The sequence below is a fragment of the Gracilinanus agilis genome, chromosome 2 (assembly GCF_016433145.1).
Source record: "Gracilinanus agilis isolate LMUSP501 chromosome 2, AgileGrace, whole genome shotgun sequence".
Lineage (NCBI taxonomy): Eukaryota > Metazoa > Chordata > Mammalia > Didelphimorphia > Didelphidae > Gracilinanus > Gracilinanus agilis.
In genome coordinates, this window is record NC_058131.1 from 272039583 (window position 1) to 272183761 (window position 144179).

Sequence of the window (144179 nt, forward strand, 5' to 3'; positions counted from 1 at the left end):
GATAAGCCATTGGAGAAGAGTGAAAAGCAGTAAAGCCAGGAGAAGATGAACTAGAGAGAAGTATTGCTCATGAGAAAAACAGGAAGAAAGGCTGTTCCATAATATCAAATGTTACAGAGAGATCAAGAAAGAGGAATTTTATGGATTTTTTTCAAATGAGTTTCATGCTCTTCCCTTCACCCCCACCCCCAAAAAACCTTGAACATATTATTAAGGAAATAGTTAGTGAACATCTGAACACAGGTCATACAAATCTTGTCCCTAAAGAAGAGATGTAAAACAGTAAATTCCTTTCCTTCTTTGCAGATCAAAGGAAGAGGGGAGGTGTGGAGAAGGATATAGAACATGAACATACTGTCATATTTAATCAACATTTTGGTTAGTTTTTGCTTGGCTGTTTTTTTCCCCCATAAGAAATGATTTGTGAGGTAGCAGAGAAGTGAAGGATATATTCAGAAATAAAAATGTTTAAAAAAAAACAAAACAAAGGGAGATAACCCTGTACAGAGAATATTTATATAAAGTACATCTTTAATCAAATGGTTGTTTTTTAAAATAGAAATGGCTATTCACATAAACAAGTATTCAGTGGTAAATCTGAAAATAATGTAAAAAAGGGCATAAATAAAAACTCTATTTACAAAAAGTCACACTAATCTTTTTAATAAGGCTGATAAAATGATAGATTAGGAACAGAGATACAGTTAGCAAGAGACTTTAATTTAATCAAGTGTTGATAAAATATCTGATTCTATTCTTTTAGAAAAACTAGAAAGAGAGCAAGGTTCAATGGCCAGACTCAAAGAATGATTCCAAGTCATCTGTCCACTGGAATCTCCTGAAGAGCTGTAGGAATCTATAGCCTTTGTGAATGACTTAAATACTCACAAAATCTATAGAAAACACAAAGTTGGGTCAGTTAATACACTGGATGACAGTCAGGATGTAAAATGACTAAGGTTAAAATATCATGCTGAATGTCAAGATGAAAAGTAATGGGGGCAAGTTGAAAAGCCTCATATTTTGGTTTAAAAAAATCTGACTTAAGAACAAGATGGGGAGATTTGATTAGGTAGCAACTTATCTGAGACTTGAGAGTTTCAGTGGAAAGCTTAATGGATTCAATAGTACAAAATGACTGCTCAAAAAAGTGGGGGGGAAGCTTGGGATACATTATACTTGTAGGAAAAAGGAAGTGATAAACCTGCTGAACCCCATCTTTGTCAGAACACAACTGGAAAGTTATGCTACCATGTTTTAGAAAGGGCATTAATAAGGTGAATAATATCTGGAGGAGAGCAACCAGAATGTTGAAGGTCCTTAAGCGCATACCAAAGGAAGATTTGTTGAAAGAACTGGAGATTTTTAACCTAGAGAAGAGAAGATAAGATAGGGAGGGCATAATACCCAAGTCTGTATATTAAAAGACTATCAGGCAAGAATGGGTTTGTTGTGCTGGGTATCAAAGGACTAAAATTACAAATAAGCAAATCTGGATTTCATCTTAGGAAATTTTCTAAGAATTAGGACTATCTAAAAGTGGAATGGACTGCCTGAGAAAGCATCCCTCAATGGAGATCTTCAAGCAGAGGCTAGATTAATCTTTTGTTGAGCTTGCTTTGGTATGGATTCTTTTTTGAATATCAGTTGTACTATTTGTGATTTTGAAATTGAAAATAAACTGCTCTTTTGATTTTTTTTAATCCCTTACTTCTGTCTTAGAATCAACACAAATATTGGTTCAAATGCAGAAGAGTGACAAGTGCTAGGCAACTGGGGTTATATGACTTGCACAGGGTCACACAGCTAGGAAGTGTCAGAGGCCATATTTGAACTCAGGTCCTCCCAACTCCAGGATTAGCATTCTATCCACTAAGTCGCCTTTCTGATTTAAAAAATACAATCAAAACTGAAAGTGACATTAGAAGTCATCTGGTACTTCCTTTTAGAGCTGAAGAAATTGAGGCCCAGAAATACTAAGATGGATGCAAAGTGCTATAATCACTGTCAATAATTGTTACTCGCAAAAATTGTTACTCAGAATTTCTTCTTCCAGTTAATTCATTTTACTTTACAGAAGATGGATTTTAATTGATATCTCTGATTTTCAACTTTCAATCTGATCCTCAATTCTCAATCTGAATGAAACTAGTTATTTGGATAGATAAAAAGAAAGTAACTGAAATATAGTAAATACAAAGGATAATCTCTCTAATTCCAGGCCTCCCCATTCACTTTTGGTCATTTGTATTTTCCTATCAAAGTAGCATCTGATTAGCTATCTAGTTTTCCTGACAAGGCTGGAACCTCATATATTCTTTTAAGTATTAATAATGCTGTAATATACTCAGCTATCAGTCAAGTGAAATATGTCCTTTTACAAGTTGGATATTTTAGCCCTCATCAAAACAGTGGAAAAAGTAGCGATGCTAACATTTTATATATTAAGAGATCACTGAAAAGAACAAATTCTATTTCTTTACCCATCACAAAATACACATTTAAATATGATTAACGTGAATCATGGTTCCAAATCATGTGTAACAACACAGAACTTTTTTCTAAATCAGTATTTTGTAACTTCAATATAAAATTCAAGTGCCTATTATGTGGAAGGTATACTGTAAGTCTCATCTTAAAGGTCCAGGTAATTCAAATCCTAAGAAGTATATAAAACAATCTAAATGTATAAAAAATTTTTAAAGAAAAGTCTGTAAGAAAATTCAGTTTTATATGGAAAAAAACTAAGGGATGTTTCACCCTCAAGTGCATTTCCAATAACTTGATTAATGTACATCATTTTAGGAACACTTTTATTGTTTAAAAGGAGATTTACCTTAAGTGGAATTGTCACTAGCCATGTTATAGATCCCTCTCAAAGTTACCTTGAAGAAAGGCTCCAAAATCTTGAAGTTCACATGAACAATTCCATGGGTTATGACCCAGTTTCATAGATGGGGATCTGAGGCCACTGAAGATATCTCTTTTCAAGACAGAGAGACTGTTCCCAGATAGATCTAAAAATTTCAACTTTGATAAATTCCTTAGACTTTCCATTGCAATCATGTGAATTCTGTTATTTGCCAAATTAAGAATGGTTAGATTGGTAAAACTGGAGAACATATATGGTCCTACCTCCTTGATGCTGTTTACTGATAATGTTAAATTTTTTAAGTGCCCTGGATTAGAAAACCAGGAAGCCAATACAGTTGTCAGATTATTGTGATATAAATTGAGTTTGTTGAGATTTTGAAAAGCAGAAAAGGCTCCAGGTTCAATCCTCATTATCCCGCTCTTGGGTATGGCTAGACTAGTGACAGAGCTGAACTTGGGATTTTTGAACACAGTTGAATTGATCACTGTGTTCTTCTCTATAACCAAAAGAATGGAAGTCACACTTTCTGGAAAATCTGCAAAGCAAAAACAAAGTAATAATACTTAAAAATACTAAAGCATTAATGTGGATTTTCTGGGGTTAAGCGAGTAAATAAGGATTTAAAACCATTCAATCCTTAATGAAAATTTACACGTAAGCATAGTATAAAAAAATGAATTTTTCTATTGAAGGTTCTATAGTGCCTTAGGGATATTCTAAATTGCTCTTAATATTCTTTGAAATGTAAAATCATTGGCAACTAGGCTGCATGTGTGTATGTGGTACATGTGTGAGTATATGTCCCCCATAACATCAAAAAAAAGTTTTGTTTCTATTGGGTGTTGGTTTTAATTTTGGATGGCTTGATGATCTCTGACTTGAAAGTCAAATAGAGGAGAGTAAATCCCAGAAAACTAATGTTTCTAATCTTTCTACCTCCAGTTGACTTAGGTTTTACTATACTTGTAATCAAACTATGAATGATAAAGAAAATAATCTGAGCAAACTCTTCCTTAAAACGTAAACACTGACACCAGAAAAGCACGGCTAGAGACAAAATCACTGTGATACAGTGAGAAAAAAAAAACACTAGCTAGAATTAGAGTACCCAGCTTCAAGTTTTGGTTGTCACAGATTACTGCTCTGGGATTGTAGGGAAATCATTTCACATTCTGGGGTTTCTTTTCTCCTTTTTAAAATGTTCTAGATTCCTTCCAGATGCAACAATGTGTGATTTTATGATTACAATCTTTTAGAAGTGTTTTCTCCCCAAGAGTTAGCTAAACTCTACTGATCTCTATTTCCCAAGGAGAGAATGACAGAAAAAAAAAAAAGAATTTGAGAGTTGAAAGGGACCCCAAAAGCCATCTTAGTCCAACTCATAAAGGACATTATTCCTTGCCATAATATAACTGACAAGTAGCCATTCACCTTTACTCAAAAATCCTCCAAGGAGAGTAAGCCCATTACCTTTAGATATAACTTCACTTTTGGGCTGTCTTAGTTGTTCTATGGTTCCTTTCTGACATCAAACCTAAATGTGCCTCTTTTGCAATTTCTTTCACTAGTGGTTTTCTCCTTTGGATCTAAACAAATTAAGTCTCTCAGACTTCATTACACATAAGAAACTATGGCCACTATATATAATGCTATTTTAAGGCTTTTTATAGGCTAGGAAATTAAGGAGGAGTAGCATTTGGAAAACTTAAAACAATAAATACTAAAATGGATTTTTATGAAGTTAAAGCAAGCAATCACAATTAAATTGGGGGGAAGGAGAGTGGATATTCAAGCTTACCACTAGGAATTGAAGAACAAAAATACTCTGATTCTTGCACACATTCGAACCAAGCAAGCTTCATTAGTCCACCGATTAAGAGAAGTTCATATATTACTAGCAAAATAAACCCCCCCCCAAACAAATACTATAAAAACAAATGACAAATTGATACTTTGATGACAAATTGTTCTTATAAAAAGTCCTTTCAAGATCAATGCCCAGGTCCAATTACAAGATAACTAGTCTAACATGCCACATACTGGTATTTCTAAATAATTATGAACAAAATATTCATTAATTCAGTTTGGAAGCTCTTGAATTGATAGTCTAGTTAAAGATTATTCTATGGTCATCTGGGCAGCATTTTTGTCATTGATGCTTTTCACCTATATCAAAAGCTCTTTCAAATAAAATCCAACAATCAGAACGTTACTCACCCTTCAAGACAGTGTGAATTTGTTTCCCCATTTTAAAAAAGGAAGCAGAGCTTTGGCAACACTGGAAAAATGAAATTTTGTGTGAAAATGTTGCCTATTATGAGAGATGACAACATAAAGGATTATTTCTAGCCAAAGAACAAGTCAGAACCTGTTAAATGGGCTTTTCTCAACCCAGATGCTCTTGTTGTAGTAACGGTGCAGTGGCCTAAAAATGCAGTCAACTGTGTGATAGCTTATCATTTGTATAAACTAATGTGGTTCCCTATTGAAGTATCATAGGGGCAAAGATATTTGGACAGATTGGTCTGTTCAACTTACTAATCAAAACTATATCCAAAACTTTAATTTCTCTCAAAGGAGAGGCTATATATGGTCCTAAAGTAAGAGTTTTTGGTCCAACAGGTTAAAATCACAGAATATTGATCTTAAGATTATGTAGTCCAGCTCCCTCTCCCTACACAGCAAATTTACCCGAGGTCATCTGTCAGCTTAATAATGGCAGAGTCAAGTCTAAAAACATCTATTTCCTTATTCACAATCCAAGGTTCTTTCAATTTTGCCACAGTAAGTTTTTAGTACACTAATCTCCAGCCCTGCGAGGTTCAGTAGAATCCTGGAGTGGAAATCAGAGGATCCAGACTTGAATCCTGATACTGATACTTGATATTTACTATATAACCTTGGTCATTACTTAACCTCTCCAGATCTGTTTCTTCATCTGTAGAATGAAGGGAATGGAGTATATAATCTCTAAAGTTCCTTCCAACTTTATAATGTCACCATTTTCAAAATCTAACCTATGGAATTACTATAAACTTGCAAGTACAATTTGATGTTAAATTTGAATCAGCACACAGACCCCCAAAATAATGTCCTTCTTATGGACATGGGGAGATAAGCAACACAATGAATCTAAGTTCCACTTTAATCATTTTCTTACTCTAAATAAATAATTCATGGGTACACACTTGACAAGTGAAACAGAATTTCAGCCTGTTAATTTGTTACACTCTATGTTCCTGTTAGTCTCTTTTTGATCATACTAACATTTAAAAGACTATAAACTTACTTTAAGAGGGAGTATAGGACAAGCAAATTATCAAATCTGTGATACATCTTTGTCACTGTTTAGTGTCCAACTCTATGTGAGCCCATAGATTTTGACCATGAGGTCTTCTTGGCAAATATACTGGCTGGAGTGGTTTACCATTTCCTTCTCCAGTACATCCCCATTTGACAGATCAGATCTGAGGCAAATAGGGATTAAGTAAATTGCCCAGAGTTACATGGTTGGTAAGCGTCTGATTTTAACTCAAATTTCTTAACTCCAGGCCTTGGTGCTCTATCCACCACACCACCTACCTGCTCCTCTACTTTTCTCCAATCTACCTACCAGACAAAAAGTGCTGATTCTTTTGAGAAATGAAAGTCTCTTATTAAAAATATTCCATATTTACTTGGTCTCAGTAATAGAAAAAAAGTTACTGATAACTTCAAACTATCTGAAAATGAGACAAAGGACAAGTTTGACTTCTATAGCCAACTACTTCCTATTTGCCTTTACTTTCGCCCTTTTGCTGTGTTCCCAAAAGTGGAAGGGGAAATTTGTATATTTGAAATAAATATATCATGGTGATTTAAAAATCCACAGAAGGTTGAATTTAAAAGAAACTTTCTGTTCAAGACAAAATATATTTAGATGTGCAGTACTTATGAGAAATATCCATTCTCATGAACTACAGAACCCATCTTATATTAAACTCTACTCCTTGAATTATAAAATACAAATCATTTAACTCATACTTAGGAATAACTTATAGAAGAGGTAGTTCGTTCCAGAAAGAATGCCTTTACAATGCCCATGCAGTGAAGAAAAAACTATTGTCAAGCAAGACACTATTTGAATTGTAATTGAAAGATATTTCATATTTCTTCATTAATATTATGACAAACTCTAAATTGCAACTGTTCATCCTTTTTCCTCCCTACTAGTACCTGCTAAGGTGACTGAGTCTTGCCAATCCCACCACCAGCACTACCCTTCCCTCCAATTTCCCCAGTCCCATGACACAGGAAGCAGGGGCCTGTTTTCTCCAAATAGCTTCAGGAACTTGCCTTCCACTTTAACACTATCATCCTTATCTTGGTCCCTCAGTACTTCTAACCTACAATAGCATTTTAAGTCATTTCCTTTCAAATCCATTTTATGTAATGTTGCCAAATAACTTGAGGAACGTCTGGATCTGTGTTGGTGAAGATGTGGCACGGGTGTTGGGGCAGCAAGGAGCAGGTTGCCCCATTCCCCCTCTCCATAGTGCCCAAGGACATTTTTTTTTTTTTGCATGCCCCGCCCCTCGGTCCAGCTGCCCAATTCAAGCACTTCTTCCTTCAAATTGGGAGGGGTGGAGAAGGCTCACAGGCAGCTTGAAGTTGCAGTTTGGGCACATGATCTTGAAAATGTTTAGCAATGCTGATCTAGATCATGTGATTCTAATATTCAAAACCCTTCAATGTAATCCCATTGCCTAATAAATTAATTCTAAACTCCTAAACCTAGTATCTAAGCCCCTTACAATCTGTGACCCACCTAATCTCCTATACTTCCTTTAATATACTCTGCTACAGTCAAAGTGGACTTCCTATTTCCCAGTATTGTCCTGTATTTTGTCACATCTATACCTCCAATCATGCACATTAACTATGCCTCAAAAGCCTTTCCAATCATCTGTCTGGTTCAATAAAACTGTTGAAATTCTCATCCTTCAAGGCCTAAGTCACATTATCTAGTGAACACTTAACTTCTCAGAACCAGTTTCTGATGCCAGAAGTTTTCAACTCAAAGCACTTTGTATATTTCACATATTTATATTTGTGTATTAGAGATAAATGTGACTGCATTGTAGACTGAGTTGGAATATGTCTTATCTTCCTTTGTAAGGTTACAACCTTCTTGAGAGAATGTCCAATTTATCTTTGTTTCTCCCTCAGTGTTCACTCAGTGGTTTTTCAGAGTCAAAAAAATGTTTGCTTAATTGTTGAATTTTAAATGAAGAACTTATATCACACAAACATCTACAATAATCTCATAAGGTATCTTATGAAATGTTCAATAAGAATGGATACATTGCCTCCTTTTAAAAGATGACACTACTGATGTTTAATGGGAGAGGTAGAGAAACCACTTTAAGGTCTTCAGTCCTTTTGAAATAGAATGTGCAAAACTAATCTAACAAAAATAAACAAAATGGAAAAGTGAAATTAAATAGCTTTAAAGATGTACATTCCTACTATTTTCCAATAATGCTATTATTTTATTATTTTAAAATTTTGTAAAATCCCAAAGTACAAAATAAACAAATGTAAAGGACATGGGTTTTTTTCAGATTCTAACTAAACTTAAATTCAGTGCTAATTTTTTTAAAAACTTGCCAAATGATGATAGTTTCAAGAAAGAGCCTAACTAAGATTGTTTAGATTGCTTCAATTTGGGCTAGATTTATTTACCCTGAAGCCAAGAAAAATGTTATTAAGAGTGAACTCTCAAAATAGATTAAGTACCTATCAGTGTAATGTCTTTGACACATACAAAAGTACAAATGTGCCATGATAGACTCAAGAAAAGCTAAAAACATTTTAAAATAATTCAACATTTGTGAGGCATTAGCAATTTCACATGATGAACCCACCTAACGTTCATTCATCTTAGGATGACATCACCTTTTCCCTGGATCACAGAATTTTACATTTCTGAGCCAGAAAGACCCCTCACAAAAGAGCTACACAATGCACTGAAGCCACATGATATACCCATGTAGGCAGACATGAGTAAAACCAACCTTAAAAAAATAATTATAATTGGTTTGTCATATTTATTTTGAAAATTATTAGAGGTAAAAAGGTCTGATTACTATATCACAAAATATATACTTGCCATAATCAGGAATATATCACAATTTATAAATACTATATGTGCTACAACAATTTTTGAGAATAGGGCTATTATATCATTTTGTAACCTGAATATCAACTTTATTGCTGCCTATACCACAAGAGATTTAAATCTCACATTTAAAAAATGGAAAATTTATTCTAATTATCTAATAAATTAATATCAAATTTATATATATTAAATATGAACACAGCATGTTAACATTAAATATATGCTGGCTGAAAGCTTTAAAAACTTGAAAATCAGGTTAAGGCCAGATACTATTAGAAGCTAAAAATTGAACTATAAACTATAGAACTAGGCCTGAAGTTCTAAAGGACACCAACAATAAATGCTATATTACAGATATATAGGAGAAAAGGTTAATGAAAAATGTTTTAAAAGAGTAAGACAGAATATCTGCATGCTTTAAAACCTTCAATCTTCATTTATTGAAAATGAATCTATGCTTTCTGATACTATAGGGCAAACTTTTATGTATTTGTCTGATACAAAGATGTCAAGCTGTTATATATTTAGACCATGACTATGCGATAAAAAGGTAAGACATGATCACTGCTCCAAAATGTGATTAGAGAATACAGTACATCTTTAAAGCATGAAGGCTTATGAGTTCTCACCAAAATGAATCTTAACCTTACACATAAATGAAATTAAAATAAAGCAAATTATTTAATCATTTTTATTAATTTCAGTGCTTTTTTAAAATAAATATGATAATATATCAAACATACAGTGAGAAATAAAGCAGAAGAATGAAAAGCATGGTAACAGAAAAATTCACTCATAACTTTAATACTTAGCACTTTAAAAATCATAAAGCCTTTAGTTATTTATTTACAGCACAAGGAACCAGCTATCCCTAAACACAATATATACAACAATGCAACAAACTACAATCTTTTTCTTCAAGGGGCTGAGAAGACTGCAATAAAATCTGCAGTTCTAGTGTTTTATTTTGTACCATATTTTCTCCTTTATACAACTTACCTTTTTTGTCTTTAGGTTTACGTAATAATTACACTTGTGTATTTTAGAGGAGTTTTTTTCCTACTGTTCTATAGTGCCCTCTTCAGTACAAGATAGATATACATATATCCAAGTAACACTTCCAAGTAAACATGTGCAAACCTAACAAATGCCTTCAGGCAATAGTGTCAAATCAAGATGTCATAGCAACCAGTTAATGATTAAATAGGCTTTAACTACAGAGCTCTAGATGTACACTTGAAAATATAGGTGCTGAAAAGGAACTGTAAGTGCATAAAGAAGGAAATCAAAATACAAGTTCACTCCCCAAATGATTTGATCTGCTGGAAAAACACTAAAAGATATTTAGGGTCATAACTAAAGATTTAATATTTCAACATGAAAAGAATCCAAGCCGTTTCATTTATCCAGACTTTTGAAACAACAGCAACTCTGTAATTTAAAATTTTTAAATAAGATGAAACAAAATTACTTTGTCACCCTAAATTAATAGTAAAAAATTGCACATACTCTGTTCAGAGCATGCTGCTCCTTCAGAATAAAGACAGGACAAAGGAAATAGAATTACATGTCATGACAATAAAAACAGTAAAAGGACTTAAGATCTTAAGTGCACCATCTTATATGAGGAACGTGCTCAGAGTGAAAATATTCTATTTTTGCCAAAATATGTCTTTAATAAAGTTAACAAATCATTAGAACACTACCCAAAACTTCATCAATAATAACAGTTTTCATTCATCTTGCCAACTAAGCAAGTACTAGTTTATAGCACCTATAATTTTTTGCGTCCCCATGATTGTATTCCAGATGTAGTCGTCTCTAAATCTACAAATGTTATTTTAGACAGCCTTTGCAATCTTTCAGTGCTTTTTGTTAACTATTGTCAGTAAACTTTTTTTTTCCCTCAGCCGCATAAGTTGGGGATTTTTTTCCCCATAAATCTGAAAACTGGGATTCAATGTTGGCAGTAGATACAATCATATATCATCTAATTCCTCAAAGGAAAAATAAAGTCCCCAAATAAGAATTTTTTCTATACACATTCAGAAACTCATGACCTAAGATCAATTCTCAGGTTCTTCCACTGTAATGTGGAAGAGGGAAAGGCAAGAAAAGCAAATTAAATCATTTCCAATTTGTACCGATAGAGAGCTTCAAGTAAAAGGAAATTCACTGGTTAAAGATCCTGCTACATGCACAGTCCCTCATTTGAAAGCTTCAGTAGTTAGCATTAAATATAACAGTAGATTTGAGTCATTAAAAAACACTGGCATTGTTCCTTCATTATTTTTAACTTGCATTGTGTGTGTGTAAGTGTGTGTGTTTTGAGGGGAAGAAGATTCATTTTATCTAGAAGCCTCTTAAAAAAGTTTTATGGTTTTGCACATTTCGTACCCAAATTGAAGAAAGTGGTAAATATTCTTCTTTCAGCACAATCCCCTCAGATATATGTCCCCCAAACCAATGTCATTTACGAGTCTGAGTCTTCTTTGGCACTGCTGGCCGCTTGGGTTGCCACAAATGGTTATGAATGGTAAGAGCATCCACACTGACAGACATGGTTTTGGCTGGAATCAGGTTAAACTGTTTTCTGTCTGAGCTATATTTATAAAGCTTGTCAATCATTTTCTTAGTGATGCTCTTTGGCCCAGTGCCTGTTAGCTTGTAGATTTCTTCGGTATCAGGATAGTAGCAATAAAGTGCCCTAAATTGGCATCCAGCATCACGAAACAATATAATGTAGTGGTTGGCATCACACTTCTCCAATTCCTAAATTGGAAGTAAACAGCAAAATTAACTATATATAACAAGGTTAACAAATATATAGAGATAAAATAGGTTACATATAAGCAATTAATAATAACTGTTATTTTAAAGTGGCAAATGAACAAGGTTACATAGATACTAAAAATGTATGCTAATTATATGTCAATTCTATTTGAAAAACATGACTATAGCCCCTGGGATTTCAAACATACAACCTATTAGGATTTTATAGTGCCAAGGAATTTACCAGGCTGAAATTTATCAATATCTACTACCTTGAAGAGAAGCACAGAAAGAGAATTCTAGGAATTATGTAGCAATCAGATATCAAATGGGGGGACAGGAAAGGGAAGGAATATCATCTACCATTTACTATGAAACTCTTTAAGTAAACATAGTGCAAAGACAGACCAAGCTTAAATCATTAAGTTAAATGGACTAATCATAGAAGTTAAGTGACCTCTATAGTTTTAACTTTTATCACAGAAAGTTATTAAATGAAGACAAAACGACCTGTCTTTTTGTGGGGAATTTTTGGTTGAAGATAACCAGAAAGTTCTTTAAATAAAGTTAAACTTGTCTGAAAAAAACATGTGCCTACAGTAGCCAAGTATTTGGAAACTTTGAGTATTGAAACGCTAAAATCTGAGATAGCCAACTATATAATTTCCTTTGCTAGTACCTCTTCCCCTTAAGAGAATGATTATCCAAAACTGTACATGATTCTTTCCTGAAGAGATCAATCCATTTTCAAATTGCCTGCAGCCATCAATGGCAATACAATATATTTCCCCAAGCTCAAAACTCATTTTATTGTTTCATCTCTAGTAAGTCCTGATAATCTGTTGTTCTGCATTTTATCAACTTCATTCAATCCTTAATTACTACTACTGTTGTATTATTATTGCAAAAGGCTTTTAATTTGTCTCTTCTTTTTCCCTAATCCATCCTGACAAGAAAAATCTTTTGCCAAAATACAATTTTTCTCATGCTCTTCACCTATTCTGCCATTGTGTGACCCAAGAAATTAATTTAACCACTCTATCTAGATTTTAATTGCCTCATCTGTAAAATGAAGGCTAGAAAATCTCTAAGATCCCTTTCCCCTCTAGTCCTGACTTATTTTGTCATTCAAATCCCTCCGTTATTTATCTCTAGTTTACTGTTTCAATCCAATCTGTCTCATCACTATCCCTTACATATACCAATTTTATTCTTCCCTATATACCTTTGCTTGTTTTCCCTAACTTTCAGCATGTTCCCCTCTCTTATTTATCTAAGTCTTTCAAGTCCCAACTCAAACTGTATCTTACCAGTCACATATGTCCCATACTTATCTCTTCTCAGTGGATACAAGTTATCACTTATCATTTACTATTTTGTGTATGACTGTTTTTTTAATGTATTTAAGTTTTATCTCTTCAACAAGGTTGCAAATAAATTTTATTCAAGGATTCCATCACATAGTTCCCTTGTATCTCCTGAGAGCACTATGAACATAGTAGATATTCAATGAATCCTTTGTTTAGTTCAACTAAATTATAAAAGGAGGTCAATTTGTTAATGGTCTTTATCAAAAAGGTTTGGTATGTATCATGGAATAATGGATAGACTGCTGAACTTGGAGTCAAAAAGATAGGTGTTCAAAAACTGCCACTGACCCTTACTAGCTATGTGATGACTAGCAAGTCACGTTAACTTTGAGTCTTGCAATTATGTGCAAAATAGGAATACTACTACTCATAGTAACTATACCTCAAAGTTGTTGTATGGATCAAGTATAATGTATGGGAAGCACTAAACAAAGCATAAAGTGTGATATAAATATCAGTTAATCTTAGAAATTTGGGATAATTTTCCTTGAAAAAAGATTGGTGATTTCTACTCATCCCCTTACCTATATGAAACTCAGAACTGATACTACTAATACTTGCCTCCAGTATTGAATTCTTGTGTGGTTCATTTACTTTTCCAGCCAGACAGCAATGGGATATAGCATTGTGAATAATTGGCTTATTCGACTTGCTACTAGGCTCCTTGAAGAGCTTGGGACCTAGGATAATATAACAAAACAAAAAATGTACAAAACAAGTACTATAAATAACAACAGAAAAATTTGAAAACTACAGTTCTTAGCATCAAACTATGGGCAGAATTGTGATATTTGTTATTTTGTGCCTTCTGGGACCCCAAGGAAGCAACAAGAAGAGAAGCTAGTACAAATCCTTTTAAAGGACAGTAATTAGTTATAAATACATTTTAAAAAGTAATAGCAAGGGGCAGCTGGGTAGCTCAGTGGAGTGAGAGTCAGGCCTAGAGACAGGAGGTCCTGGGTTCAAATGTGGTCTCAGACACTTCCCAGCTGTGTGACCCTGGGCAAGTCACTTGACCCCCATTGCCCACCCTTACCACTCTTCCACCTAGGAGCCAATACACAGAAGTTAAGGGTTAAAAAATAAATAAAGAGGAATTAGAGAGAAAAAATATTAAAAAAAAAAAAGTAATAGCAGCAGTCAATAATATGCACCCTTCTGTTTACTGATGGTGAAACAAAACAAAACAAAATCGACTCATGGAGGGAAAAATGAGCATGACAGTGATCTAGAAAGAAATTTTTTTGCTACCAGCACATAATTATTTATAATGAGTTACAAAAGAACTTGCAAAAATATTCTGAATTAAGCAGTTAAAAGTCAAGTTCTGAAAATTTTATCTTAAGTTCATTTCTCCCTCCTTTGCATTAAGGAAAGAAGGAAAGAGATGAAAAAGGAATTAAAGAAAGGGTAAAGTTTAGGAATTTTATTTTTAAAACTTTTAGTTAGCTAAAGAGTAACATTACAGTTCTGATGTCACATCATTTTCAATCAATAAGTCTGAAGTGTTAAATATAATTTACCTAAAAATGTCATAAATAAAGGGCAGTTAGGTATCTCAGTGGATAGAGAGCAAGCCTGGAGACAGGAGGGTCTGGGTTCAATTCTCGTCTCAGATACTTCCTGGGTATGTGACCCTGGGCCAAGTCACTTAACCCCCACTGTCTATTCCTTACTGCTCTTCTGTCTTAGACCCAATACATAGCATTGATTCTAGGTCTGAAGGTAAGGAGTTTTTAAAAATGTCAATGATAGTTGGAATTTAAACTTTAGAGGAATTTAGATTTGTCTTATCCTAGAAACATTTTGAACTTATACCTGTATATTCTGCCACAGATGCAATTGAAGATGCTGTAGAAGCATTTTCCCAATCTCTTTCTGTATTTCTGCTAGGATTCCTGCTTAATATTGGCAAAGATTCCATGGATTCCACTCTGGACAACAGGAAGGGAAAAAGAAAAAGGAAAATGATTAATAAAAATGTCACATTCCTTCTAGTATTTGTTACTTGTAAAATCAGTTTATTCATTAAGATATGGAAAAGCTTTGGGATATTATATTTCAGAAAGCAAAGGTGCTAGGACTACAACCAAGAATCACCTATTCAATGAAATTGAGTATGTTCCTTCAGGGAAAGAAATGGACATTTAATGAAATAGGCCTTTCAAGAATTCCTGATGAAAGATAAGGTAAAAAAAAAATTGATGTCCAAATACTAGACACAAATGAGAAGCATAAAAAGGTAAACAGGAAAGCAAAAACTTAAGGGATTCAATAACAATAAACTGTTTATATTCTTATATGGAAAGATTAAATTTGTAACTCTTAAGAACTTTATCACTATTAGGGAGTTGGAAGGAGCACATAAAAATGGGGCACAGGAGCAAATTGAAAATGATAGGATGATATTTTTAAAAAACAGAATTAAGGAGTGAGGAAGAATGCCCTGAGAGAAGAGGTAGAACGGGAAAAATTATAACACATGAGAAGGCACAAAAGTTTTTACACTGGAGGGAAAGATGGAGGTGGACCCATTTGAACCATATTCTCACTGGAATTGGCTCAAAGAGGGAGTAACATCTACACTCAGTTGGATATAGAAATCTATCATATCTAGTAATGATACAGTAGGGAGAGGGGACTTACAAAGGGAATTTAAAGAACAATTAATCCCAATATTTTATAAACTATTAGGGAAGATAGGCAAAAAAAGAGCCCTACCAAATTTCTTTTACAAAACAAATACAGTGATTTTACCTAAACCAGGAAAAGGAAAAATTAAGAAAGAAAACTATAGACCAATTTTTCTAATAAATGATGCAAAAATTTTAAATAAAATACTAGCGAGGAAATTATAGCAAAATATCACAAAATCATACACTATGAGCAGGTGAGATGAGATTTATAATAGGAATGCAGGAATGGTTGAATATTAGGAAATCTATCAGCATAATTGACCATATCAATAATAAAACTAAAAGAAATCACAAGATTATCTCAATAGATACATAAGGGCTTTTGACAAAATATTAACACCCAATCCTATTAAAAACACAAGTGAGTGTAGGCATAAGTGGAGCTTTCTTTAAAAATGAAATTTTATGTATATGTATGTATATATTTTTTTAAAAAATCTCAATCAGCTAGCATTATGTGTAATGGAGATAAACTAAAAATCTTCCCAATAAGATCAGAGGTCGGCCTCAGCCACTTCCCAGCTGTGTGACCCTGGGCAAGTCACTTGACCCCCATTGCCCACCCTTACCAATCTTCCACCTATGAGACAATACACTGAAATACAAGGGTTTAAAAAAAAAAAAAAAAAGATCAGAGGTAAAGCAAGGATGCCCATTATCACCACTATTGTTCAATACTGTACTGGAAATGCTGGCTAGAACAATAAAAGAAAAATAAATTGAAAGAATTAAGAGGAAGGGAGGAAATTAAATTATCACTACTGATGATATGATTGTGTACTTAGAGAATCAACAAAATAATCAACAATTTTAGCAAAGTTGTAGCATATAAAATAAGCCAAAATAAATCATTAGCATTTATATACATATATTACCAGTCCAGAAGCAAGAGATAGAGAAATTCCATTTAAAATAACTGTAGAGGATATAAAATACTAGAGTCTATCTGCCAAGACAAAACAGGAACTACATGAACACAATTACAAAACACTACCAATAATTATTTTATAAAATTAAAAAAACAAAAACAAAAACAGAATTCATATAAAGAATAAAAGGTCAAGAATATCAAGAGAATTAATGAGAAAAAAATGAAGGAAATTGACCAAGCTACACCAGACATCAAACTACATTATAAAGTGGTAATGATCAAAACAACATGGTTAAGAATTAGAGTAGCAAATCAATGGAACAGAAAAGGTAAACTATTGTTTATGTATTCATGCTAATAAATGACCACAGTATGGCAGAAATTAGATGTAGACCAACAATGGACACCATATACCAAGACAGAGTCAAATGGATATATGATTTAGACATAAAGGATAATAACATAAAATAGGGGAAAACAGTAGAGTTTTACCTATCAGATCTATGGATAAGGGAAGAACTTACAACCAATGAGAGAGCATTACAAAATATAAAATAGATAATTTTGATTATATTAAACTAAAAAGGTTTTACACAAATAAAACCAAAACAACCAAGACTAGAAAGGAAACAACAAACTGGGGGAAAAGTGTTACTATAAAGCAATCTTAGACAAAGGTCTCATTTCTCAAATACAAAGAGAACTAAGCCAAATTTATAAGAACAAAGCATTCTCCAAATGATAAATAAAAATATTAAACAGGCAGTTTTTAGATAAAGAAATCAAAGCTATCTAGTCATATGGAAAAATACTGCAAATCACTACTGATTAGCAAAATGCAATTTAAAATAACTCTGAGGTACTACCTCACACCTATCAGATAAGCTAATATGACAGAAAAGGAAAATAATATTAGAGGGGATATGCGAAAATTGTGGCATTAATGGATTTTTTGTGGAATAGATTTAATCACTCTAGAGAGAATTTGAATCTACACTCAAGGCTATAAAACCATGCATACCCTATCCCAAAGAGATTTTTTTTTAACGGGGGTTGGGGGATGGACATAGTTGTACAAAATGTGTATTTATTTATATTTCTGGCAGCTCTTTTTGTAGTGGCAAAGAATTGAAAATTATGGGGATGTCCATCAAATGGGAAATGGCTGAACAAGTTGTGGTATGTGATTGTTTGGAATACTACTGTGTTTTAAGAAAAGTTGTACAGGATGATTTCAGGAAAACCTGGAAAGACTTATATGAACTGACACAAAGTAAAGTAAGCAGAATTGGTACATGGTAAAAAATAACAGCAATATTAGATGATAATCAACTGAGAATGACTTAGCTATTATCAGCAATACAATGAACCAACACAGTTCCAAAAGACTCATGATGGAAAATGCTTTCCAATCCAGAGAAAGAACTGATGGAGTCTGAATGCAGCTCAAAACATACCATTTTCCACTTTATTTTCTTCAAGGTTTTTTAAAAGTGATATTTGTCTTAATCTACATATAACTTATATCAAATAGCTTACAAAATCTAACAGGGGTAGAGGGAAGAGAAATAATTTGGAATTCAAAATGTGAAAAAACAAATGTTAAAAATTGCTTCTACATATAATTAGGGGAAAAAACAAAAGTATTTCTGAAAAAAAATTGAGAAGTTCCTGCTTTTCTGTGGCCAGAAAAAAAAGAGCCAGCTTCATTTTTTTTTTATCAAAAAATATCTTCTTTTAAGTCTCTTTCTTATTTATCATGTTTGAATTGCTAGATTCACAGAGGGTTAGGTAGCACAGTAGATAGAGCACAAGGCCTGGAATCAGAAGGAACTATGTCCAAATATGGCATAAGAAATTTCCTAGCTGTTTGACCCTGAACAAGTCACATAACCCCAAATTGCCTAGCCCTTACCACTCTTCTACCTTGGAACCAATACTTGTATAAAATTCTAAGACAGAAGATGAAGGTTAAAAACAAAAACATATTATTTAAGGACATAACCATAGATTGAATTCCTCCTTACCGTTGGGAAGGAGTACCACCAGAATGAACACTTTCAGGTTCTGTTGTTGCTGCTGATGCCAAAGACAGACTGGAGCCAGACTGGGCACTACTTAAATTATCAGCTGTTTAATTAGGAGGGAAAAAAGAATACAAGTTTTTTTTAAAGCTTTATAAAAATACATCTACAACCCTTAGATGAACTGTAAATCTATAATATATAGCTGTAATTATCTAGACACACCTACCCACAATTATAACTTATACAGCAAAATTTGCTTACGGGTTGAAGAACATTTGGTTCCTGAATCACTGTACGATTCTTCCCGATGAACAGATTTTGGCCGTGGTTTTTTTGGTTTTGATTTTGGTTTACCAAGTCCTTGCTCTTCTAAAATCTGTTGTTGTTTTCTTCTCAAATATTCCTGTTTAATGAGCTCTCGTCGAGCTTTTTCCTCTTCTTTTCGTATCCGGTCTTCTTCAGCTTTTCGCCTAAAGTAAAAAAAGGCATTTTCTAAAATAAAAGTTGCTAGACACTAATAACAGAACCCAAATGAATCTTACCAAGATTCTTCCAGAGTTAATTATATTAAAAGACTCTTAGATGAAATTCACATCTCCTTTAGTCATTTAATCTGGTATCTGGTTAAGTCCATTGTTAGAAAACTTTTTCTTACACTTAATATATTCTTCGAAGTGCAGTTTAAGAAAAAATCAAGCATTTTAAAAGTGCCTACTTTGTGACTTCATAAAAAAACCATTAAAATACAAAACATTTTTCATATAAATAAAGTCATGTCTAAACAACTGGAAGAATATTGACCGGCCAAGCCAATACAATAAAAATAATAGTCCTACCTAAATTAATCTATTTGTTCAGTGCCATATCAGTAAAACTGACCAAAAATTACTTTTTTAGAGGTAGAAAAAATAGTAACAAAATTCAGCTGGAAGAACAAAAGGTCAAGATTGATATCAAGGGAATAAATGAAAAAAAATGTAAAGGAAGATGTTATAGCCATGCAAGATGATAAACTGTATTACAAAGCAGTAGTCTTTTAAATAATCTCATACTGGCTAAGAAACAGAGTTGAAGAGATTAGGTACACAATATGCAGTAATAAATGACCATGGTAATTTAGTATTTGATAAATACAAAGATGTAAGCTTTTGGGACAGGAATTCACTATCACAAAAACTGCTGGGAAAACTGGAAAACAGTATCACAAAAACTGAGGTACAGACATCTCACACTGTATACCAAGATAAGGTCATGGGTACATGATTTAGACATAAAAGGTGATAGCATTAGCAAATTGAGGAGCATGGAATAGTTTATTTGTCAGATCTGTGGATAAGGGAAGAATTTATGACCAAACAAGAGAATAGAGATTATACAATGGTTAATTTTGATCATATCAAAAATTTTAAAGTTTTTATACACACACACACACACACACACACTACAACCAAGATTAGAAGGAAAGCAGAAAGTTGGGAGAGAAATTTTATAGCAAGTACTCTGATAAAGGCTTCATTTCTCAAATACATACAGAACTGAATCAAATTTAGAAGAATACAAGTCATTCCCCAATGTTTAAAGGCTATGAACTGCCAGTTTTTAGAAAAAGAAATCATGACTATCTCTAGTCACATAAAAAAATGCTTCAATCAGTCTTGATTAGCTAAATGAAAATTAAAACATCTCTGAGGTACCACCTCACACGTAGCAGATTGGCTAATATGACAGAAATGGAAAATGTTGGAGGGATTCTGAAAAATAATTTGGAACTATACCCAAAGAGCTTTAAAACTATGTACACGTTTTGATACAGTAACACTACTAATAGGTCTGTATCCAAAAGAGATTTTTTTTTAAAAGGAGAAAAGGACCTATTTATACAAAAAATATTAGTAGCAGCTTTTTTTTGTGGTAGTAAAGAACTGAAAATTGAGGAAATATTTGGGAAATAGCTGAACAAGTTGTATTATATCATTGTAACAGAATACTACTGAGCTTTAAGAAATGTTGAACATGATGATGTCAGAAAAACTTGGAAAGGCTTACATGAACTGATGCTAAGTGAGGTGGCCAGAAACAAGAGAATACTATACACAGTAATAGAAATATTGTGAATGCTCTTGCTATTCTTAGCAATACAATGATCCACACAATCCCAAAGAACTCATGTTAAAAAATATCATTTACCTCCAGAGAATGAACTGATGAAGACTAAATGCATACTGAAACATACTATATTTGCCTTCATTTTTTTTTTTTTTTTTAATTTTAAACCCTTAACTTCTGTGTATTGACTTATAGGTGGAAGACTGGCAAGGATAGACAATGGGGGTCAAGTGACTTGCCCAGGGTCACACAGCTGGGAAGTGTCTGAGGCCGCATTTGAACCTAGGACCTCCTGTCTCTAGGCCTGGCTCTTAATCCACTGAGCTACCCAGCTGCCCCTTCATTTTTTTTGTTTAAGTTCTCTTCCACAAAAATGACTAATATGAAAAAAAATTTTTATATTATTGCACATGAAAAATCTGAATCAGACTGCTTTGCTCCCTCAGGGAAGAGGAAAAGAGAAGGATCTGGCTCAAAATCTTAAAAACCTTATCATTAAAATTGTTCTTACATGTAATTGGGGGAAAATATTAAATAATAAAAATAAAATGTTACAGGTTTTGTTTCTTTCTCTTTCTTTTCATTCTGTCCTCCATAGAGATAAAGAATAAACTGGCCAACAGACTCTTTTTAGCAGCTTCTTTTTCTGACATCAAAGCATCAAAATGACAGAGAAATGGGAACATAAGAGTTTCCCTCTCCCAACACTTCTACAGTACTATAGGAAGAACTTTGCTATTTGTCTTTAGCAACTTTTAATTCAGCTGGTCAGTTCTTTTATTTTATGTTATTTATGACCTACAGAAAAATACTTCACACACATCTATCTTATCACTAATGACCAAAAAAGTAAGTATGCCTCACCGAGCTTCATCTCTTTTCAGTTCAACTTCAGCTTCCAGCTGCTGTTTCCGTACACGAGCTTCTTCAGCTTTGCGCTGCTGTTTTAAAAGGAAAGCAGCTCGTTTCTTGGCTAATTCATCTTCTGCTTTTTGTTCATCCTGCAAGTTGAATTTACCAGAAATAAGACTTAAAAACAAAACATTTAAACAGATAAGAAAAGCATATTTTCAAACTCAGCAGAGAAAAAATAGAAAATGACTTGGATACAGATTTAGAAATATATACTGCTTAACCCAAAAATTCTTTTCATATTCAAAAAGAATAAAACAATATTTGATAGTAGTCATAAAAATGATGACAAAAAAGCTAACTCTTATTCAGTACTTCAAATGATTCATAAATTAGGGAGATTTCAGTGACATGTATTAAGTTTTTATTAAAACTTTGAGATTTAAAATAGATAAATGAAGAAACAGTGACCTATTAACTGTCTCAGAATAATTCAGAGGCCAAAACTGTATTAATAAATGAAACATTACACTAACAATCTATATTTTTAAGTTTCTCTTATACCAAGATCTAAGAATCAAGCTCATATTGCCTCAAACATCTTCAAAACATCGCGTAAAATAGTAGGGAGATTTTACAAATACAGGGAGAAACACGCTCTACTCTCTCCTCAAAGTCTTTCCACTTTTTCACCTTTCAAAAATGTAAATGAAAAGGATGGAGGAGTGTGATTTAAGTATTTTCTAGGTCCACTTACATTCTTCAAATAAAAATTCCCTACCAGTACAGACTGAGGAACAAACAAGAATTGTGGTTAAATGATAAAAGAATTACTTATTATCAACATGTAAATAATGTGCTTACCTTAAAGAAAAAGCCTACACCAGGTTTCTGATCACACTCACTAATTAAATCCAAAGAGCTATCATGGCTTTCCATTTCTCCTTCTTCATCTGGTGCTTTTAGGTCCGAGATGTCTACTTCAATGAGACTACCCTTGCTCCTTAGTGGTTCTTCTACAGGAACATTTTCTTTTCCTGAGACATCTGAAGAATTTAGTCCTGCTTCTTTTACACTATTATTCAAAACTTCTTTGCTCATTTGTTCAGAAATGATATTTGCATCTTTGGAAGCAGACAAAACAAATGTCCTCTGGTTACTCTCATCATGAAGCCTATAACTATCAAAGAAAAACTTTTCTTGAGAGTCATTTCCATGACTTGTGGCACTTTCCAAACATGTTTCTGTGGGTGTTCTTGGATGATTATTTGGAGGAAAAGATCTTAAGTGAGGCACAGTTTCTACACTTGGTGTTGGAGTTTTTATACGGGAAGAACTTTGTTGTTTGTCTTTTGCAACTTTTAGCTCAGATGGTCGTGCTGAACGAGGACTACGACCTTGACCAAGACGAGGGGGTTTACGGTGACTATTCATTCCAGTTGGAGAGAGGGGCTCAACAAAATGAATTGATGGCTTTACCTTCTGATCTTGGGAATTGTTTCTAGTACTTGGTGTTGGTACTGTAGGAGATTTCATAAGAAGTTGTTCTTGCTGTTGAGAAATCTTTAATATAGCTTGCTGAAGTGTACTAATGGTTTCATTTAGTTTTTCAATGGAAACATCACATTCATTTATATCTACAACTTCACCGACGCTATCGTCTAAAAGAGCGGCAGAAAGCATCTTGTTTTTCTCTAATTCATGTATGGCAGCAGTGTCTTTTGTTTTGTGCTGAACAAAAGCCACATTTTCCTGAATCTTTACTTTTGCCATTTCTTGAGAATCACCAAGGAGATCATCTTTATCATCTTCTTTTACAAGAAAATCTTCTGTTTTAGAAATTGCATCATCTAATTCTTCTCCATTGTGCCGAGAATATTCTTTTGAAAAGTGTTCTGGTTTAAGTGGTTGTGGAACAATGTCAGTCTTCCCCTTCTTAACTACATGAAGGAAGGCTGCTTTACCTAACTTGAGTCTCTGCCTTGCAGACAATGCCTCCATTTTCTTCTTTTGTGCCTCTATTGCTCTGCGTTTTTCCTCCAACTGCATATGAAGCTGGACCAGCTCAGAAGCCAAAAGATTAGCATGATCTTTGTTTTGCCTGTTAGGACTCTGCTCTCTCTTTTGTTTCCATGTAGTCAGTGGAGCTGGACAGCTCTCTGATGCATCAGGTGTAGTTTTCTGGGAACTGCTTGTACTAGATTTTGCTTCATAGCTATTAAGTCTCTGAAGTTTTCTTTCTGCAAAACTAGTCATCCTAATACTTCCACTAGCCATAGAGACACTGCTAGCTTGAGAGATGGTACTTAAGCACGGACTTGAACGTCCACTTGCATCATCCTTATCTTCATGCTCCTTCACCTTCATGTCCTCCTGTAGCTTAGCAGATTCTTCTTCACCTACATATTTAGTTATGACTAAAGGAGGGCCCTCTCCAATTAAATCTTGTTCAGCTTCCTCTAGATCTAGGATATCTGAATCAGAGTCTTGCCTAATTATCGTCCATGTTGTTTCTAGGCCATGTGACTCTGTACTTTTTGCACTGCTGTCATTTATTCTACCTTCTGTATCTTCATCAGCCTTGGAAACATGAAGAAAGAAGCCTTCAGTAGATTGTTCCTGAGATAACTGTTCTAAACCACCACTAGCCAATGGCCTACACGTTTCTAATGAAACCTCTGTTGAAAGAAGTCCCAATCCTACTGAATCAGTAGTAGTAGAATCTATAGTTGTAGGAAATTCTGAACTAGAAATTGGAGTAAAAGTCCTATTCATATCATGATCAATGTGATTGCTATTAGCTTTCTTCCGTCCTAATAGCTGATGTCCTTCACTAAGTCTTTTAGGCAAAAAACTCCTTTGTTTCCCTTCTCCACATTCATCTTCTTTATTAATAATCTGTTTTTCTTTAGCTGGTTTAAGTACTGCAGGCATCAGAGGTTCTAAGAAAAAACTATCAGGTTTACTTTCTAGGGATTCCACTTGTCTTTTAGGAGACCGAGAACTTGCCATTAAACTTGAGGCCCTAGAAGATGTACTCTGCAACTCTAAATCAGCACAGCTTGGAATTTCATCTGCCCTAATTATTGCAACAAGTTCTTCATCTTCATCCTCAATATCAACATTATTCAGCAAACTTTTCCCATTAGTCTTAATAGATGTGGCATGAGGTTGATTTTGGGGGGTGAGGTTAACAATATTAGATGCTAAACTATCTTTGCTAATTGATCGAGCCAAGCTAATACTATCACCAGAACCAGGATCCATATCACTACTTGTAGCATGATGCAGAGCAAATGGTGTTGGCTGAGACAGAGGCCTAAAAGAAGAAAGAAGTCAAATTTTAATATGTATTCAGGTGATATAATTTAAAATATCAAATGACTAGAAAATGCTTTAGAACATAAGACATTTTAGGCTTTAAATCCTTCTCACAAGGAAAAGAAGGCTAAAGCTGTAACTCAAGTTAGTATAATTAACATGGGATTTTTAAGCCCTCTGGAAACAGAAACTATGCACATTTTTTGAAAAGTTTATGTAATAAATATTTACCTGGGCCTTTTTTCTGGCCATGCAATTATTGCACCACGTGGCTGTCCATCAACTCGAGTTAACGAATTAGAACGATGTCGCTGATCTAAAATTTGGATAAAGCATACAAAGTTAAAAAACCATTCTACAATCTGAAATATCTACAATGCAATAATCAATTCTCTAGAACAAAATAATATAAAACTCATTAAAGTAAGAAAAATGGTTTTTGTCAACACAGTATGTCTTTCTACATTTTTTTATTTTTAGCATCACAAAAAGAGAAGACACTGAAATTGGGGGTTAAGAACACAGCAATTTATAATGGGTTTCAATATGGCATTAATTTATGATGGCTTTATACTCTCAAACGTTTCAATGCCAAAAGAAGCTAAAAGACTACCTACTCCGACCCCCTTGTCTTAAAGTGAGGAAACCAAGACAAAAAAGTTAACATGTTAACAACAAAAAGGTTAAATAATAGTTTGCCAAAAACCACATAGTAATCAAGCGGGGCAAAAAGATTCCTATCTCTTGACTCCCAATTTTTCCATTATGTCATACTGCCTCCCAACCAACATTTAATTAGTCCTTAAAAATATTCAGGGCAAGAAGTAAAATCCAACACTAAGAGATCCTTTCTTTAGGAAATGACATAAAATATCAATCTTTAAGAAACTGGAATCTTATGAAAACTGCTTATATAGTTCCATGTCAGCTCTTCACGCTTTACATTAAATGTGCTATCCTTATAAAATATGCCAAAGTAATCAACAATATCTATAAAAATCAATAATGATTATAACTTAGTTCTTCATAAAAATATATCAATCAACAATTTAATCACGAGGAAGAACATTAATGTAAAGTTATACATGAGAAGAAAAAGATTATAAACAAAGTTTACCCTGGTTGTCCTCCCCCTGGATGGTTTTCTGTTGTTTCTGTCTCAATGGTAATAAAGGATGAGATGGGCTAAAGGCAGGACTCCCTTTCCCACTAAATGGGAGAAAAAGAGAGGGTAATCACTACTGTGTGCTTTTATTTTCAACTTAAAGAACAGATGAAAAAAAGAAATGATGACAAGAAATATCAATTCCTGTACTTATCGCTAAATGGAACACAGACATGAACAAGGCATGACCCTTATTCTAGAGTGGTCTACAATCTAATACAAGTTAAGCAAAAAATACAAAATAAGCTTAAATAACTCAAACACTTCAAAAGAATTTCAAATAGGATTAGAAGACTGAAACTGTTAAAATAGATGATACTCATTTCAGAAAAGGCTGAAATTTAATGGTGATTATGTATCTTTAAATATGCTCAAAATTTATTATTAAAATACATTTCCTCTACACTACTTCCCAATAAAAATAATACTATTGCCAAATTTAATATATTCATCCTCTTCCCTACAAATATAAAGTTTTTAGAAAACACTACAGGTGGTTTCTATAGGATATCAACTACTAAAACTTAGTTTTCATTTTCAAGTAGCAATTAGAGACATTTTACACATCCAATCTCAACTGTTTTAAGAGAATTCTTTAAATAGAATTGATTAAAATGTAAATTAAACTCAAATGTCCCATTTCCTTTAGAAGCATTTTTTATAATAACCTAAAATTTTAACACTTTTATAATATACAATGTAGTTATATATCTAGGCATATAAAGTATGTTAATTTGTCCCAAATAATTTTTCCACTCTTAAAAACATGAATATAGAAAAATAAGGGAGGCAAGTGTTCCAAGAATCAACTTTTAAATCAAATTGTATTAAAAATGTGAAGTCACTGCCTTAATCCTTCACTTCCTCTCCTGGCCCTCCAAAATCCATCTGTGCTGCATGGATGAGATGGGAGTGCCCTAGTGAAATAGAAAACAACCAGGCCTTGCCATCTCACCTACCACTACCTTAGGTCCTCCATCCTTCACCATTTAGTCTTTTATAGCTTTCAATCAGTCAGCAAGCATTTATGAGATTATTCTATGCCAGGCACTGTGTTAAGGTCAAGACCAAATAGGATGCCCTAAACCACGCCCCCACACTGTTATTTGATTTCATAATATAACTTAAAGGCACCCTCAACCTTGCCATTAACTATGCCATAGACTATTAGGATAGCTATGCCATTTTCATTTATCTTGCAACTAAACCTTAATATATTATGTGCACAAATTACAATGTGAGCTCCTTGAAAACAGTTAAGTTTTTTCCCCCCTATTTATATCCTTAGCATTTAGCAGTGTTGGCACATAGTAAGGGCTTAATAAATATTTTTTATTCATTCAGTCATTAAATGATTTGCTATACTATTAGAGGATCTGAACCACATCAATTTGACACGTTTCTTATAAGTAAAATCAGGAAAAAAAAAGTTGCAACTAATTTCATGGATAGTTCAAAGGTCCTCCTTTAAAAAGTAAGAGTAAGTGGAATTGTTTTCAGCATGAATTCAAAGGGAAATATCATTTATTTAATGAGACAGTGTTCATAAGAAGCATAAGCAAAAAAGATTGTAGATAACTGCAACCTACATAACATATACAATGATGGGCAGTAACTTCAATGTAAATCACAGTGCCAAGTACAAGATGGGGGAAAAATATTTGGAAAATCTGATTCCAAAGTTGTGAAAAAAGTTGAGACAACTAAGAAGCCTAACATATGTATAGCATGAATACACTTTACAAAAAGAAAATGGAAAAATGTAGGATATTGCAAGATTCGGTATTACAAAGAAAAAAAATGAAAGTGACTATTCATAGACTGGAAACCAGCAGTTAACAAAAAGTGGGCTATATCTGCAACTTATTTTCACCAAGGACACTATTAACATATTTAAACTATTTTAGAATCTGTATTTTTTAAAAAGCAAGTTACATTAATTTTTAGTTGAAATGTTTGTTCATAATTGTAAAGACTTCAATAAAAATATATCTTCTCAAATAAAGAAATTAAAGCATTTACTAACAATCATGAGAGATATATAAATCAAATTCATGTGTTAATTGTACAACTTTTATAACATATGACTATAATAAAAGATAGCGTATTTGCTTAAAAAAATAAAAACAAGTTATGAACAGGAAATTGGAAAATGACTGTCAGATCAAGTACACATAAAAGAAATCCCTGCGCGGGTGATAGGTATTCAACAATATTCAAGATTCAATAAGCATTTTTATTTGTAATAAGTAGCTACTATGTGCAAAGCAGTGGAGATAGAAAACAAAAGTGCAACAGTCCCCTACTTTCAAGGAGCTTAGTTATGCAAGTATGTTTCTCAAAGAAGATAATATGGGTTTAAAAAAAAAATCCCATATGGTATCATTATCTTCCCAGCCTCACAAAAAAAAAAGGCTATTGAGAAGAAACCAGCAATTACCACTCCCAAGGGCCACTTTCTCATCAAAAATCTTTTATTTTTAATTTGTCTTCTCTTTCTCACATCACCATAGTATCCCATGTCTCCTTCCCCACACTCCTTTTGTCAAAGAGCCACTGTGATTATTTTAGAGAGGAAAAAACAAAAAAATCAACACAACTGACCAATATAACTTTGAGAAAGCCCAAAAACATGTAAATGTGTAACACCCATGGCCCTCCCCTCTCCACCAAGCTGTATTTTATCAAATTTCTTCATTCAAATCTAGCTTAATTTTTATAATTTTGTTACATTTACTTTTAATTTTTTGGTGTGTAGTTGTTCTTCCTACTTACATTATTATAGTTACTGTGCATGATATTTTCTTGCCTCTGATTACTTTACTCTGCATCAGTTCAGATAGAGCTTTCTATGCTTCTTAGTATTTATTACATACATCATTTCTTAGAGCACAGAAATATTTTAATATTCATTACCACAATTTGTTTAGCCATTCCCCAAACAATGGGGATATTTTTGTGTTTCCACTGCTTAGCTATCACAAAAAGCACTGCTACAAATATTTTGGAGTATATTTTGTACAATACACATTGAAGTATATTTTGGAATCTAAAAAATATTTATGAGAACAATCTACAGAGGTAATCAACAAGATCGCAAAATGACTGTCACTTTCTGCCAGTGTCTTTGACACCTCAACTTCAAAATGAAGAAGTTATGTCCTAAATATAACTATATAAATTAAAGTTGAATTCCAAAAGACAGAACGAATTTTCCCTCCCTCAACACACATACATATCATGAGTTAACTCTGATACCCATTTGCTACACAACTCCAAGTATACATCAAAAGGGACAGAAGCAAACTATTAGGCCCATCACTGAGGATCCTAACATGCTCTGAATTTTCAACTACATTGATATTGCCTGAACAAGAAATAGCAAACATTGATTTTGCTCACTCCCATGAATGGAAGGAGAAATGAAATAAGCTAAAAATGTGCCATAAGCACAATTATAATTACAAGCTAGAGGGGAGCAGCGTTGGGCAAGTCTGATGACGTCCATCAGGGGTCTCTATCCTGAGTGACTTCAGCTATCTTTACATCCTCCAATACAAGGGAAATAAAGAAACCCTACTGTCCATCCTCAAGGATCTATATATCAGTGGAAAGGCAGGGGCAAAAAAAGTAACTTGAAAAAATACATAAAAGCCCTATATACAGCAAATAAAGCAACCAAAAGGATACTAAAACCTTTAGGAAGATTAAGTAAACCTCCAAAATAAACCAAAATACATTAAACAAGTAGTAGAATATAAAGGAAAGTGAACCAATATTGCTTGTTAAAAGATAGAAACTTTATTCACTTCCATTTACTCTTTAACCCAACTATACTAATCTACTTGCTATTTCTTGAACATGGCATTTCATCTTCAACTATATCTTTCATCTTATATGCCTAGAATGATTTCCCTCCTTGCCTCTACTTCCTTGTTTCCATGGTCCAAATTCAAGATTCATCTGAAAACCCACTCTACACAGGAAGGTTATCTTAACATCATTACTGGTTCCTTCTGAGATTATCTTCCATTTACACTACATAAATCTTATATGTAGTTATTTGCTTATTGTTACATATAAACCACTAGAATGTGAGTTCCTTAAGTATAGAGACCAGGTTTCTGCTTTTCTTTGTATCACCACTGCTAGCACAAAGCAAGCCTGACATAAAGGCAGCACTTGATAAAGTTTATTGCCTAACTAAGAGAATTATGTTGACTCTCCAGAGGATCACGAAATAAACAAGAGGCATTTTTAAGTTCTAACTATCTCTATACACCAGCACTGAGGACTCAAAGACAAAAATGAAACAATCCCAGTCCTCAAGGAGCTGACAATAGCAAAAAATTAAAGAATTGTTTAAAAATTTAAAAATAAGTAAAAAATTTAAAAATAAGTAAAATACATTAAAGAGAATCATTTACATACATTTGAAAAGTATCCTTAATGAAAATGAGAGAACACCAGACTTTTATAAAACCATATATTTTTTCCAAAATCCAGAAAGGCTTATATGAACTGATGCAAAGTGAACAGAACCAGGAGAACAGTGTATACAGTAACAGAAATACTATACAATAATCAACTGTGAAGTTAACTAAACCATAATCAGCAAAGCAAGTTTCCAAGATAGTCACATAGGACTTATGATGAAAATGCTATTCACAGTCAAAGAAGGAACTGTAGGAGTCTAAGTGCAGATTAAAGCATGCCATCTTCCACTGAGATTTTATTGTATGAGCGATGTGTCTTTTTTCTATCATTTTCTACCATGAACAATATGGAATATGGAAATATGTATTGTATACAAGCACTTGTATAACCTCTATCTGATTATTTACCATCTCAAGGAGGCAGTTAGGGGCTGGTGTGGAGAAAACCTGAATCCTAAAATGTCACAGAATAATTGTCAAAAATTGTTTCCAAATGTAAATGAAAAGAGAATTTTTAAAAATTTTCTACAACAGATCATATCTTTACAATTATACAACTGTCTAAACAAAACTGAATAAAATGAAAACACCAAGTGAAAATGAGATGAAGAAACTGAACTGAGAAGTTAAGTGATACTCAACTTTGGTTTCTATCAGTTTCTATTAGTTCTCTGCAATGTTAAACTCAAGTAGAAATTTTTTTTCTTTTCTAAGTCAAAAAAAATTTGACTTTTAAAAATCACAAATTAATATTATCTATGTTTTATTGTATTTTATTTATTTTGTTAAATGTTTCCCAATTACATTTTAATTTAGTCTAGATAGCACAAAGAAAAGAATTCATACAGTTTGCAACTTGCATGCAGCAAGTTTGACACTTGTGCTCTATGCTTACAGATGCCTCCAATATTTACCAGACTATATAACCAACCTTGTTTAAAGTGTGGTAGGTGTCAAGAAGCTGACGATAATAAAAAATAATAATGATGATAACTAAACAACAGCTCACAGTAATATAGCACTTTAAGATTTTAAAGGTGTTTTTTTCCCCCCAACAACCTATGTGGTAGGTTTATCAGTTAACAAGCATTTATTAAATGTGACTGAATGCTAAGCACTGAAAGGCAAAAGTAAAAGAAAAATGAAACAGTATCTTCCCATTCAGGAGGTCACAGTTTAACAAGGAAAACAACACGAACACATATAGGTTGTGATGAGTACCACACAGAGTCTTGGATCTAAAAAGGCCCAAATGGCAGTTAAAGATTCAAGGCACAAGGGTAAAGGTCCTGGCATGGTTATAGAATACAGAGAAAGAAATAGGTAACATCAAAACAGGGTACTACTCTTTAGAGATACATAGCCAGCTCAAGTTCCAAACTAGGCAATAAAACCATACCCATTTCACTGATTAACTAGATGTGATAAAGCCTATCCATTATGGGTATTTGGAAAACCACATAATCCAGAAGTGGGCACAGTTCTTTGAATCTGATGGACTCCTTTATCTTATCTGGAATACTACTGCTGATGACATGGACATATCCCCAAGGATAACTGGGGGACTAAAGGAGATATACTAATCACATAGCATTATATCCTTGTTAAGTGTCTGTATAAATCACTGCTTTTACAAACCAGTAAAAGAGATTTTTTTTGTTTGTTTAGTTTTGGGGCCATCTACCATCTACCTTGTTTACTCAATCTCATCAAATCCAAGCCCTTACCACTGGAATTGTGCACAAATATAGCCTGAGCACACAATACAAATACATATCCAAAATAAAATGAATACAAATGATAGGAGTATAGGACATTAGCATTTGGGGTAATTAGCAAAAGTCTTGTGTGAGAGGGCACTTGAACTAAAGCTTTAAAGGAAACAAAGAATTCAAAGAAACAGAAGAATGCATGCTAGGTATGGAGGAGAAAGACATAGAAACAAGAGAAAGACTGTCATATGTCTTCCTTAAAAAGAAAAAGAGGTGAATACTTTATTCAACTTAAAAACATTCTGCACAAGAGAACAAAAAAATGGTAAATAAATACAATGATAAAGAAATTACTTAAATGTAATCGATTCTCTCACATTGGTAAACCATTTTTTTTAATCTATTGACAAGAAATCAAAGTCCATTTAAGGATAGAAAAGATTAAGAGGCAAAAAAATTAAGAGAAACTTAAAAGAATCAAGAGAAACAAAGGTAGAAAAATTGAAATAAGAATATATCCTTTAACTACCCAGAGTATCAAGTGAATCAGTGTTTTTTTTTATGAGAACAAAAGAATGGGACGCCATATGAATGGGAAGAAAGAGGGGAGAAGAAAGAGGGGTGGTACAAAAGAAAACAGACCAAATACCCCATTAACTCAATAACTGAATGATGAACGAATGGCAATTCCTACAGTCTACTGAAAGAGAGAAGGATATATGGTTAGGCAATATTTATTAAGTCCCTACTACGTGCCAGATACTACAAATACAGAAAAGACCATCTCTACTGGGAAAGACAACATACAAGAGGAAGCAGGAAGGAAACAGGATAACTCACGAGTTGGGATATGATGGAATCTAGTCCAAAGGAGTGTGAGGAAATGATGGGATCTATACCAAAAGACTGAAGTCAGATGAGAAATGGAAGAGATGGCTGGTCTAAAAGCCTTCTCTTAAATGGAAGCTTTTTGAGTTCTTTGCTCTGCCCTCCAATTTGAGAGAAGGAAAAGATATTGAGGGCACTGATGAGGTATGAGTGCCAAGACTGATGTTGTTTCTTGATGTGTTCTTGGGCCTATAACAGAATCCAATCCAAAGGTATGTAGCAAGGTGGGAAATGAAGAGATGGCTGACTTAGAGGCCCTCTTTAAAAAGAGAATTTGAGAGGAGCTCCTAGCTCTGCCCTCTAATCAGAGGAGAAAAGGGCATGTGGGAGTACTGGTGAGGTAAATACCAATATGATGATATAAGGAAGCAATAGAGGACAGGAACTGGAGGGGGAAACAGGTAGGGTACTTCACCTAAGAAATGCTACTAAAGAGCATTTCCACATAGAAAGTATGTACTTGACGATTTGTCAGTTTCTATACAAAGATGGAATGCAGAACAGTGATAGAGGTGATGCAGAGGTAGAGAAGAGACAAAGAACTAGGTTTGTCATAGCATTGCCTTACACATGGAGACTGTTCATGGTGAAGGCAAGAGATGAGTCTGGATCTCATAATCTGGGACACAAGGTGACTTCCACCAATACTGTGCTATATTCATCCAACATTATTTCCCTAATGAATTCTTATTTCTAAGAGTAAAGAAAAAACCAATTGTCAAAATTTGTTTATACATGTAATTGAAAAAAATAAAATAAAGTTCAATAAAGGAAAAAATACAGAAAAAAAGAGAGCAAAGTAGAAAAAGAGAATAACAAACAATTATATAAAGGAACAAGGTGAAAAATAGTTCTTCACAAGTTTTGACCCATGAGACACACAGAGTATAAATTAGGAATAAATAAAGGTAAAACCCATGAATCAAAAAACAAAATTCCAAATAAACTGAAATGGAAGAGAAATAATTCTTGGAAAGGGGCGAATTATTAAAACAAGTTGGCAATGGCTAAAAAAATAGAAACAGATTAGGTACACAACACACAGAAGCAAGTGGACATAGTAGCATAGTGTTCAATAAATCCAAAGAAACCTGTTACTGGGGGAAGGACTCACTATCTGACAAAAACTGCTAGGAAAACTGTTAAGTAGTTCAACAAAAAATGAGTATAGACCAACATCTCAAACCAATACTAGAAATTTTTCAAACAGATATAATGATATGCATAAAAGATGACAGACATGTTAAGCAAATCAGAGGAACAAGGGAAAAAATTAATTTTTAGATGTATGGATCTAGAGCAGTGATTCCCAAAGTGGGCGCCACCACCCCCTGGTGGGTGCTGCAGTGATCCAGGGGGCAGTGATGGCTATAGGTGCATTTATCTTTCCTATTAATTGCTATTAAAATTAAAAAAAAATTTTCCAGGGGTCTAAGTAATATTTTTCTGGAAAGGGGGTGGTAGGCCAAAAAAGTTTGGGAACCACTGACCTAGAGGGAAGATTTCATGACTAAAAAGGTGACAGAGGTCACAGAAAATAAAATGAACAATTTTGAATATATAAAATTGAGAAGTTTTTACTCAAAAATCAAATGCAGTTAAATTTAGAAGAGAAATGAGCAACTGGAAAAATCTTGGCAGGTGAGTTTCCCTAATAAAGGTCTCCTATGTGAAATATGTGAGGAACTGATTCAAATATATAAGATGAAAAGTCATTCACCAATAGATAATGGTCATATTATATAAACAAATAGTTTTCAAAGGAAGAAATCCTAGCTATCAATATTCACATGAAAAGATGCTCCAAATAACCAATATGAAAGAAATGTAAAAGCAACTTTGAAGTTTTATCATATATCCTTCAAGAGACTAGCTAATAGCAGAAAATGAAAATGATAATATTTGTGGGACTGTAGGAAAAGGGCATATTAATATAATTGTTGGTAGAGCTGTTTACTGATCTAATCATTCTGAAAAGCAGGTTGAAACTATACCTAAAAATTATTGTACACCTCTACTAGTCCTATATCCCCAAATATCCCCAAATAGTTTTATCTAAAAAGGAGGAAATGGATCCCTACATACAAAATTATTGCTAACAGCTCTTTTGTAGTGAGAAAAAACTGGATACTAAAGAAGTGTCCATCAGTTGGGGAATGGATAATCAAAAGTAATGAACTACTATTGTGCATTAGCACTAGCATTAGCAAAATGATGAAGACAAGAGTTTCAGAGAAATCTGGGAAGATCTGTGTGAACTGGTGCAAACTCAAATGAGCAGAACCAGGAAAGCAATTTATATAATAACGCTATAAGGACAATAACTTGGAAAGACTTTCCTCCAAAAAGTAGTCTCAAACATATGTTAAGATCATATTAGAATTCTTGATAATGAAACCACAAAGACAACTGAGGTTCAACCACCTACTGATTATTAACACCAAGAGAGACACAAAACAGGGAGATGCATATTTACCAGCCCTGTCTTGTGCAGAGCCAAAATGGGCCAGGTTGGGGACAAGGATCCCTACCAAAAGTGAACATGTCTGGTACCTTTTTACAAATAACACTGGACCAATTATATCAAGGCCAGATCTCTGTTAATTTCTCAGTTAGATCTACAACCAATCAATCCAAACATTTCACAGTAGACAATTTATTCAATCCTAAAAATCCACACAGAAAAAACAAATGGATGCAGAATGTTTGTAGTCCAATCAATCAACCAAGTCTTTATTGGCATCTATTAAATGTCAAGCATTGTTCTAAGTGCTGAGGATTCAAAAGTGTAGTGGTGGTGGTAGTAGTAGTAGTAGTAGTACTATCAGTAGTAGTAGTAATAATAATAGCTATTGTTTATATAGGGCTTTCTATACCAAGTATTGTGCTGAGCACTTCATTATTATCTCATTTGATCCTTACAACAACCCTGGGAGGTAGATGCTATTATTATCCCCATTTTGCATATGAGGAAACTGAAACAAGCAAAGATTAAGTGACTTGCCCAAGGTCACAAAACTAATAAGGGTCTGAGGCTGTATTTGTCTCAGGTCCTCTTGACTCCAGGCCCAGCTTCTGTCCACTACAGTACTCACAATTAGTTTACATTCTAGTGTCTAGACCAGTGGTTCCCAAACTTTTTTGGCCTACTGCCCCCTTTCCAGAAAAAATATTACTCAGTGCCCCTGAAAATTATTTTTTTTTATTTTAATAGCAATTAGTAGGAAAGATAAATGCACCTGTGGCCATCACTGCCCCCTGGATCGCTGCAGCACCCACCGGGGGCAGTGGCATCCACTTTGGGAATCACTGGTCTAGACTGACATTCAGCTGGACAGTCCACTAAGTTAATCAATGAAATCAATGCAAATCAGGCACAAATATAATAAATTGGAATCAAATGATTAGGAGAAAAAGACCAAACTAGATTACATTTGGGAAATTACATAATGTCAATAATTCCAAATATCTCCCTGACCCAATTATATTTTTAATATTGATATTCTCATTTGCAAGACTTCCTAGAATAGATTCATAAATATTCAAAAGAATTTCACCTGACCATCCTCACAAGATCAGACCAAAAATATGTATGTCTACTTTCCAGATTATGAAATAACTAGATGGTCAATCTAAAGAGTTTATTTATCAATAAGCAATTATGGGAAAGACAGTCCAAACAGATGAGTTGGACCCAAAATTAAACATGAAGCAAAAAGGAGACTCTGTTTTCAACAAACCACAAAGCTTCTGTAATAATTCTAAACTTTTCCCAGAAACAAAAGCCCATTTGCTATTCTAATGATGCTGCTATATGGATTCAAAACATGGAATATAATCACTAAAGAAATGAGAAATATTGTCATGCAAAGAGCAATGGAGAGGCATATAGTAGGCATGCTGAATGAGAAATGTTGCATGAGAACATGAGTAAAGTCATTAGGAAAAAGAATTATCAAAAATAAATGATGGGGGGCAGCTGGGTAGCTCAGTGGAGTGAGAGTCAGGCCTAGAGACAGGAGGTCCTAGGTTCAAACCCGGCCTCAGCCACTTTCCAGCTATGTGACCCTGGGCAAGTCACTTGACCCCCATTGCCCACCCTTACCAATCTTCCACCTATGGACAATACACGGAAGTACAAGGGCTCAAATAAATAAATAAATAAATAAGTGACTAAATAAATAAATAAATGAATGAATAAATAGATGAATAAATAAATGAATGAATGAATGAATGAATGAATAAGTGAGCAAGTAAATAAATAAATGAATGAATGAATGAATGAATAAATAAATAAATAAATGAATGAATGAATGAATAAATGATGGTCATATGTCAAGATGACAACCTAAGTGTTCCACATTGAGATCCTTATGATACCAAGAAAAAGTGAAGAATTCCAGCATATTTGGTGAACCCCTTTTGTGGTATAATTTTAAAAAGATATGAATAAAAGTCACACAGGATAGTTATATATGAATAACCAACACTGTTGGAGAAAATATCCAAAATGATGAATTCATAAACCCATCCCAAGTATTTGGATATTCTCTTGAGGATGTTATATGGCTACAAATAATGGGACAAAACAACTTCCAAAGAATCAAAACTTTGGGGGGTACCTTGTGAGAAAGGAAGGGAGGGGGGGAGGAAAGAAGGGAAGAAATGAAGGAAGGAAGAAGGGAAGGAAGGAAGGAAAAAGGGAGGAAGGAAGAAATCAACAAGGTAGCCTGGTCATGCAATGAGAGAAAGGGACAACAGATGGCAGCATTAGTATTAGCAATGGTTCTCCTGAAATGTTAAAAAGAACAAGAGAAAAGAATTAGGCAAATTAGGCAGCCTGACTATAGAACATTTGTGGGAGAATATCCAGATAATAGGACATGGATGAGTTGCAATATGCACTCTTGAAGATAACATATCAAAGAAATTCAAATCCCCTGATTCTGAAGTATTTCAATAATCCAAGTCATCTGTGATCTCACTGATAAAGAGTGGCTTCTTTTCAATGACGCAGATCACAACTCATTCATGCCTTCTCATCCTGGACAATTCATGGATGTTCTCCTATAAATCTGCTACAGGAGAGTTTACCTGATATGTTAAAGGATTTCTTCTTGTTCTCTTGATCTTGCATGGTTATCTCTAAGTCTGCATAACCAGCCCATGTGTATTTTTTCCTGGTCATTCATTTCTCTCATGACATCCTATAAGCTACTACTCATGCAGAATTTTTGGTTTGTAATGAATTTCAGCCTATTAATACCCACAATACATCTCTTCATTGACCTTTTGTAAAATGAAGCTTTACTTCTATTTTACAATAGTACTTAAAAACAAGAACTTTTTACCTGTCCTCTACAAGCTATATAACATTTTATATCATTTTAAAACACTTTACCAAGTCAGTACACATCCACTAAAATGTTTTATATAGTCATTTTCTTTTTTTTAAATCTTATCTTTCATCTTAGGATTAATACTAAGTCTTGGTTCCAAGGCAGTATAGTGGTAAGAGCCAGGCAATTAAGGTCAAGTGACTTGCCCAGGGTCACACAGCTAAGAAGTATATGAAGCCTTATTTGAATTCATGACTTCCTGTCTCTAGGCTTGGCTCTCTCTATACTCTGAACCACATACCACATAACTGCCCCCAATCATTTGCTTTTTAGAGAATGATGCATGGAACTTCGAATCTTAGTGATACTTGAACTTTATATACTGTTACGGCCAGTATTACAAAATACTGTCACCTAGACTTAACAAGACTATTTCTCTAATCTTTAAATTATAATATTTTTCCCCTCATATAGGGCAAACACTCAAAAAAAAAATCACTGAAAACAAATCATTATTTCTTCAAACAATTTCAGAAATACCAAGAAAAGAAAAATAAGATGGTGAATTCTGGAGGCAGAAAGACAGACTTACAGATAGTCAGATTCTTCAGGGTGCAGGTAATACCTGTTGCAAGCTTCTGGTGGCAGCTGAACTGGAAGCTGCATATCTGCTTGACCAGAAGTACCTGGACTTGACATGAAACTTCGTTTAGTTGCATTGGAAATAGGAACAGGAGGGCGGCTGCTTTTTTGATGTAAAACTGTTTTAGCTGTAAAAATATTTATTTTACAATAATATTAGAGTATTATAAATTACTAAATATATTAGGAAGAAAATGTTAGAAAATAAAATGCCATGGTCTAAAATGCTTCTGCTCTAAATCCAACTTCTCTTGAAAAATGTCTTTAAAACTCATTACCTGAGTACAACATTTTAGCAACAAATACCTATTGATATAAAAAATTAAAAATTATATGTTCTACAAAAGAATAACAATCCTGAATAAATTAAACTTGGCAAACATACTTCAATCTTGATTTTTAACATCCCACCTATTTTATGGTTAAAATTTCTATAGAACTATATCAAAAGTAGAAAATATGACATGTACTCATAAAACTTTATGACCTCAGGGATCTTCATTCCAAAACTATTTCCCAAAGTTAAAGAATCAAAATTCTATTTGCTTTTTACTGCTAGATATAAAAAATGAATTTGGTCTTATGATGGCCACAATGCTTAAGGAAATGAAGGTTTAGGTAAAAGGTAATTCAAGCCAAACTTCCTTTAAAAAAATGAAATAAGGGAAGGAGAAATAAAGGCAAAGAATGGCCTTGGATGACAACTAGTATTAGAAGTCAGGAGGAAAAATACCAGCAAAGGAGACAAAGAAAAATACTAACAGAAACCAGAACATAGATTATTTTCTGTGGTAGTGGGTACTCAGGAATATCAAATGCTACAGAAAGGTGAAGTCAGGTAAGAAAAAAATCTATTGGATTTAATTTGAAGTCTATTGTAGCTTTGGGAGAACAACAGAATGGGAAGTCAAATAAGTAGATTGATTTTTTTACCTTTTTTTTTTTTTTAAATCCTTACCTTCTGACTTAGAATAAATACTAAGTATTGGTTCCAAGGCAAAAGAATTGTAAGGGCTAGGCAAGTGACTTGCCTAGAGGATCACAGAGCTACAAAATGTCTGAAGCCAAATATAAGACCAAGAACTTCCTGTCTCCAAGCCTGGTTCTCTATCCACTGAGCCACCAAACTGCCCTGGACTGACTTTCCATAGCAAAGTAATTTTTTTTTTTAACCCTTGTACTTCGGTGTATTGTCTCATAGGTGGAAGATTGGTAAGGGTGGGCAATGGGGGTCAAGTGACTTGCCCAGGGTCACACAGCTGGGAAGTGGCCGAGGCCGGGTTTGAACCTAGGACCTCCTGTCTCTAGGCCTGACTCTCACTCCACTGAGCTACCCAGCTGCCCCATGCAAAGTAATTTTTAAAGAAATAACTAGAAGTAAAAATGTTCGCTGTGCAAAAAAAAAAATAAATAAAAATTCAAATCAATTTATTTTATATAAACTAGAAGTCTGTGGGAATAATAAGCCAGACTCATTCTACAATCATTACCATAAAATAAAACTGAAGATTTGGACAATAATGAAAATTAAAATAACCTCAGATGGAATAAGTTCACCAAAAAAAGTAGCATGATTATCAAAAAACCTGCAATGAAAAAGGATAGTAATCTAGACAGGTTTTTCTTACTACTCAGGGAAAAAGTCAATATAGACATATGTTTATCAAAATTTAATCACTTACCATCTTTTACTTCTTGAATATCCCTTGGTTGTACAAAATCTGGCTTTACATTCTCAAACCACCAGAACAATTCCGCAATAAAAACCATAAGGTTTGGCTTAAAGAATAAAATATGGATAAAGTAAGTGACTTGTTTGGAAACCAAGTAATTCCCTAACATAACTGTATTAATTAATAAATATACTTCTGTATTAAATCTTTACCTTTAGCACTAAAGGAGCATACAGCATATCTTCTAAGGTGAGATAAAAGCATTTGTTTAGGTATTCATTTGAGAATTCTCTCAGAAGTTGAATATTATATAAACTGTCAGCTATTGATGTTACTTCCTTCAGACATATATCTGGTGGGTAGAAACAAAATTGAAACTTACTGCAAAGAAAAAGTCCAATATATATCAATTACATGATTTACGCTGATGTGAAAAATACTGAAAGGCAATACTCAAGATTATTAAATTATTAAGAATTTTTACAGTAACAGTAAACCTTTAGTTCCAAGTAAACCCTCCAAACTCTTCTATATTTGTTAGTGATCACTCGTGATAGGAAAAAAGGAACACAAAGAAAACATGATGATTTAGAATGTAAAAGCGAATACTAACAAATATTCGAAATTACTTAGGAGGCTAATGTCTTCAAAATAGAAATTAAAATTTATCTTCCATTGCCCATATGCCATGTAAAATAAGAATCTTATCCTATGAAATTCTGACATACATTTTCAAAAAAAGTGTCCTCGAATCTATTTTTATGCATTTTTTAAATGGAGAAAGTTGATAAAAAAATTCTTAAAAATCTCTCAAATCTACTCAATGATGACTGGGGAATTATTCTTAAATGTAGATAAACATAAGGGAATAATATCTATGAGAATAAAAGTGACAAGGGGATAGTTAAATATATATATATATATATATATATTACATGTTAAGATAAAAATCAGAAATAAGTTTTCTAAATCACATTTGTTTTCCAAGGACACATACTTATTAAAGTAAAAATCACTTTTGTAACAACGTGCACAAATTTTAAGAAAGAAAACATACCAAATCCAAAAGAATCTTGTTTTATATCTGTACTTTATTATCTCATTTTTATTTTAACCACAGAGTTTGTTTTTTATTTAGAATATTTTTCCATGGTTATATGATTCATGATTCCCCTCTTTCTCTTCCCCCAACATAACTCCACTGGGTTATACATCTGACATTGTTCACAACCTATTTCCATGTTATTCATATTTGAAGAAGAGTAATGTTTTAACATTAAAACTCTAATCATATCCCTATTGAACCACATGGCTGATCCTATGTAATTCTTCTGCGTTTCTTTTCCCACAGTTCTTTGTCTGGATGTGAATAAGCTTTCTTTCTCATAAGCTCCTCTGGATTGTCCTGGATCATTGCATTGCTGCTAGTAGAAAAGTCTATTACATTCGATTGTGCCACAATGTACGAGTTTCTCTTGGTCCTGTTTCTTTCACTCTGCATCAATTCCTGGAGGTCTTTCCAGTTCACATGCAATTCCTCCAGTTCATCATTTCCTTCAGCACAATAGTATTCCATCACCATCAGATACCCCAACTTGTTCAGCCATTCCCCAATTGATGGACACCCCTTCGTTTTCCAACTTTTTGCTACCACAAAGAGCATGGCTATAAATATTTTTGTACAGGTCTTTTTCCTTTTTCCTTTTTCCTATCTCTTTGGGGTACAAACCCAGCAGTGGTATGGTTGGATCAAAGGGCAGGCATTCATTTAGAGCCCTTTGCGCATAGTTCCAAATTGCCCTCCAGAATGGCTGGACCAATTCACAACTCCACCAGCAGTGCATTAGTGTCCCAATTTTGCCACATCCCTTCCAACATTTATCACTTTTCTTTGCTGCCATATTGGCCTGTCTGCTAGATGTAAGGTGTTTTAATTTGCATTTCTCTAATCAGGAGGGATTTAGAACACTTTTTCATGTGCTTATTGATAAGTTTTGATTTCATCCTGTGAAAACTGCCTATTCATTTCTCTTGATCATTTGTTGAATGGGGAATGGCTTGATTTTTTGTAAATTTGACTTAGTTCCTTATATAGTTGGGAAATTAAACCTTTGTCAGAGAGTTTTGTTATATTCTCCCAGTTTGTTGTTTTCCTTCTCATTTTGGTTGCACTGGTTTTGTCTGTACAAAAACTTTTTAATTTGATATAATTGAAGTCATTCATTTTACATTTTGTAATGTTCTCTATCTCTTGCTTGGTCTTAAATTCCTTCTTTTCCCACAGATCTGACAGGTATACTATTCTATGTTCACCTAATTTGTTTATGATTTCACTCTTTAAGTCATATACCCATTTTGAATTTATCTTGGTATAGGGCTCATTTTTAACTCTTAAGAAAAACGTAGAGGGGAGGCTAGGTACATAAGAGAGCCAGTCCTAGAAATTGGAGATACTGTGTTCAAATCTGGTCTCAGACATTTCCTAGCTATGTGACCCTAGGCAAGTCACTTAACTCCAATTGCCCAGGCCTTACACTCTTCTGCCTTGAAACTGATACTTAGTATTGATTCTAAGAGAGAAAATTAGAGGTTTTTTTTAAAGTAAATAGTTTAAAAACTGAGTAATATCAAATAGAATAATAATAACAATAATAATAATGACTCATATTTCTCATCTATAAACTGAGAATGATAAAACTGTCTTACCTGTTTCACAAAGTTCTTGCAAGGAAAGAACTCTGTACAATACAAATCACATGTACAAGTGAACTTTTATTATTAGGACTTCAAAGATGAGATTTTTAGATAAGTCATGATTTTGGCTTTTTGGCTTTTCCCAAAATAGAAATAAATACCACTGCTTTAAAAATACGAATAAAAATGTTTAGGAATTATCAGAAACACCAATGTTTCTGTTAGAAATCAAAAGAATTCAGACATCTGAAGGGAGCTTATATACCAGGACCTACAAAAGTCTAATTTCTTTGGGAACACATCTAACTTAACATCTTCTCTTCATCATTTCAGCCAAATCTTTTCAGAAAAACAAGTCTGTTTGTTAGACAAAATACTGATCAAACATATGCCACTCATAACTGAATCTAGATCCACTGCCTCTAATTTGCTTAAGGGAAAAAAATATTCTTTACTTACCATCCAATTTCATTTGTTCTGGGCAATAATAGTGTATCACAGCTAAAAGAGCAGCACCATCACTGCCATCTTTCATTAGATCTTCCAGCAATGGAAAGTAGGGTAACTGTCTATTTGAAAGATGCTCCCGTCGATAGCGAACCTATATTTAAGAAAAGAAAATTTGATTACATATATGAGGATTTTTTCAAAAGTGTATATACAAGTTACAATGTCCTATGCAATTTGGCATAGCAAAACACACAATTTATATTTTCTACGCTGTTTAAAAGTATTATGACAGTATCATCCAAATTCCTCAAAATTTTTTAATGGTAATCAGTTTTTATATTAGAAAATGCTAATAAAATATCAACTATTCTTTGTCTGAATAGCAACAAATAAGAGTATTAATATATAGTTTCAAAAAATTTTTAAGATAATGGAAGATTTTTAAAAATATATATCAATAGCAAGTAATTACAAAGAAGTAACAACAGGCAGTTGAATCTATGGAAGAATACTAAAGGAAGCAATTATTTTTAAGCTTTCATACAATTGCATTAAGAAACTATGGTCAATGACAATCCATCAGCAACCTAAGAAACTGCTTGAGCTCTAAGTAAGAAACTGAATATCATTGTTTATTAGGCGCATCATATAAATAAATTTGTGAAAAAATTGCAACTATGTTTATTTTTTGAATATTAAACTACAAACTAAATACTATTTTACTTAGATTTATCTAGTTTTAAAATGTTATTGCTATTCCCAAAAAATTTTCTTCAACAGTTCAAATTGCAGGCAATCTCAAGGTCCACAATAAAAATCATGAATTCCCAAGAAAAATATAGATAAACCCAAAGCAAGAATGGTTATTACTTGGTAAGAAGTAATAATTTTCACAATTAGCTCTAAATCATAAAAAATATAGAGAGAGCACAAATATTGAGAGAACTGTTTACATTCTAAGGTTTATACATTTTAAAAAACAAATCTGCATTTTGAAACAAATTATAACTTGCTTTTCCTAATCTGAAGCACTCTATAGCATAAGTAATGTGAATCATACTATACCACACAAGCATAATCCATAGGTTCTAGCATGCAGTATGATATATAGCATGCAACAGATCAGGCTTACACAAAGAGATCATGAGACACATACAATGATGATTATCCAAACTCATGCAGGAAATCAAAAAGTTTTATCCTCTAAGGAAGGATAAGATGTGGCTATTAAATAAGCTTGCTGTTCCATTTAGCTGTTTAAGGAATTTAGGTTAAATTAATAAGAATAAAAGTAATGTGTCTTTTTTAAAATCCTGTAGAATTTTTGTAACTTAATGTAAAATTTTGGCACCTGCCAAGTTTTATCAGGAAACTTTCACTTACCATCTATCAATATTTTTTTACCCAATGATATAACAATTTTAACTTTAAAAAAATTTTGAGTTCCAAATTCTCTCCTTCCCCTTTGTCCTCCCCAAACCTTGAGAAGGTAAGCAATTCATCATCAATCAATTTTTAAGAAATACCATACAAGTAACAGTCATAATGATGACTTCTCTAATGAAATGAAATCTTAGGTACAGAATTTCATGTTTTCAATATATATATATTATCGTTATTTGGAATCTTATTACTTTAACACCTACAATTCTATGTGTATTCACTGAAATTATTTATAAGTCAGTCTTTGGCTCTGAGGATTTAAGAAGATAGGAAAATTTAAATGTTCTTAAAGATATTACCCCACAAGTAAAAATATCATTGCTAATGTGAATGACATAAAACATGTAACAGATATATGAGTATTTAATTTCTATTTAGAAAATCCTAAAATAATAATTTAGCACAAACATTAAGGTAAAGCAAGTAGGAAAATCAAGCTGAATGCAGGCAGTCTTCAACTTATAAGATGTTATAAAGTTTGTTTTTAATTCAAATGTTTGGAACACAGGGGGCAACTAATTCCTTTAGCAGAATAAGCCTTCTACTCCTCCAAATTCTCATACTACTTTGTGACTTTTGTGCCACACTACTTTTTATTATAATTGTTTGCATTATAAGATTACCTTCTTAGTAGATTTTAAGGAAAGCTAGCCTTTACCTAAAAATCAAGATGAAAAGGGGGGTGGAAGGAACTGCCTACATATATCTAGCTACTAAGTTAGACAGAATATTCATAACATAGAAATTCTACTCTCACTATAAAATATAGTAGTTAGGAGATAAAAATCAAGAAAAAGAGTGATCTACAAACAATAAATATTCCTCTATCTGACAAAATTCCAGAATCAATATATTATTAAAGAGAAGGTAAGTGAAAAAAGGAAGCATGGATCACAAAGTTTTCAGCTTTATAAATAACAAAGTCAGAGTAACCAAGAAAGGGTTATTAAAAATGATAAATCGGGAAAATCATATACAGGTATAGTTTCCTTAGATTTTAACATCTGACAAAATCATGCTATTCTTGTTGATAAAATGGAAAGATTTCTGAACTAACAATAGTACAATTAAGTGGATCCAGAACCAGATAAATGAACAGATCCAAAAAGCAATAGGCATGAATGCCTTCATCTGAACTCAGAAAGAAGCTTCGGCACTGTGCTATTTTAATTTTCATCAATTAGTTGGATGGAGGCTTGGATGGCATGCTTAGCAAGTATATGTATGACACAAAGCTAATACGCTAGGTGGCATGAGTCAGGATCCAAAAAGATTTCAGCAGGATAGAACATTGGAACAAATTTAATAACACGAAATTAATATCTTATTACTTGGGTTCCAAAAATCAAATTCCCAGGTACGAAGTAGGAGAAGCATGACTAAAGTAGCATTCTGTCTGAAAAAAAGATTCAAGAGTTTTTTGAGAGTTCTAATCGCAATGAGTCAATTGTGACAAAACAGCCCCCTCCCCCAAAAAAAAACAAAACGAATGCAACCTTAGGTTAAGAAAAGCATAGAGTATAAGATGTGTAAGATGGAGTAAATTTGTAATGTTTGACTTCAACAGGCAGAACTAGGAACAATGGGCAGAGGTTTCAGAGAAGCAGATTTAGGCATGACATAAAGAAAAACTTCCTAATAAAGCCATGCCTAAACAGAAAAGAATGTCTCAAGAGGTAGTAAATGGCTTCTCTTCCATCAAAGAATGGCTTCTTATTAAAGAAATAATAAGAGATTTGTTCTAGTATGGACTGACTAAAAGACCTGACATCCCTTACATCTCTTGATATTCTATAGTAAACATCCATCTTTTAAGCCCCACTGTGCTTTAAATATAGTGTGTATTCAATAATTATTTCTTAAATAAATTTTCTTACACAAGTGTCATAAACAATCATTGGGTATTACCAGCATTTTGGCAGAGGGTGAATCTCTGGCTATCACAGTCTTACAAACAAATGATAGTGAAGCTAAAATACAATCTAGGGACATATTAGAAGGATTTCAAAGGTAAAAAAAAATTCTTAATAGTCAACTAACACCAACTACTTTAATATCTTTTAAAAGAATACCATTTTTGTAACTAGACAATCTGATATTTATATCTAGTAAGTAAACTCTACATTGGAAAACAGTATGGAAGATAGAAAAAAAAAGCTGCAAAAATTATAATATGTAGTTTGGTATCTACCTACCTCTCTTCAATTTATAATTTAGGGAAATACTCAAGTACTTTCTAAAAGTATGCATCCCTCAAATTTTAGATTGACTACTTTACTTTTATAAAAATAAATGATCTAAAAATAACTTAAGAAATATAAAACTTGGCATTCTCAAATGAAACATAACTTGTAACTATGATTTTATTCAGTATACATTCACATTACAGAAGCTAAATTTTAATTTAAAGCAGATTATGAACAAGAAAACAAGTTTATTGTGGATTTTTCTTGGTTTTTAATGAAAACAATCATTATATTTAAAAGCCATGGAGATGGTGATTGGTGTAAAAGTAATTCACTTACAGGTACTAATTTCCAATACCATTTGGAAGGAGACTGCTCAGGAAGCAAGGAAAGGAAGGTAGGAAAGGAAAGGAACATCAGCAGATCAAGTAATGATTTTTGAATGCACTTAAGCAAGGCACACTTTGTATATAGTTATTATTAACAAGACAAAATTGTTAAGTTCTTAGTTGAATGACTATTATAAATTGAAAGCAACATCATAAAATTTCACTTTAAAATCTAATAGTTAAAAAAACTTTAAGCCTTAGTGCCCCTTTGCAAATCAAATAATATGATTTATATTTGATGTTTGATAGTAATAAATTTTAAAGGGTTCATACTTAAAAACAAAAGCCAATTCTAGTTGCATCTTTTAAATCTTATTATTTTTGTTTAAATGCATAATGCATTAGATGCATAAACTGAGACCCATTTCCATTTTAAGGACATTACATTCTCTAATAATAAAAATGTAAGAAGTGCATTACAACCAATAGCTTTACACAGATAGGGGAAGGAAAAGGAGAGAACAAAGGGGAGAGTCATGTACAGTATTATCGGTTCTACAGAATTCCCTTACTCTTTGAACCTCCATCCTATGCACCCATGCCAAATTTTTGATACAGAAACATACACACTATAATAAAGAGGGACAAGTCAGAAATGTTCATTTCCTTGTAAGTCATTCTCAGAATTCTTAACTTTCACATCTTCTTTTTTCCCTCTTGCCTTTCATAGCACTCTAAATTATGGTTCTACCTTTCTGACCAAGAGTTATAACCTCAATTCATTTCTCCCACATCCAAAAATATCTGCCAACTTCTGTTGGTTCTCCTTCCAAAATATTTCTCAGCTATGCCCTCCTTTCTATTCCCACTATAATAACCACCCTAGTTGTGGCCTTTCTATCTTCTGACCTAAACTATATATGATAAAGACTATCATAATCATATATCATTCCACTCTCCATCTCTAATTGTCCTCCATACTGTTAAGCTATATACAATCTTTTTAATAATTTCGAATTTGATCGCCCTACTCCTTTGCTCTGAAACTTTTAGTGATGCCCCAGTATGTACTGTCTGAGAGCTAATCTCATCCTAACATTGATTCCTTTCATTTCTGGTTGAAGCAGCTGGTTCAAGTGGCTGATTCAACTAGCTCAGTGGATGGAGCATTGGGCTTCAAATTAGGAGGACCCAAGTTCAAATCCAAGCTCAGACACTTATTAGCTGTGTGACTCTGGGCAAGTCACTTAATCACTTCAGAAAGAAATGGCAAACCACCCTATTATCTTTGCCAAGAAAATTTCATTGACAGTATGGGCCATGAGGTCACAGTCAAATATAACTGAATGACTGAAAAACAAATTTCTGGCTTCAATTTACTTTCCTTGTTTTTTACCACTACTCTTCATTACTCCATGTTCTTGTTAAACTTCTTGGTCTCATATTCCTCTTTCCCATTTCTATGCCTTTGTTCCCATTATCCCCTGTGTGGAATGTAATTCTTCCCTCAATATATTCCTGTCCCTTCTGATCACCCATTCCCATATATCTTGAAATCTCTATTCTCCCATTCCTATTTTAAAGGCCCAATGTCCTTCCATAAGGCTTGCCTGAAATCCACCCACCCAAACCCTACACACATACACACACACTCTAAAAAAGGTATCTGCACCCTCTTAATTTATCATAACCTACTTGACCTCTCCTCTGCACTTACCCATTCTTTATCAGTTACTTGTCTAGGTTTCTCTTTTCCCTAAAAAGTTTTAAGGCACCTTGAAACAGAATTTATAATATATCTACCTTTATACCTCCAGTTTACTACACATAATGAGCACTTAATGATTCTTTATTGAATTTATTTGAATTAAATAATTTCACCAAATGAAACTTAAGGTAGACAAGTAGCTACCATCACAAAGCTGAACGATTTTCCATGTGGGGCTGCACTTAATTGTATTCAACAATGATTCCAAACCAGTTTCCAAAGAAGTAAAATAAAACCTATTATTACCTTTTGATGGGCAGGGCTCTCTAACAACTGCTGTTTTAATTTTACCTCTTTCTCTGTTATCTCCCTCATTTTCAGGTTCACCTAAAGAAAGAAGAAAAATCTAAAACACAAATACCTTCAAATTCTATTACCAATATCTTGTTCACCTATCCAGAGATATCTAGAATTTAATATTTCATTTATTCTTAATAGCTGTTAAACTCTTTTACAAATAGTCATAAATACCATAAAAGTGTGACAATTTGGGGGCAGCTGGGTAGCTCAGTGGATTGAGAGCCAGGCCTAGAGACGGGAGGTCCTAGGTTCAAATCCGGCCTCAGACACTTCCCAGCTGTGTGACCCTGGGCAAGTCACTTGACCCCCATTGCCTACCCTTACCACTCTTCTGCCTTGGAGCCAATACACAGAAGTTAAGGGTTTAAAAAAAATTTTTTTTAAAAAAAAGTGTGACAATTCTCCTTAGAAGTTGAAAAGTAAATTTTTTCTTCTTTAATATAGTGTAACAATTTGTACATATTATACAGCAAGAGGTTAGTTACTACTATTAATTCTAATATACGTGTAGTTACAGGTCAATTAATAAGAAAGATATTCTAGTTCTCTATCCAAATATTTTAAAGAATCATTATTTGTCCTGACTAACAATAGGCCCACAATTGATTCAGGATATTTTAATAAACTAGAGACACTGAAATGGCTTCAAAGTACTGACCTTGTTAATCCAGAAAACCATTGCATCCTCCAGATCATATGGTAGTTCCTTTGAGGCACTGAATGTAGAAAAGCGTTTGACACTGGCAACTACTTTTTCAATGCTGATCATTTCTATGGTGTAGGCCGTCATTAAAGCATCAATCATAGCCATATGTGAACTCTAGGGAATAGATATGTAAAGCTGGTAGTCATAATTTTGTTCAAAACTACAAATCTCTTATTGTGCTCCCAATCTAGTACTTTCTTAAATTCGATAATTGTGACAGAGAATTTAATTTGGCTGTCTCTGCTTTACAAAGCAATCCTATACACTATGCTCATATTTCTTCTATCCCATTTTTATTTGAAATTCTGTCCATAGGCTTATTACAAATAAGCAAAAGGGAGGCACATTCATTTGGGAGATATTGTGTATAGGAAACATGTGACCCTGTTCTTAAATACTTCATGCACAGCTACAAAACACCAGTGACCAAAAGCAATTATTCACAAAGTTTATAGATAAGATAGTCACCATTATAGTCAATGAAAAATAAGGGTTCCTGTGTAACATATATCCAAGTGGAGTCTAGCACTGTCACATAAATCATATGACTGTTTTTGCTGAATACAGAGGAAAAGTAGCATTGGATTAGTATAATCACCTACTTTAGAACAAAAATATTTTAAAAAGACACTCATTTGACAAACTGGTAAACAACAAAGACACAACAAAATTTCTAAGATTTTTGCCTCAAAAATGTTTTTGTGTACCTAAATTAAATTGTAATTAAATTGTAAATCTTGTTGAACTTTTTACACAGCATTCACCAAGATAAAAATGGCTTAAAACAAGTCACTGCCTTTTTTCCATTATGTCAAAATGAATACCCAAACTTTTAAGAAATTTTAAACTTATATAATGTTTACATTACATTTTACTTGAATTTTGGTAGTTGCTGATGAGCTGCTGACTTAACTAAATTACTTTTTATTCACTTAGTCAAAATATGCAGAGGCAGTTGCACAACGCAGGTATGCGATGTAAAAGTCAATCCTGTTTCAAGAGATCAAAATATTAAAGAGAAAAATTCAGTGCATTTCAGTTCAGATCACCATAGCCCAAGGGAATATTATCCCCTAAAGAACACACAATAACCTAAGTTCAAAAAATGTCTTAAATCCTGCTAGTACTCACCATTTTTATAGGAGCACAACTGAGGTCCGATTCAGTCACTGGGGTATCATCACTCTCTATTACATAAATTCCTTTCCGAGACAGGGCCTGAATAACAGATTGGTGGCCCTTTAATGCTGCTACCTGGTCACCTTTCAAAATGAGGCTACAGACCCGACAATATAACTCACTGGAGAGCAAGAGCTTGATAACAGGTGGTTTAATATGTTCCTGTTCATACTGGTCTATGTAAAATGGGTCTTTTAGGTCTTCTGGGATATTATCTGAAACAAACAAAAAAAGAATAAAAGTGACTTAGTGAATTTATAAAATAAGAAAAATCTCATTGATCTGATCATTCAAAACAAATGAGGTAAAGGTATGTATCAGTAGGTGACTAACAGCATAAAATATAATTGATTTTTTTTTTTAACCCTTAACTTCTGTGTATTGGCTCCTAGGTGGAAGAGTGGTAAGGGTGGGCAATGGGGTCAAGTGACTTGCCCAGGATCACACAGCTGGGAAGTGTCTGAGGCCAGCTTTGAACCTAGGACTTCCCGTCTCTAGGCCTGACTCTCAATCCACTGAGCTACCCAGCTGCCCCCCATAACTGAATTTTTAAATGATTTTCATATGTAAAGATTTCATTAAAATATCATATAGACTATTTTAAGAAAAATACCAATGCTAATAAATTTAATGCCAGTTTTCAACAATAAAAATAATATTTCTCTAATTAAACTGTTCAGCATCATTAATTGAAAATACAGAGAAAGGACTAGCAAGATAGTGAAGTAAATGGCTCTTCAGTATAATTTCTCCCACAAAGGTTTCTCTACCCATCCTTACATTTTTCCCTGAATATCTTCCCAAATGGCCAAAACCACCACCACCAATAGAGCTCTCCCACCTTATCTTTGGCCTTGAGCCAGGTTGGCTAATTACTTTTAGGGATGAGATGAGAGACAATTACAATCCTTCTGATAAGAGGGAGAACCATCTATCCTGCTTCTATGCCCTATATTTTCCTATTAACTACGAATGTAATCAAAAGATCTCAGGGCCTTGCAATCTGCCCTATCACTGATATTCTTAAGCCTTTCTATCTGCCCTGTAGCTAAACTTCCTATGATGTGTCATCTCTGTCAATAAGAAAATGGGTCCCTTGTGGACAGGAGCTATATCAATTTTTCTATTTGTTACCTCAACACTTAGCTCATGGCACACATCTTGGCAGGAAGTAAGAGCTTAATAATAATAACAACAACAACAACAATAGTGCCACCTATATAGCAATTAAAATTGTACCAAGACAAAGAGAGCAGTTTGGCTGCAGAGTGGTTAGAGTGGACCTGGAGTCAAGAAGACTCATCTTCCTAAGTTCAAATCTGGCCACTGAAATTTACTAGCTATGTGACCCTAGACAAGTCACTCAACCCTGTTTGCCTCAGTTCCTCATTTGTAAAATGAACCTGGAGAAGGAAATGGCAAACCATTCCAGTAGCTTTGTCAAGAAAATCCCAAATAGGGGTCATAAAGAGTCAAACACAATTGAAACAAATGAACAACAGGAGAATTAAAATTATATCCACTCAATGTAAAGCCTTCTAAAATAAAATAAAGCTGAAGTTCCACTCACTCTACTAATTTCAGCATACCCACAAGTTCTGCACTCAATGGGAACAACCCAAAAGATCTGCATTTTAGGGTGCAGTGACCTCTATTCTTGTCCATTCTTGTTAGCCATCCAGTTTAACATCCCTTAACAATGAAAGAACTCAATTCTAAAAGTCTCTCGGTAAAAAAAGAATAGATATTTTGGATGGAACCCTATAGTACAGAATGAGATGGTGATCAGCAGAACATGTGGCACATATTAAACACTTAATAAATGCTTTATTATTCATCCATCTAAGTGATTACTTCTAAAAAAATCAGAAATAAAGTAAGCATTTGACAAGCAAATACTTCAAAAAAGCCAAACACAAGAAAGATAAGTGAATATAGTTAACAAGAAAAGCCTAAGCAATTAAAATTAATAATCTCTTGCTTTTACTGCAAGATTATTATTTTTAAAAATTTAAGAGGCCAAAGGGAGAACCAAAAAAGCTCCATCTGGGGACAAAAGATTCTAAAGGACTAAAGACTAAAAGGAGAAGGACTTGTGAAGAGGTAGGAGAAGAAAAAGAGGAAAAACTGAATTATTCTTGAGAACTAAAATCCATGTTCCCTCACAAGAAAATGAAATGGAGGTAAAGGGGAGAAGAGGGAGAAGCTCCATCAGGACAAAGCTCAGTAATTCAAAAAACTTTTCAATTTCTCAAAGGCAATCTAGCCCACTTTGCTACTACTCAACTTTGGCTTAACTCATTGTTCATTTGCAATGTTGTAAGAATTAAAATTATGACTGGTGCTTAGAATTTTATAAAGTTTATTAGAATCACTTGCATAGGTAAAAGATCAGAAATAGGTAGAAATATAAGAGATTTTAGCCTAATCTAAATCCCTATGTGGGCTCCCCACAGTCACCTCCTTGCCCAGTCACCCGAGAACAGAGAGTGAACATTTCCTGGATAATCTCTTTTATTCCTTCCTTTTACACCCAGGTTAAATTCAGTCATGTCTAGATCAAGTGTGTAGACCATGCTAGATGACTTAACTAGATGGCATAAGTGACATAGCAGCACAGGGACACAGGCAGGATCTCATGCATGATCCTGGCAGAGGATTCCCTTCACACAATGTCTATCCAAATATATTAAGTAAACTATAAGTCGCCCATACATCCACATATCATAATATATGGGCAATACTCCACAAGCATTCTTCAGCTACTTGGATTTTCTTGAACCAAGTTCTTAAATGATTATGGATGTCCTCAAGTAATTTTGTAATGCTCCTGGGTTTGATACAATCATTACAATGTCTTTCACAAAGAAAGGCATCTGAAGGCTTCTTTTCTGAATTTGACATTTATATCAGATTCTCTTCACAGTGGTCAAAATCTTTGTAGAGAATATATCTATTGTTTTCTGTCTCGCTAATGGCATTAATAATTAAAAAGTTATGTGTGATTATCAAGGTTGTCTCTACTGTCATGTATTTTCAAGGAATCATAATTCTGACACATAAATGGGAGACATCTTGGGGGTTTTTTCAATCTATGAAATAAAGGATTAAATGGAGGAAACAAATCTAATGATTAGGATCTTAAATGTGAATGGATTAAATTCTCCAATAAAAGGAAAGTAAAAGGAATGAGCAAAAAAAAATGTGTTGTTTCCCAGAAACATTTATAAAATAAAAATACAAAATGAAAAGATAAGATACAACAAAATTCACCATGCTTTAGGTAATTCTAAAAAAAAGGAGGAGTTTCAATCATATTTCACACGAGGCAACAATAAAAATTCATACTGTCAGAGATAAATAAGAAAACTAAATATTAAATTTTAAGATACTATAGACCAGTAATGGCAAACCTTCTGGGGGCCCTATGCCATGCCCCACCCACCTATCCCAGACTGCATTAGCCATGCCATGCCCCCAACTGCGTGCAGTGCCCCATCCATGCCTGCATTTAGGGGCAGGGCTGGGGGTAGAACAGAGCTCCATGGGGAGGCTCCAGTGCCCTACACCCTCCCCTTGCATTTGGGGGACAGGACCAGCTGGGCTACCAGCCTGGGGCCAACCACACTCTTTGTCCCTCAGGCCCCACCTCACTGCTCAGCTTACTGCTTTGGGGTGGGAGGGCACTGATCATCCACTTCCAGGTGGGAGACAACTCATGGCTTCAGGGTGGGAGGCTACATAGTTAATTGCTGTATTTTGAGCTGGGCCAAGCTTCCAGCCAGCCAAGCCAGGGGCCTGCATGTGCCCAGAGATGGGTCTCTGTGTGCCATCTTTGGCACGTTTTCCATAGATTCGCCATCACAGCTACAGACAATGAATATTGATATTAAATATATGCATCAAATAATAAACCTCTAAATCCATAAAGGGAATGGTTGTCAAAAAGAAATCTAGAAATTAATATGTAATATATTCAAATGTAGAATATATCATATAGAAATTCATTTTATATAGAAGAAAATTGAGACTCTGGAAGATTACTAATGACTCTCTAATAGGGATTTCTAGCTACTCTATAGTACATGAATAGTTACTAGCTGACACATTCAATAAATAAAATTAAAGCCCCAATCCAAAATTTCCTTTAACTCTGATTTATAGCTACAAATATGAATTTTCCTCACTAAAGAAAAATCTTAAGATATAATGCATTCTTTATTTCCCAGGACTGAATTTTTGCTATACAACTGTAAATGGCATTATTATTTCTATTGTATATTTTGGTGTGTATGGCTTTCACTGAAATAGCATTATGACTCGTGACATTATGTTAAATGAACACATATCTTATTATAAGTGTTATAGCTTTTGGGTTATATCCCAAGGTCACATCATTTTTCTTGACATTTTATGAAGTAAATTACCTTGCAAGACAGGGGGAATATATTTGGAGAAACCCAGAGAATCAACTTTAAAAAGAGTTGAAATAATAACTTTAGCAAAGTTGCAAGATACAAAATAAACCCACGAAAAGTCATCAGTGTTTCTACATATTGCTAACAAAGTCCAGAAACAAGATACAGAAAAGGAAATTCCAATTAAAATAATTTTAGATAATAAAAAAATTCCTGAGAGTCTACTTGCCAAGACACAGGAATTAAACAAACACAAATACAAAACATTTTTCACACAAATAAAGTCAGATCTAAACAATGGGAAAAATGTTAATTGCTCCCAAGTAGGCCAAGCCAACATAATAAAAATGATAAATATGCCAAAATTAATTTACTTATTCAACCTGCCAAAAATTATTTTATAGTACTAAAAAAATTCATTTGGAAGAAAAAATGATCAAGAATATCAAGGAAATGAATGGAAAAAAAAATGTAAAGGAAGGCAGCCTAGCCTTACCAGATCTCAAACTATACTATAAAGCACTAATCATAAACCAATCTAGTATTGGCTAAGAAATAAAATGGTGGGAAATATACAGTTCTAAATTACCAAAGCAATCTAGTGTTTGATAAACCCAAAGATTCTAGCTTTTGGGACAAGAACTAACTATTTGGAAAAAACTGCTGGTCAAAATGGAAAACTAGGTATATCTAACATCTATATATCTAACATCCTATATATCAAGAGAAAATGTGTATATGATTTAGACATAAAGGGTAATACCACAATGAAATTAAGGAAGCGTGGAATAAGTTTGCCTGTCATATTTATGGCTAAGAGAAGAATTTATGACCAAATGATAGAGAACATTATGAAATAAATGTAAAATGAGTAATTTTGATTCTATTCAATTAAAAAGTTTTTGTACAAACAAAACTAAGGCAACCAAAGCTAAAAGGTAAACAACAAACTGGGAAAAAATTTTGCAACAAATCTTTCTGATATAGGTCTCATGTCTCAAATACATAGAGAATAGAATCAAACTTATAATAAATGGTCAAAAGATATGAACAGGCAGTTTTCAGATAAAGAAATAAAAGCTATCTATAATCTATGAAAAAATGTTCTCAATTGCTATTGATTAAAGAAATGCAAATTAAAACAACTCTGAGGTATCACCCTCACACTTATCAGATTGGCTAATATGACAATGAAGGAAAGTGATGAATAGTGGAGGAGATGTGGAAAAATTTTGATACTAATGCATTGTTGATAGAGTTGTGACCTGATGCAACCATTCTATAGGGCAATTTGGAACCATACCCAAAGTAAAACTGCTTACCCTTTGATCCAGTAATATCACCACTAGGTCTATACTCTAGAGATTTTTAAAAGGGGAGATAGGACTTAATTTTACAAAAATATAATTCTTTTTGTGATGGCAAAGAATTAGAAACTGAAGGGATATCCATCAATTGGGGAATGTCTGAACAAATTGTGGTATATGATGGAGATGGAATATTATTGAACTATAAGAAATGATGAGAATAATTTCAGGAAAACCTGGAAACATCTACATGAACTGATGAAAAGTGAAGTAAAACCAGTAGAATATTTTATACAATAATAGCAATACTGTATGATGATCAGTAACTGAAAGATAAAGCTATTCTCAATAATACAATGATCTGAGACAATTCTGAAGGACAAAGAATGCTATCCTATCCATCTCCAGAGAAAGAATTGATGGAGTCTGAATGCAGATCAAAGCATATTATTTTTCATTTTATTTTGTGTATATTAAAAATTGCTATTACATGTAATAGGGAAAATACCCAGATAGGTGGCAACACAAGTAAATTGGTCTCCAAAGTGCTGGAAGTATTTTAAGTTCACCCAGCACCAACAGCCTTCAGAGAGGAAAAATTTTTTCTCTTATTTATCTCCAACAAGTCTAGATTTTAATAGGGCTAAGCAGCAATTCTGACTACCTCTGCTGCCAGTACTTTCATGGGAAAAAAGCAGATGGGAAATTAATGCTGTCAAGCCATTAATAACATTACCTAAAGAGCAAAGTGGTATACAATTTACCATTCAAATATAAAGAACCAAAACAACAGTTCAAGTCCTTTAAAATCATTAATAATGATATACACAGTATTTATGGTTTATAAAAAAATTCTCCTCAAAACAATCATTTTATCATTATCCCCATTTTATAGTAAATTACATTAATGATTGAATACTTTTCCTATCATCATATATACAGTAAGTGTCCAAAGTTATATATATACAAAAATATCCGCTCTTTTTGTGGTGGCAAAGAACTGGAAACTGAGAGAATGCTCATCAGTTGGGGAATGACTAGATGATAACAGTTAATTTTAAGTTTTTGTTCTCTTGGTTCTGCTCACTTCACTTTGACACAGTTCCTGACAGGTTTTTCTGAAAACCCTTCATCATTTATTAGTACTCATTTTGCACTTCTCTTATTAGTGATTTGTGGCATTTTTTAAATGGCCACTGATCATTCACATTTCTTCTTTGGAAGACTGCTAATATTCCATATTTCGTTGTGAGACTTTTAACACATCTACTTGTTGTAAATACTTTTCTTCTAATTGATAGTTATTCTTTTTATTCTAGCATCAGTATACATGATGATTCAACTTGTTAGTGTTCACCCATAAACTTAACATCTGCTGGAAACTTTCTTCAGTTTCTCCCAACAACATAAGAGGAACACTTTGGCTATCTATCTGTCGTCTCTATCCATCATCATAAGACCAAATCATCATCTCTTCCCATCATGATTAGTTGATGACATCTTTAATTCCTAGTCTTCTTTGAAGTTCTTTATAGGTTGTAAATTATGGCCTGCTCACATATCGATCATATACCACTTTATTGCCCTAAGAGTTTTTTAATATCTTTAATTCTTTTGTTGTATACCTCACTACCATAATGTAACACCACAAAAAAATGTTGGTATTAAAAGGGCCTCTACTTTGATGGAAAGTTTGGAATCATTAAAGCAGCTATGTGATTTCTTAAAAGCAATAAAGTCTGTTCTCTTCCTTCTATTCCAATTCTGAGCCCAATCCACTGTAACCTCTGAACTATCAGGCTGAGATTTTTATACTGATAAAAGAGCATAATTTGAGGAGAAACACAGAAAAAAAACAATTGCTTGAACACATGGGCTGATGGGGATATTATTGGGGATGTAGACAATAAGGGATAACTCTAGTCCAACTATCAATAATATGGAATTAGGTCTTGATCAATGATACATGTAAAACTCAGTGGAATTGTGCATCGGCTAAGGAAGGTTATGGGGGTTTTAGGGGAGAGGGAAAAAACATGAAATATGTAACTATGGGAAAATATTCAAAATTAAAATTAAAAAAATTAAAAAGCATAATTTGGATCATTGCAAAACCTTTGCACTTTTATACAAGTAGAATGCTCTATTTTATATTTTTTTTGTAATAACATTAATTCCCTGAAAAGGTTTTAATTTTCTCCTTTACCAGTTATAAAAAGGCACTTTTTTCCATTCTCCTCTGTTTTTGTAGTTTTATCTTTTCTATTTAAATGACATTAATTTGAAACTGATCACATGAAAAATATATTGCTCTAAACCTATTTTCAGCCAAATTACTTTCCAATTTTCTTAGCAATTCTTGCTGAGGAGGAATCTATCTTATAGTGTTTCTGTTCTTGAATTTGTTGAATACATTGTCTTATAGGTCTAGCTTATCTGTTACTTTCTACTGATCCATTTTTTAACCAGACCCAAATAGTTTTATTATTAATACCTTATCATATTTTAAAACTGTTAAGTGTCAGGCCCTTTTAAATTTTTTTTAATATTTTCTCTGGAAATCTTGACCTATTTCTACTAATGAATTTTGTTATTATTTTGGTAGTTTGGTATTGCACTAAATATGTACATCAATTTAGGTTATTACCTTTATTTTGCTGACATTGCCCAATCTTGAGTGTTAACTATCTCTCCCTAGGTTTTTGTTTCTTTCTATAAAGGCTGTATATATTTTCACTTATATAAGTACTCCTTTAAGGGTAAGAATTGTCTTTCTTTTTTATCATAATTATATCTCCAAAGCTTAGCAGTGTTTGGCACTTGGTAAGCACTTACTAAACACTTGTTGAAAGACTTTAACCTGGGACCTCTTATACTTGTCATTCATGTGCAACTTCTAATGCTAAAAAGCCCAGATTAGCCATCATCCAAGGAGCTGGATTCTAGGAGTGCTTTCACCAAACAGATGCATAACCTTAACCAGCTTAGGTGACAGTTTATAAAATAAACATGATGATACCTAAAAATTCAGGAGGTGACAGTTACACTCTCTACTGATGTACATATACAAAACATCAGTGAGTAAAGGGCTGAAAATTCACTCAAATGTTAAATATTAAAGTAAATACTGGGAAGAGGTTAATCCACTCAACTATAACTCCACTCTGACACTGAACTGTCCAGATTGATGAGTTAGTAAAAACTCACCTAATGCACTATTCTATCCAGTTCCAAGGCAATGCTTCACAACTACGATGCCTAGACACCTTGCCCTTAGGCTACTCACTATAATAACTGGAATGAAGGCTCTCAGATTTTGAGGGGTAAAAATCAAGAACCTAGATCAATTTCTCCTACTCGTTTCGAGTCCTTTATTTGGGAGTTTGCCTTTGCAAATGAGTAGCTACGTGGTAATCTAACTTCCAAGCTAGGGATGGGAAAACAAAGTTGGTGCACTCAAATAAAGAAGAGATTTAGTAAAGAATACTTCTTTACAGGCTGTTTTAAGGGGGATACTGCAAGTCTACAATTCTACATCCAGATAATAAATAGGCAGCATTTATATTATAATTATTCAGTCTGTCAAGACTCTCTGTGACCCTACATGAGATTTTCTAAGCAAAGATAAGAGTGGTTTGCTATTTCCTTCTCCAGTTCATTTTACAAATTGGGTTAAGTGACTTGCCCAGAGTTACACAGCTGGTAAGCATCTCAAGCCAGATTTGAACTTAAGAAAATGAATCTTCCTGACTATCCTGGCACTCTATTCACGTGCCACTTTAGTTGTCTGGCTAAAAGATGCTAGTTACTAAAACCCATGCCTCAAACACACAGAGCATATGCTCTACCACTAAGCTACACTTAACAAATATTAACCCCATTATCCTAAAAACCTTATTACCTCCATTTATACAGATGAGGAAATTGAAGCAGAGGTTAAGTGGCTTGCCTAGGGTTATGCAACTAGGGTCTGACACCATATTTGAACTCATGACTCCAAATTCATGACTCCAATCAGATTCAGAGCTCTATCTCCATTGTTTATCTAGCTGCCTTAGTGAAGTGATGCTGGGGCAGTTCTGTTTATCAGAGTGTAGAAACTACAAAGATTTTTCTTTTTTTTTCCTTTTGATACAAAAAGTTTCACGTCAAACTTGTATTAGAAATGTTCCTTAGGATGGTGATCTTTAGGTACCATCAAATACCTCAACTTTCAGATCTGCCTCTTGGGATCTTTGAGAATAGTAACTGTTTGAAGGAGATGAGAGTATAGGCCTGGAATATTTCCCATTTTATTCAAGATTTGCCAAGAAGGGTAATGTGGGAAGGCTTTGTCTATACCAGGTACTATGATCCATTTGAACTCAGATAACTAAATTTACCTTTGAAGTTGTTAGGAAAGAGAGACAAATCTCAGATGATTTGGAGGATGACCACAGTGTGCTAGCCAAATGATATGGGCATATATCTTCCCAGGAATTTGAGGAGTTCTAGGAAAAAGGCTTTAGATAATTTTCTCAAGTAAGAAATAAAATTGCTTTATAGAATTGATTGTGGCTTTCTCTTCTTGGTATTCTAAATATAAATGCTAACTCAGATTCTAGAGGAATGAGCTACATATATACCCCACTTTCTTCCAGCTCCCCCTCCTGTGTTAGAACATAAATTTTCTGAGGGCAAAGACTATGGTTTGCTTATTTGCATTAGTATCCTTAATGCTTAACATAGTGTCTGGCATATAAGTACTTAATAAATGTTTTGTCTATCATATTCATCATTTCATTAACATTCCACAATCAATAAAACTTGAAAATTATGTACTCAAAAATTCTGCCAAAAATATGTTAAGCTCACTGGTCCAACAGTTTTCAGAATTCACACTCTTCCCTTTTTCCAAAAATTAGAGCACTCTCCAAGTCCATGAAATCTCTTACATTCTCTAAATCACAGATGTCAAGGATCAACATTTACAATTTCAATTTTTCATAATTTTATATCTGTTCAGGCCTGGAACAACTAACTGAAAGAAGTCAGATTCAGTCTCTTCACTTATCTTGAGTTTCCATTCCCTATTTCTGTTCTGCTCTCAGTTCAAAGACAATTCTTCTTGGAAGAGACAACAGCAAGTAAGAGTTTAGAAGTTCCATCTTCTTACCATTGTCTGTTTTCACCATCTCACCCCCAAGTAGCAATCATCATCTACACTTGGATTCTTCTCTTGCCTCCAATATAACTTAAAAATTTTTTTGTTCTTGTCCTAAGCATTCATCACCAGACTCAGCTTAATTCTGGGCTATAATTTTACTGATATCATTTTTTACAGGATGGAACTATTCTTTTCTATTTATCTTTAGTTACTTACCCTTACTTTCATCTTCTATGCAAGTCTTTTTAAAATCCATATTTTTATATTCAACATTAATCTCTTTAGGCAGCTTTTCTTTTCCTTCTCTCCTTGGAATAATTTCTGTTGGTGCTATAGTTTATTTCTGAGAGCTTCCTATGAAGAGTCACCTTTCCCTTCAGAATACTAGGCCACTGGATCCTATTTATCCCTTCTTCAAATTCTCTAAATCTATCTCCCAAAATCTAGGATAAACATCAAACAATGTCTAGCTTTCCTCTTTTTACATCTCAAACTATATGACACACTGATCCCAAAGTTTCTGTTTTCTACTTCAAAAACCAATTCCTCCTTTTTTGTTCAGAATCAAGTACAAAATAGCAATTCCTTTTGTTACTGGATGAAACCACAATCATAGCAAGACACAAATGTACCAGTTGCTTTGATTTTGGCAGAGAAAAAGGTGTCAATAGAGATGTCCAAAGGACTGAAGACCGACCCCATCACCAAAATATCATGTGTACATGCCAGCCTTGAGATCTTTTTTCCAAATTCCTCATCTAACAAAACATTTTTTATCCGTGTAGAACATACAACAGTATAACATCTGTTTCTAAGATTGTTGATTTTTACCCAAATGCTCTCTTCCACATTTCACCCTTCAAGATACTAGATTTCCTCAAATCAAGTATATAATCTCACTATATTAATACCCACACTTTTTTATCTACTCTAGTCCTTTTGAATAAGGTATACTCCTCAAGACTCAACTTACAGTCATGAGTACTATCCTAGTAAGTTTCAGGGATACCTATGAAGTTAATTTTGCTCCCTTGCATCAGGATCTCTAATTCACATTTTTTATAACTGATAGTTATGCAATTAGGTTGTATTACTGGCTGTCCTTTTAGACATTATCTCATTTAAACTTCTGGTCTTTTCCTGTTATTTCTCCTCCTTTGCTGTATCTGCTGTACTTTGTGGTACCAAGCTTATCAAATCTACAAAAACAACTCTCTCCTTCCACCTACTTTTAATTTTAAGCCCGATTACCTTTGCAATATTCTAAGAAAATGCTTTTACATACACTTGGTTAGGTACAATTCATTCCTGGCAAAGAAGTTTTCATTCTTATATTTTAAATTCATTTTACAGAAATTCAAACTCCATTCTAAGACAAAAGGTTCAACTCCCAAATCAGCTCTTGAACTCCCATGTTTATCTTTCTCTTTTGTAATCCCTACCTTCAAATTTGATTATAATTTTGGCTGATTTCCTTTTTTCTTTTCTTCCTTTTTTTAATTGATCAAGGCCTATTTACATATTATTAATATTTGCAATAGAGTGACCATTCAAAGTCAACATCCCCAATCATATACCCATCGAACAATGTGATCAAGCAAATGTTTTTCTTCTGTGTTTCTGCTCCTATGGTTCTTTCTCTGGATGTGGATAGTATTCTTTCTTATAAGTCCCTCAGAATTGTTCTGGATCATTGCATTGCTGCTAGTAGAGAAGGCCATTGCATTCAATTGTGTCACAGTATATCAGTCTCTGTGTACAACGTTCTCCTGGTTCTGCTCCTTTGGCTTTGCATCAATTCCTGGAGGTTATTCCAGTTCACATGGAATTCCTCCAGTTCATTATTCCTTTTATCACAATAGTATTCCATCACCAACAGATACCACAATTTGTTCAGACATTCCCTAATTGATGGACACCCCTTCATTTTCTATTTTTTTGTCATCACAAAGAGTACAGCTCTAAATATTTTTGTACAAGTCTTTTTCCTTATTATCTCTCTGGGATACAAATCCAGCAGTGGTATGGCTGATCAAATAGCAGGCATTCTTCCTTTTTTTCAAAGGTATTACGTTTGAGAGTTATATAGATAACTGCTAACACTACTTTCTTATTGGAAGCCTCAATTTCCTCATTTTTATGAAAGCTTGTCCTTATATATGCTATATAAATGAAGGCTTTCTCTTTCAAGTGTATGTTGGGGCCATAGCATCCAGGGAAGCAGATATGGAAGTCTCTGAAGAACACAGTGGCAAAATGAAATGAGATGTGTTCCTATCATTAGATGATTAGATTTTTCTCTTGTATCCTAGGTGTTTCTATGCTTCTGACAAATTAAGCCTAATTTATCACCTTATCCTTTTTCCCCTATCCTGGGCCCCCAGAATGGGAAAGACAGGAAGAATTAAGTTTCTGAAGTACATAGGGCAAGGTTTTCATGAGTACTGACTTTATTTTATTGAAATCTTAGCATATTTTTAAGGTAGTTAAAAATTTAGCTCAGCCAAGAAAGCTGTCAGAAAAAGTAAGAGAAGATGAGAAAATCTCTATCCCTGAAATGTAAAACCTTCTGAAATAGCAAGAGAAAGCTAGATATACAAACGAATCAAATGGATCTAACTGGAAAATGGATCTAACTTGAATAAGCTACCCCACACCATTCTGATTTTTTTTTAAACTCTTACCTTCTGTCTTAGTATCCATTCCAAGATAGAAGAGCAGCAAGGACTAGGCAAATGAGGTTAAGTAACTTGCTCAGAGTCACACACTTAAAAATTTCTGAAGCTAGATTTGAACCCAGGACCTGCTGTCTCTAGACCAGGCTCTCTACCCATTGAGCCACCTAGCTATCCCTTTGTCCAACATTTCAGTAAGGTGGTAGTAAGGGGAAGGCAGGGAGTGAGTGTCATACTTGATCATACTAAAAGGGGACAAGACAGAGAAGCCACCAAGAACTATGATCAGAATGGTCAAAGCACCCATTAGTACAATGGATAGAATGCCAGGCCTGGAGTAGGGAGGACCTGGGTTCAAATCTAGCCTTAGATATTTCCTAGCTATGTAACCCTGGGCAAGATATTTAACCTCAACACCCTAGCTTTACCATTCTTCTGCCTTGGAACTAACACTTAGTAACAATTTCAAGACAGGACATAAGGGTTTAAGAAAGAAAGAAAGAAATGGTGGGCAACTGGGGAAGGAGAGGGAGGAGGGGGAAGCATGCAAATAGCAAATATAGCATACAAGGATTTCATCTATCCTATCCAAATTCCATTATGAAGAGATCAATGGAGTCCCAATAGCCTAGACAGGATTCAGTCAAAAGCACTAAATAGGGAAAGACCCAAAAAGCAAAAGTTACCTCAAACAATGAATAATAATAATAAGAGAGAAAAAGTTGGGCCTGTCCTGAAGTAAATAAAACAGCAGCAAAAGAAAAAAAAAAAAAGGAAAAAATTAGCAGACAAAACCCAGAAAAAGTTCTCAAGACAATGAATAAAATATTGGGCAAAAAAGGAGGGAACCAAAAAACCTCCACTGAAAAATAAACTGATAAGCAAAAAAGACTAAAGAATTGCTAAATAACACTAAAAGCTAGTTCTTTGAAAAGACTAAAGTCATTAAACCAACTCTTCACTAATTTTATGAGAAAGAAGGAAAAATCATTTTTATTATGTAATTTCAGCAAAAAAACTGAGAAGATTAGAGCAACAAGTGGTTAATCATAGCAACTAAGTGAACCATGCTGACTCCATCTTGTGACTCAATTCTGGAGCTAGCTCAATTCCCTTTCTATTCATTTATGAGTTAAGTCCAACTTCTGTCTTTGTGAGATGTTATTCGATTGTGGATATTGAGAGAAAACCTTATTTCACTGTATGAACTGTGTAGTTAGGAAACTAGACCACCTTTCCCTGGCTGCTTAGAGATCCTTAACTAAGAACCTAGGTTATGCAAATCTGAAACTCAGTCAGACACAAAGACTGAAACATGGAGTTTTCTCACAATTAGTACAACTCAAGCAACCCATGTGTCTTATCTGAAAACTGGACCCATATTGATCAATCAGTTATTGTTTCCATTTTCCTTTGATTGTATACAGACACTTCGGAAGAGTAAGACCCCTCTTTTTCTGAATTGAAGGAACTGTACGTGTTTAGTCTCCCCCATCCAACTGTGTTATTAGAAATATTGGGGAGTCTTTGAACTACATTTCCCATGAGACAACTGGCTTCCTGTCATGGCTTCCTGTCATTATGCAATGACACAGACAGAGGCATAAAACTGAAGGGCTGGCATTTCACTTCCTCTTTGTTCTCTATCCACCATGGTGGCAGCAGGCAACAGCGCAGTGTTTAAACTAACTAAACTAGCATGGCACGTGGCTTTATTTTCTTGTGGCTACTAATAAATCTTACAAAAACCATAACAATTTTAAAGTTTATCCTTTTTATAGTCATTTTATTTTTTACATTGATGGCGACCACATGGAAAAAGAACTCTCAATTTTTCAGATAGCCTAAGTAAGATAAATTCTGAAGGGGGCAGTTGGGTAGCTCGGTGGATTGAGAGCCAGGCCTAGAAATGGGAGGTCTTAGGTTCAAATCTGACCTCAAACACTTCCAGCTGTGTGACCTTGGGCAAGTCACTTGACCCCCATTGTCTACCCTTACCACTCTTATACACTGGAACCAACACACAGTATTGATTCCAAGACAGAAGGTAAGGGTTTAAAGAAAAAGATAAATTCTGAAAAGCCAAGTTTCTCCTGCCATGGCTTTTCATCCTTCCCCCGCCCCAAGAACTCTGAGAGAACTCCAAACTCTCTCTGGAGCTGCTGGCCTGCTTCTGCCATTTTTGTTTTTTCTCTTTTTCCCGTTTTCCCTAGCCACCCGGATACTTTCCTTTGAGTAGCTTTTCTGGAAGCTCTTGGCCAAAAGGGAAAAACCACTTCTCTTGCAAAAGTCATGCTGCTGCTGATGCTCCAGCTGCCTATTCCTGCCTGCTGTTCCTGATCCTCATGGCCATCAATGCCAGCCACCCCTACCTGCCCCTCCCTGGGAACAGAGCTCCAGCTGCTGTTGATGTTGCCTATCCCAGACAATGCCTGGAGATCCTAGTCCTTCCTGGAGCTGCTTGGAGCCTATCTCCTGAGGCTGGAAAGTATACCTCCTTTCTTTTTCATTGGAAACAGTCCTTACTAGCCGCTCTGCCTGCCATGGAAGCCCAGGGGTGTTTCCTCTTAGACATTAATAGGCTTTTACCTGAGGAAAGCTTCTACCTCTTAACACACCACTCCCCTCCATGTGGGTTTTCAAGCCTGCCTTTTTTCCAGTCCCTGCCCCAGTTAGGCTTCCATGCTCTGCCTGTGGGGGAGGGAACCGAGATAGCATGTAGACCCTAGCTTTTTACCCCAAAGGGGAAATGGAAAAGGTTACTCTTCCAAACAGGAAATAAAATTGCAAATATGGCCTGTCCTAACTTTTAAAGAGCGGAAATGAATTTTTAAGCCTTTTCAGACTCCATTGTTTTTTGAAAGTCTCTGTATCATATTGTACTTTGCTGATTGTTTTACGATTTAATTTTGTTGTTTTAAGTTCATGTGTTAATCTGATCACTATCTTTCTGTTACACTGAATCATTTTTAAGCTACTGTGTTTTTGGCTATTAGATAAATTCTGTTACATGATTTATTGTACCTCCCCATTGACTGTACTAGAGCAAATATTGTAAAAATGCATTCAACTTAGACAAACCCTTTCACGAGATCCCATATTGCTTTTTATTCTATTCTGACAATTGTACACAACCTTTGGGGAATTTAATGAGTTAAATATCTCAATTGATTTTAAGAAGCCTTTAGAAGCAATTTTAGATACCCAGTATCATTTACCTGCCTCTGAAGGCAGAGTAATTGTAACAAGAAATGAGGGTCCACTGGAAGTTGAAGAGATGTGCAATGGCACTATTTTATTTTATTTCCCCACTTCTGCATTTATAAAAATGTAATGGATGAGAAATCTGAAGTGATTTTCACCATTTATTCCTCTGCTCCACATGAAATGGGTGGGACATTTTGAAAACAGGTCTATAAACTGTTAAAGTCCCATACCGGAGGGAGTGAGATGCCCAAGAGGCTTAATTACCCTGTAATGGGTTATAATGTCATTCAGGAAGAGTGAAGGATTTTCTCTGAAGTATAGTAGCTTCAAAATGATTTTTTTTTTAATATTTGTAACTCTTCAATTTACTCTACTCCACCAAAATTATCTAAATTCTTGGTGATACTTTAGACCCAAAAAGTTTTTTCATCAGCTTCTTGTTTTTTTCTAGGCACTACCACATTTTGGATAATGGCAGTAATAAATTTTGTTAAAGATATCTCAGCCAAGGTTGAATGATTTGCTCTATCTTTTGAATTTGTGACAAGTATACATTTTTTAAATGTCACACAGCAAGTGAATACACACACACACACACACACACACACACACACACACATATATAAAACTCATGTGAATCCTATATAATAATGGGTCTGTTTGCTATTGTCATTAAATGTGTTATTGTAATTTTGGGGAATTTTGGCACTTCTTTGAATGTACATTATCTACCATATTATTGTTTTTTATAAATCTGCTATTTTGTAAAAGCCATTTGCACCTACAGTAGTTCATGGCCAAGTTTTAAAAGAAACTGAATCTCATTTTTTGGGTGAGAAACCTTTCACTGATTGTAAGCTATATATTTTTTTTTATTTTTAAAACATTCTTTTTTTATTATTCTTTTCCCTTGTATGTGGAAATACAGATTTGAGTTTCTTTTTTCTCTCATTTTTGTACTTGAACACATTATCAATATTAATCCTTTTTTATTTAGCAGTAATAAGTTTAATATATATATATATATATATATATTTGCTATAATATTAATGCATACCCCAAAAGCTTTAGACTATGGAAACCTGTCATTTATTGATAAATTATTGTGTCTGATTCCAGGAGAAATTATTGTGTCTGATTCCAGGAGAAGGGAATAAAAGAGCCACTACTATATAGTGCAAAAAAGCACAAGGTCAAGGAGACCAACCAATCCCAATGAGATTGATGGGAATCTGCATAGTGCCTAGGAGCAGAAGGGCAAAAAAGACCAAACCAATCCAATCCAGGTAGGACTGATGAACTTTCTGCGTCAATACTAAGGACTTAAACCTAGTGTTTGGGCTTCAAGATCGCAGCTATTTTGGCATGTTAGAAGCCAGCTTTCCCTGAGCCATATCCTAGTCAAGTACCGAAGGTTGGCTATCATCCTGGCTACCCCTGTCCCCGAGAGTGAAGGCAAATCAGACCAGGGAATGACACTTCCCTTGCACACAAATTCTAGTCCTTTTTTCTCTCTTATAAATATGGAAACTTTCTATAGTCCTGAGGCTACTGAATGGGTAAGTGCACAATTGCTTAAATCATTTCAATTGGGCCTTGATTCAAGGACTTGTTATAAGTTTATTTTTCCTTTACTTACATTTTTGCACATACTTTGACATTTTATATTTCATCCACAAATTATTTTTTGTCTTTTATTTGGATTTTTTGATGTTTTTGGATTTCTTTTGATAATTGACTCTTACACCCCCATACCTCAGCCTACATGTATCCTTAGCTGATCTGGGAGTTTGTCTCTATCCTCTTCAGAGGGGAATGTGTTATAATTCTCCTCAGGGGGGTATGTATGTATTATAATTTATAACGTAAAGTTTAAATTCTTTTGAGAGTAATTTCAGGATAAGAAATTTGCTACCTCCCCAGAATCCAGACAACAAAACTGTTTGGAGAAGGCACCATGAAGATGCCTGAAGAACCCACAATGCATCAAGAAGATCCACAGTGAGCTTTGGGGTGCAGTTGATTGAACTGGGGGAGGGGGGCTAAATGCATTTGTTTTGAATGTACACTCTTATGATGAAAGGGACTGCTCCCTAATTGGCTTTCTGTCAATGTGCCTAGCAATCATTAGATCATTGATTTTGTCCTTTTTTTCTTTTATCCCCAAATTACTGTAATTTAAAAGTTGGTTATGTTTACAAGAGACTTTGAGGAGACCAGTATCCCTTGGTTCTCAGTGGGGAATGTGTTATTGGAAATATTGGGGGTCTTTGAACTACATTTCCCATGAGACTACTGGCTTCCTGTCATTACACAATGACGCAGAGGGATAAAACTAAAGGGTGGGCATTTCACTTCCTCTTTGCTCTCTATCCACCATGGTAGCGGCAGGCAATGGCGCAGTGTTTAAACTGACTAAGATAGCATGGCACATGGCTTTGTTTTCTAGTGGCTACTAATAAATCTTACAAAAACCATAATAATTTAAAGTTATCCTTTTTATATTCATTTTATTTTTTACACAATTCAGAAAAGTCCCTAATCTTTCCTCCTATTAGAAATCACATTCACTAATGTTATATTGTTTTCTTTTAATTAGGTGGTCTTATTTGATTGTTTTTAGTGTATAAAAGTATGTCTCCTCCTGTAATTGGGGTCCAGTCCTAAGCTGAGGAGGTCTGGTCCAAGTTTTCTGGGCAATTGCCATGCACTGCTTAATAATCGATAGGCTCGAAGATCAAAACTTTGCTTCCTCAGTCATTTCATCTTTCACTCCTCACCCATAGTAGAAAGGATATGATCACAACAAAGAAAAAAATCTTTTATTAAATTTTTTTAATTATCAGAATTTACTATACACAAATATGGCAGCAAAACCAAGATTTCAAAATAAATGGAAAAATATTTGTGAAAAAATAAAATAGCCAAATAAGCATAACATGATAAGAATGCTAACAATTCAAATTAAAAAAGAAAAAAGAACTGTAAAGGAACAAGTGAATTTTATTAAATGTTTAGAGAACATCTAAAATCTATACTAAAATTGTTCCCAAAAAACAAGAAAGAAAGCACTCTGCCAAATATCAATTGAAAGTATCTACTAATAAATAGCGATTGAAAAAATTTTTGTTTTTTAATTTATTTTTAAGTATTTTTCTAAGGTTACATTGATTTATGTTCTCTCCCTCTCTTCTTCCTCTCAACACCCCACTTCCTAGAGCTAACAAGCAAATCCACTGGGTTATACATGCATCATCACTCAATACCTAGCTCCATATTATTCGTTTTTGTTATACTGTAGTCTTTTAAAACCAAAACCCCAAATCCTACACCTAAACAAGTGATAAATCTGAAAATTTTTAAAAGATTAAATAAGAGACATCAGCAATGTATCTAAAAAATATTCAATATGATGCTGAATTTACAGCAGGTATACAAGGAATGATGTAACAGGAAAATATAAGAGGAAAATAATTAATGTAAATTTATTAAAAAGAAAAATATCCCAAATAATTATTTTTGATATAAGAAAAAGCCTTTAAAAAGCTATTCAAACTACAATACAGATTTTTTAGATAATAAAAAGTATATATTGATTGAGAGCCAGTCCTAGAGATGGGAGGTCCTAGGTTCAAATCTGGCCTCAGACACTTCCTAGCTGTGTGACCCTGGGCAAGTCACTTAATCCCCATTGCCTATCCTTACCACTCTTCTGCCTTGGAGCCAATACACAGAAGTCAAGGGTTTAAAAAAAGTAAAAAATAAAAAAATAAATTTTTACAGATAAGAAAACTAAAGCATAGGCTGCATAGGGTCACATAATTTTTAAGTGTCTGAAGTTGGATTTGAACTCGGGTCTTCCTGGGACCAGGAGAACAAAGCATACAAGGAAAATACTGCAATACTGTGGGAAAAAAAAACTTAGAATGATAAAAATTTTTGTTCAATACAATGACCAACCACAACTCCAGAGGACCGATAATGAAACACACTATAGCCACTTAACAGAGGGATGATGGCCTCAAGGAGCTGAGAATGAGACATACACTTTTGGATACAGCAGATGTATAGATGTGCTTTGCTCAATTATGATTATCAGTTGCCTCATCTACACCTATACCTCCCCACCCCTTTCCAGCTATCCACAATACTGCAGCCTGACAACCTACATTTCCATCCCCTTTCCATCCCCACCCAACACAAAGCTCTAGTGATAATAACATGCCTGAATTCATTTCCCAATGATTAACATACTCCTCCCATGCTTGTCATATTCTCCCCAGTCTTAGTAAGTCTGAACCCCCAACTGTCACTGTTCACTATCTCCCCATTGCCAGGACTCTTCTTATATCAACTTTAACCCAACACCTCCAACCTCCTACTCCAAAACTATCTATGCCACTCCCCTTCAACTATGCTCTCTGGAACACCTGCTCCAATGGTAACCTCCACACCCTACACCCACCCCCCCAAAAAAATACTTCCTTTCTCAGTCCTTTCATGTTCTTGAGCTCACTGAGTTGTGGCTCCATTCTAATGGCAAAACTACCTGGCCATTCTTTCCAGCCTTGAAAGTTCTTTCACTATCTCCCCTGAATCATTAATCCTAGTAAAGGAGTTGGAATATTTCTTGCTCTCCCCATTGCCACTTCTCCCTCTACCACTAATACTCAGTAACCCCTTTTCTCTTTTGAGGTTCATTCAATCTACGTTTACCACCCAATCAAGATTCTGGTAGTCATTATCTACTGAGCTATAAAATACTCCCTCCTTTAATGATCTCAGGCTCTGGCTCACAATCTCTCTCTCTCTTCTTCCCCAATTCCTGCCCTGTGTACTAAGAGATTTCAACACATATATTGGTTCTCCCTCAAACACCCTAACTTCAAGTAACTCAATTCCCATAACCTACTGTGTGCATCTCCATCCCACCTCAGCTGAACAGAAATAGATGGTCATATCCTTCATTTTGCCATCATTCACAAGTGTTCCACTTCCAAGTTCACAAACTCAGTAATTCCTTTATCTGATAAATTTTTTGTCATTACACATATCCCTCTGCCTTGAAAATTCTAATCCTGTTGTCTTCACCATGAACTCCAAATCTTCCAGTTCTCAGTTCTTTCCCAAACCACATCCCCACTGCATAACTACAATCTCTTACCATCTCCATTTTGCACCTTTGGTAAACCAATTTGATTCTATCCTATCGCCTTCTCTGGAGTACCAAGTCCCTTTATATTATCAAAATCTTGCTTTGGGGCAGCTAGATAGTAAGGAGGAAGGCAAGCCACACCTATAGAGAGGGAGGACCTAGATTCAAATGTAGCCTCAGATACTTCCTATACTTCCTGGGTGACCCTGGGCAAGTTACTTAATCCCAATTGCCTAGTCCTTACCTCTCTTCTACCTTGAAATTGATGCTTAGTATCAATTCTTAGACAGAAGGTAAGAGTTTAAAAAAAATTTTTCCCTGACAAGTTTCAGTCTTGGATTGCTCCTACCACGCATAGTTAGATGGCACAGTAGATGGAAGTGCTAGAATTTGAATCAGGAATCAAGTTCAAATTCAACCTCAGACACTCATTAGATGTTTGACCCCAAAGTCATTTTACATCTATCTGTCTGCATCCGTTTCATATGCAAATTGTGAGAATAATAATAGCACTTAACTCACAAGGTCTGTGAGGATCAAATCAAATATTTGTAAAGTGCTAGCACAGGGCCTAGTATATATAGTAAGTACTTAAAAGATAAATGCTTGTTCCCTCCCCATCCTACCTGGGGTCCATGTGCTACTAAATGCAGTGGAGAAAAATAACCAAAACATGCTAGCTGTGTCCACCAAAAATCTATGTTACATATTCTCAACTGGGTCTTTGTTGCAGTAAGACAAGGCTTTTACACCTTATTAACTGATTTACTTTTCTACTCACCACAGGAACTTTTCAAAACCTTTTTATCCCTTCTCATATCTCCCATGGCTCAGCATAGTACAGCTCTCTCAGCTGAGAACTTTGAAAATTCACTGAAAAGATTCAATAAGAGTTCCCTCTTCTCCCCTGTTCCTCATCTCACAACACTCAGATGCCTTCTGCAACTATCTCTCCCTTTACCCTGCTTCACATGAAGGAGTGGGTCTTTCTTGCTAAGGCAAACCCCTCTTCATATCCATTCCATCCCTAAAAAAACTTATTTCATCCATCCATCCCCGCTAGGTATCTTCTGTCTCCCTCCTCCCTTTTGCAACTAAACTCCTTGAGAAGACCATCTATAATCAGTTGCCTCACTTCTTTTCCTCTTACTCTTTTATTTGAAATCTTTTAAGGCCGACTATTGATGTCATCATTCAACTGAAATTCTTCTCTCTCCAAAATTATCAATCCCAACCTTTTGGTCTCTCTGCAGCCTTTGATATGTCTATCACTTTCTTCTCCTTGATACTCTCTCTTTTTTCTAAATTTTGATACCATTCTCTCCTGGTTCTCCACTTAGCTCTTTGACTACTTTGTCTACCTCCATCATTGGATTTTTATCCAGGTCATGTCTGCTAACTATGGGCATCCCCTTGTAAGAAAATATAAGTAAGGTAATGGGGTCGCCAGGGATATTACAATAAACTAAGTGGTTTGTGGGAACATACTCTAGGATTTTTGAGAGACTGGACCAGGGTGAAGAGACCAGAGTTTACTGGATTTCCACAGGAATGGCAGTTGATCTTAACTGTCACCCAGCTTCCACTAGACCAGAGTATAGTAACAGGCTAACAAGGTAAAAGGGACTTAACAGCTTTAATTATGTTAGACTAAAAGGTGGGAAAGGATTTCTATACTTAAAATCTAAGGGATAAAACCACAGGGCAATGGGAGGACTTATTCTATTCTTATCTAAGTGATCTAAACTAACAGGGCCCAAGGAGCTGTAAATGGAGTCTCTGGGTTTCTGCCTCAAACCTGGAACCTGCCAGGCTTGAGTACAGCTATGGCTTTGTGGCTTTGGGATTCTCAGTGCAATCCACTGATGATCTCTGGATGCCAGGAGTCAAGATGATCTTGTACCAAGTAGAGAGGGTTCTGCTTGAAGCACTGTCCTCCAGTTTTCAAACTTCTTCTCTCTTGGCTCTGTAGATTTGTCCTTTTGCTGGATGACACACCACACAGAACCCCAGGGGAAATCAGGAAGCAGGGTGTCCTTTGCTCTGAGGTCTCCCAGGCTGGCAACAGTTTTGCCCACCACTAATGGAGTCCACACTCAGGGCACAGACAGACTTCCTCCTCCTTCATTCCAACCTGGAATTCCCAGCTCCAGCTCCTTCCAGCTATGTACATCTTAATTCCCAATAACTAGCTAATCTCATCTTACTCATAACACCCTAAAGCTCTGTCTTGGGTCTTTATCTCTTCTCCCACTATCAAATTTTGTTTGTCTTCTTATCAGCTCCCATGGATTCAATTGTTATCTCTATGCTTATGAATCTCAAATCTATTTGTCCATTCCTGACCTCCCATCTCACATATCTATCTACTAGACATCTCAAACTCCACAGATACAAAACTGAACTTGTGATCTTTTCATGCCCCTTTCTCAAGCCCTCAACGGTTCCAAATTTACCTATCACTGCAAATTATACCCTCCCTACCCTACAAGTCACCTAGGTTTGAAACCTACGTGTCATCTTCAGTTACTCACTCTTCATCACCCCTTCTCATAACAAATCAAGTACCAGGTCTTATCTTCACAAGATCTCTTACCATTCTCACCTTTGACCCTGCCACTACTCTGGTACAGGCCTCATACTATCACATACCTATACTCTTCTAACACTCTTTTAGTTGATCTCCCTACCTTAACTTTCTCCCTACTTCAGTCCATCTTCCACTTAGTTGTCGAAAATGGTCACCCTAAAGCAAAGGCCTATGTCACATAAAGTTACACACATTCAATCAACTCTATTAGCTCCCTTCCAGGATCAAATATAGAATTCTCTGGCTTTTAAAGACCTCCATATTCTGACCCCTTCTAACCTTTCCAGTCTTCTTTCACCTTATTCTCCTTCACATATTCTATAATCCAATGGCACTGGCCTCCTTTGCTGTTGTTCCTGACAAAGGACACCTCATCTCTAGACTTTACATCTAGTGGTTGTTCCTCCCTGCCTCGAATTCTCTCTTCAACTCTGCCTCCTTTCTTCTATAGCTTCCTTCAAGCTTTTCCTAATTTCTCTTAGTGCTAGAGTCTTCCAACTATGATTTTTTCCACATTTCATATATGTATAGTAAATAGTTGTATGTATGTTGTCTCCCCATTAGACTATATAGGCTCCATAAGAGTGAGGAATGTTTTCTACCTTTATTTCTATCCTTAGCACATAGCATAACACACAGAGAACTCTTAATAAACCCTTGTTGACCAGACTTGCTTGTTGACTTTGCATTTGGGGAGGGAGAGAGGCAGGAAGTGAGGGAAGGAAGGAAATGAGGGTAGGAAAGAATGAAGGGAGGAAAGGAGGGGTATAGGAAGGAAAACTAAACAACTACCCACTGGTTATAGCACCCCTCAACCTCAAAATCTATTTAAACAGATACCTGCCACTGATACAGGGGCACAATATATATTTTAAACTTAACTCCCAGGGTTAGAGCCTGAGAGTTCTAAGTTTGCTCTCAAAGACTGGGTCCCCTGAAGTCTGGTTATATGGAAGATACACAATGCCTCCATATGGAGACAAGTAATGCCAATTTCAATGAGATGTACTTCCTATAATTCTTCTGCTTTTTTTCCTACAACATGGCTAATGTTTTACATGACTTCATATTTATAATGGGCACCATATTTCTTATCTTCTTAATTGAAGGGGGTCAGAGAATTTAGAACTAAAAATAACTTTTAAAATTGTTACCCAAAAAATTCATTAATAAATACTTCTTTAAAATGTTTTAAAAAGAAGTATAAAATTAGTATTATTACTGATAACAATAGTTTGGCTGTCCATATATTTGTATAATTCCATTTAATACCATCTTCATAATAAAAGTACATGATTGATCTAGTTTTTCCAAACCTATTTTGAACTGGGAATCTATTTTTTGAAATAGAAATTAGAAACAGTATTAATCCAAAATGTCATTACCCAAGTTACATCCTACAGCCTAATCTTTGCATCATTCCATAATTTTACCAAAAGCTTCCTTAAGAGTCCATGCCATTTGACAATATTTTTAGGTTAAATAATATTATAACAAGGCCTACCAATTTTCCTACTAAGACACCTTGAAAAACTTCATGAAGAACCTATCAACTGCCAAATTTCCATACTATAGCAAGTACTACAATAGTAGAACTCTGAAACAGTAGCATAAAAAGTTGCTCATTCTAAACCTCCATTACTATATATACATAATAAAAAGTCAGTTGTTTTCTTAAAAGCCAGGATGTTCCCTATCATTGGGAAAGAAGAAAATATAGTCCAAATAAATTTAAAGTCTAAAATTATAAATTTAATTTTTCAAAACATAATTATTCCAAGCAGTTTAACATTATCAAATATTTACTACATGCCTTTAAGTAATTAAAAATCATTTCAAGCTATTAATTCTAACTATTCTCCTAAAGACTTTGAAAATAGTTTAAAGTAGATTCAAAAATCCTCCTAAAAATTTAAAACTATTAGCTTTATGAAAGGCTTTATAAACATAATTTAGACCAAACTCTTTCAAAACGACCACAAATTTAAAACGTTCTGTTGTATATTTAATACACATACATTATGATTTGGGAGTTTAGTGATCTAGGTTATTCTTTATCGAACTGTCTTCTAATCTCTCTCACAGAATCAGATATCACACTTACTCTCAAGACAACATGGTGCAATGGACAGAATACTAAATTAATTCTCCCTAAAGTATAGTATAGTGATTATTCATTTACCTTAATAGTACTTCTCCATTTTTTTAAGATAATGCATATTAAGTCAAATAAATCTCTACTTAGGACTATTTCAGGCAGCCTAATAAAGGGAAGTAAAAAAATTCAGTGCAGAATATATCATCATCATGCAAAAGAGATAGACTACATCTTCAAGCTAGCTACATATGACTTTTAGCACATTTCTTATTCTATATGGGCCTCAATTAGAATTCATCAATAAAATGAAGGGGCTAAACTGATTATCTCTAAAATCCTTTCCAGTTTGTATGCTATAAATTCCCATAACAGTGTTGTTTTTCACAGTTTCTTCCCTTCCTCTATTTCTAGTCTTATAGAGTCTCTAAAACCAATTTTTCTCACAATAGATTCCACAAAATAAGCAGTTATGAAGTAATGGAGAATAGCAGTCACAGGTAGATTTGGGCTATTTGTAAGATAGGCATTTGTAAATTGGGAACTGCTTGTACTGTTGACTGATCCAGTCTATTTTTCTCTAATCTCTTAATTCAAAGCTAAAAATTCCCAGATGCCACATACCCTAACAGTAGCTTATATTTTTAACATAACTTTTAACCCAAGAAGTAGATTAAGAGCATACTTGCAAAATAATGTTGTTTTTCTAATGCTCAGTCACATTTTAATATGACAACTTTTTTTTAAAAGTCTAAAGAAACAGAAATCAACACTCAGTATAGATAGCAGTTAAGCATCTTCCTGAAGGTATTTTGGTTTTCTCAGCTGTAGTACATGTACTACTCCAGTGCCAATTCCACTTATGGGAGATAGATACAGTGAAGCAAGAGAAAAGGGAAGCAATTTCCTCCCACAATTCTATATATGATTCAGGAAATGCCTCAGCCAGGTAAGCTTCTGCTTCCTTTTTTGTGTCTTTTCAAAGAATCCTTTAAGGACCTTTTATATTGTCAGTGGCTATAATTTGGATCTCAATCTGCAATTGGTAACCAATTAACTAAAGCAATAGATTTCCTTTGTTTATTCCTTTTACTTTTCTTTTCCTAGAAGCTGAATAATCTGTCTGGCTCCCATTCCACAGTAAATTAGCAGTCAAAAGCTATGAATAGATTTTAAAAGAATAATCATAAGTTATAAATGACCATTTGAAAACCTGTCTCAAATCCCTAATTGTAAATGAAATGCAAATGAACATGATTCTGAGGTTTTAACTCATAGCCTGTAAACTAAAATAAGGAAAAAACAACAACATAAAAGTCAATATACTCTTTAGAAGACAAACATAGTGCCAAGATATTGATAGTATTGTGTGTGAACAGGGTCCAACCATTCTGGATGCCAATATGAAACAATGCAAGAAAAGTGACTTAATTATTATATCCTTTGGATACTATTCACTATTGGACATATATTCCAAGAAAAATCAAAAACATTACAGCACTCTTTGCAATTGCAAATAACTACAAAGTGTGTGACCATCAATTGAGTAATAGCTGAAAGAAATACAGTATACCAATTTAGTGGAATACTACAGAGTAAAAGATAATATGAGGAATACAGAGAAACATATGAAGATTTGTATGAACTGATGCAGAAGGAAGCAGAAACAAAAGAATAATTACAATGGCCTTAACAATTACTACAAGGCCCCAAAGAACAAATAATGAAAAATACCTCTTCATGGCACAGAAGTAAGGAAATACTAGCAAAGGACATTACTTACGCTTTCAAATAAGGTCTTTATATCAGATATTATTTCCCTTTTGTTGATATGGGGGAGAGGGAGGGATAAAAAGGAAAATTTAATCTGGAAGGCACAGAAGGTTTTGTTGTTGTTGTTTTTTTTCCCAGAAATAACTGTGATGCAAAAACAAAAGGTTAATCTGGCTTCTAAATTAGAGACCATCTTCTAAATCCCAAGCAAATCTTTAGGAAACTTGTTCCAAGTTAGTTATTTTCCTAACCACAACAAAGAACTTAAATTATCCTCCACAGCTAAACCTCCTAAAATAGTCAATTCTAATTCCTCTGAATTCACTAAACATATTTGCTATTCACATGATCTCCAAAACCCCATGTCCATTAAAACTCCCTTCTGGTTACACTTAACCCTTTCCCTGACTTGAATAGGCTAGGAGCAGTTACTTCAACTCACTAAAACTACTTTGCCCCCAGATCTTCCAAAATGCTATCACCAACTACAAATGGCTCCCCAAGCATCCATCTTCTAAATACCTACTCTAAGTCAACAAAAACTTGCGAGAGGAAGTCAAAGAACTGTCAGAACAGATCATGCAGGGCTTGAAAACAATATCCCCAAAGATTTTAAACTTTTACTACAATATATATAACTTAGAATTACAGAAAGTCAAAGCCCTTAGAGAATCCTTCTTGCTTTATCACAAAATAAATCTATGCCATGGATGGAATTTTCTACATTAAAAATAAGATTTTCTAAAAAGTATTATAAACAAATATCCCTTTTTTTTTTTTTAACCACAAGCAGTTCCCTACCTAGGTCATAATAGTTCCTAGTTCTATTTCAGACCTAGTTCACCAGGCTGAAGATTCTTTCACGTGTTGGTTGGGTTAAATAATTGCTATGGACCCTTCTAACTCACAAATTCCATGAGTCTGTGAAATTCACATCCTCTGAGCTCTAACCCTAATTATGCTATATGACAAACTTTTTATTCATACCTTACTGATCCCCTAACTAACACACTGATCTCTTAGCTTGTGAGTGAAAGTGAGAATGTGATGACAAACTTTTTATTCATACCTTACTGATCCCCTAACTAACACATTGATCTCTTAGCTTGTGAGTGAAAATGAGAATGTGATTGAGTGAGAAAGAATGATAGGGACAAGGAGGGGAAGGAAGGAAAGGGTATCTAACATTAACTTTGGCAGTTTGGTAATGGATGCCTTCTCAAAATATTTTTTGAAATATAAAATAAAACCCATAGGATGACAAAGGAAGTCAATGGTACTGAAGTAAAATTATCAAAGTATTAAGGGAAAAAAAGTGTGATATGGTAATATTTAGAATTCATATAGGACCTACTATGTACCAGATATTGTTAAGCCCTTTACAAATATTATCTTATTTGATCTTCACAATAACCCTGGGAATTAGATGCTAATATCCCCATTTTACAGATGAGTAAACTAAAGCAAAAAAAAGTAACCTGTCCAAAGTCACACAGCTAATGTCTGATGCTCAATTTGAACTTGGTCTTCCTGACTTTGGTTAGCAGAGATACCCTGAAATTCAATATAAGAATTCCTGTCCCAAAGGGTATGGCTTTTGTTTGTTTTCAAATTACCTTAATAGAGATGAAATGCCAATTCAAAGGTTTGTAACCTTGGGCAAATTATTTAACCTTATTAGGTTTCCTCATGTATAAAATGAAAATGGTTTAGATTCAATTCTAAGATCCTATACTAATTTTCACATTTGAAAAATGGGAATTTGGTTATCTATTCAGCTTGATAAGACACACAAAATACAAGGCTATTAAAATGAGTAGTACAAAGAGTTTAAATCAGAAGATGAAAGAAAAGTATTAGAATAAATTGTATTTTAAGTTATCATTTTGCCTCTACCCTATAAATGTCAAAGTTTTCTAATTTAACAGGCTTTAGCACTTCGTAAAGGAACAATTTTCAACATCTCGAATGTTACTCTTAAATATATGCCTATCTCAAAAGTCTTGATGCAGTGCTAAGCTAGTAAAACATAAAGTGCACTAAAGCTTTTGGATCATCCTATTAGGTTCACAGCATAAAGCCAATGTCAAAAAGACTTAAAAGAGACTTAATGAAAGGAAAAAATAGTGACTATATTAGGGCAAAACACAAAAGTTAAAAAGAAAAGGTACAACAAGATCTACTACTCTTAACTATGGCATTAACAGTGAACAAAAACTAAATGAAATGTTTCTGCAAAACCATATGCTAGAGAGGCTAATCCAAGGCATTAGAAATGGCAGAGTTCCATTGTAGTTCTAACTACTTACTATAAATGACATGCACTGGTTAGCAGAATGATACACAGGAATGATGACAACACAAGAGGTTAAAAAAGAGAGCGAAAGAAAGCAAAAGAGACAAAAGCAAAGAACCTAAAATGAGTCTTCCCCTAGAATTTCAACATACTTTCAACTAAACAACAAACAGCTCGAACAATGTTGTTTAATTTCATATTTCTACTGATTAATTTTTTTAACTCAACATATTTAAGTAACCTTTGTTATATTCAAATAAAGCAGTACTGCAAAAGACCTTAAGATTGAGACTGATTTTTGATCTTAATGATCAGAGTAAGACCTTTTGGGGGTGCTAATTCAAGGGTCCAAATCTAAGCAATGCAGAAAATTGTTTTTTTATGTAGAAATTTTAAAAAGCTAGTAAGGACTATTTTCATAGACTACAAAAAACATTTTTTAAAGAAATCTACAAGATCCTATGAAAGACTACCTCTAATCATTCATCCAAACAATTTAACTAAGTTTGCCAACAATATGTAATTTCACATACCAAGATGAGCAGTAAAATATCCAATACATAATACAATTTACACAGGAAACTAAAATACTATGATTTTTAAAATTAGCCTCCCCCTAATTTATAAAACTGTAAAAAAAAAAGTTAAATTTTACAAACTCCCTTTCCCAAATATAAGCATTGTTGAATTTAAGTCTATCTCTGAACAAGCAGGAAACAATGAAAAAACAACATGCATACTCCTAGGAGTAAGGCTACTACCAAATGACATCACTCTAATACTACAAGAAATATGGCAATTCAGTTTAAATCAGAAGATGAAAGAAAAGTATTAGAATAAATTGTATTTTAAGTTATCATTTTGCCTCTACCCTATAAATGTCAAAGATTGTAAGGCAATTCTATCCTCCTTCAAATCTAGCTCCAATTTCTATTTTCCTTCATTCATTCATTCAGCAAATATTTATTAAGTAATTATTACATACCTTCATTTTATAACCATATTGCAAAAGTCTACCTTTTGAGAATTTTTAAATAGATCAGCTTTAAGGATATCTTATTAAATATTAAAAAGGCTAATTTATTGATATCTGATAATGAAAACAAAATTAAAGAAACTAACCCAAGTAATAAAAGAAATGATTGTACATATTATTTATTACTGAAATGCTGATCAGTTCCTATTTTGAGTGTTAAAACTATATGAAAACTAAATTTCAAATTCACTTTGTGGAAGGATTTAGAGAAAAACTAGTGGGAGAGGTTTTTTAAACAAGTAAGTTTGCATGACATCTCCAGAGTTCTTAGGTATTCAAATATATTAGGCCATAAAGATGCATGTGTTAAGGAAACAAACCATTCTTCCCCATCTCTAATCTAATGAGTTGAGTCACTTTCAGTAGCTGTAAAACAAACAGTATTTTAAAACAGTAAATAATAAAGGCAATTTGAAACAAAATAGGACATATATGTATTTAATCCCTACAACTTACAAAACATGTTTGTCCTTATGACTAATAACAACTATAGCTGTTATACAAGATCTCAACTTCAACTGCTGAAATATTGTCACACACAGAATGCCAGTTCATCAAGTTTTCAAAATCAGACTATACTTTTTTTTTTAAAAAGGCAATGCCACACTCAGATTCTTAATATTAAAAAGGGAATACTTTTACTAAAGCAAAAATATTTTCAAAAAAAACTAAAGGGTGAAATTGAGTCATAAAATTCTGTATATATTAAGGGGAGGTCCATTGATTTATCCTTGTTCAGAAATCTTTTTTCAACAAATGAACTTAAACAGTGTTAAGTTTGGGGAAAGGAGTTGGTAAAATTAAACACAGAGAAGGAGTTGGTGACCTATGATTTCATTAGTGTAAGGAAATCCCAGTGTATAAATTTCTTCCATCAGTACAGATCAGTAACTGGATTTTATTTAAGAATAATTTTCTTTGCCAAGTTCTAAGAACATAAAGTCAGTACTGATCTATTAAGCACAGTGGGTTTTAGCAAAATGTACTTAGAATTATAAAAGTGTCTTATTTCCCAAGATAATAAAATTAGTCATTATGAAGAAGTATTTTAGGATATAACCTCTAGTTAGGGAATTATGGGCTTCATTTAAAACAAAAGGCTCTATTTCTAAGTTTTGACACGCCTTAGAAAAGCTGTTTACTTCCCTTTACAGGTTTCTTTAATTAGAAGACTTGTCAATGCTATATAGTTACTAAGTGGTATACATCGCCAAATACTGAATTTTCTCTTCCTCCTGTATTTCAGTAAATAAATTTGTTATTTATCAGCTAAAAGAATATGCAATGGTATTTTTGAAATAATTATTTAATGATTTAGAACCCAGTTTTACATTCTTCAAATTTCAGGACAATAGACTCTGCCAAACTTAAGCATAAAAGACTCACAACTCATCTGTCAAAATCATTATGCAAGCAATAGTTTTAAGATTAACAGGGGTTATAAGGACTCAAATCTGCCAGGTGATTAATTAATCGGCCCTTTATAGGACCACATTTGTTCAAGTAAACAGATTTTGCTGTGTTTCTAAGTACATATAATTCACTGACAAAAGGCTGTCTAGGGAAGATGCTGATAAGAAGTTTCTTCTCCTTCATTGTATTTATTACACATGATGTGAGAAAAGATATTGATGTTGTAGGACATCATATTTCATATTACTTGAAAAGACAAGATGCTGATCAGATACTGTAGCCAAAAAAGAAAGGCAAGGAATTTTTGGAAAATAATCATACCTATTCCATAGGCTTTAGCACAGATCCATTGTAGATTAGCAGCTATTTTCGCCCTGGCTGAATCATAGAGCTCAGAAGGGACAATTTCAACTGCACTGTCTGTCAGGGCCTCCATTTTTCTCCTGGTGCTATCTCCACCAGCAGAAACATCCACATCCACCATCTAAAAACAAAAAGAAATAATTTTAATGAGAGTTGAGAAATCATATTCGGCATCAGGCACTCCCACTCTAAAAAAAAATCTCAGATCTAACGTTCCATTCAAATACACCGGGTATAAATGCCATTAGAGGGTACCTTAGGCCCTGGTAAACCCCTACTTTTTTCCCAAACTGACATTATCTAACGATTTTTTTAATTGAAAATGGTAAAAAGGAATACAAAAATAATATCAAGACTGGGAGGGGGAACCTAAAATAACACAAACCCGGTATTGAATACCAGCATCTTGAAATTCTGCAGTAAAGCCACCTTGCATTCCCTTTGTATCAACCGTGCATTTTTGCAAGGATCATCTCCTTTGTAAAAGGCACAGACACAAGGAAACCTATCATGGATAAAGGTGGGAGGAGGAGCTGTGTGAGAGAGACAAACACACACAAAAAGGGCTCGCGAGTGGCCCTCTACCTGACACTTTTCCATTAATGAACAAACCATTGCCTTCTGCATCCCAAGCAAAAGCACATCTTTTGGGGGGTTGGGGTCCGTACGGCAAGGGCTGGCCCCCTGTGGCTCTGCAGAATCGGGGAGTGGGAAGCTCTAGGGGAGTGATGTACTAGCCTCCGCCCCAACACGATAGGAGAGATGGGGGCGCCCATGGGCGAGGGGCTGCCGGCTCCCTTCAGGCTGTTCGGGCAACCGGGAGCCTCCCCGCCCCTGGCCGCTGCTCTTCACGCCCGCCCCGCCGCCGAGGCCTACCTAGCAACCCGTGCCGCCAGAGCCGAAGCGCCCCGAGGCGGGCGAGGCTGAGGAGAAGACGACGCGGTCTGCTGGGGGCGCTGGAAGAGCCCGGGCCCGGTCAAGAGCTGGGAAGGGCCGGGCCGGGCAGGGCGAGGGCGGGGGCGGGGGTGGGGGGTCTCAGAGGGGCCTTCCCTACCGCAGCCTCCTCACAAACCTTTCACAGCCGCCGCCTTCGCCGCCTTTGCTGCTTCATCCTGTGGCCGCCGCCGAGAGCTGAGGCCAGAGAGAGGCGAACGGAGAATGAACTACCCGATGGGGCCCGGTCGTTTGGGGCAAATGGGAGGACCGGGTGCGGGAGGGCGCGCGCCGAGAGCACGGGGCAGGGAACGCGCGGCCAAGACGCTCGCGCACGCGGCTCGCGAGCGGCCGCTCCGGGCCGCCCCCAACGGTTCCACCGAGAATGGGAAAGCTTTTGGGTAGTTGCGCAGGCGCTGTGGGGATCGCGCAAGGGCTCTCCAACCGTTGTCGTCCTCGCCCTCCTTCCCCCTCCCCTCTTCTTTCTGCAGGTGTCTAAGCGAGCCAAGCTCCTTTAAGAGTCCTTTACCCTTCAGACGGTTTGGCAAAAGAAGTCCCAAAGATTAATGTGACTCAAGGGCAGGGATATAGAAGCTTGTCTTGGAAAATAAATTATTTTGAGCGATGGAGGAGGGCGATGTTTTGCATCTCTTTAAAAGAGCTGGCCACTCTTTTTTCCTTTGTCTTTTAGCAGCCTCCCCCAGAAGTACTCTGCTCTTGACCTAGCCCATCCCGTAGTTTCATAGAATTGGGGGGTGGGGGGGTGGGGAACATAAAAAAAGGTTGGAAAGGACCTCAGTAGCCATCTAGTACAAAATATACATTAAAAATAATAATAATAAAAATAAAAAAAAACATACAATCATCTAGAAGTTGCCTGAAGACCACCAAGGTCTTCAAGGGATATCCCACTATTTCCAGAGGCAGACCGATTCCACTTTTGAATAGCTCAAGTCTTTCCTTCGTCAAGTATCAATTTTCCTCTTTCATATGATCTGAAACTTGGATAGAATTTAGAGACTGTCTAGTCTCTCATTTTACAGATGTGAAAAACTGAGCTACAGAAGGGAAGTCATTTTCCCATTAAAATATTAAGAAAGCTAGGATTCAAACTCGGAATCTTTAACTCCAAATCCAATTGTTTTTCCATTACACTGAAGATTACTCCCTATCCATAGGTCGTAATAGGTCATAATTGTTGTTGTTCAATCACTGACTCTTCCTGTCCCCTTTTGGAATTTTTCTTGGCAAAGATACTGGAGTGGTTTGCCATTTCCTTTTCCAGCTCATTTTACAGGTGAGGAAACTGAGGCAAACAAGGTGAAGTGATTTGCCCAGAGTCACACAGCTCTGAGGCCAGATTTGTACTCAGGAAGACTTCTCTTTTTTGAGTCCAGACCCTGCCCTCTAAACACTGTTACCTAGCCACCATAGGATCATAGATCTAAGGTTGCAAGGGGCCTTTCCTCACATTTAGTCCAATCACATTTCATAAATGAAAGGAGTCTGAGACTGAAGTTAAATTACCTGATCCTTACACATTGGTTAGTCCTTTCATCTAAGATATTAAAATCTCTTCCAATCCTAAAGCAACCCAGCAGAGCCTTGATCTCAATGAAATGTCAGCAACAGTCCCTGCTTAGAAATTATTCACTAAGGGGACAGTTAGGTGGCTGAATGGATTGAGAGCCAGACCTAGAGACAGGAGGTCCTAGGTTCAAATGTGACCTTAGACATTTCCTAGCTGTGTGACCCTGGGCAAGTCACTTAATTCTCATTGCCTAGCCTTTACACAGTATTGATTCCAAGACAGAAGATAAGGGCTTAAAAAAAATTACCAATTAGCCAGTGAACTGTTCCTTGCTCAATGGTTTTTTAAAACCAGTTAAATGTGTATTAATTGCTTCCCATCAAAAAGTGCTATGGTTAATCCTGCAGACCAATGGAAGTTCCCTGACATGGAATTTATAGCATAGGACAGAGGCCATAAGACATATACCATAACCAAAAAAATAACTATAAAGCACTACCTTATAATAGCCTTTTTTATATAAGTTTAGAATGCAATTTCCTCATAAAAAATCCTGAGTTAGTTAACACAGGTGTTATTATTATATAAAGTGCTCACTCTAAAGTCAGGGTATCTTCTGGAAGAATGCCTCATCTTGGGAGTGAGTTCAGTCAGCATTTACTGACCCAAAGCCTGACTAGAAGTCCTTTATGCCACCCCACCCCTCACCAAAGTATATCTACTATTCAGGACACTGAAGGGTGAAGTGATATTAGAAATCCTTTAAATATTTGTTCTGTTTCCTAATACCTTTGGTCCTATCCACCTTAGTCCTACCCATCCACAATCTCAAGCCTCTGTTCTTCAGTTTCATTGTTCCCTCTGGAACATCCAATATATTGCTAATAAATTCTCCCAGGCTCTAGTTCTCTCCCCATCTTAAAGTACTCACAGACACCTTACTCTTGAGAATACACCATAACACTTCCACTCTTCTTTACTACAGGAGCCAGTTTTTTCTTTCTCTCAAACTCACTGAATCAGGAATAGAAGTCTGCCCATTTCTTGATTCCCATTATCATGTTCTAACCCTCTCCCTGCTATAATCATTTTGCAAAATCTCCTTTGAGATTGACTCCATCTACCTATATACCACCCATTTCCATATCTATTGCACTTATTCATAGGTTAGGTTCCCCAGAAAATCCCAGCTTCAAAGTAGTGTGTGGGTCTGCACTCATAAAACTATACCTAAAAAGAACATCCCAATGTGATTACCTTTTAGTCAATAGCCAGGGGTCATAATTACCTTAGTGCACAGTTATTGAAAGTAGCAAAGTAAGAGGATTTATTCAATTACCCAAAAGAGACAGCTAAGTAGCTCAGTGGAGAGAGTGCCTGACCTGAACACAGGAAGACTCATCTTCCTGACTTCAAATCTGACCTCAGATACTAGCTGTGTGATCTTACTTAAGTCACAACCCTTGTCTCAGTTTCCTCATCTACAAAATGAGCAGGAGAAGGTAAGAGCAAACCACTCCAGTATCTCTGACAAAAAAAATGAGGTCATGAAAAGTTGGATGTACAACTGAACAACTATGATATCCCCCCCAAAAAACCTAGGGCACTAAGCCAGTAATTATTTTAAACTCAACATGTCCAAAACTGAATTCCCCAAATACTTCCCCTCTCCAAATGTCCTTATTACTGTTGATAACTCCACCCTCCTAGTCCCTCAGACACAAAACCTAGATGCCATCCTCAGCTCCTCACTCTCTCTCACCCCCAATTGCCAAGGCCTATATATTTCACTTTGGCAACATCTCTTGAATATCCCCCTTTCTCTTCTCTGGCCCTGCCACTACCCTAGTGCAAGCCCTCATTACCTTGCACTTAGACTATTATAATAGTCTGTTGCCTCAAATCTCTTTCCACTCCAATCCATCCTCCATTCAACCACCAAAGTGATTTTCCTAAATCATAGGTCCAATGTATTACTCCTCTTACTCAATAAATTCCATTGGCTCCTCATTGCCTCAGAGATCAAATATGAGATCCTCTGACTTTCAAGGCCCTTGATAACCTAGCCCCCTCCTGCTTTTCCAAGCTTTATATTCTTCAGTCAAGTGACCCTAATCTCCTTAGGGTTCTATGAACAAAACGCTCCATCTTTCTGACCTGGAAATTTCCTCTGCTGACCCCCATACCTGGAATGCTCTCCTTTCTCATCTCTACCTATTGACTGTCCTGGATTCTGTTAATGTCTCAACTAAGCCTTTCCCAGCCTTTCTTAATTGTAGTTCCTTTCCTGTTAATTATTTCCTATTTTTTCTCACATATATCTAGTTTGCATGTGTTTGTTTGTTGTCTCCCCCATTAGATTTTGATTTCCTTGAGGGTAAGGTCTCTTACCTTTTTTTTTTAATCCCTGGAGCTTAGAACGGGACCTGGCATATAGGCACTTAATAAATGTTTATTGACTGATTGACTGATACATTGCCAGGGTGTCTCAGGAAGAACCAGGGCTCCTATCCTAGGACCAATGGGAAGCCTTCCAAATTCCTTTCTCTTCATTAAAAACAATGTGGACAGGTTTATTGGAAGTAGGGAAGCAAAATGTAGATAGGAAGAAATTTAAAATAGATAGAATATTTAAAATTTAGATTTAAGAGAGAGAGAGAGAGAATAGGATTAAGGTTATGTGTAAAGGAGTTGGCCTTATGAGAATGGTAAATTTTTCAACAAAATTGAATCAAAGAGAGAATGAGATAGGCAAAGAAAGGAAAAAGAAGGAGCTCAAAATAAATGGTCTCTATTTTGTCAGTAAAATATGGAGTCAGGATCTCAGTTGAGAGGAAAGAAAGAAGGGATGATGTGGAGCTTGCTACTTTCCAGTTAGATTCATGCCATTCTTCCTCTCCTATAACCGGGCCCCTCTAACTAACACTTTGAGACTTTGATCACTGCTGTATGGGAAGAATTCTCCATCATCTAGCCTGACCCAGACCCAAGATGAAAGGCCATGGATGTGAAAGTCAGGATGGCACAACAAAAATCAACATTTTTTCCCCAGCTCACCTAAAAATGCCTCTCTACAACAACCTAGAAAACATGTCAACCTGAATTATGATAGGGAAGGTCAAAAAGAAATCAGAGTGGGTCGTTTTCCAGCCCAGGGTAGCTCAGGAAGATAGAAAGGACTATGGACCCTGGGTCCATGACTGTCCAATAATGAAACAGTAATAACTCTGGTGCAAATTCTTGCACCCAGGAATAATAATACAGAGCACCAGGGAAAGAAGAACCAAAGAAGAAAGAAATTCTACAGAATCCCTAGATTAAATCTAGGAGTGGAATGGCATCTGATAGTTTTTATCACCTATTACCCAGTTCCAGGTTGGAGAGAAGCATCCCCAACCATACACAGAGGCCTAACTGAGTACTGAACACAAAACAAATTTCAGAAACTTAAATGTGTGGTTCTGAAAATAGGAGAAAAATGGTGATTCAGTTCTAACCTTTAGCCCAGCATATGTATCTACAGGGGAAGAACTAAGGCAAGACCAGAGACTCAGTAGCTCTAAACCTATAGAACTTCCTAGTGAGTCTATCAGTAATTGAGTCCAGCACCAATCTATTGAAATTCAATTATACTCAAGTCAATAGACCCAAAACAGGTTTGGGAATTTGATTCTGAAACTTCCCTCTGATTAAGAGGTCAATAAACAGACTTCTCTCAAGATCATACTATTTCAGAAGCACTGAAAACTTTGAAGGTCCCCCAACCTGAACTGTGAAAACAGCCAAAGCTCAGGTCAGACATTGCAGAAGTGAACAGACAGCAACATTAATATAAAGTCAAAAATCAAGAAATAGGTTAGAATAATGAGCAAAATTTTTTTTAAAACCCAATTATAAAGAGCTACACAAAAGAAAGCAATAACTTGCAAACATCTAAAAGCAAAACCTCAAAGTAAAAAATGAAAATTGGACATAAGTCCAACAATATTTCTCTGGACAGCTAAAGAAAGATTTTTTTAAAAGAGCAGAAATTTAAAATAAAATAAATATAAATTTAAATGTTAAATTTATTTTAAGTTTAAAACATATTAAAATGAAATTTAACATAAATATAGCACAGTAAAATTATAATAAAATAAAATAAAAAGAAGAAATAAAAATGGTAGAGGAAAAATGTCATAATGCCATAAATAGGCTTCCTAAGAGGGAATAAAACTAGGACCATATGGATTTGCAAATGAATTTTACCCAAAAATTAAAGAAAAATTACTATGTAATCTATACAAATTATTTGAGAAAAATAGGCAAAGGATTTGAATAAAACTCCTTCCATGACACAAATATGAGTGTCAAAACAAAAAAATAAAACTACAGATCAATTTCCCTAATGTATATTGATACAAAAATTTCAACTAAAATACTAGCAAAAAGATTACAACAATATATCACAAAGATCATACACTATTACCAGTCTGAATTTACACCAGGAATGCAGAGCTTTATTCAATATTAGGAAAATTAGAAGCATAATTGATCATATCAATAACAAAAATAACCATTATTATATGATTATTTCAATACATGCAGAAAAAACTTTTGAGAGTTTTAGTGTTCCTTCAAATGATAATAGTATCTATCTAAAACCAAGAACAAGCATTATTTCTAATAAAATTAAGCTAGAAGACTTTCCAACAGGATCAGAGGTGAAGCAAATATTTACAATATCATCATTACTATTCAATATTGTACTAGAAATGCTAGCTAAAACAAGACAAGATCAGACCTAACAGAAAATTTGATGTCCAAATACAAAATTCAAAAGAAACATAGAAAGGTAAATAAGAGAAAAACTCAAGGGACTCAATAAGACTGGATTCTGTATATTCCCTCATGGAAAGACAATATTTATAACTCTTAAAATGTTTACATTATCATAGTAGTTAGAAGTATACATAGAGGCAACAAGCTATTTAGGATGATATGCCCAAAAAATAAATCAGCTAAAAAAAAAGGAATCCACCAAGGACACACAGCTAATAAGTTTGTAAGGTCAAATTTTACCCCAGATCTTCCTCATTCCTTCCTCATTCCAAATCTAGCACTCTATCCATTGTTCAACCTAGTTGATCCTAGCTACAAGAAATAATGCAGGAAATGGATTGAGAAATACCTGGGAAGACATGTATGAATTGCTACAAAATGATATCAGCAGAACAAAAACCATCTACACAGCAATAGCAATATTGTAAAGATAATTAACTTTGAAAGACTTAGTAACTTTGTTCAATACAATGACCCACCACAATATAAAAGGATTCATGATGAAACATGCTATCCACCTCCAGATAGGGAACAGATAGACTCAGAGTTCACACTGAAAACTGACTGGTTTGAGAGGTGAAAAAATGGCATGATAAAAAGCTGTGATCTGAAAGAATGTTGGCATTAACCAGGTGTGGGTAATTGCAAAATCAGAATATGACCATCTTTGTATCTATTTCTAGCTAGAGTGGAACAGAGAAGTAGTTATAGTTGAAGAGACTGAGGACTTGAGAGTTTAGAGTACTTCTCAGGACATCGATATGAATTTTAAAGCTCTCTAGTATAAGGACAGGCATTAAAGTGGAGAAGAAAACCAGTGAAAGAAAAGCCAAGGCACCGAATTCCTTGAGAAAGAAGGGAAAGGTCCCAGTGGGGTTGGGGTGGAGTAGGGGGAAAGATAATTAATTCAAGAATCTTAACCAGCAACAATCAGAGAGGTTTCTGAGTCATAGCAAAGAGAGTTTGGAAATGGAAGTCAAGATCAAGAATTCCAACTTCCTCTCCACAACCAATATTATGAGAAAAAGTTCAGTCAGTGATAAAAAGAAAAGCTGTCATCTGGAAGCAGATAGAAAGGAAGAAGAATGAAATATACTTCTGGGAGTTTATGGAATATGAGTTCTAGAATTCCAGTGGAGGAGGTATACAGGAGCATGCTGGTCCCCTTTTCCCATTGGTGGGTACTCCTGGTACATTTGGAGAGGGCTCAGGCCAGCCAACATTTTTTTCCTTCCCAGTTCTTTCAGACTTTTCTGACTTCAACACCAAGCCTTCTGTTTTATGTCTTTAGGCATATATTCAAAAGTCTTTATGTCCTTAGAATATAAATTTTTTTAGAACAACAACTATCTTTCATTTGCAATTAGATTCCTAGCATTTTGCATAGTGCTTAGCACACAGTAAGCACTTAATAAGTACTCCCTACCTTACCTGGAATGGGATTATGGGAGGAGTAGGGGTGAGATGAATGAGAATGATAGAATGAGAAGTGGAGGTGAGAAGGAAGTTGGGAAAGGAATGGATTACTTTTAGGCAACCAGGATTCATCAGCACAGAAATTGGGAAAGGAGTGAGTAAGTTAGTTATTGCAGCTGAATCAAAGCAAGAGAGCATGTGCAGCCTTCCTAGCACTCAGTGAAGGAACACTCTGAGTCATAACTCCATCTTGGGTTAGTCACTGTTCTATCCTTGGGTAGAAATTGGTCAAAGCATATTTATCCTAAAACCATTCTTTATCCTCACTATGACCCTCAGCTCCATCCTACCTCCCTGTTCTCCCAATCACCCCAAATTTGGCCTCACCTTCCTCTCTTTACAGTTTTGACCCTGTAATTTACCAATTCAACCATATACCATCCTTGAATCCCTTGTCCCTTTTCCATACCACCATGAATATCCTACTGATATTTTGAATGCTTAACATCTCTAACATTTTACATTGTGCCTCTGTCACTTCCTCCTCCTCCTGGATAATCTCTCCTTCCTCGGTTTCAATGACAAAACTCTCTTACCTGTTTCACCACTCCCTTTCAGAATCTATTGTTGGATTCTGTCTATTTTTGTTTCTTTATTCTCAGAACTTTGTATATGTTAGTGCTTAATATAAATGTTTATTAAATTGCATTACTAGCCACATTTTTCCAGATGATAAAACCAAGGTGGAGAGAATTAAAGTAACTCATATAAGATCACACTGTAGTAAGTAGCCTGGATTTAACCACATGTCTTCTCACTCTAAATCCAATATTCTTGCATCTAGGATTTACTAAGTGCTTAGTATGTATTCAACTCCATGCTAAATATCATAGGGATATAGAAGAAAAAGATACTCCTTGTTCTCAGAGATCATACAATAATTTCTAAAATGTATACAGTACTTTAAGGTTTTCCTAACAACAATTAATCTATGAGTAAGAAGTGCAAATACTTCAAATTCTCTAGGATGAGAAGGAAAAAAATTTAGGCTCAGAAGAAAAAGTGAAGCTTTAAAGGCTCTCCACCAAAAAGTAGTCTCTCATTCATACATTAAAACCACACAAGATTCATTTAATCAAAAAGCACTTACCATGTGCCAGGCATTGTGCTAAGGCCTAGGGATATAAAGAAAGGAAAAATCAAAGTCCCTGCCTTCAGGTAGATCGTATTCTAAAGAGATAGATGACATGCTAATAACTCTATACATACAAAATATAACAGGGAACTGGCACAGTCACAGAGTACATTAAAGCCTGAGGAGTTTATTCTCTGGAGCATCGTTAAATCATTTAATGGAAATGTCTTGGAGAGATTTTGAGGCATGGATAGAAATTTTGTTTCTGGTCTGCTAAACATATGGTGAATTGTAGCCTCTTCATTTGACTCTATAGCTGCAACTGAAGGATGACTTAAAGGGTCTCTAACCAACCAGAGCTTTGACTATCTGCTTTGGTACTTTTCTTTTGATAAAATTATTCTCATCTATTGATTCCTTCCCTGAGAGCTTCTGGGGTAAGAAAGAGTGAAGTAAAAGGATAGGCCTTGAGCCTTTATCCTCTGAAGCTGTCATGTGACCCAATGAAAATGGACCTTAATCCTTTGGTTTATCCTTTATTCTTTTATTTTAGGTGAAGGAAATCAAACTGAATTAAACCTTCTGAGTTTTCAAAGGTCAGGTGAGCAAGCCTCCAGAAGACTGGGACTCCATGCCAACTTTTATAGACAGTCTAGTATTAATGTTCCAAGGAGAAGGACTTTAAGGACCCAGCTGAGTGGTGAGATTCATCAGGTAGTGATGCCAAATTTGGAAGTGGATTTGGTAGGCCTATGTAGAAACTGTTCTTTCTTTCTTTATTTTTTTAAACCCTTACCTTCTGTCTTGGAATCAATACTGTGTGTTGGTTCCAATGCATAAGAGTGGTAAGGGCTAGGCAATGGGGGTTAAGTGACTTGCCCAGGGTCACACAGCTAGGAAGCATCTGAGGTCAAATTTGAACCCAGGACCTCCTATTTCTAGGCCTGGCTCTCAATCCACTGAACTACCAAGCTGCCCTTCTCCCTGTGCTGAGTGAACCCACTCCTCTCAGAAAAGGAAGTGATATAGGGGAGAATATTACTCCTGAGTTATCAAGGAGAAATGTTTATATTTTTATTCTTGATATATCTCCAAAATAAATATCCTTTTCTAAAAGCTGATTGATGTCACATGGAACTGATATACTAGTCACTATGGGTAGAGTAGTATACAACAGATATGGAAAACCAGATGATGGCATTACCCTAGTAGCTGGCTTGGCCCTAAAAGAGTGATCCCAAAGAGGATAGACTACCTAAGTAATATACAGCATAAATGGGAGGTGATCTTAGAGGAAAAGCATTAGTAGGGAGAAGGGAGAGACTTCAGAATTAGGCTTCCTGCTAAATGTGAGATGTGATCTAAGAAAGGAAGATAGGAAAGCCAAGCATTATAGGTAGGAGAGAGAGCATTTTAGGAATGGGGGGACGGATAATGAAAAGGCACAGCGTAGGAAAATAATATAAGGAATAGCAAGTAGACCAGTGTAGCTGTATCATAAAGTGTGTGAAGAGGAATAAAGTATATGAAGACTAGAATAATAGAAAGGGGTCAGGCTGTGAAGAGCTCTAAGTGTCAAACAGAAGATTTTATATTTGGTCCTGGAGCAATTCGTAGGGAGCTCCTGGAGATTCCTGACTTCTAGGGAGGGGTGACGTGATCATTTCTATCCTTTAGAATAATCACTTCAGCAGCTGAGTGGAAGATGAAGTGGAGTCTGGAGGGAATTGAGGCAGGAAGCCAAAAGCAAAAACTTACTATATTGCAATAGTAAATATAAGCACATAACATAACCACAGAGGTAGTTTTGTTCAACAGCCCTCTTATTAACATTAAATGAGGCAGAAAATAAGGAGACATTTGCTTAACAAAGGTAATGGCCATTGTCATAGATGATGACCTATGTTCAAATGAAAAGGAGATTCTTTATTTGATATCAGCTGGTAAAAGACCTCCAGATATTTCTAATTGTGCACAACAATGTGCTGATTACATCAAGCCCCAGAAAAACAACAACAAAAAAAATATATCTTCCGGACTACGATATACAGATAGATTGCCAGTCTATGAAGTTGGTACATCAGTATATATATCTAAGAATGGAACTACCTCTACATGAACAATAAACAATGAAGTGGGCCCAGAACCGAAAAGGAAGAAAAGAATGGACTGGATTGTATTTGAAAAACTGTGCAGTGCTTTTAATGGCTCTAACACACACACACACACACACACACACACACACACACACACACACACACACACCATCTTTTTAACAGTTTCCCAGAGACACTCATAGGTTTTTCAAATCTTTTTAAAAAAACATATTATCCAAAGAATTAACATTGTGGTACCCAAATGACAATGAATGAATGTATAGTAGGTACAAGTTGGCTGTAGTGTGTTTCCAACAATGATAAGACGTGGTGTAACAGAAAAAGAGCTAGGCTTGTCATAAAATAATAGATGGGCACTCTAAGTGCTATGGGCAGTTAGGTGGCACTGTGAATAGAGTACTGAGGTGGAATAAGGAAGATTCATCTTCCTGAATTCAAAGCCAGTCACTTACTAGCTATATAACACTAGGAAAGTCACTTAACTCTGTTTGCCTCAGTTTCCTCATCTGTAAAATGATCTGGAGAATAAATGGCAAAGCATATATTTGCCTAGAAAACCCCAAATGGAGTCACAGAGTCAGACATGAATGAAATGACCAAACAACAACTAAACACTACACTAGTACCCATCAACTGAAAAAGATCTAAAGTAAAGCCTCCAACATGTATGGAAGAGCAAGGATAGGACTGGATGAGAAGATGTGGACAGATTGTCCTCTGCACTAATGGAAGAGATGTCCACATCTTTAAGATAACAGTACCCCTGAAGTTTACTTTGAAGATCTGTAATTTCATTTCAACAGACACTTCTTTTACCAATGAAGATTATATCTTTATCTATATGTCTCAAAGTCTCTGAGAATTATCTTGGCAATAAAATGCATCTCCCTTCATCTATCTTACAATAAGTCTTTCTAAGGTTAGCTATGCTGGCTCTCAGAAGACAGATGTTTTATCAATTACTCAAAGCCTTTCCAGTTTGACTACCTCCATAGCACTCAATAAGGCATGGGAGTAAAACTTAAAAAAAAAAAAAAAAAAAAAGGAATATTGTCATCCCCATTTTAGAAGGATCCTGAAGATCAAAGAAGTAATGTGACATTCATAGTCACACAGCTACTCAATGGAAGAACCTGCATCGAAAGGGAGGTCATTTTACTCCAAGCCCAAAGCTCTTATCTCTTTCTTATAGTTTCTCATTTGTAGGGAGGGCATTCCATGTAAGTTTGTAACAGAGAAATCAGTAGGAGAGTCTTATTAAAATAGAAAGATCATGAAAGAGAATGTCAGGACTGATCGAAGGGGTGAATAGAAACAAGAACACAGATGGTTAAGGAGCTCTGCACATTATTCTTCAGGCAATGTGGAGTCATTGGAGGTTTTTTAGAGAATCAAGAAAAAGTAATGTCAACTTGAAAAATCAACTTGCTTATGGTGTGTAGGATGGATTCCAAGGGAGGAGATTAGAGGTGTGAAATGGCACAATCATCCAGAAATAGCAATCTGTAGGAAGCAAAGTCCAAGAAACTCATATGAATGAAATCATCTCCAGGGAGCCTTAATTGGAGCTAATAATGAAAATGACTTGAATTTCTTTGGTGCTTCTCCTCAGAGGAGCTTAAAGCCAAAAGAGAGCTGATTCCAAATAATGGAAGCCACAACCAGAACAAATGGCTAACCTAAGAGATTCTGAGTTCCTTGAGGGCAGGGAACGTTCTTTGCCTCTTTTTGTGCCCCTAGAGCTATGCAGAGTGCCTGGCACATAGTAGATCCATAACAAATATTTATTAACTGATTTTTTAAAACTTAGTACTTGAAAATAAATATTTGTCATTCTTTTGAGCTTTGGAAAGGATAAGAAAAATCATTTACCAGTGGAATGGGTTACTATGGGAATTTGAGAATTCTTTCTCTGCTTATTGACCACTCTGGGTTTCGAAGGAGAGGGGAAAAAAAGAAAAGAGGAAGAATTTGAAAGGAAAGAAGGAGAAAAAGTGATTTCTTCTTCATTGAATTTCATAGCACTCTAATCTTACATTTTTCATATTCTCATTTATATTGTGTTTACTTGTATATGCCTGATTTCTCTATTCGATTGTTCATACTTTGAGGGCAAAGACCATTTTTTACATTTGTAGTTCCTCCACTACTTACTATGAATAGTAAGCAGTTGATGAACAGCTTAATGAAGAAAAGAATAAAGTGAAAAAAATTGGGGTGGTGGAAGATAAAAGGGGAAGGAACACACTAGAAGATTTTGTACCTTCTTTGAAATAGGGGAATGCAATCAAAATAGCCACTAGAATAACTGAAATATTGTTTCTTCATCTACCTTTCAGCACTCACTAATTTAAAAAGGTCAGTAGCCTGGATTATAAAATTATAAATTAAACAATAATAAAAGAAAAGCCAATAATTTCAGAGTCTCAGGATCTGGCTATCACTAGCTATTTGTTGTACTTTCATTATGACTAACATGATCCATATAATTCTAATGCTCAAAGCAAGTAATATATTTTCTTTAGTGTATCCAATAGCACTTTATATACTTATGGAACTTAGTCAATAATAATGTTGGCTTTCCTTGTCTTTTCTTTAACCTTTCAAGATGATTTGGGTGAGGAAGAGTACATTTTAGTAATAGCAAAACATGTATCAATGCTCTCAAAAGTGAGATTTTTCAACCTCTTGAAAAAATTGTACTTGCTATGTGAGTTATTCTTTTTAAAGTAACCTATATAGTATACTACAATTATGTTTTTCCATATTAATTGTGACTGTCTGAGTGGTTTTTTTGATATATGAATTCTACATATCCTCTTCAGAACTCTTTTTTAATAAGAGAACATTGATTATAAAAATGGAAAAGAAAAATAAAGCAGAATTCTCAAACAGCAAGACAGGGTGATTACTAGAAACCGGAGGTGAAAGTAGTGATTGTGTTTCCCTAAATCTTTGAAAATTTTTAATTCACACAAAAATGAAAGATTTTGCTTTAAAAAAACTTGTCTGTTTTCTTGCACATGATGAACAGTTTAAGTAAAAATGACAACTTCATATTTTTAGTTCCTATTTCATAAAATGTCAGTTTTGTGCTTTTCTACTTCTTTAAATTGACATGAATTCTCACTTTCTATTACATGAAATATAGTAGTCCTAATTCTCTTGAAAATAATAAAAATTATATCCATTTATTGAAGTAGGATATACAGCTTAATATGCCATGCATACATTACAATCGTGTTTGCATATAATTATATTTCTACTTACTAAACTGCTTAGCTCTACTACAAACAGCCATTCAAACCTGAATGAACTGTCAAGACTTCCAAAGAGATCTACTGGTGATGAAACAGTGAACTTAATTGACTAACACAGTCAAAAAACAAAAACAAAACAATGTAACTCTATTAGAAGGTCATTGTGGAATTTCTTGGCTTTGAGTTCAAAAAGCAAAGGGAGGCAGTGGAAATAGATTTTTCCTGGTCTGCTTACTTGAAGTCAGAATCAGCTCAAATGGTTTTGAATACCTGTAAATGATCCTCCAAATTAGGCTGGATAAATTACACCAAGATATAGACAAATGCACAATCTGTATAAGCACTATGCTCCTCAATATCTCAGCAATACATAAATAGAGCCATATATTAAATGCTTATGGAGTGGTGTTATGGGTCCTGTCAAGGGAAATGTTGCAATGAATTGGTATACCATCACTTCCATGTAGTTCTCCTTGGAGTCCAAACAAGAACAAGAAATATCATATTTTTGAAATCACATTTTGACAAGTTTTTTTAAATCAATAGAATTTATTTCCATGTCTTTCAGCCGCTTCTTCCCCTTCCTACACCCTAGAAAGCATCATTTGGAAAATGTGTGTGTGTGTGTGTGTGTGTGTGTGTGTGTGTGTGTGTGTGTATCTTTCCTTTTTCAATTTTTCAATTCATTCTTTGGAGGTGAACATTCACAAGTTATTCTTCAAATATTAAATCTGTAGCTATACATAATGTTATCTTGGTTCTTTTTGTTTCACTTTACATAATTTCATGTAATTCTTTACAAGGTTTTAAAAAAATTCATCTGCTCATTGTTTCCTATGGCACAGTAGTATTCCTTCACAATCATATACCACAATTTGTTTAGCCATTTCCCATTTGATAGACATCCCCTGGATTTCTAGTTCACTGTTACCACAAAGAGAGCCACTATAAATATTTTGGAACAAATATGGTTTTTTTTTTCCTTTTTCCCTGATCTCCTTGGGGAATAGACCCGGCAATCTTTTTCTGGGTCTAAGGATATGCAAAATGGTTAGGTCAGTTCACAGTTCCACCAACGTTGTATCAGTGTCTCCATTTTTCCACATCCCCTCCAACATTTGTCATTTTATCGTTTAGTCATTTTAGCCAACATGATGAGTATAAGATAATACTTTAGAATGGTTTTGATTTGCATTTCCCTAATCAATAGTGATTTAGAGAAATTTTTCACATATCTATATATGGCTTTAATTCTTTATCTGAAAGCTGTCTCTTCATATCTTTTGCCCATTTATCAATTAATAAACTTACTAAATAAGATTTTTAGGAGTTCGTTTTTCAGACCCTCTCTTGAACATCCCAAGATATCTTTAATTGGTGGTAGCTAGTTAAGAGGTGGTCTATCAACCTATCCACCACTCTCTATCCCTACATTTGGACAGGTCACTTACGCAGGAAAAGTGAAAAAAAAATTCCCCTTCACTTATTATTATTATAATCATAATAATAATAATTATTATTATTAACCAAATTCTGGTAAAAATGAAGACATTCTTTGTAATTTCCAAGGAGAAATAAAATTCAAAAAGCAGAAGACTGGATAGTATCTCTGACCTACATCCCATATACAATAATTCTCCCTAAAATATAGGAACTAATACAGTATATGAAAAATAGATTTTCAGATTATATTTTATCTGAGGCCTTTATCTGAGAGACTGTCTGTGAAAAAATTTTCCAGATTTTCTGCTTTCCTTCTAATCTTAGCTATATTTGTTTTATTTGTACAAAATCTTTTTACTCATAAATTCCTTTCCTATCCATAAATCTAATGGGTATTATGTTCCCTATTCTTTTAATTTGCTTACCTCTCCTTTTATATCTAGATCATGTATCCATTTTGATCTTATCTTAGTGAATGATATAAGATATTGATCAAAACTAGTTTCTGCCAAACTACTTTCCAATTGTCCAAGCAATTTTTACCAATAGTTATTTCTTATCCCAATAGCCTGAATCTATACTTTTGTTAAATATAAGGTTACTATGACCTTTTACTACTGTTTGTTGCATATCTGTTCTATTCCACTAATCTATTTTTCTGTTTCTTAGTACTAGATAGTTTCAAGAATTACTGCTTTTATAATACAATTTAAAATCTGATACTATACTGCTAGACCTCCTTTCTTTATATTTTTTATTAATTCTTTTGCTATTCTTGATCTTTTGTTCTTCCAAATGAATTTTATAATTTTTTCTAGTTCAATAAGATAATTTTTTCATAATTTGATTGGGATGGCATTGAATAAGTAAATTAGTTTAGGTAGGATTGCCATCTTAATTATATTGGCTTTGCCCATTCATGGACAATTAATATTTCTCCTTATTTAGAACTGAATTTATTTATGAAAAAGTGTTTTATAATCACGTTCGTGTAGTTCCTGGGTTTCTTTTGGAAGGTATACTCCCAGATATTTTTTCCTTTCTATGGTTATTTTAAATGGAGTATTTCTTTCTAGCTCTTCTTGAAGGACTGTTAGTAATACACAAAAATGCTTAGCATTTTGTCAAGTTTGAAGCTGTTTGTTGTTTTCATGTATATAAGCAATTCCAATCAATTGAAAAAATGTGGATTACATGTTTCCTTTGGGCAAGTCCCCTATACTAGTCCTAAAAAAAAATTCTTTGCAAACAAATAATGTTTTATAGTAGACTTGCATGCCAATTCCTTAATAACTGTAAGCTCTCTATAAAAGGATTGTCATTCATCTTTTTATATTCTCTAATACCTAGAATACTGACTCATATACAATACAGGTCCTTAATAAATTCTCATTAACTGAAGGAATGAATGAACAAATGAACAAATGATGTATCTAAGTTTATGGTGTTTCTTGTGAAGCTCTTTTATACTCTAGAGATCCTTATCCCAACTCCCATTCAAACTAGAGTTAGGTCCACAGAGAATTGGCTAGGTACCTTTCCTTCTGGCGTATTCTCTCTAATATCAGTCAGTCCTGATTTTCACCCTACAACCCATCACCCACCAATTAATTTTTACAGAAGGATATTTACTGAGAAGATACAGCAAGAAGAGAAATTCAAATTATTTTCCCTCAACAAGGATACATTCACTCCTCTACTACTACCTTATCCCTGAGGACAGTGTATTCAAATTACTATAAAGCATTTGCCCCACCAACTACGCTTCTGAATGAGGGCATAGCTGCGGGCAAGTCACTCTCTCCCTTCTAGCAAAGAACAGGAACTTGGCTGCTTTGGATCCACTGTTCTGCTGGTGAAGCAGGTTGCTCCTCACTGAATTGGGTGCGGTGAAACTCTGACAATGTCTCTTATCACTCCTCAACCCTTTGAAGTCTCATAAAGTCCCATACTAAAAGAAAGAAGACAGGAATGGGCCCCATGCCAGACATAGACATTCCCTAGAGGAATATACTCATCCTTTTCAAGTCGGTTATGGAGTAGAGAGTAACCAAGTCTCCTCCCCACCCAGAAGCCTCAGCAGTTCATCTTCCATATTCAAACATAGCCAGAGGAAAAAAAAAATTCAAGTTGCCTTTGTGGATTTTTTATATAAGTATAGTTCTGACTCAATCTTGCTCAAAAAGTCTTTTCTTACCATACATAAGTAACTCCCCCAGGACTGTACTCTCATAGACCAATCTATTTCCAGTTGATTTATAGCCACCTAGCATATTGATATTAAGAACATGAACTTCTGCAGTAGGCAGCATAATTTCAGGTGAGCCAAAGAACAGTGAAAAAACATATGGTAGATGCAAGTAGGCTGTAGAGAATTATCAATTATGACTTGCAGCATTAAAGACATCTTCAAGGGCATATATGACCAGAAAAGGAGGTGAGCCATCTGGTCATATAGAAAGAATGAGGAATAACAGATGGGCAGTCTAAATATTATACTAATATCTCTGAATGATTGTAAAGATTTAGTGAAAAGTCTCTAAATTGTTGGCTAAAGCATCAATGGAACAGTTACAAAAAGGCATGGAGGAACCATGTTAAAAATGAATATTAATAAATGTTTAAAAAAAAGAAAAAGAAAAAAATGCATGGAGGATGAGGAGGGGTTATGAACTGTATTAGCAGAAGAAATAGCCATACAGATGAAACCATAAATCCATTTTAAACATTTAAATGTGAATGAGCGAGTGAATGGCTACTCAGATAGGCAACAACAGAACAAACCAGGAGCAAGCAATAATCCATATCTTTCAGATCACAATTAAAACTACTTTTCTATTTATATGGTTTTATATTTATAAGTATTCTCTCAACTTTTGCTCACACATAGAGTAGGTCACCAGAAGGTAACTATCATCTGGTTCTCATGTGAGAAGCTATCTTCCTATTGTCCTATACTACTATTACTCAGGAGCCCTTACCAGGATTCTTCACATTAGCAATGAACCAAAAGAATCAGCTCTTATCAAAGGTATTTACTTATTGCGAAATAAAAACAGTAGTAACAGAATACACCCCCTTCCATAAACTTGGGATGAACTCTTCCACAAATACTCCCAGGATCTATGGGAAAGTGAGTTCAAACTTAGAATGCAATAGAAGCATGTAATACACATGTGACAGAGGCAGCTCACAATTTCTGATACTTCAAGTCTAGCAGACTTTATTCTCTAGGGAATCCTCCCATTGCCCTGTATAATTGTAGTGTCTCTGCTAGTTGGTTTGCTCAGTTGAATTCTCAGGATCTAATCCTCTTCTCAACTTGACTCAGTTTCTAGAGGTGTTATTCTTTGAAGTCACTTCTATCCTCTTTGTACCCTATCTCTCTGGAAAGTACATATCCTTAAAGTCAAAGACTACCAGTCTCTGTGCTATTACCACTAAACCCATTGGATATACTTTGCTAACCCCTATTCTATAACACCTCTTTTCTACTTTAAAAGTATGTTGCTTTTTATTCCCTCCTCATCCCCTTACCTGACCCCTTTCTTATCCCCTGGGGATTTCCTCCATAGGAAGCTCCTGGATTGCTGAGTCTCCAGCCTCCAGCTCTCAAATTTGACTACTAGATGGCTAGATGGCTTGATATATACATCCACATACACATTTATGGGCAGTTAGGTGACACAGTGAATAGAGCACTGGGCTTGGAATCAAGACTCATCTTCATGAGGGTAAATCCAGCCTCAGCAATTTGCTTTCTATGTGACCCTGGGCAAGCCACTTGACTTTTTTGACCTTAGTTTCCTCATCTGCAAAATGAGCTGGAGAAGGAAATGGCAAACCACTCCAGTATTTTTGCTAAGAAAACCCCAAATGGGGTCACAGAGAGTCAGACACAACTGAAAAATGACTGAACAACAAATATATATATATATATATATATACATATATATATATATTATTGTGTGCAGATGCATGGGTGAGGATATCCCTGTACCTTTGCAGGGATTCCATGCTTTGCATCTGCACACAACAATATTCATATACATATACACCTACACAAGTATGTATTGTGCATATATGTGTGTGAACATATATATATGCGTATACACACATGACTAATTCTCTCAATGACCAACTATTTCTTGCAGTGTCAGTCGAATTCATCCGACAAAAGCTCATCCTCTCAAGCTGATTAAAAATCTTTACATATTATTGTGAGATTGTAGTAAAAGTTAACACATCCATTTATTCTCCTTCACACTTTGTGATTAAATTCTAGGATTTCTGTGATTATTTCATCCAAGATGATGGAAATCACATTCCTCCTCTTACACCCTTCACAGTTAAACATTTGCTATCTTTAGCAAATCAACCAGAGTGTCATTGGCAAAGTCCATGGGCACAAATTCTGGATAGTTTTCTAGTCACTTAGACTCATGTGTTGTCTTTTCAAGGGCTTTATATGAAAAAAAAATCTCTGAAAACTTCATGAGATACAATTCACAAATAATTCACAAATCCACTTTCTTCTACAAGAATACAGGCCTACCATAACTAGTGAGCCTAGGGTTTACACTCAAAATTATATGATTATACAATTTAACAAATAAACATCTTTTTACAAAATTCCCATAGATTATCAATTTTCTTGGTGCTCACAAAGGCCTTTCCCAAAACAAAGACAATGAAGAAAAGAAAAAGAAAAAAATCACACCTCCTCCCTGAGTGGGAAATTCTGGTCCCCACAGAGTTCCCAGAGCACATGAGACTTTACCTAGGGATCAGGGGCATGCAGTTGATGGGAAGTAATTACCTAACCCTTCAGGTGAAAAACCAAAGCGTTTGTTTTGGTGCTTACCGTAACAACACAGACTCACTAGCGCTAGGAGGTATAGAGTATTTTGGTTCTCCCTCTCCTCCTGAGGGATCCCCAGGTTTAATCCAAGGAGTAAAATTTTCTCTGGGTTCCTGAAACACATAAGGTACCCAAAATTTCTCCAGAGATTCCCCAAAGCAGATAGGATATCTAGCTGATATCCAAACTTAACCCTTACTAGGAAAAATAGGCCACTGTTAACTTAAAAAGGAAAATAAACTCAGAAAGAGTCCCAATGAGGCTAAGACTCCACAAAAAGGTATTAAGCACTTGAGAATTATTACTCAGGATTTCTAAGTCAATAGGAAAACCTTATTCTATGTTCTTGAAACATAAGTATTTCAGACAAGTTCTCTTGACTCATGCCACAATAAGACAAGGAATCTAGGTCTTATTCAAAGTAAAAAAAAAAAAAAAGCAGGAAAAAAAAGAATATGGATGAGCTTCCACAGCATGCTCTTGGTCCATGACAGTGAACCTATGACACACATGCCAAGGATGGCACACAGAGACCTCTCTATGGTCACATGCCACCCATATGAGTTAGTTACTAGAAAAGCAGGACTCTGTGGAGCTGCTTCCTTCCTCCTCTCTACCACACCTCCCAGCCTCTCTGCCCAGCAGCCCAATCAAAGTTCGTACTCCCTCTCCCATTCTCCCTCCCCTCTCTGGGGTAAGGTAGCAAGTCTGGGTAGAGGGGGTGGACACACAGTCTGGGTGGATAGGGCACACAATGGGGAGACAGGGCAAACAGTCTCTAAAGGGTTCTAAAAGCATTATCATCACTGCTTTAGGCAAATTGTTAGGCACCAATATTCTAGGGATACAAAATACTTTTGTTTCATATTAGTTATAGTAAAAAAAATGAGCATTAGTACTTAAACATTCTACCATACGAAAGTTCTCTTGGACTTTCTTATCTTGGAGATACTGGTCCAATTTGTAAAGGAAACGCCAGAAAATTAACTGTCTAACTAGTCCATGTAAAACAAAAGGAAAATAATATTCTCTTTGGAATCCTTACCAGGTTATCCAACATACAGGTACTGGTTTGGGGAAGGGGGATAAGAAAAAGTTCCTATAGAAGGTAGGACTTGAGCTGAGTCTGTAAGTAAGCTTAGTAAGCTCAAAGGTGGACACAAGGAGGGAGAGCATTCCAGACACCCAGGGATAGATGCTTAGAAGAGAGAAATGGAGCACTCTAAGTAAGGAACAGCAGGTGAGTCACTAGAGCATGGAAAGGAATAACTGTTAAAATTCTGAAAAGTTAGGAATGCACCAGGATAGGAGGGGGTTTGATTGCAAACAGACGGCTTTTTATATTTGAATCTGAGGGGAATAGTGAGCTACCAGAGTTTATTGAGTAGGGGAGTGACATAGTCAAACCAATGCTTTAATAAATATCATTTTGGCAGTCAAAAGAAGGATAGTTGGAAATGAGATTTGTGATGAGGTGACAAATTAGAAGGAGCAACTAGGTTGCTCAGTGGTTAGAGTGCCTTGACTGCAACTGGGAAGACCTAGGTTCAAATTTGACCTCAGAAACTGTCTAACTATATGATCCTGGGTAAATCACTTAACCCCAATGCCTAGCCATTACTATTCTTCTGCCTTGGAACTGATACTTAGTATCAATTCTGAGACAGAAGGTAAGGTTTTTTTTTTAAGGATATTGTACTAAACCAGACAAGAGATGATGAGTGCCTTGTTAGGGTGATGGCTACAGGAGTGGAAAAAAGGGGGCATATTTTTTTAAGTTGATTTACATTTTTTAAATTTTTTTATTGATTAAGAAAAATTTTCCATAGTTATATGATTCATATTCTTTCCCTTCCCTCTTCCAAACCTCCTCCCATAGCCAACGAGAAATTCCACTGGGTTTTACATGTGTCATTAATCAAGATTTATTTCCATATTATTGATATTTGCACTAGAGTGATTGCTTAGAGTCTACATCCCCAATCATATCCCCATCGACCCATGTCATCAAGGAGTTATTTTTCTTCTATGTTTCTACTTCCACAGTTCTTTCTCTGGATGTGAATAGCATTCTTTCTCATAAGTAAGAAGGGGGCATATTTAAGAAATGTTGTTACTGGGTTTTTTTTGTGAGTTTTTGTTTTTTAAAAACCTTTACCTTCTTTACCTTAGAATAGATACTAAGTGTCAATCCTAAGGCAGAAGAGCAGTAAAGGCTAGGCAATGGAGGTTAAGTGGTTTGCCCAGGGTAACACAGCCAGGAAATATCTGAGGCTAAATTTGAACCCAGGATCTCCCATCTCCAGGCCTGGTTCTCTATTCATTGAGACTCCTAGAGGTGCCGGTTGCTGTTTTTTAAACAACAACAACAAACTTAAAGAAAAAAATCTCTCTAGTAAATCAATCCTGTAAGAAAACGCATTTATTTTATATTTACTATACATCCAAGCCCTGAATTTGAGAATTAAAAAACATGGCCCTGGCTCAATGTACTCTTAATAAACTATTTTCCTGCCTAACAACTTTGTTATTCATTTAGTTTTTTTTACTTAAAAAATATTTTATTATTCATTTTAAACTTCAAATACGTGAAAGGAATTCAGTCAAATGTCAAACCTTCCAAGTGTTATAAGGAAAAAAATGAACTGAATTTTAACTGACAGTTCAGAAAAGGGTTGTATTGAAAAACTCACATTCCAAGGAAACTATATCTAAACCATTACACAGAATTATGGGGGGGGAGTGGGGGAGTTACCCAAAGAGCCATTGGAAGATGTACACACCCACAGTGATGAATAGTGTTGAAAAACAGGAAACCATCCCCATGAAAGAGCACCAAACTATCACTCCATAAAAACTAACTCTCAAATCAAACATATCATAGTGCTGTAAATGGGGAACAATAATTTGGAGTCATTCATGTAGGTATTGGAAGAGAAATGGCAATACTGTGGTTATTTGTAACTAGAGTAATCTATAAAAGACAAGACAGTCCAGGCTAACATTCTCGCAGCAGAAACAAGTAAAGCAAGTTGAAGGGACACCTCCCAACTTAAATACAGGGTTCGCACCCCTTGTGAAAATTCTGGCTATGTCAGCATTGCTGGGCTATTATGTGGTGCAGAGTGCCTGATACACCTCTTAATCATCCAATCGGGACTTTCACTAAGCACCAAGCTTTGTTTCTTTTAAAGACTCATCGCCCACCTGAGTCAATCCATCACAAGGCATTAGTGTGCAGGGAGCCTTCGTGGTGCAATTCACACCATCCCTGGAAAACAATGACAGCATAGAAAAAAGAGGGAGAGGACCGAGCAAGGTCAGGTGAGCAGGTGGGTGGTTAGGCAAGTCAGCCGAGGTACTGCTGAATGCACTTAGCAATATCTATTGAGAGTGCTGCCAAAATAAGGATATTGGTTTCTTCTGCAGCTGTTTGCTTGATAGAGAATTGCATTAGCATTTACCATGCCTGCCCCATTAGCTTTCAGTCATTTCCTCTGAAACATTGATCCAACTTTTCTATCTTCTTACCCAGCTGAAATCACAAAGTCCTTTCTTGTTCTAAAAAGTTATGATTCTAGCATCAGTCTTCTTATAAATATCACCATCACGTTTCTACAGCTAATATCCAATACACCAAACTGAACGTGGAAATAGACATAAAACGATGTGATGTTAGAAACCGCTTTCGTTTTGTTATTAATGGGGATCGTAAAAGAAAGGATCAAAGATTCACAATCAGATGAATACCTCTGTGACGCTGGACAAGCTGCTTAGCCTAACTAAGCCTCAGTTTCTTCATTTGTTAAATGAAAGGGGTAGACTATAGATGATTACTGATGTCCCTTCCAGCTCTGTGATCTATCATCCTATTAATATGGATCTTGGAATAAAACTGACATAGAGAGAGAGCTATAAATTCCTCAGTAGAACAGATAAGAGAGTCAGATGGAAAGAGAATTCAGCCATACTAACTTGCGAACTCACTTCCAAGCACCCTAAAACACTTCTGTCTTCTACCATTAATCCACTGCCAGACACCTAATAAAATAAGAGAATGATTGGCATCAGGTATGGTGAAAAAGCTGATGCAACAGTATTTTAAAATACAGCCTATCCCCAAAGTTTCCGTGCATTTTTAAGCTATTGAGGTCAATTAATAAACACTTATTAAGGACCTACTGTGTCAGGCACCTTGCTAAGGAAACACAAACAAAAAGACAAAAGGAAGTCCCTTACCTCAAGGAGCTTACAATCTCATGGGGGGTGGGGGAGAACATGCAAACAAAAGCAAGTATCCCTTCAATTCAGCAACTTTCCCCCTTGCAGTGGTTTCAATATATCACAGGTTGGCATAAGAAATAAAGTGGGAATTTTGGAGGAGTTTTGTGGAGGCCCCAGATGACATGCAAAGGCCAGCAGATGACAGAAGAAGTCTCAAGATTCTGAAATGCATAAATATATGTATTGTATTGTATAAAATCAACGTATTTTAACTTTTAATGCCATAAATATACACAATTTCTTTTCATGTAAACACTCCTTAAAAGAAAAAAAAAATTCAGACTTCTTCCCTGGTATGAAAGGAGAGTCAAAACATTTTACATAGATTTTCCAGATTTCCACACCCTTGTCATGTGGAAGGCATACATATGTATACAAAGCAAGTAATATACAGGATAAACATTCAGTCATTTTTCAATCACATCTAACTTTTCATGACCCCATTTGATGTTTTCTTGACAAAGATGAGGGAGAGGTTTGTCATTTCCTTCTCCAGGTCATTTTACAGATAAAGAAACAAAGGTAGACAGGGTATAATGATTTGTCTAGGATCACACAGTTAGTAAATGTCTGAAGCCAGATTTGAACTTAAGAAAATGAATCTTCCTTACTCCAGGCCTGGCACTCTCCACTGTGCAATACAGGATAAAAATAAAATAATTAATAGGGAGGAGCTGGGAACTTAAAGGGATTGAAAAAGTCTTTGAAGAGATTTTAGTTAGGACTTAAAGGAAACGGGGGGGGGGGGGGGGGATCAGGAGGCAGAATTGAGGAGGGTAAGTAGGCATGGAAGACAGGTGAAGAAAATGCCCCTAGCTGAGAGATAGGAGCATCTTGTTCTTGGAACTACCAAGAGGTAGTTATCATTGAATATATGAAATGTGGTTCAGTCTTTTTTCAGTCATGTAACACCATTTGGAGTTTTCTTGGCAAAGATACTGGAGTGATTTGCCATTTCCTTCTGCAGCTCATTTTACATATGAGGAAACTGAGGCAAACAGAGTTAAGTGATTTGCCCAGGGTCACATAGCTAGTAAGTATCTGAAGCTGAATTTAAACTTGTCTTCTTGATTCCTGATTCCAACACTCCATCTACTGTGCCATCTAGGTGTCTGCCCAAATCTATGAATATGTAGTGGGAAGAAAGATGTAAGAAAAGTAGAAGGCAGCCAGTTAAAGCTAAGCTTTAACTGTCAAAAAGCATTTTTTATTTGTTCCTAGAGGGACAAAGAGTCACTATAGTAGAGAAATGACATAGTTAGATCTATAATTTAGGAAAATCACTTTAGTGGCTGAATGGAAGATGGATTGGAGTGGGGAGATTCTTGAGGCAAGCAGGCTCATCAGCAGGCTAGTGCAATAGCGTAGGTGAGAAGTGATGAGGACCTGCACTAGAGAAGTGGTAGTGATAAATAGATAAGGAAAGATAGATAAAGGAAAGAAAGGAGACAATTCAAGAGGACTAGAAAAGACTAGTGTCTGGAAAACCAAGAAAGAAAAGAGTATGAAGGATGAGAGAGTGACTAACAATGTCAAATGCTGCAGAGAAGTCAAGGAGAATGAGGATTATTGGAAGGCCATTGGATCAGCAACTGAGAAATCATGGGTAACTTTAGTGAGAGTAGTTTTGATAGATTGTAAGAGGTATAGAAAACAGTAAGAGGAGAGAAAATGGAGCCTGTTGTATATGGGGAGTTCAGCTACAAAAAGCAGGAGAGCTGTAGAAGCATTGAAATACAAACACAAGAGAGAAGAGAAATATAAAAAAGATAAAACATGAATGAACAATAGTAAAGAATTAAACAAGGAGAAACTGCTTGCATCCAAATATAGAGAGATGGTACATGTCCTTACTCTGATCCCTATCATCATCAAACTTCATGGAGGAAGCTCAATTAAGCAAGGTCTGGAGTAGTTCTATTATGTCTTAATAATCTTGAGAAAAAGAATAGAAAGAGAGAAGAAGAATATAATGGAGGAAGATAAAGGAAGGCTGAGGTGGGGGTGTAATAAGGGTGTACAAGAAGACATCTACACAAACAAGGAGAAGAGTTGGGGAAAGCAGTTGACATTTGAACCTCTCCTTTATCTGAACTAGTTAATAGAAGGGAGAATGTAAATGCTCACATACAAACACACACAAGTTGGGTACAAAAATGTATTTCATTTAAAAGTAACTAGGAGAAGTGGAATAAAGGGGAGGGAGGATAAAGGAAAGGGTTAATTAAGGGAGGAACTATTTCTAAGCAAAGTAGATGCTAAAAATGTACAAAATATTTACGGATCTTTCTGCAGTGACAAAGATTGGGAATCTGAGGTGGTTTCCATTAATTGTGGGATAGATGAATAAGTTATGGTATATAAATGTGATGAAATATTCTTATGATGAATTCTCAGCATAACAAAAAAAGAACTAATAACGAAACATGCTACCTATTTCCTGATAAAAGACGAACTCAGAATGCAAGACGTGTTGAGTGCCAAAGAATTAGAGATAGTCATACAAGAATATGTATGAAAAATTCAAAAGGAAAGGAAATCTTGAAATACGATCTGGCAAAAGGCAAAAAACAAAGAGGTTTATAATAAAAGATATATAAGAATAATCCTAATGGGGAAAAATTGATTTTTAATAAGATAGATGATTTTTTTCAGCATTTCTGTTAAGAAAACTGTACCTAGGACAAGCTAAAATACAATCACAGGAGAAAAGTAAGAGAATTTATTTTTCATATACAGTATTAATTCCTATATTTGAGGGAGATTCACTGTGCATTCTTCTGTCTGGGATCTGGGTCTACTCTGCTGTTTTTTGCATTTTCTTTGACCTTGGGAATCCCAAAAGATGTCATCTTTTTTAAACAGAATTTTGGTTAATAAATGGAGACAAGGGTTCTTTTCCTATGGATGTGGCTGTCCTTCTGTCAGTTTGGGAAAGAGCTGAGGGTCTGTTGGACCACTTCTTAATTAGCTACCACCAACTAAACATGATTTGAGATGGTCAATGGAGGAGCTGAATAATTAACTCCTAAAAATCTATTTTTCTGGCTGCCTTAACCAGCTCAGGTTGCCCCTGATTTTTGAAAAACAATCATGAAGATCTATATCACTTTATTGGTTATGATGCTGGTCTAACCAATGAACCTGATATTAATCAATAAACTTATATTCTTACTCCAAAATCAGTCTCTCAAGATAATTTTAATTGTAACAAAAGGAAAACTTAGAAAGGTAAATATATTTGCACTATCTGAAAAGGACTAAATAATAATCAAGTGCTTACATATTAAAAGAAAGCAAAAAAATCTTTTCAGAATGTACTATCATGGATCAAAGGAGAAGAAAAACAAAACTGAAAAAATAAACAGTTAAGATGATAAAATAGGGCAGCTGGGTAGCTCAGTGGATTGAGAGTCAGGCCTAGAGACAGGAGGTCCTAGGTTCAAATCCGGCCTCAGACACTTCCCAGCTGTGTGACCCTGGGCAAGTCACTTGACCCCCATTGCCTACCCTTACCAATCTTCCACCTATGGGTCAATACACAGAAGTTAAGGGTTTAAAATTAAAAAAAAAAAAAAAAGAAAAAAAAAAAAGAAAAGATGATAAAATAGACAAAGGAATAGCTAATTTGATTTTTTTTAAAGAAAGGAAGACAAACCAATAATTTTAAAAAATGAAACAGGAGAAGTAACATAAGAGACAAAATGGAAACAAAGAAAATTTTAGAAATCATTTTTCCCAATTATATGTTCAATAAAATTGAGGCTTTAGGGGCAGCAATATGGCTCAGTGGATAGAGAATCAGGACTAGAAATGAGAGGCCATAGGTTCAAATGTGGCCTCAGTTATTTCCTAGCTGTATGACCCTGGGCAAGTCACTTAACACCAATTGCCTAGCCATTATCACTTTTCTGCCTTGGAGTAGATAGATACCTGGTATTGATTCTAAAACAGAAAGTAAGGGTTTAGAAAAAAATTGACACTTTAAATGGAATATAAAAATACTTACAAAAATATAAAATACTCAGATTAACATAGCAAGTAATATGGAATTTATACAATCTTATCTCAGAAAAAAACTGAATAAGACATAAATTAATTCCAAGAGAAAAAATAAAAAACAAACCCAAATAAATTAACACATAAATTCTATCAAAGAACAATTAACAATTAAAAAAAAAACAAAAGAACAATTATACAATATAAACTGGAAGAATTGGGGAATCTTTCTGACACTTTTACTTGGAGTTTCAAATATTTTTTTGCTATACCCCCAATTGCAATGGAATCTAGTTTAAATAATTATTTCCCCCAATACATTTGGTACAGCTTGCTCAGGCAAAAATCTTCTCATGGAAGCAGAATTTCCAACTGAGAGAACATATGCTATAGTCTCTGAGGGCCAAAGCCAGCGTTCTTTTACAGGTTCTTTTACATGGATCTGCTTGCCTCACATGCTTATTTACACCTCCTTCACCATTATCCCTTGCCCCATTGCTCTCAGTAAGGATTATGGACATGATAGGAGAAGAATGTTGGCTCAGAGTAGAAATGTATAAGTTCCTGAGAACAAGACAAAATAATTTTATATTTTAATTTTACATTAAAAAAATAAGTTAACCAATTTTACACAAACTACTGGAATTTCAATGTATATCTTATTTTTAATTCAGGAAGAATCACATAAGTCTGTACTTAAGGAGTCAACTTATTTAAGCCACTTGCTTATGGATACTATTTGCTCATTTCTAAAAGGCGGAGAACTACAATAGAAAAGACACTGGAGTAAATGGTTAAGATGACAGCAACGAGGCTGAATGCTGAGGTAAACCTAGAGCCTGACTCTCAACGTCATTCTTCATGGGAAGTTTCCTCCTATTCAGTTTTCAGGAGTTTATTTTATATAAAAAATTATTCCTTCACAGCTGTTTTGAGGCCCCATTTAGGAAAATTCCTAACGTGTAATGTGTAATGATAGAGTTGCAGGCCTAACTACATTTATATCCCTTTCTAATTAACTCTGGGCCATTTTATGATTGAGGTAAAATTCAGCTTACTAGAAACATCTGGGTAATAGAATAACAGATTATATTATACTGTCTGTGGATAGATAGGTATCATGAGGAGAAGTTGAGGAAAGAGTTCACTTTTTCTTTGGACTTCCCTGAGCTTGGGTTTGATGCTCTGAGATGTTGCTAGAGCCAATGGCTGACTTCTGTGTTTCCTTTCTCTATTATATCTAAGTTCTATTTTTGTTCCTCAGAGGTACACTGGAATACCACATTTGCTTCAACCTCTCAAATCTATTTCTTCTCAAACCCCTTGATAATTTATAGATGGTCCTCAGGGCATGCTCAAATTTCTTCTACTTAACTGAACATGATTCTTGTTCAGTGTCACTATAGTTCAAAGAATTTGTTCACAGTTGGACTAAGGTCTATAAGTAGCTAAGTGATATAGTGGATAAAGCTCTGGGCCTGGAATTAGGAAGACGAGAGTTTAACTATGACCTCAGATACTTACCAGCTATGTGACTCTGAGTAAGTCACTCAACTCTGTTTGCCTTAGTTTTCTCATTTGCAAAATGAGCTGGAAAAGGCAGTGGCAAATCAACCCAACATCTTTGCCAAGAAAACCCCAAATGGGGTCACAAAGAGTTTGGACATGACTGAAATGCCTGAACAACAACAACTAAGGCCTTTGAGATTGATTAGATATTTTATCTCTTTAATAAGGAAAAAGTACATGTACAAAAATATTTAGAGCTATGCTCTTTGGGGTGGCAAAAAATTTGAAAATAAGGGGGTGTCCATTGATTGGGGAATGGCTAAACAAATTGTGGTATCTGATGGTGATGGAATACTACTGTGCTGAAAGGAATAATGAACTGGAGGAATTCCATGTGAACTGGAAAGATCTCCAGGAATTGATGCAGAGCAAAAGGAGCAGAACCAGGAGAACATTGTACACAGAGACTCATACATTGTGGCACAAACCGAATGCAATGGACTTCTGTACTAGCAGCAATGTAATGATCCAGAACAATTCTGAGGGACTTAAGAGAAAGAAAACTATACACATTCAGAGAAAGAATGGTGGGAGTAGAAATGAAGAAGAAAAACATATGATTGATCACGTGGTTTGATGGGAATGTGATTGGGGATGTAGACTCTAAATGATCATTCTATTGCAAATAATAATATGGAAACAGATTTTGAACAATGACACATGTAAAACCCAGTGGAACTGCTTGTTGGCTCTGGGAGTGGGGAGTGGAGAGGAGATGGAAATAACATGTATCATATAACCATGGAAAATAATCTAAATTAATTAAATAAATCAATACATTTATTTAAAAAAAGATATGTTATCTCTTACTTTAAAGGAGGGAGGGATGAGGAGATTGAATAAATCAACCACTTACCCTTGCAAACACATATATGTGTAAATATATATATATGCATATATATATATATATATATATATGTATTTATTGCATACAAAACTGATTCAAGGTAACTAGCACCTAGGAAAACCAGGACATCCATTGAATCCAACCCATTCTTAGTCTTTGTGCTATCTATTCTTTAGCTAGTTCTAAGTTTTATTCTTAGATCTATACATGTAATCATTTCCTCTTCTCAATGGACCATATTCTTTAGTGTTAGTTTTTTTTTCTGGAAAAAAATTTGAGACTTATGTTGAAAACTCTATATATTTAGGTGAGATGATAAAGAATGTTCCCTAAATGCTTGCTACAGGGAAGTTCACATGGTTTAAAATAGAGAGAGAGGTTGAAATTTCCGTATTTATTACATAATTGAATTAAAGATTTCCTTAACTTTCATACCATCAAAAGTGCCTTTTTGAAGAGGGTTATTACACTTTAGGTTGGAACTTTTATAATAAACAAAATGGTGTCCTGAAAAAACAATTACAAAGTTATTCTATTTGCCTTCTGATCCAATTCTTGATAAGAATTAGAAATAATATATCATTACATGATAAATATAGATGAGCAATTTGTAGTCCAAAGGGAAAATTAAGCAAATTCACAAAAAAAAAAAAAAACCACATCACCAATTCTTTAAATAGCCCAGGGAAATCGGAACTTTTTTTTATTTTTCAAGGATCAGAGTAGTTATTTACTGAATAATAGCTATCCAAAAGCTTAAGAAAATACACTTTCCAAATGATCTCACCTGGTAGAATTGGGACCATTATTTTGGCTTAAAAGTTGTTCATCTAGTTCAGAATTACTTCTCCTTGGATGTCTTTAAGTTACTGAACAATATAACCGGAGAAATTTATGTTTCTGCAGAATAGCTGGTAAATTGGCAATAACAGGAACCTGAATAGAAGACAAATGCTAATTTTATTATACTTTCTAAATATTATCAGAATGCAACGAATAATTGAAAGAAAATGAAAAAGCTAACTTGCAGGGTTCACCTCCTTCACTCCTGTTTTTGATAGAAAAATAACTTTCTTAGGAAGCTAAAAGAAGAGAAAATTCATGGGAACAAAGTTGAGGGGGGAGTCACATCTACACTGTAAGTGGCCCCATCTGTACAGAAACGGTAGGGGCACTGCCTAGGAGTCCTCATATTTCATATGTAATTAAATAACACAAAAGATGTTCTACAACTGACTGACTCTCCAAAGCTTTCCCTAACAATGATGATCTAACTGTGCAAACACATTGTCCATAGGAAGGAAAGATAGTTTCCTACTAAAAGCATGCAGAAATGTTTCTTTGCTAAATTGCTTTATAGCTTAAGGGTACTGCGATTCTATACCTCTTTAAAGAGTGGGAATGTTAACACTGAAACAGTTAAAGTACTTATAAAAGATAATTTTTTATCTCCTTGTTATATTTAATAGTAATGGAATTTACCAGTGTCATGAAATTGGCCAACGTGTACAGGAACATCTTGACCTGTAGGGAATTTAGTCTATTCACCTATTTTAGCACTGGTTTCCATGATGGGCTCCACTTAATTCCAGCTTGGATGATTTAGTTTGTAATAGTTATCCCAGCATGGTAGGAAGCAAATTCACCAGAAAGAAAAAAAATGTACTCAATATAAGCATATAAAAGAAAAAGTGTATGAGAAAGTATTAACAAAACAAAGAATTCTGGTTGGGAATTTGAAAGAATTACTGAAATTTTGTTATGATACTTTATGTAATGATATAATTCATTTAAATATAAATATTTACTAAGCCAGTTTTATTCATTGTGTGAATGTTTCAATAATAAATTTTGAGTAAAACTTTTAATTTTTAAAAAGGAAGAGGGGAAATCACACCATGGAAATTTCTTTCCCTTTAAACCCTTACCTTCTGTCTTAGAATCAATACTAAGTATCAGTTTCAAGGCAGAAGAATGATAAGGACTAGGCAGTGAAGGTTACATAGCTTATCCAGTCACACAGTTAGGAAGTTTCTAAGGCCATATTGAAACCAGGACCCCTGACTCTAGCTTGGCTCTCTATCCACTGAACTACCTACTTGACTCAACCATTGAACTCTCAAAGACTCTTTTGTATACACCCCACCCAATAGCTATGGAATACAAGTAATTTTGAATACCATTCTTCATATACTACACTCTAGCTAAATTATGTAACTTATTTTTTCTTACACATGTCATTCCATCTCCATACTTTTACAAAGGCTAATTCCTATTCTTGGAATGTACTCTTGTCTCTTCTCTGCCTCTTAAAATTCCTACTTCAGAGTTAAACTCAAAAGGGCAGAGCCAAGATGGCAGCAGAGTTATAGCAAAAGCAGGAACTGCTCTGAGAATCCTCCCAAACCAACCTTAAAATAGTGCCTCGAAACAATTGAAGTCACAGAACCAAAAAGGAGATGGAGTGAGGGAGCTGTCCTGCAGAAAACAACTTGAAAGGTAGGCAGAAAGAGTCAATTTTCACAAGATATGAGGTAACCAGAAATAAAACTTCACACAGGAGTGTGAACTGACCGCCCCCCCACCTACTGCACTAAGTTCCAAACCTGAGCATAAGCCAACTTTGGATACTGGGTCCCTGCCTAGGCTAATAGCAAAATATCCCACACCCACCCCTTGAAATCCCAGGCCCTGGCATCAGTCCACAGCAAGGACCCAAAGTCTATAGTGCTTTGCCTTTTCAAGCCTATGGTGAAGCTCTTAATCCCATGGCAAAATAGCTCACAGTGCTCTAAGTCCTACAAGCCTTCAGCAGAGAAAACAGATCAGCAGTTTTTGGAATTTTTCAGAACTCCCAGTCCACAGGCAAAAAAAAAAAAAAAAAAAAAAAAAAGCTGGAAAATGAGCAAACTGCAAAAGAAACACCTAACCATTGAAAATTTCTATGGAGACAAAGGGCTTGCACAGATTCAGTAAGGAATAGTGAGAGCAAAGCAACCATATGCAAAACTTCAAAGAAAAACTGGAATTGGTCTCAGACACTGGAAGAACTTAAAAAGGAATTAAAAAATCAAGTAAGAGAATTGGAAGAAAAATGCAAAAAAGAAATGAAAGTAATGCTAAGAGAAAATAATAGCTTATAAAGCAAAATTAATCACTAGAAAAAAGGCACAAAAATATGATGATGAAAAGAATTTCATGAAAAGTAGAATGAACCAAATGGAAAAGGAAAATCAAAAGGTAGTGGAAGAAAATCAGTCTTTAAAAATTAGACAAATAAAAGCTAATGACTTCATGAAACATCAAGAAAGAATAAAACAAAATCAAAAGAATGAAAAAATAGAAAATATGAAGTATCTCATTGAAAAAAATAGTTGGCCTGGATAATAGATTCAGGAGAGACAATCTACGAATTATTGCACTAACTGAAAGTCATGATCAAAAAAAAAGAGCCTAGACATCATATTACAAGAAATTATAAAAAAAAAACTTCCTTGATATTCTTGAACAAGAAGGTAAAACAGAAATAGAAAGAATCCACAAATCACCTGTAGAGAGCTGAAAACAAACAATTTGATCTGTAAATCCTATCAGATCCAGCTATAACTGATGATTATAACTAATTCAAAACTTCTTTCATTATTCAGAGTTTTTCTGTGTAATAAATCATGTTAATTTAAAGAAAAGGGGGATTATGTGAGAAGCTATTAAGAGAAATTAGAATCTCAAGTAGATATTTTTATCTGGACCCCATCAAAATATCAATACAGACTGGCAGAGCCGTGTATTGACCTTTCTCCCTACAAGGTACGAGACTGGAATGGGTTATCTAAGATAAAAATCTGAGATTCCTCTTTTGATTCCTTTCATAATTCACACCTTTCTTTAAAAAGCAATATAGTCTTATTGAAAAAGCTTTGGGCTCTCAGGAATCCAGCAGGAGGGTGGGTAACACTGTTCCCCTTTGGCCAAGAATGCAGCCGCCTGATACAGCCGAGACCAAACCCTTAGCAGGGGCATTTTGCCCAGAATTAAAGTAAAATAATGAGGCTCAAAAATATTGTTTAACACCATCAAGGCTGAGAAACTCAGGGGCTTTCTGGCCTAACAAAATGTCCCAGACTTCACTTAATGATAACACATATAGTTGATAGTTTAGCATAGGTTTTTTATCTATACCTGGAAGCTTCTAAGGCTTTTGTTTTGACTATAGTAAAAATACTGCTCTGTGTAATTGTGGGAAACTTTCTTGGGCTTTTGGGGGAAAGGGATCTTTAACTTTCCATATAATAAATTGGTGACTCCATTGTACCTTGGAGCACTTTGAGCTAACAAGCCGTGTTTCCAATCTGTTTCATTCTTTACATCCAACAACCACCCTAGAGGCCACTCAGATAAGTCTCTGGTTATAGAGCAGGATCTCTATAATCACCTCCTGCAATAAATCCCCAAATGACAACTCTCAGAAATGCCATAGACAAATTTGAAGAGCTCTCAAGCCAAGCAGAAAATACTGCAAGCAACCAGAAAAAAAAAAAATTCACATACTATGAAGCTCCAGTCAGGATTACACAGGATCTGGCAGTTTCTACACTGAAGGATTAGAAAGCTTGGAACATGATGTTCCAGAAAGCAAGGGAGCTGGGTTTACAATCAAGAATTACCTACCCAAGTTGGTGAGAGTGATTAAAAGGAAACCGTGTGGAGGAACAAAGCAAAAGGAGAAAGTGCAGAATTAAAAGAGGAAAACACAATAGAGGAAAATACACAGATGATAATCCTAATTGTAGCTGTAACTGAGATAAACTCACCCATAAAACAGAAGTAAATAACAGAGAAGATTAAATATCAGAATCCTATGATATGTTGTTTACAAGAAACACATTTGAGGAAGAGAGACATATAAAGAATAAAATAAGGGGATGGAGCAAAATCTATTGGACTTCCACTGAGATTTTTAAAAAGTAGGAGTAAGAATCATGATCTCAGACAAAGCTAAACCAAAAATAAATCTGATTACAAGAGATAAAGAAGGTAATTACATCTTTATAAAAGGTAGCATAGGCATTGAAGTAATATTAGTACTTTATATATATACCAAATGGTATAGCATCCAGAGTTTTTAAAGAAAAGCTAATATCAGGTATCACATCTTACAGGCAGCTAGATGGCATAATGAATAGAGTGCCAGGCCTGGAGTCAGGGAGACTCATATTCTTAAGTTGAAATCTGATCTCAGACATTACTGACCCTGGACAAATCACTTAACCCTGTTTGCCCCAGTTTTCTCATCTACAAAATGAGCCAGAGAAAGAAATGTCAAACTACTCCAGTATATTTGCCAAGAAAACCCCAAATGGGATTCTGATGAGTGAAAAAGGCTGAACAAAGATAACAAATCACATCTTACATGAGGCCTTTCCTGATCACAACAACAATAACAACCTTGTTGCTAATGCCACTCCCCACAACTTACCTTATGTATTTATTTTGTATTTATTTGGTTATGATTCCCATCGATGGAATAAAAGCTCCTTGAGGGTTGAATATTTTATTTATTTAATTGTTTTGACTTTGTATCCCCAGTATCCATCATATTGTAGGGCTTAACAAATAATTATAAATTGATTAGTTGATTGATTAAATATTAGCTACAAAGAGAAATTGCTTGGTCTAGTATAGAAGACAATGAACAAAACCAAGATGCCTACATTTTAATTTAGCTGTTGCTGTTTAATCATTTTCAATCATGTCCAACTCTTCATGGCCCCTTTTAGGGTTTTCTTGGTAAAAATACTGGAGTGATTTCCTTCTCTGGTTCATTTTACAGATGAGGAAACTGAGGCAACCAGGTTTAAGTGACTTGCCTAGGGTCCTATAGCTAGTAAGTGACTGAGGCTGGATCTGAACTCAGGTCTTCCTGACTTCAGGCCCAGTACGTTATTCATGTTGCTGCCTAGCTGTCCTTAGTATTTTATCCAACTAGCTAAAAAATTAGACAAGAAATCTTGGAATGACCCTTGACTGCTCTCTTTCCTCTCCATATGTATGTAGTCAGTTCCCAAGGCCTAACAATTCTTCCATCAGAATATCTATCACATTCATCTCTCCTCTTCATTTCTATTGTTAGCTTTCTGGTCTAGACTCATAATACTTGAACTACAAAAATAGTTTCCTGACTCAACTCCTTCTCAATGTGCACATCACCCTCTTGCTAAAAGCCTTCTCACTATCTGAAGGATAAAGTCCAAAATCCTTAGTCTGGCCTTTTGGACCCCTCCCACCTCTTAAAATATATGTCCTGGGACAGCAAGATGACCCACTGGACAAAGAGCCAAGCCTGAAGATAGGAGGTCCTAGGTTTAAATCTGGCCTCAGACACTTCCTAGTTGTATGACCCTGGGCAGGTCACTCTACCCTAATCACCTAGCCCTTACCACTCTTCTGCCTCGGAACCAATCCTTAGTATCCATTCTAGGGTTATGTCCCACTATATAATCTGTTCCAAACAAACTCATTTTCCCATGAATACATCACGTACTTTGCTATCTGGACACATTCAAATTATTTGCCCCCTCTAGGATAACTTCCTCACTTCTCTTGTCGTATCTAAATTTCAGTATTCCTTTAAGCCTAGGCTGATGTCTCATGATTTCCATGAAGACTTCTCTGACCATCTCAGTCTACCAAGGACAATCATGTCCTGTTGTAAATTCTAGAATTGCTTTTTGGCTCTGTCTTTAACACAAGCTATTTTATATCTCTATTTTTTAACATCCATTCCCTCTCTACCAATGACATGAGTCACAAGAGCAGAATCTTACATTTCTTGGTATCCCATGGCCTAACAAAACCCCTACACAGAGCTTGCACCCAGCACATTTTTGACTAAGAGGATATTTACAATGAATATTACCACCTATCTTCTTCACAGAAACCATGGGAACAGACGGCAGCCTGACCCAACTGACTTGTAAATATGTGACTAACTGTCAAACTAAGTCTTTCTTGTTATGCTGTGGAGACAATAAAGAATCTCTAAAGATTACCAAGCATGCAAACCTCGAAATGGCAGCACTCCTTATAATTCAGAGATCCTCCAAAACCCTTCTAGAGGAGGCCTTAGATTTTCCAGTGTTTTAACTTCTAAAAAATTTGCATAACTGATGGTATGGTATGTGTAGCTTATTCATTTCTTTATACGCATGGAGAAATTTCAAGAACCACTTGTCATTTCAATATTACAGTATCAGTCCCTGTATGAAATGATAGGGAATTTTACTATTATCTTTTAATTAAAAGAAAATAGATGTCCTGAAAGGGACTACGAGGCAGTTATTAATCAGGTAGGGTTAGCTGATTCTCAGAACAATGAATGCAAGGAGGAAATGGATGAGAGGAAAACTGCCAGGATGAGTATTTCTTCCCTTTGGGCTCCTCTAAAAATATGATGAAGATCACAGCAGACAAAGAGAGAGACTAGAGCAGCCCTGGTGAACATTTTTGAGATCATGTGTCCAAACCGCACTTTCAAGCTGCCAGTGAGCCCCTCCATTACTCCAGAGAGAGAGAAGGAAGGAAGTGTTCACTTTGGGTGGCTGGACAGAGGGGCAGGGCATGTGAAAAATGTCCTCAGGTGCTGGGAAGAGGGGAAATGGAGTAGCTCCCCCATGCCAGCCCAACATGCACGCCAAAACTTCGCCAATGCTGGACTAGAGCATGGAACCCAATATTTCAAAGCTGGAAGAGACCTTTGAGATCAATTTTCTGGCCCTGGAGTACTTAAGCTTCTATCTTTGAATTTCTCAATTCTTTTTTCAATATTTCAGAAGTTATATTTCAATATAATTGAGTTTCTTTGTAATTTGATGTATTTTATTTTATGCATTTAAAATTTTTATTTTGGACCCAGCTAGGTGGCTCAGTGCCACAGAAGGTCCTATGTTCAAATTTAGCCTAAACTGTCTTGCCTTTACTGCTCTTCTTCTTTAGAAGAATTATACATTGATTTTTAAATGGAAGGTAAAGGTTTAAAAAAAATTATTCTGAGGAGTCTATAGTTCATAGTAGACAAAGAGGTCCCCGATACATATAAAAAGATTAAGAACCCTAACCTTCCTCATTTTACATAAGGAAAGACTGAGGCCCCTAGGTCACATAATGAATTAGTGACAGGGTCAAGACTACAATGGAAGGCTTCATTCATGGTAGAATTCTCTTTCTTCTCCATACTCCTGTCTCCATATTCTTTTTTTTTTTTAAACCCTTACCTTCTGTCTTGAAATCAATACTAAGTGTGGGTTCCAAGGCAGAAGAGCAGTAAAGGGTTGGGCCTGTGATGGCGAACCATTTAAAGATGGAGTGCTGTGCCCACTCCACCCCTCCAAAACAGAGTGCAATGCCTCACCCCCTCCTTACTCTAAATAGGGCTGCTAGACGGAGGGTGGGTGATTTGAGAGGCCCATGTGGAGAGGGGGAGGAGAGTGGCCTGAGCTCTCCATTCTCCTCCAGCTATGTGCCATGCTGTGAGCTCTGCTCCCCTCAGACCTAGCTCTTCTCCAACCCCACCACAGGAATCACCTTCACCACAGATTTAATAGGCTGCCACCCCCATTGCACCCACATGTGAGCAGCCTTACCCCACACAGGGGAGGGAGGAAGCGATCCCATTGGGCTACTGGGTGGAGGGGCAGGTGAAATGAGGAATGTCCTCAGTGAGTATAGAGAGGGGGAGGGGAGTGGCCCGAGCTCTCTGCTCCCCTCCAGCTCTGCCGCTTATGAGTCACCCACTTTCCCCTCTGTGAGCTCCCATTGGCTGCTAGGCAGAGGGGCGGGGCATGTGAAAAAAAAAAAAAGGTCATCAGGCAAGGTGGAGAGGGGGAGGGGAGCAGCTCCACCGAAGTCCCCCTGCCTTTCTAATAACAAACTGGGGGGGGAGGGGAAATGCATGCCCACAGAGAGAGCTCTGATGCCATCTTGGCACCCATGCCATAGATTATCACTGAGCTAGGCAATGGGGGTTAAGTAACTTGCCTGGAGTAATACAGCGAGGAGGCACCTGAGGCCACATTTGAACCTGGGACCTCCCTCCTCCAGGTTTGGCTCTTTATCCACTGAGCCACCTAACTGACCATCTCTTTATACTTTTTCTAAAAGTTTAATGATCCTACTGGACCACCATACTCCTAAGCCTTCTTTCCTCTTCTCTCTCAATCTCCTTCAAAAAAGGAATGGATTCTGCCTGGTAAATAGGATCTGTCACCAACATTCTAATTAGAGCCTATAGATTGATTATATCAGCTTCTATATTTGCCAGTCCCCCTCCCTGCCCTAAACCTAGCAATTTCTGACTTCCTGTTCCTTTTATCCTTGATCCACAAGGTTTTAGCCCCTTGCTCAGTGATTTCAGTTCCTCATACTCTGATCACTATGATATATTTCATCAATGAAGTCATATATTTCAAGTACTTCATAAGCTTTAAAGCATTATATAAATGTTGGCTATTATTATTCTACTCTATCTTCTCCCACTCCAGTCTCCATTGCTATCCTTTGTGCCTTCTACAAATCTCTATACTGATAACAAACTCCTTTTCATCTTCAGTCTCTTCTTACATTCCTTTCATTTCCTGACATTAACTGAAATCTGGCTCTTTCTTGAAGCTACCCCTGGGTGACTCCCACAGGAATAGTCACATTGTAAATCTCATCATCCTGCAACATTCTACCTAAAATTCTGAATTCTGAAATTCCTCACCATGACAATGATCTTTTCTTTTTTCAGGGACCTTATCCACCCATCCTTTAAACTCTCTCCCAGTTCTCCCAATCAATCTCCCCTCTTCTGGCCTTCCTTCCCTTTCTTCCCACTATGTATCTTACAACTTAACTAAACCAAAAAGGCAATGTCCTTCAACCTTCAATCCACTGTCTCATTAAATCTTTCACTGTATGAACAACTGAAAGATAATAATTTAACCTGAGCCCAAGGTGGTCCCAGAGCCACAGTTCAAGGTTCAAATGGGAGGGGAATGAGGGAATTGAGGATGGCTAAAGTGCAGACACCATAGTATTTAATCTCACTAGATCCTTCACTCCCGTTCAGAAATCCTTTTATCAGCTCTCATTAATCTCTTATCTCATTCCTCACAGTGGCTCTTCCAACTATTTTTTCTCTTTCTTAAAGCTTCTATCTCTACCTCCACCCCACACTCCCCTTCTCTCCACAAATGACCTTGCCTCCCACTTCACTGAGAAGATTCAGTCTACTGGGAGTGCTTTCTTCTGCCCTCCTCCACACACCAAAACTGCTTTACACATCCACTGGTCTTCTTCTTTATTGATGCCATCCCAGAGGCTAGTCCTCCTTAACAAGAAGGCACCCTCCTCTTGTGATAGATCCTTTCCACTCTGGTCTCTTCTTTCCTTTCTCAACTCCAATCTCTCACTGTTATTGTTCAGTCATTATAGTTTTTTCTGACTTTTCATGACCCCATTTAGGGTTTTCTTAGCAAAGATACCGGAGTACTTTGGCATTTCCTTGTTTAGTTCATTTTATAGATGAAGAACTGACTTTCCTAGGGTCACAGAGCTGGTAAAATGTCTTGGACCAGATTTGAACTCGGGAAGATGAGACTTCCTATTTCAGGCCCTCTACTCTATCCACTGTGTCACTTAGCTGCTTCTCTTACTGTTTAATCTTATCCCTTGGCTTTAGTTATCACCCCCAATACATCCTGTGTCATACTTGTCTATGTTTATGCCCTTCTTGTTGTTGTTCAGTTGGATCTGACTCTTTGTGACCCTCCTTGGGGTTTTCTTGGCAAAGATACTGGAGTGGCTTCCCATTTTCTTTTCCAGTGGATTAAGGCAAACAGAAGTCAAGTAACTTGGCCAGGGTGACCCAAGTAGTAAGGGTCTCAGATTGGATTTGAACTCAGGTCTTCCTGACTCCAGTCCCAGCACTCCTTTCAATGAGTCAACTGGTGGCCATTTACATTGTACCACCCAATGAGCTTCTTGAGGGAAGATGGAGTCTGTCTTATTATCTGTATTTGTATCCTTAGCATTTAGCACAATTTTTCATACATTTTTTTTTTGTCTCAGACCTGTGACTTCATCAGAGTTGTGAAACTACAATAAGGAAAATTCCTCTCCTAATACAGATTTATAGCTGTTGTGAAATTTATAGTCTTAGGGAGTTGCTTGGGCACTGAGAATTTAAGTGACTTGTCCAGGGCCACACAGCCAGTCTGTATCAAAGGCAAGTCTTGAATACAGATCTTCCTCTATCCAGTAGGCCTTCCTGTGTCTCATCTTGTCTAGAGCACAAACTTAATACATCTTTGTTTAAGAACCTCACATAGAGGCAACTAGGTAGCAGTATAAATAGAGCGCCAGGCCTGGAGGCAGGCTCTGTGTTCAAATCTGTCTTCATAGACTTCCTAGCTATTTGACCATAGGCAAGTCTGTTAACCCCAATTGCCTGGAATTGATACTAAGAAAAAAAGAGTTAAAAAAACAACAATAAAAAACAACCCTCATCTAATTTTTAAGAGTTCCTCAACACTGAACCAATCACCCAGATGTTCTCAATATGTTCTCAAGTAAAAGGGGAGGTTCCCTAGAAGCCCTGGAAAAACAAACAAGTTCTAATTTGGGGTAAGGGAATGAGATAGAATGCAAATCCTTCTATTGGCCCATACCAAGGGCCATTTTTAGAAGAAAATAAGAGCCAAACCATACAGAATGGCCAAAACCTTCTGCTAAGTTTGTTTTTTTTACTTGTCTTTTCTGCTTGGGGAGAGGGAAAGGTCAAAATTCTGCAGCCACCCTTCCCCTTCTCATATTGCACTCAGAGTCATGATATCCCAAAGCCAAGGGCAGGGTAGAGAGAACCTGGATTTATAAGCAATGTGCCTGGTAGGAAAGACTGAAGGCTCAGTAAAAAGAATCCAGCAATAAGAAACTCTCTCTTATGAAAATAAATAATCCTCTTCACTGAACACCACTTTTAGTAAACAAGTGAATTTATGAAAATAAGTGATCCCTTCTAGGAACCTGGAGAAAGTCACCTTGTCTGAGGCTAATTTGACAACATGCTATTTGTGACAATAGCATGTTGAAACAACAGAGAACTCAGTTGCTTTTCTTTACTATCCACACACTGGTTAAGTCTGCCTAGGGACCCCTCTCCAATGGTGAGGATTTTTTTTTTTTTAATAATTAAGAAAAGGTGACATTTTTGCTTCGGATCCCATGATTTAAGCTTTTGTTGGCAAGCAAATGCTGAGGGCATATAAAGGCCCAGAATTAAATATGATACTCCTGATACCATTCAACAAACATTTTTTTCCCAGCTAATCTATGAAAGGCACTGGTTTATTTTAAGCTAGTAGTTTCCTTCCAAGCACAGTTCAAGTGCCATCTCCCTTGGAAGGCACCTCCTGATCATTCTGGCCACGATCATTGCCTCAGTTGTTACAGTTTTCTCCCTCTTGAGATTACTTTGAATTACTTTATAGATCATGTACATCCCTGACCCCAGAAGGTATGTTTTGGAAGGGTAGGGACTATTTAATTTTTGCTTTTGTATGCTCAATGCCTAGAATAATTCTTTGCATGGTGTTGGTACTTAATGTATGTAGAAATGAATTTGACCAGGTTTAACTTCCAGATTAGCTTTTAGCCCTCAAAATATCATGACTTTTCATTATGAAAACATCTATGGGTTTGGACATAGAAGAAGGCATTTAAGTGGGAGCAATGTTTAAAAAGGCAAACATAGGGGCAGCTAGGTGGCAAAGTGAATAAAAGACCCAGGTCTGGGGATGGGAGGACCTGGGTTCAAATGCAACCTCAGAGACTTCCTAGTTGGGTGACCCTGGGAAAGTCATTTAATTCCATTTGCCTAGCCCTTACCAGCCTTGGAATTGACACTTAGTATTGATTCTAAGACAGAAGACGAATTAAAAAAAAAAAGCAACCATGTAAACCAAGGGTTCTTAACCTGGGATTCACATACCTCTAAGAAGTCTATGGATAGATTTCACAGGGTCCATGAAATTGGATGGGGAAAAAAATTATATCTTTATTTCAGCAAATTTTTGTTTCCTTTGTGTTTTATTTTCCAAATTAAAAAACATTATTCTGAGAAGGGGTCCAGAGACTTTACCAAACTGCCAAAGTGGTCCAGAACACAACAAAGGTAAGAAACCCTTGATGTAGACAGTGGGGTTAAAAAATATATAGGTTTTTATTCATTCCAATCCATTCAGGAAGTAGTTTCCCTTCAGTTTTTGTGGTTCCGGTCAATGTGCTCACAGTTGCAGTGGACACAATGGATCTTAGTGTTATTGTCTGTGGTACTTCCTTCCTAGGGGGCTCCTTCTGAGGAGCACTCTACTATGTAGCCCTGTCAAACAGTTTAGAATTGACATGCGTATCAAAGCAGGGACATTTATTCTCCATGTCCTTAAAAAAAATTACCCAGTGCAGCAACTCTCTATACACCACCCCCTCTCCACTTGCACAACATTTAATACACATTTGCAAAGTACTCAATAACTATGGGGGAGTTGAATTGAAAACCTGCATGCTTCTCTTAGACATGTCCCTCACTTTGTAGAAACTAGCTTTTCTGTATCTGCCTGTTCATGTTTCCCAACTTTCTAAATTAACAGGCAGATGGTATAGTTCTGCATTGGTGAAGATATGGCAAACTTGCAGAGCCGGCACTCAGGGAGTTGATCCATTCCACACCTCTTCCGAACTCCAGAGGACATTTTTTGCACTCCCCGCCTCTCTTTCCAGTTGCCCAAAGCCAGCACTTTCTCCTTCAGCTCTCTCCTGTAATGCATGGGCTCACAGAGAGCTTGAATTTGCTCTCTGGGCACTCAAACTCATTAAGGGTTCTCCAGTGTTGGTATAGTCACTCACTAATGCAGTGATGGGCAACCTTTTGAGTTTGATGTGTCAAAATTCACCAAAAAAACAAGCATAACTCGGATGGCGTGTCACTTCTAGAAAAAAACCATAATTTTGTGATATTTATAGTTTAAATAACAAAAATGTATAATTGTAATATATAACTGTATTTAATAAACCAAAATAGGTGAATGAATATAGGTAGAATTGTCATCTAGAGTGCACAGAGCATCTACACTACACTACAGCAAATGTTTCATCCTTGGCATGCAGCGCCATACTTCTCTGTACGTGGCCACGTGCCATCGAAAATAGCTAACGTGTGTGTCATAGGTTTGCCGTCACCACACTAATGCATTGCTGGTGGAGCTGTGAACTGGTCTAACCATTCTGGAGGGCAATTTGGAACTATGCCCAAAGGGCTATAAAACAGTGTATACCCTTTGATCCAGTAATAACACTACCAGATCTGTATCCCAAAAAGATTTTTTTTAAAAGAGGTGGGAGTGGAATCTACTTGTTCAAAAATATTTATAGCTGCTCTTCTTGTGGTGGCAAAGAATTGGAAACCAAAGGGATGTCCATCAATAGGGAAATGGCTGAACAAATTGTGGTATATAATAGTGATGGGATTACTATTGTGCTATAAGAAATGATGAACAGGATGATTTCAGAAAGAGTTGGAAAGATCTACATGAACTGATGCAGAGCGAAATAAGCAGAACCAAGAGACCATTGTACCCAGTAACAGCAATAGTGTGGAATGATCAACTGTGATAAACTTAGCTACTCTCAGCAATACAATGATCCAGGACAATTCTGAGGTATTTATTACAAAGAATGCTATCCATCTCCAGAGAAAGAACCATTATTGGAGTTGGAATGCAAATCAAAGCATATAACTTTTCACTTTAATTTATTTGGGATTTTATTTTGGGGTTTTGGTTTTATGTGATTATTCTCTTAAAAATGATCAATATGAAGATATGTTTTGCATGATGATACATGTATGACCCAGATCTAATTGCTTGCCAAGTTCCTGGAGGGGGAGAGGGAAGAGAAGAAGAGAGACAATTTGGATCATATAACTTCAGAAAACTTATGAGGAAATTTGTTATTATATGTAATTGGTATATTAAAATATCTATATAACAATTTTTTAAAAAGAAGGTAGAAATCACTGAAGACCTCTGAGTTAGGAGGCTGTGTATGAAAACATACCAGAGTCCTAATAAGAACTCTCAGGATGATTCTTTTTTCAGTTATTCTTCAAAATTTGCATGGTAATGCAAATGCATGGTAATGCATGTATAACCCAGATCATATTGTTTACCATCTTTGAGGAGGGGAAGGAGATAATTTTGATCTTATAATTTCAGAAAACATATGTTGAATATTGTTATTACATGTAATTGGGAAAATAAAATATCTTTGAATAAAAAAACAGCAGAATGGATAGGATGCTGGACTTCAAGTTGGAAGATTTAGTTTCATATCTCACTTTATACTAACTATATGACCTTGGGCAAGTCACTGTGTAAATGGAATTAACTCTAGCCCATTCATAGTTAAACTCTTACTTACCCTAGGCATAGAATGATGTCATTCTCAACTCCCTTAATGGAGAGGGGAGATGAGTTACCCACACGTGACAATAAGTAATAAATCAAGAACAAGGGACTGCCCTTTGGGCAGTCCATAATCAGTGTAGAGGCTGCCATTTGTCCATTTGAATTAGAGGTGGACCCACGGGAAGTGACAAAAGACACTATCTCTTTAAGTAGGTTGGTTACTTCCTGTGGAGGCACTTCCCACTTTGAACTTGGTGCTGAAGGACCTCCCTTGAGACCTCAGGCAGCTTCTACTCTGAATGGTCATGTGGGTAAGTTAGGCTGACTTCCTTGGCCTACCTAGGCCGCTTCCAAACTCTGCTTTAAGTAGGCACCAGCCTATCTGGTTGCTGGGCCTTGTGGCTTGCAGCCTAATTTATTTAACCTTTTAACCTTCTCTCTCCGTCCAGGCCTCTGCAGGCCTGGACTAGCCTCTCCCTTTCTCTTTATTCCTATACCTTTACCTTTCTGATTGTAAATAAAACTGCCTTAACCCGATGCTGACTTGGGTCTGATTTAATTACAGAATCAATCTGAATTGCTGATTCCTGGCAGCCACATTTTAAATTCATATCTATAAAATACCTAAATTCTCCCTATTACATCACTTAACCTCTTTCAGCCTCAGTTCTCTTATCTGCAAAATGAGAAAAATAATAGTAGTACCTCCCTCAGAAGGTCGTTACAAGGATCGAGTAAGATAAAACATGTTTAACATTTTTGCAAACCTTAAAGTACTATATAAATGCTCCCCATGGTGGTAACAATGATCATGTACTATAATATTCAAAGGTACATTTTAAGTGGTGAAATGAAAAGCAAATTGTCTTTCTTGCCTCCTCTTTGGCTTTTTAACAGAAGTAGCATCAAACCTTGCACCTGATTCCAGAATCTTTGTAAGAAATACGCAAACAAAAGATATTTAAAGACTCCTGTACACATAAGCCGCCTACTCTGAATTGGAGTTGAGGTATAATAATAAGCTTTAATGCTGGACATGGTTGCTGTGCACCATGTGAAAGGTTGCATTTTCTTTGATAATTGAGCACCTCCTAATGAATTGTAAATGAGTCATTTGTTCCTCTTTTATTGTGCATTTTTAAATTACTAGGCTTCAGTGTACAAGTACTTTAATAATTGCACAAAGCCTAAGTCAGTCAGAGAACATGACATATTTGAGTGGAAGGGACCTGAGAGATTATCAAGTTCTATCATGTCAACTCAAATAGAAATCAGGTCCAACAAACCATATACAAGGATTCATCTCTGTGCCCCATTTGTTGACTTAGTTTTAAAATGTAATATTGCCAGTGTTTTATTGTATTTAATTTATTTTGTTAAATATTTCCCAATTATATTTTAATTTGGTTCTTCCAGAGTCTAGAGCTGTGTTAATGAGCCAATGGCACACATGCTGGAGGGGGCTGCTCCTTTCCTTCCCCCCCCCACTCTCCTAAGGATATTTCTCTCATCACCCGCCCCTCTGTTCAGCAGCCCAGTGGGAACGCTTCCTCCCTCCCCTCTCTGGGGTAAAGTGGGGTTTCTCACATGCAGCATGAGGGAACAATTTGGGCATTCAGTCTCTAAAAGTTTCGCCACCATGGATCTAGAGTATTGTGGGTCGCATGTTTGACACCTTGGAACTAGTCCCTTCCACATTTTATATGAAGAAACTTAAGCCATGGAGGGGAACTCATTTGCCTAAATTCATACTTGGATTCAATGAGAGAGTTGGAATTAGATCCTATAGATGTTGACTTCCAGCTCTGTGATCTTTGACTCTATCAGATCTGTCATCCACTATCCCACTTCCTGCTCTCTAATTCCAGCTTAAACTAGAGGCTTCTCCATCTCCCATTCCTGCCCTTTCCTCTCCTGGTTCAGAGCTTTTGCTCAGGCCATCCTGTGTAGATGGCATGCATGAGATTCCTGATTTCTCCATTTATTGAAATATTTGCCCTTTCCTTAAGTATTTAGGTACCAGGAAGAGTGCCTGGCTTAGAATCAAAGGACTTGGTTTCAAATTCTAAATGTGTTATTTACTATCTGTGTGATATTAGGTAAATCTCTTCACATCTCTGAGCCTTGGTTTGCTCTTCTGTAAAATCTGGGATTGAATTAGAAAACTTCAAAGGTCCCTTCCTACTCTAAATATACGCCCCTAAGATCCAATGACCTCCCACTTTGCCAGTATTCTCTCTTCTCAAATTTCTTGTAACATTTTGCCAAGACCTTTCCTTTGAACATTTCCACTTGTACCAATTGTGCCCATTTCCCATTAAATTATAAAGTTTTTGGAAGCAAGGTGTGCAAGGTTGTGTTAGTATCTTTGACTCCCTGATGCCTAACACAGAGCACTGCATATAATAAGTGCTTAATAAATGGTCAGTAAGATGGAATAAAATAGAAAAGAACTAGTTGACATAGACTATTCTATTTTTGAAGCCCTTCACAATTTAGCTCCAGGCTACCATTCCAAACTTATTAGACAATACTTATCTGCAGTCCAGGCAAACTAAACTGTTCTTCCTACATAGTATTCCATTTTCCATCTCCATGCATTTGCCCAAAGCTACCTCCCATGTCCCTCCATTTGCTCTCTCTTTAATTCCGCTTCTTCAAATCCCCAGCTTTCTTCAATAGTCAGCTCAAATGTTATCACTATATAAAGCCTTTGTTCCTCCCCCCCAGAAGCAAGCCTCATTCTGTACTTTAGCCAGTATAAAATTGCATTTCCTCTGTATAGCTTTTGTATTTACTGATAAATATATATTATTTCTTCAATTGAATGTAGGTTCCTCAAAGGTAGAAATACTTTTATTTTTGGTTTTGAATCCCTGCTCCCTCCTCTCAATTTGGTTAAGTTTTGGTCGATTGGTTAATAATGTATTTTGACAAGAGTTTCAAAATTCAGCAAATTACTTTCATCAATGGGATAGGAAAATATAATTGTATAACAGGGGCCTGGCACATGCATTCTCTTACCTACAAACTCTAACAGTATGGCCTCTTATCAGTGTATGAAGGAATCTAAGACCTCAACTGAAAAGAAAATGACACAAAGAGACTAGGTGCAAGCCTGACTCTGGCCTTTTTGAAGATAGCCCATTATGGCCACAGAGGCAATCAAAAGACAGAACTGTGTAGTTAACAGACCAGAACAAGTTGCAGAATGTCTAAACACATTCCACAGTCTCTCCAAGGTCCTTCCATAATATATCATCGCTGTTGTCCCAGAAGCAGGATCCTGAGCTTCTTGCTCATGGAAACCAGCATCGGGCTTGTTCTCTAAATGCACCAGACCTTGGGTCTCCTCATAAAATGATCCATGTACAATTTTTCTACATAGAATTCTAATTTGTTGAAAAATTAGTCAACTATATAACAAATTCTGATGAGAGACCCAGGGCAGCCAAATAGTATCTGTAGAAAGACCAACAATCTTAGTTCAAAAAGGGCTGACATAGTTATGCTTCATTGCATAGCGACTCACTTACACAGATGATCAGATTTATATAATATATGATTCAGAGATAAAACGTATGACTCAGGAAAATAATTGAGTATGCAGTACCTGGTGATTTTCTCTGCAGGTCCCTTCAGCATTGCATTTTAGCAAATGGAAGACTGTTAGTTCTCCTACCCAGATCTATCACTAGCATGAGGCACTTTGGGTTCTACCTCAGTTATAGACATTGTGTTCGGGTGGGGGGGCGGGTGTGTGTGTGTGTGTGTGTGTGTGTGTGTGTGTGTGTGTGTGTGTGTGTGTGTGGTGTTTCCAGCCTCTGGAAATCTGTAATCAGCTGCACCCTGTGGCCATCTTCTACACTCCAAGTGCCAGAATTCCCAATTATGGCTTCAACTTTACCATCACATTCTAAACCAGGTAGGGCAAGTAGGTGATACAGTGGATAGAGTGTCTGACCTGAACACAGAAAGGCTCCTCTTCCTAAGTACAAATCTGACCTCAGACACTAGCTATGCAATTCTGGGTAAGTCCCTTAACCTTGTTTGCCTTAATTTCCTCATCTGTAAGTGAGCTGGAGAAGGAAATAGCAAATCCCTCCAGCATCTTTGGCAAGAAAACCCAAAATGAAGTTACAAAGCATTGGAAATGACAGAAAAATGATGGAACAATGTGAACTCAGCCTTTGCCGGGTTTGTTTTTTCTTTATCTTGTAGCTCACCTGAACTTCTCTCATCTAAGAAGGGCTGGACTGAATCCTTAGCCCTCAAAGGATTTCATGCTTACAAAAGTATGAGAGTGATATCCCTATCTTTAGGTGCCTTACTCCCTTGAGCACAACTGATTCATTCATACCTGTAAACTTTTTTTAAAAAATCAACCTTTCCCAATCTTCCCCATCATTCTACTTTTCTTCCTAGTTTCAAAACTTAGCTTAAAACTCACTTCCTCTAAGAAATCTTCCCTTCTTAATTCAGTCCCACAACCCTTAGTGCCAGATTACATTTTCTTGTGTCACTTTTTTTTTTTTTTAAACTCTTACCTTCTGTCTAGGAACCAATACTGGGTCTCTTCTGGGTCCCTTCTACTTCTAAAAATCCATGATTCTTCAATTCATCTCTACTTTTTGGAATTCATTATATCTATGGTCATTTAGGCTCTTTAAAAAAGCCCTTGGGGGCAGCTGGGTAGCTCAGTGGATTGAGAGTCAGGCCTAGAGACGGGAGGTCCTAGGTTCAAAGCCAGCCTCAGACATTTCCCAGCTGTGTGACCCTGGGCAAGTCACTTGACCCCCATTGTCCACCCTTACCACTCTTCCACCTATGAGCCAATACACAGAAGTTAAGGGTTTAAAAAAGATAAAAAATAAAAAAATAAATTTAAAAAAGCCCTTACCTTTCATCTTAGAATCAATGCTGTGTATTAGTTCCAAGGCAGAAGAGTGGTAAGGGCTAGGCAATCAGGGATTAAGTGACTTGCCCAGGGTCACACAGCTGGGAAGTGTCTGAGGCCAGATTTGAACCTAGGACCTCCTATCTCTAGGCCTGGCTCTCAATACACTGAGCCACCCAGATGTCCCACTTGTGTTACTTTTTAAATGTTCTTAGTCTTGTATATATGCACATATGGTTATAGACTTATGAAACTAATTTCCCTAAGTCGCATTAGAAAATTTCTTCATATTCATACCAAACAGGTCTCAACTATACTATGGTTCTTTGTACTCTTAATAATGGTAGAATAAGTCGATCTTTTCTAGATTATAAATAAACTGAAATTAGACTTTTTGGTTTCACAAAATTGCACATTATTCAAGAGCTGGTACTTACTGGATCCCACTATTTTTTTATGTATATGCTTTCATCTGATAATATACATGGGCTTGCAGAAATACTTGGGATTTCAGTCAAAATTTCACCTATATCTAGCATTCAAAGTCTAGCAATGTCATCTTGTTAAGAACCTTATCCATTTTTGAAATAGGAAACTCTGAGTGATGATTATTTTTCAAAAATTACCCATAATCCCAGGATTATAGCTTGATTCTAAACTAGAAGTTCTCTGAGGACAGAGATCAGAGTTATAAGTAGTTTGGGCTGAGTGGAACTTTGTTTCAGGGTCCCTACAAGGCAAGGCAGTGGATAGAGTGCTGGACTTGGAACCAAGAAAAACTTGAGCTCAAATTCAAACTGGGATATTTAGTAGCCTGTGTGACCCTGGGCAAGTCACTTGGTCTTTGTCTGTCTTGGTTTCCTCCTCTGCAAAATTGTGCCTATTGCTCAGGGTTGTTGTGAGAATCAAACAAGAAATTTATAAAGCATTCATCATAGTATATGGCACAAAGTAAGTGTTTATTAAATGCTTATTTCCATCCCCTCATATTCCCCAATAGACAGAGAGATAATGTGTCCTCTGGTCTGCTAGTCCTATGGTGCCCAGGGCAACTCCTCCCTCTTCCCTAGACTGCCCAGAGGCTTTCCTCCATGACCCTATCACCATTCCTCCTTTTCCAGAGCCTACCTTCCCCTACTGCTCTATTCTCCCCTTCTACTTTCTCTTATATTCTTCACTCCTGTCTCTTCCTAGAGACTGGGGATCACAGGCCATGCTACATGGGCTTAGAATAGGCCTTTCCAAAACTATTATACCCCATCAAGCTCCCTGGTTCCCAGTCCCAATGACCTGAACCCCCTAGATTGAGTTAAAGGGACCCACACCATGCCTTTCAAAGGAGATGCCAAGAATCTATGACCCTCAGCGGTGTTAGCACTAAGTGACTAAGGTAGAATCCTGAGATCTTTCCATATCTCAGGTGACCTTCCCCTACCTGGTCCTTTGCTGTTCAATCCCTTAGTGGGTTCCCCAGTAACAGTGTACTTGGCCTCTGCCTATGGGGGCTATGTTGGATTCTCTGACTCCCCGAAACAGGAAGTATTCCTGTCTCTCCTTAGGTATGCTATAAACATCCCCTCTCCATCTGAATTTTCCCTGGCAATTAATTTAATTAAGTTAATGAAATTAAAATTAATTTCCCTAATTAAATCTTAGGTTAAACTGTTTTTTTTTTCCTGCCTTTATATTACCACTAGTCCTAAACACAGTGATCCACATATATTAGGCACTGACGTGTTATTTGATTATCTTTGAATCAGACAAAAAGATAAAACTTTGTTTTGTTTGGTGACTTATCTTTTTAAATCACTGAGAAGAAAGTATGACTTTAAATGATCACCTATTTCCTCAAGGACCACTGTGGTCATCATTCTTATGTAGTACTTTCATTTAGAATTTGATAGTCAACTAGGTAGCCATAAATCATCTTTGTTATACCATCACTATTTCTTTCAAATGAAAATTAGAGGAGCAGAGACTTACTTAAGGTCACACAATTATACTGGCTTACTTGTTCCCACACATCTCCCAACACTGTGACTTTGTACTAGCTGTCCTTTGTACCTGTTGTGTTCTCTTTTCTCACTTCTTCCTAGCTTTCCTGGCCCTTACCTTCCATCTTAGAAACCGATAATGAGTATTGATTCCAAGGCAAAAGAACAGTAAGGGCTAGGTAATTGGGGTTAAGTGACTTGCCCAGGTCACACACACCTCACACAGGTAGGAAGTATCTGAGGCCCAGGACCTCCTGTCTCTAGCCCTGGTTCTCCAACCACTGAGTCACCTAGTTGTCCTTCTTAGCTTCTTTTTAGATTCATCTCAAATCCCTCCTTCTTTCTCAAACAGCAAAGTTATTAGTGTATTTTATTCTGAAATTACCTTTATTTCCTCTATATGTATTTTACCTAGAAAGAATTATTCACACTTTGTCTCCCCTATTAGAATGGGAGTTCCTTGATGTCAGGGACGATGTTTTTATTTTTCTTTGAATCTCAGGAGTTAGCATAGTTGCTGCTACATTTTGTTGTCATTTTTTCAGTCATATCCAGTTTTTTTGTGATTCCATTTGGGGCTTTCTGGGCAAAGTAGTTTGCCATTTTCTTCTCCAGCTCATTTTACAAATGAGGAAACTGAGGTAAACAGTGTTAAGTGGTTTGCCCAGGGTCACACAGCTAGTAAGTCTCTAAGGCCAGATTTGAATTCAGGAAAAGGAGTCTTCCTGACTTCAGGCCTGGCATTCCGTGCACTGCACTACCTAGCTGCTACATGGTAAGTGCTTAATGATTGACTGATCAACAGAACAAGCTATCATCAGGGAAAAACCCATAGTTCTTAAATTTATGATGAGCACTATAAAATCACAATTACTATATCCAAAAAAGCATGTTTGAGTTACACACATTTTATTTTTAATATCATAGCCAGACTCAGTCAACCTTTCCTTTCAGGGCAGGTAGGTGGCCCAGCAGATAACATGTTGGATCTGCAGTCAGGAAGAACTGAGTTCAAATTTAGCCCTTAGACACCTCCTAGCTATGTGCCCCTTGGCAAGTCATTTAACCTTTGTTTGCCTCAGTTGCCTTACCTGTAAAATGGGGATACTCTCAGGGTACCTCATCTGAGGATCCAATGAGATAACACGAGTTAAGTAAGCACTTCGTAAACCTTGAAGGGTTATTGAATAATGATGAGAATGATAGCTAACATTTAAATAGCACCTTTTTTAAAAATTAAATTAAATTTAATCAATTATTTATTATACATAACCTAACAATAAATAAATAAATAAATAAATAGATAGATAGATAGGTAGATAGATGGGTAGACAAATAAATAAATAAATGGGTGGTGCTGGGACAAGTGAAATGAATAAATAAAAATAAATAAGATTAAACTTAAAAATAAATAAACAATGGGGTGATTTATTAATTTAATAAATTAAACTTAATGTAAATTAAATTGAAAACATTAAATAGCACCTAACATTTAAATATACTCCAGGCAGGCACTATGCTAAGTGACTTGCCTGGGCTCACACAGCTAGAAAATGCCTGAGAACACATTTAAACTCAAAGTCTTCCTGATTCCAGGCCTGGCACTCCAGTTGCTTCATTCTAAAATGGAATAATATCTGCCTTTCAAGGATTCCGTTAGTTTGAACTAACAGAAGTCACAGAATTATAAGAGGCTGGTGCTAGAAAATACCTCAAAGGTCATCTGGACCAACTGGCTCATTTTAAAGATGAGAAAACTGAGCTCCAGAGAGAGGAAGTGATTTGCCCCAAATGACCTGGAAATTAGAGGCAAAGCGTTGGTTAAAACCTAGTTCTCCTGACACCTGCAGAGCCCAATGCTCGCTATGACTACTACTACCACTACTATGAAAGATAATAAAAGTGCATAACACAGAGTCATGTTACTCATGTTACTCATCTGCTAAAAAATTATCTGCCCTAAGGTTTCTCCTGCCAACCCTGCTCTGAGTTTCCCTTCCCTATCCTACACAAAGAAAGAAGTGAAAAAGGCATGCTTGTGAAATGAAGTCTGAGCAATTTGGGCTGATACTTTCCATCAGGCTGGGAGATCCGACTTCCAATGTCCAGGTTATGGTTGGGGAAGGGATCTGAGCAGGGGCACAAAAGAAGAAAACTCCTCGTTCTTTCTGAGTAAGATCTTTCCAGGATAACTTCAGTATTCAGTGGGAAATGTCATGAATTTCCTGGCTAATAACCATACTCAAAGGCACATAGTTAAGTCAAACAAACATGTCTTCCATTATCTACTCCATTATGCATCATCGGTAGCATAGAAAATTGATAGTTAACGAAATTATCATTGATTTGGCTATTAGTGCTCATCGTGTCATCTTACAATGTCATGACCAGCTTAATATGAGGAAGTTTATTATTGTTGCTTTTAATAATAATAATAATAATGCCTAGACTGTAAATGAGCATATGGTTCTGGTACAGTAATTAAGAAGGTGAAGCTTAAAACCACATATCTGAAGTGATTCTGCCCATGTTTAAAAAAACAGCTCAAAATTCTAATAATTCATACTATGTTCATCTTAAATCAGAAGGCAAGACCTATGAATATTTGTCACAGATCCGGGAAAAAAAGGCATCTCAACAATACAATCACAACAGGGTGCTTGTCTAGTCCTCATATTGTTGCAAGTTAAATTCAGATGGATCAATGAGGAGCATTAGACTGGGAAATGAAAAAGCCATGTTTCAATCCTGGCATTGCTGCTAAATCTTAGGTAAGTCCCTTCCCCTCTCTGGAGCTCAGTTTCTCACCTATAAAATGGGGATAATATTGCCTTTTAAGGACTTCGTTAGTTTCAACTGGTGTGATAATGTAATAGTTGGATCTAAAACATTCCTCCACATGGTTGGGGATGTAGACCTGAAACGACCACACCAATGCAACTGTTAATAATATGTAAATAAGTCTTGATTGATCATACATGTTATAACCATTGGAAATGGGTGTTCGATGGGGGGGGGAGTGAAGGGGGAAGTAAAAGCAAGAATCATGTAACTATGGAAAAATTTTTTTAAAACAATAAAATATTTAAATGTAAAAATAAAAAATAAAAAGCAGAACAATAATAAAAAAATAAATAAAATGTTCCTCTAAGTCCATCTGGCTCTTTTTATAGACATGGAAACAGATTCATAGAGAGGAAGCGATTTGCTCCAAATGACACAAGTAGTTAAGAGACAGAGCCTCAATCAGAGCCCAAGTCTCCTGACTCTGAGCCCAAAGCCTTTTCCACTAGCCATGCTACAGTCCAAATGGTAAAGCATCTTGAAGAGTATGAAGCACTTTATAATTATAAAGTATCCATAGAATATTTTAAGGTAATAATCATAGCAAGCTTAGATTTTTAGACCTGGAAGATCTCCTAGATATCCAATTCAAAAATTTCATTTTATAGATAAAGAAACTAATATTTCTTCAGAAAGTGAACTGATTTTCCTAAGGTGACAGATTGAATGAACTGTAATGATAATATAAAAAATTGACATTTATATAGTGCTTTAGGTTGGCAAAGACATTTGCATACATTAATACATTTGTTCTTCACAACTAACCCGCAAGGGAAGTGTTTCCTGTATCATCAGGAAACTGAGTCTGAGAGACCTCACATGACTTGTCTGGATTCACACAGCTGAAAAGCGTGAGTCTGAAATCAAAGTCAGGTCTGATTGCTTCCAGTCCCAGGGCCCTATTCCCTATGTCACATTGCCTCCCTAGAGAGCAGAGCTAGGTATAGAACCTGGATCTCCTGGTTTCCAGTTTGGTGCTCCTTTAATCACACTAAGACTTAAGGAATGGAGTGCTCATAAGAGTCCTTCGCTGCTGCCTATGCAATTTTTGGCTACTATTTCACGGGATCAGCAACTTTCCCTCAGATTCGATAGCTCCGTACTATGCAATAAAAGGAACAATTTTGTTTATTTCACAAAACATTTCTAATTTCATTGGGGCTGTTACTCCACTTAGGAACAGATTATGGCCTTCCATGCTTTGGTAGATCTTCATGAACTTCCCTGGCCAAAAATCCTCATCACCCAGCAGCCAGCCTTTTGTTTTTTGTCTCTCCACCCATCAAGTTTGATCCTT

The 144179-nt window shown here is 35.7% G+C and overlaps 1 protein-coding gene across 1 annotated transcript; it reads right to left on the reverse strand.

Moving 5' to 3' along the window:
* Positions 1 to 11247: 11247 nt before the first annotated feature.
* On the reverse strand, positions 11248 to 85555 carry CAMSAP1 (calmodulin regulated spectrin associated protein 1). The gene is made up of 18 exons (XM_044661257.1): positions 85393 to 85555; positions 51913 to 52175; positions 50734 to 50895; positions 50022 to 50102; positions 48018 to 48050; positions 44059 to 44200; positions 41118 to 41257; positions 40915 to 41011; positions 39183 to 39360; positions 26168 to 26259; positions 25282 to 25366; positions 22594 to 25048; positions 21742 to 21878; positions 19033 to 19241; positions 18772 to 18874; positions 14996 to 15111; positions 13739 to 13857; positions 11248 to 11807 (listed from the first exon to the last, which is right to left on the reverse strand). Exons 1-18 carry the CDS (start codon positions 85553 to 85555, stop codon positions 11505 to 11507), a joined length of 4878 nt encoding a protein of 1625 aa, XP_044517192.1. The 3' UTR covers positions 11248 to 11504.
* Between the last annotated feature and the right edge of the window lie 58624 nt (positions 85556 to 144179).

Bases quoted from the DNA above. Each gene is read 5' to 3' on its own strand.
- CAMSAP1 (XM_044661257.1), bottom strand. From the start codon at position 85,555: ATGGTGGATGTGGATGTTTCTGCTGGTGGAGATAGCACCAGGAGAAAA. The intron at 44,201-48,017 runs GTAAGTGAATTA...TCTTAAATATAG, and splicing joins GGTATTGGAAATTAGTACCT to GTTCGCTATCGACGGGAGCA. The intron at 25,367-26,167 runs GTAAACTTTGTT...TCCAAATTTTAG, and splicing joins CCAGGGGGAGGACAACCAGG to ATCAGCGACATCGTTCTAAT.